The sequence below is a fragment of the Populus trichocarpa genome, chromosome 3, assembly GCF_000002775.5.
Source record: "Populus trichocarpa isolate Nisqually-1 chromosome 3, P.trichocarpa_v4.1, whole genome shotgun sequence".
NCBI classification, from domain to species: domain Eukaryota; kingdom Viridiplantae; phylum Streptophyta; class Magnoliopsida; order Malpighiales; family Salicaceae; genus Populus; species Populus trichocarpa.
This window is the reverse complement of record NC_037287.2, coordinates 13,946,396-14,060,219: the sequence shown is the minus strand read 5'-3', so window position 1 is coordinate 14,060,219 and position 113,824 is coordinate 13,946,396. Positions and strand designations below refer to the sequence as shown.

Sequence of the window (113,824 nt, the reverse complement as noted above, 5' to 3'; positions counted from 1 at the left end):
TAGTACATATACGTACTAAGTTCGTCATCTTCTTTTTTCTTTTTAATATTCCTGGCATTTAATATCTTATATAATATGTATATATACGTACATCAAGACGCCAGGGTAAAAAGCATGCATTATATTAAAAAAAAAAACTAAAGTTGATTATAATTAATGATTTTTTGAATGGTTCGATTAACTTGGTCCCATTAGAAATGTTGAAAAACTCTGTGACCCACAAAATTTAACTTCCTCTATTATCATAAAAACTCTTCAAAATATGAAAAATTATTAAGAATAATTATAGAAAACTACTATTCACTGATTATATTATAGTTTTTGTTTTCCTAATAGATTAATTGCGGATGTCAACGTACGTTCAGTTTTTTTATTCAAGATATTCTCTCAAGAACGACTTTATATATTTGAAAATAGTTCAATATATAATTTTTTTTAGCAAGTAGGAGCTAACAGTTGACCAAACTGAAATTAAAAAAAAAAATCGAGGCCACTCCATTAGGAGAAAAATAATTTAAATATATGATGGCCTAATCATACACTCATGACTCATAAACGGGTTCGAATTGTATAAATGCATGTTATTCTGTGTTTTTTAACCGAGTGATGTCAAATACCAAGAAAATATGACAAGAAAAAGACTCAAATTAGGATTGTTGGATTAATGAAACCTCTCTCTCTCTCTCTCTCTCTCTCTCTCTATATATATATATATATATATATATATGTGGATGATTAAATTAGTGAGACTTACAAGTAAATCCTATTTTAAAAACATGATCTAACAGTGTACGTGTAATTTTAAATCTTTTCTTATCATATTTTTATTTTAGCATTTAGCATTATTATTTTCTTATTAAAAAAGAGAAAATCACTCTAACCTCTTGATATTTGAGTGCTATTACACTTTGCTTTTATATTTTTTAAAATTAAACTTTATATATCGGGTTGATGTGATCAATACCATAATCAAATTTTAATAAAAGACGAAAATATCATTGACTCTTTTTTTTTTCACCCTTTCCCTTTTATTCTTTTATTTATCCCTTTTCTTTTCCCCTATTTTCCCCTCTTCTCTCTCCTTTATCTCTTCTCCCTCCCGAAGCATCTCCTCTCGACACTTCTCTCTCTTTGTGATCAAAAGTGTGCTTCCAAGATGCATGCTACTATCCTTTTCAGATTTCTCAAAACCAATTCAACTCGATTACATTCTAATTCCAACCTATAAAGCCATCATTTTCCACTAACGCATCTACAATTTCTCGGTTCACAATAATTATGGACAAACGAATTAATCACGTTGATTTAATGTCTAGAAGGCATCATTTTCCCATCTAGGACTATGCTTAGATATGCTGGTGACCACCTTTAACAGTGGAAGCGAAGGCTATCACAAGATTTGGCACAACACGAGGAGTTGCCCTCACGTTGTGTCACCTCCAGTGTTGGCATGGGTCATTGCCTCCGGCGAGAGGCAACTCATGCTGGAAGGCAGCAACGCCAAACACGTTAGTGCTATTGTGGCGGGGGCAACAACCTTGGTTGTTGCCTCTACCTCTAGTGGCGACCTTGTCTGGTGCATCAGGCATCAGGCACCAGCCAGGGGCCTCAGTAGTGTTGGTGTTATCGCTGGTGGTGTACAATTATAAAAAAAACTATTTTTAAAAAGATTTCAGCTAAATTTAAAAAATTCATCTAGATTTAACCGGAATAGTAGCAAATGTTTTTTTAAAAAAACAAAAAACATGAGAGAAAAAATACTTTTAGAAAAAATAAATTTTCAAACAAATTTGATTCATAATTAACGTCAATAATAATTAAAACATGCAATTAAACCATAATTGTCTAACTAGTCTCTAATACCACTGTTTGGTTTTCCAAAACATATATATAGCAAAAACAAAAAATTAAAAAAAATTTCAGAAGTCCAAAGAATCTTGTTAAACAGATTTAAAGTTGTTTAAGGTTTATGCGAAAATTACTTGGAGATCAAATATTTTTTTCGACTTTGAATAACTTTTTTAAAGCTGAGATGTTGCAAACCATAATTCGTTCAAGTATCCGGTCTCTAACAGTAATCCACACCATTCATAGGTAAGAAATCTCCTAAAACCTTTTAAGATAAATGAATTGTTAGACCTTAGAGTGCTAGCTTTTTTATTATTATTTGTATTATTATGTTTTAGGTGTTTTTGTATTATATTCTCCTCACATTCTCATAGAAAATAAGAGACATAACATTCTATTTATAAAGAAACCTAAAAACCCTATAAATGATAAAATACCAATTTTCCTTTTAAATAATATCACATATATTCCTTTAAGATAATATTAGAAGTTTATTCAATTAATTCTCTACTTGATTTTTTCAAGGTCTAGAATTGTAATCCCTGTATTAGTTACATTCTAGTCCTTAATTTCTAAAATTTATTAACAATCAAGTCACACCTGATTAATCATCCCATTTTAATTTATGATCAATGGTTCTTATGTGGTCACCCATTAAGTTAGCTAATAAGGTGCCCCAAATATAAATCACAATCCTAAATAAAATAAGATTGAGTAAATTAAATAATTTAATTTATTATTAATTAAATAATTAATTGATTTATATTTGAAGATCAAATACAATGTCCACTAACATGTCATGATCCCCTAAATATTAAGAAAGTTATAAATGATTTGACTTAACATTTCAGTGACTTATTTTTTAATGTAATTATTATCCCTTCATCAAGAATGTTCCAATTTCGACATTATAGCATGGAGTATGCTTACTTTGTTAAACCGTTTTAGTTCTTAATATTATAGTAATTGATTTTTTAAATAAGATTTTAAAACTCTTTTTAAATTTTAAATAAGATTTTAAAACTCTTTTTAAACTCATTACATCTCGGCCAAGTATTTCATAGTAAATACTAATTGAGAATAGATGAAACATTTCTCTTAATTCATCTAGGGTGATAACTCATCTCTTGATTACTCAAATATCTTCATATAGTTTATACTATACTCAATTTCTGCCTGTTTGTTATCCTTGATTAGGACAACATATGGCCAAGATCAAAACTTATACAACTATCACATGAGTCTTTTCATAGACAGAAGTGATCTTTCCATATGAAATTTTCTTGCGGGTCAGTTCAGTGTACATATCATCTGATAATCACCTACATATTAGTTCCAAACATTCCTTATACCTCAGTTTATAAGAGCAACTACTTCATATTATAAAAGAATAAATATAATATGAATCAGTCTCAACAACTCTAATGTCCAGTATTAATAAAGCATTGACTAAGAACATTTAAGAACAATGTTTTGATGCATTAAGAATCTTATAATTATAAAAACTTTATAATTTTCTATGCAAAACATTATTTTTCCATGAATTTTATAATTACTCCAGATTTATTAATCAAATATCAGATTTATTAATTTAATATAATTAAATATTAAAAAAAACTTTTATTAATAATAAATGTGTTTTATTACATGTAACCAAATGATTGGTTTTATTACGAAGATAACATATACTTCAGTGGAATTATCATAATAGATGTCAACATGTGAAACAATTACATCACATAATTGGATAATCCTTTCATTCAATCTGAAAGACTGATTGCAAAGGTTTATTTGAAAAGAAGGCCTTTAAGTTGGTGAAAACTAGTTCATGTAATGCTTCAAGTGATTCTGAGGTGAAAATAGCACGGTGTGGAGACAGAACTACATTATCAAGTTCAAATAGCTCTCTGGGAACATCAGGCTCATTCTCAAACACATCAAGGCCGGCGCCACCAATATCTCCCCTCAACAAAAACTGCACCAACACCTTTTCATCAATGAGAGCTCCGCGTCCAACATTGATGATCACCCCTTCCTTTCCCAGCGCTTCTAACACATCCTTGTTGATTATATGGTGAGTTTGTTCTGTCAGTGAACAACAAAGAATGAGAGCATCACTGTCTTCTGCAAGGTCAAGGACATTAGCATGGTAAGAAAATGGAACTGATGGCTTCTTCTTTCGTGAGTTGTAAGCGATGCTACAGCCAAAAGCCTCAAGTCTTTTTCCTACTTCAAATCCAATTCTTCCCAGTCCAACTATCCCAACTCGTTTTCTTCCCATCTGCAATTACATTTATGTTTCTTAAGAAACAATTTACCAATAATAATGTGCTCTATCAAATCCAGTAGTCATACAGCAAAGAAAATGAAGCAATGCTGCCCGTCTATATATACATATATACACAAATCAACAAAGGCAGCGATGCTTTAAATGCCGAATAATATATAATTAATGTCATTTCCTGCGTAACAAGTATTATAAGCACTTAAAAACCTGCATCAAAAGTTAAAATCTCCTTACTATTCCACTACATAGGCATAAGCGTGGCAGGGGAGCAGCTTCTTTGACTTTTTTGCACTGCACCCATAGGTGTGTGCATTGCTAGCTTCCCTTTCCACCCCAATATCAGACTCAATCAATCTATTAGCTAGCTACGTACCTCATATCTCAATAGCAAAAATTAAAGCTATCTTTCTCTAACAAATAGTTCCAAATAATATCAACTACGTACAAAAATCATGATTCCATCTTCATGAGTTCCTGGAATAAGAATATTTCAAAATATCACTTTATTACCTCATGTTGGTATAATTAACTTTAGAATTCTGATTGAAGTTACACTTTACTTTTTTATCAGGCTTAGCAGTCTTTTGGCTGAGGCTTTTAAGGAGATTTAGATCTCGTTTCGTATTATTAATTAATTTCAAAATGGTTTTGGATAAGAACTTCACCATAGCTCTATCAATTATAAACCAACTTCAAGCTAAATTATGAATTCAATCAACAGATGAGTTTAAAGCAAAAAAGATAGAGAAACAAGATAATAAACCTTGAAACCAAGTGAACAGTCTCTCTTAACTGGCCACAAGCCGGCACGAACGAACCGGTCACCAGTAGATATTCTACGGCAAACGTCAATCAACAGTGCCACGGCATGGTCTGCAGCATCCTCCGCAAATGCTGTGCTGGCATTAGTCATAATAATTCCACGGCATCGACATTCCTCTAGATCAATGTGGTCAACGCCAGCACTGGCTGCCACTATGAGCTCCAAAGAAGGAAGGAGATTGAGGGTTTCTGCACTCAGGGGAGTATTGTAGATGCAGATGAGAGCTCTAACAGATTTTGCATGGCAGGAGAGGAAGGAGCTAGCAGGTTCAGGTGAATCAGCTGGATCGAGGAGGTGGAAGTGAGGCTGTAGGATGTCTTTCAGTGGCGAGTTGAATGAAGGGAGACGATGCAGGAGGACTATGGGGAGGTCGTCATTTGACTGAAAGCATTCTTGATTTGCGTATGAAGCCATTGGCAAATCTTGGGTGTTGATGTTATTTCTCTTGATCTTGTTATACGTTCCTTGCAATCATAGTGGTGGCGAGGCTGGTGCTTTTATTCTTGTTGTCCTTTAGTTTTTCCTATATTTTCTTTCCTTTTTTGGGCAAGCCAGGACCTGCTGTATAAAAAAACCACACTACAGTTGTTTACTTCCAAAACTCGAAATAAGAGCATCTCGAAGGGACACACTAAAAGGAAAGTCAACGAAAAAATAAAAAATATTAGTTTAGATTTTCAATGTTTATTTTATTAACAATATTCTAAAACGCGCGTGTGGAGAAATTATTGTAATTTTTCTAATATATTTTGTTTTTGCATTTTTTTTCCATTCCTTGCGTGTTTTTTTTCTTTTTTTTTTTCCATTCCTCACATGCTTTTTTTTTTTATTTTTTTCCCTAAAATTATCTTTGTCAATTTTGTTTTTTTACTATTAAACTGGTTGAAAATTTAGCTTTATAATTTTTTTTTTTGAAACATTGTCGATTGTTACAGTGTTTCTCCACATAGTTTTTGCTTCACTACAGTTTTTTGCTTTGTATTTTTTTTTTCTTTAGTAGGTTGAGAATTTTGCTTTGTATTTTTTTTTTCTTTAAAATACTATAGATTGCTACAGTCATTCTCCACATTTTTTTTGTTATGAATTTTTTTAAAATTATTTCTGTCAATTTTATTTTTTTAATATTAAGCTGGTTGAGAATTATAACTATATATTTTCTTATGAAACACTATAGATTGCTACAATGTTTCTCTGAATGGTTTTTTTTTCATTTTATTTTTTTATATATATTTTTTAAATTATTTTTATAGTTTTTTCTTGAAAACATTATAAATGATAACAATCTTTTCTCATATAATTTTTCTCATATAATTTTTTTTATAAGTTCACGACAACGGATAAATATGCAGCATGGTCATGGCATCTAGTTTTAGTTTTAGAGGGAGGAGGAGATCCATGCAAATAAGAGGCACGATACTTAGCTGAAAACGGATCGTGTTATGAGGTTAGTGGTCATGATCCTGTAACTATTAGCTGGGTCGGCAAGATTGAAAGCTCAGATCTTGTTAATAAACCCTTTTGGCTTGATCTTGTTATATAAATTCCTTCGATTGCAAAAGAAAATGGTCCCATGGAGGCCATTGATGAAGTGCATCTTAAAGAAAATCATATTGACCGGCCGTTTCATTAGGTGAGGAGTCCTCAGTTTTGTACTCCTTCACAGATTCCAGGGGGTCATAGCACAGGCGAAGGAGCCAAGCCATGACGCATATTTTGTTTGCTGCTTGGTGTGTTGTGTGTTGTTGGATTGCATTGCACATGTTGGGGTCTTGTGTAGGGCATAGCAATTAGCAGGCAGAAGTTGTTTAAAGCTAATAGCTATGATAATTTTCTTGACAGAGATACTTTGCCCTTTGACTGCATGTGTTTGTATTAAATTAAACTATAACTAAAACTATAACTAAAACTGTTTAGTGTTTTACTGTAGATTGTACAGTGCAGTCCATAGTAAAACGCTGAGCAACTGCTTTCTTTTTCTTTTTTTTTTTTGTTTTTTTTAAGCTGTTTTTTTTAATGAATATTTTTTTGTTTAATTTTTTTTTTGTTAATGTTAAATTTTTTTCTATTTAGTTATTAAACTTTCATGACACGAGTTTCGAGTTTGACAGGTTAACCCGGATTTTTTTCTGGTTTTTCTTTTTAATTAATTTTTTCATTTATTATTGTAACATATACTAAAAGACATCAGTGTTTTACTGTGGACAGTGCAGTCCACAGTAAAACACTGATGATTTATCTTTTTTTTTTTATTTGTTTTCCCGTTTCTATTTTTTTACACTGATGAGTTTAGTTTTTTTTGGCTGGGCCGCTTTTTTTTTTTTAATGTCTTTCCAGTTTGTTTTTGCTTTTTTTTGTTTTTTTTTTCTTTTAATGAATTTTTTTTGTTTAATTTTGTTTGTTAATGTTAATTTTGTTTTTATTTAGTTATCAAACTTTCATGACACGGATCCCGAGTTTAACGGGTTAACCTGATTTGACAAGTTAACCTGAATTTTTTTTTTGCTTTTTTTTGTTTTAATTAATTTTTTTCATTTAGTTTAGTTTGTTAACGTTGAATTTCTTTCTATTTAACTTCGACTTCCATGACACGTATCCCGGGTTTAACGGGTTGACCTGGTTTTGGACTGCACAGTGCAATCTGCAGTCCAAAGGCTGAGCTGTCTTTTTTTTTCCAATTTTTTTTTTTTGCTTTTTTCTTTGTTTTTTTTTCTTTTGATGATTTTTTTTTTGTTTAATTTAGTTTGTTAATGTTAATTTTTATTTTATTTAGTTATCAGACTTTCATGACACAGATCCCGGGTTTGACAGGTTAACAAGGTTTGACGAGTTAACCCGTAATTATTTTTTTTTGCTTTTTTTCGTTTTAATTAATTGTTTTTGTTTAGTTTAGTTTGTTAATGTAAAATTTCTATTTAATTATAAGACCTTCATGACACGTATCTCGGGTTTGACGGGTTAACCCGAATTTTTGTTTCTTTTTTTCATTTTAATTAATTTTTTTCATTTAGTATAGTTTGTTAATCTTAAATTTTTTTCTATTTAATTATCAGACCTTCATGACACGTATCTCGAGTTTGACGGGTTAACCTGATTTGACGGGTTAACCCAGTTAATTATGGGTTAACCCGGTTAATTCAGATTCTTTTTCTTTTTCTTCACAGTGCAGTCCACAGTGAAAAGGCTGATGTTTTTTGTTTTTTTGTTTTTTCTTTTTAATTAATTTTTTTCGTTTAATTTAGTTTGTTAATGTTAAATTTTTTTTCTATTTAGTTATCAAACATTCATGACACGGATCTCGGGTTTGACGGGTAACCTGGTTTGACGGGCTAGCCCAGTTAATTCTGGGTTAACCCGTTAATTTTTTTTTTCTATTTCGTTATCAAACTTTCACGACACGAATCCAAGGTTTGACGGGTTAACCTGGTTTAAAGAGTTAACCCAGTTAATTCATATTTTTTTTCTTTTTCTTCATTAGTTTTTTTCTTCATGTTGGTTTCTTTTCTTTGTTTTTTCTTTTTAATTAATCTATTTAATTATCACACTTTTATGACACGACTTTGTAGTCAGACCCACATCCATCCACATCCAAAGCTATTGAGTCTGGTATTGCAGTTAGACCCACTTAAACTTGGATCATGCAAGTTTAATATTATTATTAATATTATAAATATTACTCTTGGGTCAGGCGTTGCAGCCAAACCCAAGATTCTTGGGTATAACTTTGTAGAAAGACCTAACACTTTTAGATCTTGGCTTTTTTTGATATTTTTTATGCAAAAAAAATTAACCTGCGGCAACGCGCGGGTCATGCAACTAGTATTTTGGTATGAGCCAAGTGTGTAACATTTCTCTGTAACAAGAAGTTAAGGTTCCACCAACAATTTATTGTGTTTAAATGAACGCATCAATAGTTAAAATTAGATTTTTAATTTTATTTTTTTACAAGCTCTCCAAGTTTTTTTTTTTTTTTAGATTAACGTGGGTGTCCGGGCTAGCTTGCGCGCACCTCGACTAATCCAACAGGCCCTGAAGTTAACGACCATGTAAGCCTCTAGTGGCCATCATATGAGCAACCACATGGCTCGAACCTGAGACCACAGATGAAGCAAACCTTTTAGTCTCAAATTCTTACCACTGGGCCACCATCTAGATGGTTAATTAAAACACTCCGGTTAGAAGAAAAATAAGCTATCCAAGTTCAATTCATGAAAGGAGTGGCCAGGGGATATTTAATTAGAGATTAAGAATGATTATTCTCCTTATAACCCAAAAAAGAAACACATTATATCCGATTAATAAAAAAATAATAACATACCATATATTTTGTGCTATAAAAACCAATGACAACAATGAATCTGTAAAGAAACATATATATATATATATATATAATTTTATTCAATACGTTTTATAGAATGGGTGGTTGGTTGGTTTCTAAGTTATTGGCTGGTCATGGACCTACACTAGGAGGAGGTAGTTGGGGATGCTGAAGGAAACGGGTTCGAAACTATTTGAATATCATGCTGTAAACTATTTCACACCAACCCCACTGCCCTTTTACTTTTCCTCTTGCAGATGTAAACGATGAACACGAAGATTCACTTTATACGGCCCAATGCATTCGTGAACACGAAGATTCACGAATATCATGCTGCAAGTCCTTTATGAGTGTTAGGGTAGCTAGCTTCTCCTTTCAATGTTTCATGGCCCAATGCTAGGACAATTCAACATCATCAAGAAGCTTTCAACCAACTTTGGGGTCAGAAAATTCAATTATTTTTAAGCCCAGAGCCTTGAAGTTGCTTCCAAAACTAAGTAGTCTAGCACTAACATTCACATGACGAGCAACTGTACACGAGAAGATGAAATTTGCACCACAAGTTTTTAAAAAATCAGGATTTGCAAGACTGATCAGCAATCATGTCCCTTGACTTCAATTTGCATGCAGGTCATGCTAGAGGTATTGGCATTTTCCATATATAATATAATGCGGACAAGGATTGATCATTTGTTTTTAGTACAATAATTTTTTTTATTTTTTTTTATTTTAAATTAATATTTTTTTAGTATTTTTAGATCATTTTGATGCATTGATTTCAAAAATAATTTAAAAAAATAAAAAAATATTATTTTGATATATTTTTTAAAAATATTTTAAAAACAATGAGTTTATATTATCCCATATGTTTGCCTGGCCTAAAAGGAGTAGGGCTTTTAATAATTTTGGCCCATTCCTTTCCTGTTTTGACTAGAAGAAGCTCATATTTTCTGTGAATTCAACTCTTGAATTCCTTGTCTGCATCACTGCATGGAGGAGCAAAAAACTAAAGTTAGAAAGGTCCTCGTCTAATCAAGGCATGCTAAAAAGATATTGGCTACTTTTCAGTCTTTACTCTTTACTAGGTCTAGGATTGTATATAATTTTATGTGGTATTTATTGAAGAGCATCCACTATTCCTCCCAGCCCAATTCTTTTCACCTTCTCCAAATTGCAATGGCCATTTTGAAGCTTCTTTAAGAGGAGCACCATACCGGGTATCCTACGGAAAAGGGTTCTTGGCTTTTTCTTAGTTCTCTTGTATGTTCTATGCCAAGTTCTATGCCAAGTAGAATGTTATTTTATCATTTATCTTAGGAAAATGTTATTTCTATATATATATATATATATATATATATATATATATATATATATATATATGTGTGTGTGTGTGTGTGTGTGTGTAAATATCAAAATATTATTCATTGTGAAAAAATTTTACTAGTTTTTTTGTTTAAATTTTATATTTTTTATGAGATTATTTTGTTCTCATAACCTGTATCATATGGTTTGATGAATTTACTCGGGTTAACTTGAATTATAATTTTTTATTTTTTTTTATTTTATCTTTTAATATTGAATTGATCAAGAATAATCCGAGTTATTTTTAGATTTATCAAGTTAATCCATTCATTAAAATATATTAAAGAACAATTTATACTGAAATAAAAAGGTATATTTATAGAAAAAAAAAATACCAATTTATCTCTTCAGTAACATCTACAACGCAGCATGTAAAAGGGAATCATGATCATGTTAGCTTTTTTTTCTCTCTTTTTAGCAACTTCAACAGGATTGTCAAGTCAACATGTAAAATAGCATTTCTCCCGAAATGCTATTTCTGCACATTCTATCAAGAAAGCTGAAACATGGAGAAGGTACAAATAAAAATTGAGCAACGACTATTCCGTCTGTATTTTCCCCTTCTTCCTCTTCAAAAACTGATGCAAGAAAATGGAGCTACTTCAAATCTCAAAGCACCTTGCCCTAGCTTCTCCATTCAAGTGAAGTTTTACGGTCCATGCATGATAAAAACCTATAGCCTCCTTTTCATTCCCTCTTTTTAACTTTACTTTGTGCAAAATGTCCCCTCCTATTTTTCTTTTTCATGTTTTGGGCAATGTCTCCGATTGTCTCTTATTATTTTTTATTTCTTCATTTTCTTTTGTCACTCCATTTTAATCCCCTTCCCTTTTATTCTTTTATTTATTTATGATTTTTCATCTTTTTAGAAATATATAGAAAAATGAGGGTTAAAATCAAGTTATGACATCAATTAATTGTGTTTTAAAGTATAATTTGAATGTATGTTATATCAAAAATTTCTAATTTAATTTTTTTTTTATGTAAATATATTCAAATTTGCCAAGCTCATTCACCAATTTTTTTATAAGCGAGTTATGATATATTCCCTCTCAACTAAGTGATCTTAATCAAATAATTAATATTCTACATACTTTAATTCAATTGTCCAACTAGTGAAAAACCAACAAAAAAGTAAGAAGTTATTGTCGGGTGAAGATTATTTACTTATATTTGCATGGTTAAATGCAAAAAGAGATCCAATCACAGAAGTTGATTAACAAACAAAATATTTTTGAACTTGAGTATATGCTTACTTTATAAAGAATGGAGGAAATTTAAACAATCATTTGCAAGTAATTAAGCATCTTAAGTTGATGATAAGAAATAAATAGAGAAATTGATAAATTTATTGTTGTTACCCAAATTGAAAATTGCCATCAAAGTGGAATAACTAAAGAATTAAGGGTAATTTTAATATTCATTTCCATGTTAAATTATTAAATATTTTTTTATCATATTGAATTTGTCTTATTTTTTTATCAGATTAATGATGCTCGGTAAATGTATGCTTCTTGTATTAGCAAACGATTTCAATTTGAACATCATTGGGGTATCTTATAAAAAAAAACTCAAATGACAACATAAATGTGTAAGTCAACAACAAAAGTCAAACAAAAAAACAAAAAGGTCATACCAGTGCGAGTTCCGTTTCATCAACTCCATTTACTCCCGATTCTGTTAGTTTAGGACAAGATAATGAACTATTAATTTATCAAGATAGGCCAATTAGTCAGAAGACTACAAATAAACAACTTAAACATAAACAAAGTGAGGAGAAAGTTGGAGAGAAAACTATAACAAATCTCTTACAACAATTTAAGGATACTTTAATTGAAATTAAAAAAAAAAAACAAATTAGAAAAGTTATGTTAGAGCAATAAGTTATAATGATACAACAAAGTCAGGAGAGAAAAAAATTAGAAAGGATTAAGAAAAAAGATAAAATTATGAAAATAGATATTTCTAAGTTGGATATGATTTCTGCAACCTATTTTGCAAATAGAAAGTTAGAAATTATACAAAAGAGATATTTTAATTTTTAATCAACTAGATAGATGTATTTTTAGGCTAATGTATTTTTAATTATTAATGTTGAAATTTCTTGATTATTTTAAACTTGTTGATTAATATTTAATTTTACTTTGATATCAATTCATAAGACTTTTTTCAAATTCTTCTAATATACAACAATAAATAGAATTAATTAACTTGAAAGAGTATAGAAATAAAACAATATAAAAATACTAGAAAATCATAATAACATAATAAATTCAAATTTAATGATTCTACTCGTTACTATGTTGTTGTGATAGATATTCGATCAAGTCTTCTTAAAGTTGAGAGCCAGTTTTTCTATTCTTGATTCAATTACAAATTTAAAGAAAATTATTTAGTTCTAGTATTTTACCGCATGATACTAATATAGAAAAATTTACTTCACGTTTATGATCAAATACAAAGTTCATATTTTATCTATGTATTTTAGATTTGACAAATTAGAGGTTGTATTTTATGATTTTGTCTAACTTTATCCTTGTATTTTAAATTTAATAAATATATGCTTCCTGACCCTGTAAAGAGCCCCTAAAATTGCATAAATACTTAATCCATAAATTATTAAATATAAAAATAAAACATGTAAAAATTGACTGTATTTTAAAAATTCTGACCCACAGCTAAATCCATAATATTTATTTTTAAAAAATTTTAAGTTAAGGTTAAATATATAAATATTACACATGACCTCAATATTTGTAACATCCCTGAAAGAGAACACCCAAACGTTCAAACAAAAAAATATGTGGAGTCAGAAAAGCAGAGAAGAGAGGAAGGAAATAAGAGGAGAGCGGGTCATGGAGAGCAACAAAAAGAAGAGAACATCATCATCATCATCAACAACAACAACAGTAAGCAAAGAGGAGGTAATAGCCAAACTGAAAGACGATGGTGACTTCGACAATCTCCGTCTCAACATCATCCGCAAGCTCAAAGACAATGTACGATCGAATCTCTCTCTCTCCTCCCTAGGTTTTTCTTCGTTGCTTTTAATTTAATCACTGACGTTAGAATTGATATGCCAACCCAATGAAAGAATGATTTATCATAAAGCAGTAGTGATTAAGGAATCTGTTGATTAAATTTTTTAAAGGGAGTTTTCTTATTTCATTAATAAATTTTAATGCAAAAGCAGTGTAATTGTTTAGTAATTTGGGAAAGGATGGAGGATTGGAAGGGAGAAAGGATAGGTACTAATCCACCCACCCACTCATCCAATTAGGTTTTTGATTAGAAGGGAAGAGAAGAGAAGGAAACCAATCCTCCCCACTTCCCTTCCTACAAAGCGAGTGTAAATATTTAGTAGTTGGTTTGTGTAATTATACTCCTTTACAATATGAAAACACTGAACTTTGTTTAACTTTATGGACACTGGCTCCGGCAAAACATTGGAGAGTGGGATTGCAGGGGATATTTTGGTTTGAATCTTGACATTATGCATTTTGCTTGATCTGTAGCGCTTTGGCATGGGGAGTGTTTTTATTTGGATTTGCATAGATTCTCATCATTAACGTATAAGACCTCTATCGGTATCCCCACCAAACTGAACTTTTGTATAAGGTGAAAAGCTGGATAGTCTTTTATCCTCGTTGCCACTAACTACTCTGAAGCATGTGACAACTGACTTGGAATTTGATTAAGAAAGGTCTGTTTGAAGCATTTGGTGTGGTCTTGTGCTTTCTTGTTACTTCATCAGTATATCTAAACAAAAGTTTTGACTGGCAGGAAGAGTTGCGCAACAACATTATTTCCATTGTGAGACATTCAGCAACACTTAATCGTGCTGGTGCTGAAAGTATGAAACCCCGACAGCTTTTTGATGCCTTATACGATGAGGTTGGGTAAGTTTCTCATTTTTCTATGCTGCTTGATGATTTTGAATAGAGTACTTGGAGGGGCTACCAATCTTCTATGCAAAGTGGGGTTCTAGCATATCTGCACAAAATGTTTGATTGTTTTCTATGGTTTCAGAGATTTGGTTTTGTGAACTTTATTTTTTATTTTGGAGAAATTTCAGAATTCAAGTTCAATTCTTTGGCAAAGAAATTGGAAGCTATTCAACTATTGAATTGATTTGAGTCTTGAAAATGCTTTGTATTTGATGATGGTTGCTGTGTTATGTTTGTAATCACTAGGAACAAACTGACGAGCCAAATTTCTGATGGTGTATGGGAAGTCATTAGATCAGCTGATGGAATGAAAAATGAAATCACAGAGACAGTGCAATCTGTCTATAATAAATTGGTCAACCCTGAAAGGAAGGATGACGGTGAATCATCTACTCATGGTGCAATGGTAGTTGAGAATGGAACTAACTATAAAGGTCTGGTAAAGGCATCAGCTGTATCAATGGATGATAACTTGTCTAGTGACCCAAAAGAACCACCAGGCTTCTCTCTATCAAACAATCATCAGAACAGTAACCATGAAAAGAGAGAACAGCTGCAGCTGCCTATGCCATGTGAAGGTCCTCCAGAAGCAAAGAAGAAAAGGCCCAACCATTCAGAGGACATGCTGAAGGTGAATGATGTTGATCTTGCCCCACCAGGCTTTTCTGCAGACGTTGAGCCAAAGGAGCCCTGTGACAGCAGTGATGAAGACCCTGATGTGCCTCCTGGATTTGGTTGACATGTCACATGATTAAGTTTGTCACGGCTTTTCTTGGATCAGAATGTTTGATGGAGACCATATGATGGATGATTTAGGGGTGGGGGTTTCCAGAGCATTCATTTTCCCTTGTACCTAAACTGAACACAGTTTGAGGTTATGCAGTCCAGAAAGTTCGGATGTTTCTCCTGCTATGAGGTTTTCTGGCATCTAATCTCCAATTTGGAAAAGATACTTGAAGCTTTTGTGGACTAGTAAGTTGTTAGAAGCTTGGTACAACTTGGTATTTTCTCATTTGTTTCTTGGATCTGGTTGAGCAAACTCCATGGAGATTATTGATGAAGCATGGAAACACTTGTCTCCTGAACTTTGAGGGTTTCATCATGGTGTTTTCTTTGTTACTGTTTTTGCCTATGATAAGTGCTATTATTCAATCAACAAAATTGTCAATTACAGACAACTTCTGGTCATGCCCTATTGCTTTCTTTTTGCCTATGCTTCTGAAACTTTCTATTTATTGTGGAGCATTATTCAAAGACCTTTAGATTCAGCTTCTTTGTATCTGATGGCATGAGTGTGTACAAACATATTGTACAGTGGTCCAGCAAATGGGTGCAAAGAAGTCAGAGATATGTCCTGTGCTATTCCCTGTTTACGGCAAGTTTCATGCTCCCTGTGCTCTAGTTCCGTAATATGGTATGTCTTCATGTAACATTTGGCCACGGAAGGCTGTAGTGCCACTACTCTGTAGTTTTGTTGGACGAAATATCTTTTGCAATTTCCTGTGAGAAAAAGTGTTTTTGGTGGTTGCTTTAACTATTGTTGTAATCTGTACGTGCTTTATCCAACATTCTTTCTGATTGGAAGGTAATTTTCTTTTGTTTCTCCTTTTGTTTTTGTTCATGTGAGAAAGAGAACATTTGAAAGAGAGTGCTTCCAGTTATCAGAATATGGCAATGACCGATTCCCTTGACATCTCCCTATGAATGTCTAGGTTCCCACATTATGCTGGTATGGCAATCAGTGAGTTCCCCACATTATGCTGGTGGGGTTTGGCTGTGGGAATAACTAATGTTGGAAATAAAAGGAAAGAAGCAAGAGTTTACTGCTGCAAGAAAAAATGAAAACTTTTCTTATTCTCTCTTTTCATCTTAAATCCAAAGAAAAAAGAAACTGGATACAGGACATCTGGTGTGAATTGAGTTTTAGTTTCAGAGTCCAAATTTATACCACTGATAAGAATCCATAGATGCATCTTTTCCTACTTTAAACTTACAGCAATTGGACTCCTAACAGTGTATTTAGCAGACGCCCATACTATGTATCCTTGAGCAGTTTCACTGATTTTGCCACCATATTCAGTGCGAGAGAACGCTACGGAGTATGTTGCCTTCTGATTCACCTTTGAAAAGTAGAGTTTGGAAGGCTTGACAGTCACATCAACTCCTGGTGGGGAAACGATGGCCACTTCATAAGCTGAATTTACATCGCCAACGTTTGTCACAGTCCTTGTGAATGTCTGCGAAGGTCCCAAAGTGACAGCAAATGAAGGGTAGTTCAGCTCACCTTCAGGAATGCTTGGTTTTTCTGAGCATTTAACTTGCTCATGCACAATTATGCTAACTTCGTTATCTGCGTAGCCCAGACCGCATAGGTAAGGAATGTAATCATCAGGTTGGATGTCGTAAACTAATCCTGGGTTGTTTGCTCTTGATGGATTAACGTGGCCTGCCCCAGTGGCAAAGACGTCAGCAGGTTGAAGTGTTTGGTCGACAATGAGTTTGCCTTCCATGTTTAGGGTATCAGCAGTAGTCATGATGGCCGATTTGATAGCAGCAGGTGACCAGTAAGGATGAGAGCTCTTGAGCAAGGCGGCGATGCCACTAAGATGTGGGCATGACATTGACGTGCCAGAAATTATGTTGAAGGTTGATTTTGAGTTCGTATTGTTGTCAAGAGGGAATGGCCATGCAGCTAAAATGCTCACTCCAGGCCCAATGATGTCAGGTTTCAGAATTCCCGGGCTTGCCAGGCTGGGGCCTCGTGATGAGAAGGAAGCAACAAAAGGAGATGATGAGTCTCCAATGACAGTTCCTTTAAATAGGATCGTTGCCATCGGTGCCTGTGTTGAATTTATATACGCTTTGATCTTCAGCCCTGCAGCAAAGCTGACATGTGTTGCAGGAAGAACATGAACATCAGCGTTGGTGCTAAAGCCATCGGCTTCTTCATTCATGAGTATCATGGCAGCACCGCCGGCGTTTTTCACTTCTCCCCCTTTAGCAATTCTGCCTATTCCCCCTCCTCTCTCGCACAAGACTATTTTTCCTTTCACATCCATACCTTCCAATGCTCCCTCACCACATAAAGAGGAATTTGGTTTACCGCTCATGCCAGCATAAACTAGAGGTAATAGTGTTGAAGGGAAGTTACTATGTTGGGAGAGGGATTCACCATCAATTTGTTCACCATTTCCAAGCCTTGCAGTAGCAGAAAATCTTCTATCTACAGTGCTTGCTCCAACTGTTAGTATCCACGGGGCTTCATTAGATAATGTGCCGTTGAAAGGGCCAGAATTTCCAGCTGAACAGCTTACAAATATTCCCTTTTGAATTGCTGCAAATGATCCTATGGCAATAGTATCATTAAATAAAGGAACCGAATCTTCACCAAGGGAAAGTGAGAGCACATCAACACCATCCTGGACAGCTGCATCAAGCCCAGCTAATATATCACTTTCAGGACAATCGTCCCCAGGGTCACCAAAGCACACTTTGTAAATTGCTAAATGAGCGTGAGGCGCGATTCCAACTGCTGTGCCTCTGGCATTTCCTAGCACTTCAGCATCTTTTACAAAGGCACCAGCAGCTGTGCTTGCTGTGTGGGTGCCATGTCCATCTACATCAATTGGTGGTTCAGTTGCTGCTGATCCCTTCTTGGCTTTGGCTGCAATATTGAACGACCTTGCACCAATGAGTTTGTTGTTACAGTCTGAAGCGTTAAAATCGCACCTCCCTTTCCATTTGGCAGGAGGTGGTGGCATTCCTTCATCACTGAATGACGGGTGGCTGGGGAAGATTCCACCATCTAGTACTCCAATGATCACTCCCTTTCCAAAATTCGATTCTTTCCAGAATCCCAGTTCCTGATGCAAACCCAAGAAGCGGGGGGTATGTGTTGTTTGTAGATGTAATATCCTTTCAGGCCGTGCTGAAAGAAAGCCATCCTTCTCTTCCATGCTTTTCACTTCCTCCTGTGTCAATCTTGCTGCAAAACCACTCATTACATTTTGGTATGCGTAAAGCATGCGTTGTTGCTTCTCCGAGCTTGCTGTGCTAACTGGTAAGAACGATTGGTACCAACTCTCGAGATCTTCAAACTCTGCCATAGTTCTGCCTTCTGGTTTTGCGACATGGACAATGTAGTTTAATAAGGTGGTCTTTTCGGTTATTTTAGTTGTGTGCTGAGTAGCTTGAGCAATCTCAGGACAGAAGTTAAGCATGAAAATTAGTAGGAGTAAAGGAATGATAGCCATAGCTGTAAACAAGTTAATTTTCTTCATGAAACAGAAGGAAAAGATACATATATTTATGGCAACTGGGTTGTGTTCCTATGATCGGTTCAAGACCAACATATATAGTAGTAGGGAAAAAAGAGAGAGATCCATGGCCGGCATATTCAGAAGAGTTTGTCAGTGTGAATCAAGCTTTGCTACTGCAGTATCATGGATTATATATGGAATGTCCTGCTGCTTTTGTTTTTATTGTTGCCTTCTTAGTTAAGACGGCAACATGAAACGTCTTTTAGTCTGAAATACTTTTTTTTTTTTTGATAAAACAGATATTTAAATTGAGTGAAAACAAAACTTGATAATTCCACTAACATTCATATTTTAATATTTAAAAAAAATTGCAAAGTGTTCTCCTATTAGTATTATAAGTATTTATAAATTCTTTTACTTAAAGGAGTCCGCTTTTCATAAAATATATATATTTACAAATACTTTATCTAAATTGTAAGAATATAAATCAATTCACATGCATTGATAAAATTTATGAATCGTTTTCTGGTCATGGATATATATTATTCTACCATACTTGCCGCTTAAAAGAAATGGACCTTCATCACCATGCAAAACATGATACTCTGACCTGGTCTTCAAGTTCCCGAATCTATTGCTTTCCATGCCTCATTCTGATGATTTCCTTCTCATTGCGTTTGTCTCCGTGTACATATTTAGCATATATGTTTCCAGAATAAGACTTCATGCAAAAATCTGGAGATGGAATATTTCTGCGGCATCAGTCTTTACCACCCTTAAATATTGACTAAGTCTTGATTTTGCTTTCTTTCCCCTCTAGCTATTGTATTTGTAACCTTTAGTTTTTAGCTCTTTCCGAGGCAAGATGTGTTTAGCCGAATCTGAAATTTGAAAGCAGACCGAAGCCCAGTCCGTCATAAATCAGTATATGCCTTCATGCCGAAACAGGGAGCTTTTCACATCCTCTAGATGTATATGACAAATTTTTCTCGGGTAGAGAAGGCAGGCCGTAGAATATTTACCGTGCAAGTTATGTGGTGTGTCTGGTTAAATTTTTCTTCAAATATAAAAAAATATATTCGGATATTATTAAAAAAAAAATTCAGTGGAAAAAAATTTTAATTTATACGAGGATTGATGTGATATAACTCGGTTAACTTTGTGGATTCAAAAGCAACTCACACGATCCGTAAAAATATAATTTGACTAAAAATAATTTTAAAAGATAATATCTTTTTTTAATATTAAGATAACAACATACTAGATTGACTTGGGTCAACCCGAGTTAACATGTCAAATATGTGATCTGAGTTATGAGACCATGATAACCTAATAAAAAATAAATTAAAACAAATTATAAATCCTAATTTTCAATCAACCCAATGTTAAAAGATGAAATTAAAAAAAAATAAAAAAAACCTAAAAAAGTGAACTGAGTTAATTTATCAAACCCACGACCCAGGTCATAAAACCAAGTTAACCTCATGAAAAACAAATCGAAACAAATTACGAATTTCAATTCCCAATCAGCTCAATATTGAAGGATGAGATTAAAAAAAATTAATTAAAAAATAACATAAAAATAACTGAGTCAATCCGCCAAACTTAGGATACAAGTCAGAAATTAACCTTTTAAATCCTAAACTTCTTCATGAAATTTGAATAACTTCATTATAAAACAATTCAAAACAAATTATATATACAGTATAACCCCTCTTCCTATTTCTCTTTTAGTTTACAGTTACTGTAAAGAATCTCGTGAAATATAACGCCTCAAGTTCTTATGCTGTGCACTCCTTTCGGCACTCAACCCAGAGATTGGTTATGTTTACACCGTTAAACCTCAACACGTAAATGGAACTGAGAGATATGTTACATAGGATGCTCAAATAAGGCCATATTATTCCTGGAGCACTAAATTTGTGAATTAAAGTGAAGGATAGAGAAAGGAGGAGGAAGACGAAGGAAGATAAATTTCTTTGGAACTTCAGCCTGTGATTTTCTAACAAATATGACAGCAAGTATGATAATAGATCCGCGACCTCCTTGCCCTCAGCAATTTTAACAGGCCACCATTGCTACTTTCTCAATAAGGCCTTCCGGATGTATCTCTAGATCTTCAAATACTACTGGGGAGCTTTGAAAAGTGTCTCGTTATAATATGAACTCATCTCAAATAAAGAAGATTATAATATGTTTTTACAAAATCAGAATCAGAGAAAGATCTGTACTAGGCTATAACAAAAGCTGCATAAATGTTTGCCAAGGTTAACCGTAAGGAAAACTTATCATGGTGTCTCTTTAACGCTAAGACATTATCAATCAACAGTCAGGGACCCAACTGACAGCAGCAAAAAACCCTTACAGCGGAGAGATTCTGATACTCAGTATTATCTAGGTTCTGGCAGCCCGGCATTAAATTACAAAGTCAAATCAATATGAAGGTATGGATTCCAGTTCCAACACAAAATGCCACGGCAAGCAACTCGCATGCGTTGGAGGTGACAAGCAGAACCTAGCCATTGATCGAGACATCGAGTTCTCAGTTATCATTTTAAGTTATTATATCTACTTGGGGACTGATTGTAAAATTCAGATAACAAGTATACTAACCGTTTTCACAAGTAAAACTATCATTTTTACGAGTAAGTTTTCTGATTTTTTTTTAAATTTATTTATACTAACTTTTTTTCTGAATTTTTTTCTACAAGTAAAGAAAAAAAAAAAGGGCTCTTATGTCCAAGAGATCAAGGTAAAAGTAATTTAAGCTCGAGTGGAGTTTTTTTAACCTATAAAAATTGATGTAAGAGGTTTTAGCAATAAAAATCTTAGTTATTTTTATTTTTTTTATTTAGTTTAGAAAATTATATATTATACTTAATAATTATATTTTTTTTTTCTATTTCTAACTTATATATGCTCGTCGTAAAACTTACGCCGGACAATGATTCTCAATGGTTTCTTTTTACAATTATTTTCATGTATCTCAATAGTCATTTTTATCAAGGAATTGACTCGGTTCCTGAGTTTTTTGTAGTTTTCTATTTATAAAAAATATTAATAGTAAAAGTATTTTTTATTTATTTATACCTAAGAATAGACTCATGAATGGTAATACAATGTCTTTTTGTTGCCTGAGAACGACTTCTATGGCACAGTCACTTGCATCAAACACCAATTCGAATGGGAGTTCCCAATCTAGTGCACAAATTATTGGGGCTGAAATGAATTTTTCTTTCAAAAGGTTAAACGCTTGCAAACAATCATTAGAAAAATCGAATCCGAACTCAGGAGATGAAAATGCAAAAGAACAGATCATTATTCTCATTGAGTCGACACCACTGTTCCAGAAGATTTGTAATCTTCTTGTTTATTTGACGGAACCTAAACAGTCTCAAACAAGCTTGTCGATTTCAGCTAGAAATAGAATACTAACTCACTCATCAGACCTAATAGGAGTTTTCATGGCTGATCAGAGATTTGTCTCTGCCATTTTGTCCGGCACCTAATCTTCATTGGAGAAAGAAACCAATATTTGGCTTCTAATTGAATGCTTATCTGAAACCCACCTGATATATCCTTGACCTATTGGATCATTGTTTGACTCAGATGTTGCAGTAAAAGTCACAGAGTATGTTGCAGTCTGTTCTGTGTTAGTGAATATAATGTTTTTAGGTGTCACGGTAACATTTACCCCTGGTGGTGGATCGACGAAGGCAGTGTAAGATGAGTTGGGAGGGCCAACATTTGTTACCGTTCTGGTATAGGTCTGAGTTGCGGGATTAGGCCCATACACGATTGAAAAGGAAGGATAATTCAGTTGTGCTTCTAGTATGCTTGACTCTTCTGAGCAGTTGACTTGGCGCTGCACAATGTAGCTTATGTCTTTGTCTGGGTAACCCAAGCCACATAGGTAAGGGATGTAATCATCAGGCTGGATATCATAAACAAGACCAGGATCACTTGCTTTTGATGGGTTAACTTGGCCTGCTCCAGTGGCCAATATATCAGCAGGTAAAAGCCTCTCGTCCAGAATTGGCTGGTTGCCAAGGTTTACTAAATCAGCAGTAGTCATGATAGCAGATTTGATGGCAGCAGGAGACCAGTCAGGGTGGGCACTTTTCAGCAGAGCAGCAATGCCACTCAGATGTGGGCAAGACATTGAGGTGCCTGAGATAATGTTAAATGTGGACTTCGTATCTGTCTTGTTCTCCACAGAAACTGGCCATGCTGCTAGAATGCTCACGCCAGGGCCAATAATATCGGGTTTCAATATGCCTGGGCTTGCCAAGCTTGGGCCTCTAGAGGAAAATGAAGCAACCGTCGGAGCAGTTTTATCACCAATTTTAGTTCCAAGAAACATGATTGTAGCTGTTGGAACTTGTGTTGAGTTTATGTAGGCTTTGATGCTCAACCCAGCTGAGTAACTCACATGTGATGCAGGAAGTACATGAGCATCTGCTAAGGTGCTATAGCCACTATCCTTGTCATTCATAAGAATCATAGCAGCACCACCGGCATCCTTCACAGCTTGTCCCTTGTCAATTCTTGCTATCCCACCACCTCTCTCACAAAGAACTATCTTGCCTTTGACATCTATATCTGTCAATGATTCTGGTGCACAAAATGCTGCTGATTGAGAACCATGAGCACCTGCATAAACAAGACTCATATATGGAGGTGAATTTGACTGGAAGAGGGATTCGCCAAAAAAATGATTGGAATTCCCAAGCAACACATCTGCTCTTATGCTTCTATCAATGGTGCTTGCTCCAACAGTGAGAATCCACGGGGCCTCATTTGATAAAGAACCATTATATGGACCTTCATTCCCTGCTGAACAACTAACGAAAATTCCCTTCTGAGTTGCTCCAAAAGCTCCCACTGCAATTGAATCTTCAAAAAAAGGCGCTGAGCCACCACCAAGGGAAAGCGAAAGCACATCCACACCATCCTCAACAGCAGCATCCATTGCAGCCAATATATCACTGTCTGCACAACCAAAATCAGAGCAGACTTTGTAAATGGCCAGGTGAGCCAGAGGCGCCATACCAACTGCTGTGCCATTAGCATTGCCAAACACACTGGCATCATTTACAAAATTTCCAGCTGCTGTGCTGGCCGTGTGAGTCCCATGGCCTTCTTCATCGAATGGTGGTGCAGCTTTCGATGAAGTAAAATCTCTTGCACCAATAAGTTTGTTGTTACACACAGTTCCGTTGAAGTTACATTTCCCTTTCCATTTGGTTGGTGGAGGAGGCACTCCTTCATCACTGAATGAAGGGTGATCCGGAGATATTCCAGTGTCCAAAACCCCAATAATCACTCCCTTTCCGTAAGTTGAGTTTCTCCAAAATCCTAAATTTTTTTGCAACCCCAAGAAGTTTGGACTGTGAGTTGTATGTAGAGATAATATCTTTTGGGGCTTTGCAGACAAAAACCCATCCTTATCTTCCATAGCTTTTGCTTCTTCTGCGGTTAGTTTTGCAGCAAACCCAGTGGCGACATGTCTGTAAGAATACACCATGCGTTCCTGGTGGTTTGAACTTGGAATTGTAACTGGTAAAAATGACTTGTACCAGCTGTCCAGGTCATCAGCAGAAACTCCCTCCTCTGGCTTCTGTACAAAGACAATGTAAGTTTCAAATTTGCCTTTTTGACTAGTCTCCGAAGTTCTTAGTGGTTTCCCTTCATCAGTGTATGCTTGAGAGCTAAACATGGAGATGAAGCCAACAAGAAAGACAATCACCATAGTTGGCAACAGTTCAGACCTATTGTTCTCCATTCTAGTGAAAGAGCTAGAAAATGATTGAAATTGTGAATCAATGGACAAACCTAAACACACATTTATGTAGCGTAGGGGAGAGAGTTTGCATATGGAAATGAACGATGGCCGGCATATAGGATGATGGACGTGTCAATTCGTTTCTATTTTACATATTTGCTATATGCAGCCGGAGGTGTATGATCTTGGTAACACCATCCTGCTTGTCTATGCAGTTAACGAGGTGTAATTGCGATTGATCTTATGCGATATGCTTGATTGACCTTGGGATGTTCGTCTTAATCTTGTTTTTCACCATTCCAGGTCATTGCATCTCCTTTTTTTTTATTTTTTTTTCCTTCTTTGAATACAACTAAGAGAACAATACGGCAACCAAAGACGAGCCAAAGGAATAAATAAGCTGTGGGAGACAAAAGGTCGATACTTGATAGAGGGCCAATCCAAATATCGGCATAACATAAAACTGATAACAATAAAGGATTAGCTGAAGGACTGCAGCAACAAAAACAGAAGCAGGAGGAGTTACATTATCTGGAGCAAGAGGTGCACATAGCCACAAACAGTAACATTTATAGCAGCAGCTGCGGCTGCACAGCAATATAATGCATCCTTATTTTGAAACCAGAAATCATCTGAGGCAGATAATTGTTGCACGCATAGAAGTACCGGTAAAACATATTCGGGAAGAAACCTTCAAGCACCAAAAAAGGCAGCTACTTCATATTAGAACAAGAGTTCAGCAGGCAAAAAGGAGGGGGAAGGAAAAGCATCTGGGGAGAAGCCTGTGAACACTTGATCTGAGAGAACCATCAAAATAGACCACCAGAAAACGCAAGAAATATAATTCACCAATGGAGAGCACAAGCAATACAGCAATGAGCCAAGGCAGCAACTACAAGAAATTGTTTCAAAGGCACCATGTTGAGAGCTCAATAGTACTTGTCAGAAACAGAACCTGCTGCAAACTTACACATAAAACAAGGACAAGCAGAATAAACTTCCACAAAAGGTGCATCCAGGACTGGGAGATCAGAACAAAATCGCAGCATCATAGGATGCATCAAGTGTGAACAAAAACGGGAAGAAAAAAAAAAGAACACACAAGATGATGTAATTTGAAGAGCATTTGCACCAGGAAGTAAGGAACTTTGTTGTTTATCATTGAAAATACTTTGAAACTAGGCACAAGAACAACAACCTTCGGCGGAACAAAATACATTTTTTTCTTTATTCAGATTGCCATCTCTAACAGCAAACGTTGCCTAATCTTGTACTGACACCTTATCCTCAATCGAGGCCGGAAACAAAATCAGGCCCTTCTAACCAATGCCGAACAGGAACCCATCTCTAGTAAACTGGAAGTAATATTGCTATCCGCTTCACATTATAAGTCGCCATACCCAGTATGAGTTTCATTGCAAACATGTCCACTCTCATGCTGCCTTGTTCATGAAACTCCAATTTTACAACAAAACCCTTTTATACTCAGTCAATTAAAATAGGTGACAGGCAACAAAGTCACTAAACTAAACTAATCTAACAAAATTATTATCAGCTGTAACTAAAGTTCTTCTAACATTATCAAATTGGGCACAAAATCCACAATTATAACATTGAAAATTGTTCTTCAAAATAAACCCCTAATCTTACAACAAAGCTTTTTTACATACAGTAAGTTAACCAAAAAAAAAAGGGATCAATTTCATTGTTGATTTATCAATTTATTAATCATCAATAATCCTCCGGTGCACGCTTACCCTTCTTAATCTTCTCAAGCTGAACCTGCGTCTCGGTGAAGATCCTCATCCTTTCCATCTCCAAATCCTTAGCAAATTTCATCCTTTGCTTCTCCAAATCCACCATTTGCTTCAACTTCTCGCTCTCTACCCTCTCATAAACCTCCCCAAACCTCTCTATTGCAAGTGCCAATCTCTTAATCCCCTCTCCTTCCACGTCCTCCTCCGCTCTCTCCCTCTCCCCTCCCTCAAACTCCTCATCTTCATCCTCCTCGCTATCAGATTCCACCGCCGCCGCCGCTGCTGCCATTGCCGAATAATTCCTCCTAAAATAATCATCGTCCACCGGTAAAGGCCTCTTCTGCGGCAAAGCCACCGCCAGAGCCGGCGGCTGCGGTGGTGGAGTAGAACTAACCTGAGGAGTCCTCCGGTAAGACGGAGGCAGCGGAAGAGCCACCGGAGGAGACGGTGAGAGATGTTTCTTACCGGATGAATTAAAATTGGATCCAATCAAAGCGTCAAGCCGTTCAAAAAAGGGCCAAGACGACGTCAGGGTTCCGTTGGAGGAAACGACATGAGATTTCTCGATCTTGTATTTCTTCTTAATGGTGTCGATCCGGTTCTTGCACTGGACGTCAGTACGGTACGTTTTCTTGGTGTGGCCGTGAAGCGCGTTGACGGCATCAGCAACATCTTGCCAGTCTTTTTGACGGAGATTGCCTCTGTTAAGCTCGAGATAACGGCGTCCCCAAGCATCAACAAGAGTAGAGGTAGCTTCTTCACTCCAACAATCTTCACGGATTGGTAATGGACGAGAGTGTGGTGTCGTTGACGGAGTAACAGAAGATGACTCGATCAGATCTCCCATGATAGTCGTTGATTGAGAAGGTTGTGGTTGGTGGCTGTTTGGTTTGGTAATTAGGTTTTGGTGTGCTTTGGGTTGAGGAATATTAATTTGTGGGAGAGAGAGGCGAGGGAGATAAAAGGGGAAGGGTGGGATGACTTCGGTGCGGCGAAGGTGACGCGCCGGACAGTACTAGTTTTGGTTTTGGACAACGCGAACAACAATAGTCTTCGGGACGACGTGTCGGGCTGGGACATATCGTGCCGAGTCGGTCCGACCAATAATAGGATTGTTTTGTGTTCAGATTTTGCATAACGTTAGCCCTCCTCGTTATTCTGACTCGGATCCCTTGTACATTAATAACTTGCAATATTTATACCAAGGAAAAAAAAAAACAGAAGAAGAAGAAGAAGAGGGGTTTATAAAATAATAATAAATCCATCCTCTTTATACCAAGAAAATCTTGCACGTTTTGATGTTAAATCATGGTCTTTTTTTCAATGTTTTAGAACTAAAAAAATGGCAGGAATGATTGGCAAAGTAGAATCTGAAATAATTTATTCAAAGGATGAAGAAAACGAAAAGATATCTGAAATAATCAGTCTTCCTTCCCTCTCTGCAGCAGCTCCATAACTAGAGAGTGATATAGCACTCGCTATATATAGGGAGTAGTACTGTAGACAAAGCCACAGTAGAGAGCCCTTTGGAGAACATCAATGCTGCGGGTAAAACATGTATTTTCTAGCTATTATAGCTAGAGAGCTTAATTAGAGAGCAACAATGTGGATGCTCTAATGGAGCCTGACACCATAACAGGGGCAGGTCGATAACATCTCGAATCCATTGTTACTAAACCTTGCTTGGGTTGATTTGGTTAACAGATAAACCCTTACAGATTTTATTAAAAATTATTAAGAAAAATTTTAAAACAATATAAATGAATGTAGATAATAAAAAAAATAAAGTATATATATATTTATTCCGTTTTGAAAACTTAAAAATAATCCATCTAAATATAATTCTTAGTCAAAAATAAAACAGATAAGAATCAAGTTGTTGGCTTCAAGGAAAGAAAGTAACAAATTCTTAGAAGCATATGCCAAAAACATATAGCAGACATACTGGTATTGGAGGCAGGACGATACAGAAAGCTACGAGTCTCGGATTTACAAGCTATGATTATCTCATATTCTTTCTAGGTAACGAAGACTATTTATATTATTTTCTTTAATTTCCTAGAATTATTATGACTTTATTTAATTTGATACTTAAGTTTAGATTTCTTTATAAATAAGGAAATTAAACTCAACTTATAACATAAAATCTTCACGTATTATATCAGGTATTATTAATTAAAAATTATTTAGTAGGTGGTTCAGTAGTAAAAATTTTAGATTAAGAGGTTTGCTCTCCTATAGTTTCAGGTTCGAGTCCTGTAGTTGCTAATATGATGATCACTATAAACTTATATGGTTGTTAAATTCAGGGCCTGTGGGATTAGTCAAGATGTGTGCAAACTGGTTTAAACACCAACGTTAATAAATATATATATATATATATATGTATATATATATATATATATATATATATATATGCAGTTAAATGTAAAGTATTATTAAAGGCAAAATGTTATAAAAGATCAGGTAATCCCCCTCCTTTTTTTTCTTATCAATCCTTCTCTCTAGTTTATTAGCAAGCTGGACACCTTCTCTTTATCTTGAAAATGAATGTTTATTCTCCACCCTCGTGAACTGTTATGATATCAGGAGCTTAAATAGAAAACTTCAAAATATATAGGAACTCAAATAGACATTTAGATAGATTATAAACATCAAAATTGTAATCATCTCCTGTTTAAATAACAATTCTGGATATATAGAAAGGTTAATTAGTCTTCCTGTTATGGTGGCTTTGAAAAAAACTGTTAATCCGTAAATTCATAAAAAAAAAAAAAAAAAAAAAAAAAAAAAAAAAACACTGAAAAAATGAACAAAATTGATAAATTCAAACAACTTGGTAGTTTATTCATTTTCAACTTATTCGAAGGTGATGTTCCCATAAGATGGCTTACGTAAAGTCATAAACAAAGACAAGCTAGCTCAGTGGTAGCTCCTACCAGGGCTCAGAAAGATAAGATGTCACGGTGAGGACCCTAATGAATCTGTTTCTTATTCAAAGATAACAGCAATAGGGCTCCTAACAACATGATCAGCAGAAACCCAATTCAGATATCCCTGAGCAAATGGCACCTTCACATTGGCGGTTCGAGTAAATGTCACTGAATATGTTGCTTTCGAACTGCCCCCGCCGAATTCAATCGCGCTAGGTGTTACCTTAACATCAACACCTTGTGGCGAAATGATTTCAGCAATGTAAGATGATTTAAGAGGACCGACATTTGTTACTGTCCTTGTGTATGCCTGAGGACCAGACCCCAATTTTATGGAAAAAGAAGGATAGTTTAGCTGTGCTTCAGGTATGCTTGAACTATTTGAGCAGGTCACAGGGCGCTGTACGATGATTCCTATAGCCGTGTCATTGTAACCAAGACCACATAAGTAAGGAATGTAGTCGTCAGGTTGAATATCATAAACAAGCCCCGGATCATCTGCTTTCGTTGGGTTCACATGGCCAGAGCCGATGCCAAAGACATCAACTGGAACAAAAAATTGATCAGTAATGGGCATGCCTCCAAGATTTGTTAAATTAGCGGTTGTCATGATTGCAGATTTTATGGCAGCAGGTGACCAGTCAGGGTGCGAGCTTTTGAGCAATGCTGCAATCCCACTAAGATGAGGAGTAGCCATTGAGGTGCCTGAAATCACATTAAAGCCGGGTGTGGTATTCAATCTGTTATCCACTGGATGAAGCCAAGCAGCTAGAATGCGAACACCAGGACCCAAGATGTCCGGTTTCAAGATCCCAGGACTCGCCAAACTAGGGCCTCTCGAGGAAAATATTGCAACCTGGGGGGCATACGGGACACCAAAAACAGTTCCTTTAAAAAGGATCGTGGCCATTGGTGATGATGTTGAGTTTATATAGGCCTTGATACTCAATCCATCTGCATAGGTAACATGTGATGCCGGTAGTACATGGAGACTGGCTGTGGTAACATTGCCATAAAACTCATCATTCATGACAATCATTGCAGCACCACCAGCGTCCTTCACTTCTTGACCTTTATAAACCAATCCTGAATATCCACCTCTTTCACACAGCACAACCTTTCCCCTAACATCAACATCTTTCAAAGACCCTGGATCGCAGAATGCAGCTGATTCATTACCATTGGAACCTGCATAAAAAAGTGGCAACAAAAATGAAGAGAAATTCGTAGGCTGGTAAAAGGATTCCCCGTCATATTGAGCGTTATTTTCAAGCATTACAGTTGCTCTTATGCTTCTGTCAACAGTACTCGCCCCTACGGTTAGGATCCATGGGGCCTCGTTTGATAATGATTCATTAAAAGGACCTGAATTCCCCGCAGCACAACTCACGAAAATGCCCTTTTGAATTGCTCCAAATGCGCCAATTGCAATTGAATCCTCGTAGAAAGGAACTGATGGACCACCAAGTGATAGTGAAAGCACATCGACTCCGTCCTCCACTGCGGTATCCATTCCAGCTAATATGTCGCTTTCTGAACAAGAACCAAACTCGCTACAAACTTGATATATTGCCAAGTGAGCTGATGATGCTATGCCAACTGCAGTGCCGTTGTACTGTTCAAAAAAGCTTGCACCTGGGACGGGATTTCCTGCAGCTGTGCTTGCTGTGTGTGTCCCGTGCCCATGGCCATCAATTGGCGGTGTACCAGCAGAATAGAAATTCCTTGCACCAATGAGCTTGTTGTTACACAAGGTCCCGTTAAATTCACACTTCCCTTTCCATTTTGGAGGCGGGGGAGGCATTCCTTCGTCGCTGAATGAAGGATGATTTGGTGTTACTCCGGTGTCCAAGACTCCAACTATCACTCCTTTGCCATAATTTGAATGATTCCAAAATCCTAAATTCTGTTCTAAACCCAAGAAGTTAGGAGTATGAGTTGTCTTCACGTTCAAAACTTTCTGGGGCCAGGCCGACACGAACCCTTCCTTCGTTTCCATAGCCTTTGCTTCCTGCTTCGTAAGTTTTGCCGCAAACCCTGTGACCACATGGTGGTAGGAATGTATCAAACGCTGTTGGTTTGAGCTTGAGGTAGTAACTGCTGGTAAAAATGATTGATACCAGTTATCTAGATCTTCAGGTTTCGCAGACACCATGCCTTCTGATTTTTTTAAGAACACAATGTAAGTTTCTAGTTTGCTTTCCTGGTTCACAATGGAGTTACTAGTTGATGAACTGACTACTTGATCAGTAATAGCTTGAGTGGAGCTAAACAAGATACTCAGACTAAGGAGTATTGTAACCAACATGGTTGGAAATATTTCGCACCTCCTGTTCTCCATATTAGCAAAAGAATCAGGAAAGCGCTGGATATTTTGAGTGACTCTAAAGTCAAATTTAACATCTTATATATACAGAGAGGAAGGAAGAGAATGTCTGTAATCTGTTGGTATCAACGGTAGCCGGCATACAGTAAGCAGTTGGAAATTCTCTTTGATTGGTAACACTGCGATTGGATCATTACCGCAATTCTTGTTGGACTTGCTAAAGAGCCACAAGAGTATGTCCAAAAGGTTCTGCTTTAGTTCTTGGTAAAGCCGCTAGTCTTTGCCAGAAGAAAGTTGCAATAGATTTTGCAGAACATTGGATTCTGCTCCATTGCCAACTGGTTTATTGTTTTTCTCAAGAACATAGCTCATCCTCTTATTTTAAATATTGGTAATTACACCTTATTCTGGATTCTTTTTTTTTTTTCGATCAGTTCATTCATAGTGAGGACAAGTCGATCCTTGTCTGTGTGACATCTTGTGAAAGTGGAAAAAGCTATGACATTTTGAGCGCAAGCATAAATTCATATGATATGCTCAACTTATCGGATCGTGTTTAAGAACGCAAGACAGCTTTCATCTTGTGCTAGTATTTTCCTGTAATTGCTCAAAACAAATAAACTATGGCTAGCTGTTGATTGTTGTTCCTTGTATATTATCGACAAGCTGTGGGATAAGATAACAAGTAATTAACATCTTCTCCTATAGGGGAGCTTCTTCTTTTTTTTTTGGTAACTTCTGCTGCATAATATTCTGTTGGCTGGATACATTTTTTACATGTTGCCTTGATAGTGTTCTTTGTGGTTCAATTCATCCACTGAACTAAATGATCATAATCAGTCACGTAAGGTGTAACCCTCATGGTGCAATACACAACAACTTGTATATCCAGGCCTCCATATTTTCTTTTTCCCTGTTTTGAACCTGGACGTAGGTTGTCCTGATAAAATTGCTAACAATCATGAGGCAGTAAGTTCTAGTGGTGGCTTCATGGTGTTGTGAAATACTATTCTGCTGTAGCTCGAAAGCAAGTAACAATGACATAGAGGAAACTATGTGAAGTGCAAACCCCATTTCTTTAATTCCTTCCATTGTGGAAAAACAAAAATACACCATTTCTTCACAAGCTATCCTGCGGTTTCTCCTGGAAGCTTCACGAATTACTGACAACAAACTTAACCCTTGTGAAACAATGCAGGCTGCTAGCGTAGTGTCTATATATCATGGAAATATTTTATCATGCACTTTCCCTGCACAGACTAAAATGCTCTTTCTCAATTATAAGAAAAAAGCAAAATGAAAAAGAAAAGGGAAGGATTCACGGGACAAAAGGAAATGGGTGTAGAAGATAAAAAGCATAACAGATATACAATTTGAAAAAAATTAGAGTAGAAGGGAAAGAAACGCACAGTCAACACTGTTTATTTCTAGAGGTGAGAATACAGTGACCTTTTTTAAAAAAATCTTATTAGATAACAATAAAGAATTTGACGAAATCATGAAAAAACTTTATAAAAAATTATTTCTTTCATTGATGAACAGGGCTGATGAGCCGTTCATGTAAAAGTAAAACTGATCTCCTGTTAGGATAAAGGACACCACCATGGTTAAGTTATTACTTGTAAAACTGCTCCTGGACAAGCCGGGATTGGGCAAAAGCACCTGGTCGCCCAAGCCAGACCTAGGGCGAGCAGGATAGCTAGTTGTCCGGGCTTGGCTCAGGCGACCAGGGCTGTTTGAGCTGAAACCCAAATAATTCAAATTCACACACATATAACATAATAAGTTTTTGGGTGTTAAATTTTAGTGAGGATTCAGTTCTATTCACCATTTACACATAATTAAAACTGTTCTTAATGATTGTTGAAAAATTAAACGTTTAAATTTTTGTTTTGATTGGTACAGACGTATAACAAGACAGTGATGGATGAAAGGAAGGGGGAAAGCCTTTAGTTAAGGCAGAGGTTAGGAAATTTCCTTTTCCCTCCTATAATCAGTTTTTCCTTTTATTAATGATAATTAAAGTTTTTTTTATTCAAAACAAAAATTCCTAATTAAATATGCTGACTCCACCATTAAGATTAAAGAATAATATAATTTTGGTCTCAGGTTCGAACCCTTTGGTTGCTCATATGATGGCCACTGGAGGCTTACATGGTCGTTAACTTCAGGGCCCGTGAGATTAGTCGAGGTGCGCGCAAGCTGGCCCGGACACCCACGTTAAACTAAAAAAAAAAAAAAAGAATAATATAATTTTAATTGTATCATAGATACGACCGGCCATTCTAATAAAAGATTTTCCATTAATTACTATTTTTATTGTTGTATTGATTCTTGATTTGGCCCTAATTAAATTGATGTATTTTCTTTTTATATAGTGTCATATTAAATATACGAAATTCAACACAAAATAACTTTGAGGGACAGAGAAAGGGAATTTAATTTTTCTAATCGTTTATTTTTGGAATGATTTTAAAATGATTATAAAAAAATAGAAATTAAATTTTCACTCATTTGTCATTCCAACTAATTTCAAATACAAAAATATTAATAAAAATAAAAATTTATTTTCAAACAATATTGAATAAATTGAGCTTTTCTTTCTCCAATAATGTTTTGTAAAAAACTTTATTAATCAAAATTTTAGTTTTGGACTAAAAATATTCTAAAAACTAAAGTGATCTAAAACAAATTCGACGATAAATAACGTAACTAATTATAACTTTTTCATGTGAATCTAAAATTAATAACCTAAAGTTTTTTTTTTTGTTTCATTCCTTATTCTTTTAATTATTCTTAATGCTACAAATCTAAATATATCTCATGAAATTGACCCACAATTAAGATTCAAAATCTTATAAAAACCTCTATATCTCAAGTAAATGCAAAGAATTAAAAAAAAATACAAAAAAAAACATGAAATAATAAAATTAAAAAAAATCTTGATAACTAGAAAAAAAAATCCCTGTTCGAATCCATAATAAAATGTGAGAGGAATTATAGTGCATAAATAATTTTTTTAACTACATTTTACTTCTTTACTAATTAAAAAAAATTAATTGGCTTGGAGGACTCATTGTTTCGTAGACATAAATCACTATTCACCATAATAGTATAATTATTATTTTAACCTTCCAACAAAAATCAATGAAATTACTATGAAGTTAATATAATTTTTTTCACATGAATTATTAATCATTATAAAAATCGAGAACAATTCAGTTTTTTATCTTTAAAATATATAGTATAAAAATTATATAGGTTTAAAATTAAAATTTTTAAAAGGCCCTGGTTTTTTATTTTTTTTACTTTTCTTTTAAAATATTTGTGTCAGCTTAGTATTTTTTTTTTATGTTAAAAAAATTTAAACCACAGTGTACTGTGTTCTCTTTATCCTACAAGAGATGCACAATTTAAATAAGCGATAAGCCATCAACTCTCACTTGCATAATATAATCCTTTTTACAAGTTTTCTTTTTCTTTTTTTTAAAAAAAACTTGTTCCTGTTTTTTATAAGGAGATGTCCACGTGAGATTAAAAAAATAGAAATGAAATCTAATATGAAGCAATTGTGATTATTATTTTTTGTTGGCTGATAGGGAGTGTTCTCGAGTTAGTTTAAACATCAATTGAAATTAAGTTTTTTTTCTAAAAAATTAATAATTTTTTTCTAGGTCTTAACTCTAGTATTTAAATCCAAAAATACATTTTGGGCCAAAAAAAATAAAGGGTCTGATTTATCCTCTGGGCTAAATCCATACTCTTGTGCCACATTTTTTTATATATAAAAAATAGATAATATGATATTTGGTTTTTATTTTTTTTTATATAAAAAAACAAATAAAGCAACACTTGTTATTGCGTGGTGGGATTTTTGGGATAAAAAATTATTTTTATCAATGCATTTTTATCAATAAAAGTTTTTTTTAATTACCTACTTACCTCTAAATACCCTAAAATTACATAAAATAAACTAAACTCAAAAAATCAAAATGAAACCAAATTCTTTTTTTTTTCAACCATGTTTACAAAGAAAATCTATTATTACTAAAATTTTTTTGTTTAATTATTTTTGTTGTTGAAATAGCGACAAACCATCATCATTTTTTTTTCCTTGTTTTCTTGTAATTTTTTTTTTTTAAGTTAGGAAATAAAAAATAAATAAAATAACATTTTGAATCAAAATAATTTGTAGGTTAATCGAATAATTCACATCTAAAAAAAACCAAACAATATAAGATTAAAAATTAACCCCCTTGGGTTGAATCCCCAACTAAACAAGATTTTCACAGATCGTTGGTCTTCACAATGGGCAAAAGCTGGGTGGAGAATACAGTAACGGGAAAAACAAAAAAAAAGATTCTACAAAATTTCATGTTCCCGATTTCTTAAAAATTTAATTTTCCGGTGAAAAGACAGAAAATTCTAGATACAGAGAGACATCAATAGTCACCAACCAATTTCAGAGAAGAGAATAATAATTAAAAAAAAAAAAAAAAAGAGGAATAAAATGGCATTTCTCAGGTCAGTAACAACCACAACAAAGACTGCTATAGCTGCCTTGGCTTTGCCTGCTGCCTTCGCTTTCTCATCTCTCTCCCCTTCTTCTCCAAATCCCAAACCCGAAAACCTCTTTTTCCTCTCACCATCATCTTCTCTTCTCACGTCAGCTCGCTTTGGTCTTGTAAAGAATTTGACCCAGCGTCCTTCTTCCCTTAGCATGGACACGTCAACATCAAATCAAAAACCCATCTCACAGGTTCAATTTCAACATCTGCCCCCTTTTTCGTGTCATAATCTTTCATATTGAGGTCTCAAGCTTGAATCTTTAATCATGTTTGTTTTGTTTTGCAGGATAATGGAGCCTTGCCTGAGATACTTGTAAGTTGAAAGTATTTCATTTTTCTGTTTCAGCTTTGATTTTGACATTAGTTTTTGACGATACTGGAATTTTTTTTTTTTTGTTGGTTATTTTATGATTTGGGGGATTATTTGAATGTTCATTAATGTTTTTGTTGTATTCTGTTTGTGGTCTTGCTTTGATAAATAGACAGAATTCATGGTGGATATGAAGTGTGAGGGTTGTGTTAATTCTGTCAGGAATAAGTTACAAGCTGTTAATGGTATGCGATGGCTCCTTATTTTAAATACAGTCATTGATCAGTATCAAATGAGGATTTTCTTGTCCTTTTAAGGACTCTTTACTGTTGTGCGTTGTTTTCTATCCTGAAAAAAAATAATCAGGAGTGAAGAATGTGGAGGTTGATTTGGCCAATCAAGTGGTAAGAATTCTTGGGTCTTCTCCAGTGAAGACTATGACTGAAGCTTTGGAGCAGACAGGTCGAAATGCTAGACTAATTGGCCAAGGAATCCCTGAAGGTTGGCTAGCTCAACTAGTAGTACTTTCATATTTAGCTTGATATCCCTTTCTGGTTTTTTTTTTTTTTTTGCAACTTTAATAGTTACATATCATCCGAATTTGTCTGTTTTTCAGAAGTGCCTAAACTGTACCGAGTATATATGGCACCTCACATTTACTTTTCCTAACCTGATTTTCAAACGAGGTTTCATTGCGCCATGTTGAGCATGAGTTCAACTTCTTTTAAATTTTTGATGGTCATTTTCCAAGTCCATTTTTCAACAGGTTCTTGTTTTTAGGTTTTAGATGCTTGTTTACTGAGAAACTTTTTGCTTGTGTCAAGCTAGTTCAATGGAATTTTTTTCTGTTTCTTTAGAAGATGAAGTTACATGTTTGATTGTGGGCCATTACCTCATTAAGACACTCGGCAATTATAGCTGATTTTCTGAGTTCAGCAATGCTTTGCTCATTCATTTTATGTGTGGAATCTATAAGCCCTGCCCATCACTACTATAATCAGGAAACATGATGCACTAGGTTGTCTGTGTCATATCAAAATGTAGTTACAGTTTCTTAACCTCATGCTCTGCACTTCAGACTTTTTGGTGTCTGCTGCTGTTGCCGAATTCAAAGGTCCAGATATTTTTGGTGTTGTTCGCTTCGCTCAAGTGAATATGGAACTGGCTAGGATTGAAGCCAGCTTTAGTGGAGTGTCACCTGGTAAACATGGTTGGTCTATCAATGAGTTTGGTGATCTAACAAAAGGAGCGGCAAGCACTGGGAAAGTGTTTAATCCAACAAATCAAGGAACTGAACAAGAGGTTTACATCAGCACATGCCTTCTCTGAATTTGTTTTTGCTATTATCATTTTGCCAGAAATCTTCGAGAGACAATATCAATATGATGGCACAAAGACTAATGTTTACTCCACACTTTGCTCGTATGATATTGATAACCTAACACATTTCCTGGGATTTGTGGTTTGAATTTTATTTAGCTTATATAATTTTCCTGTAGTATGTGATATAATTGAAGTTGTATAGAATTTTCTAACTGAGATTATTGTTCATCAGCCACTTGGCGACCTGGGAACATTAGATGTTGATGAGAAAGGAGATGCCTTCTTCTCGGGGACCAAACGGAAGCTAAGAGTTGCAGATCTGATTGGGAGATCAGTAGTGTTATTTGGAACTGAAGATAAATCAGATGAAGGTCTCACAGCAGCAGTAATTGCCAGAAGTGCAGGAGTTGGTGAAAATTACAAAAAGATATGCACATGTGATGGGACGATTATATGGGAATCAAGTAATAACGATTTTGTTGCCAGTAAAGTTTGATACTTTAAACAAAACCCGCACAAGTATTTAGGCACCATGTTCAGCCATTGCAGGGTTATGCATTTTACTTGTATGTTCACCGTGAGAGACGGATGGCATTTTATGAGCACATGCCTTTGTTGTAATCGCGTCAGTTATGATACAGGATGCTTTAAAAATTGAGTTAGGACACCGTCTCCTGGCTCTATAATGGGGTTTGGGTTTAAGACTTTTCAATTTGTTCGCTCCCGTGGTTGTCTTGGTAATGGACTTTTCTAATGTACTCGTAATCAGTAGCAGCTATAATATTGGATTTTGGTATTGATGCCTATGGGCTTCAGGGTGCAGTGCAGAAACAGTCCCGACCTGGAGATGCTGAGATTTTTTGACGCAGAATGCTTTTTCGCTTCTGTGAGCTGCCATTGTACAAGGTTTATTCAGGTCCAATGGAGTAGGGTACCGCTTTTAAATTCTGGGAAGGTTCCTTGTTCTTGGGTACATAAATGGACGCAATCTCTTGATAATGATTTTGCCAAGCCCATTAGCTATTCCAACGTTTGTGAATTCCATCCAAAAAATTATGAATCTACTTTTCAAGCACGAATGAAACGTATTTCAAGCACCCCTTAAAACCGAAGGCAGGAATTGCAAAACAGATTCTCGTAATCTAAATTATTCATTGATGGGATGGTGTTTCCATCAGTTAATCCAGATCTACATTGACAGCAGATTAGTTTTTAAGAGGCAAGAGTCCTCCTCCTTTAGCCATCTCATATAGAGCAATGGCCATTAAAACCTTAGCATCAGCTGTCATGCGCCAGAGTTCCTTGTATGGGACTACATGAACCTTGATCAACTCGCCGTGTTCCCGGAGGCCAGTCTCTTTTCCTTGCAGCTTTGTGATAATTTCTTTACCAACGCATCCTCTATAAAGGAACACGCTGATCTCCTCATCACATCCTCCCTATCCAAGGAAAAGCAAACAAGTCATGTGATGGTACTAGGCCAAAAAAAAAAAAGAGTAATTGAATAGCATCCTTGTCAAGTTCACTTGTTAAGCAACTTAAAGGCTGAACTACATTTCAAAAGCATATACTTTGACAAATTACATGACTGGCAAATGGTAGAATTTGAATTCATTATATGAATGCAAATGCAACAATATCCAACAAGAGCACTGATGATTTGAGCGACAAAAGTCACTGAAATCAACATAATGCAATGAACCTATTTAGACCCTTCATTATTCTAAATGAAAGTGCCAGTTCCTTTCTTTTGGACACCCAGTGACTCTCCCAAGCTCAATCTATGTTTGTTCTGATGCCAACTTCCAATGTCACAATATGAATTGAAAGCCATTTGCCAGTTGTAGTCCCTCCAATGTGGGGTTTTTTAAGGGAGAATTTGGAGCCTGTCCTATCCTTAGCAACTTTTCACGAAGCAGTGCCTAATCACTAAACCTGCACCCTCGTGCTAGCAAATCCAAGAATTTTATACCTGAGCTTGCCAGGATATAGCATGATGATCATCCACATTGATAGAAATCTAATGAATACCACTAGACACTTCTCAAACAACTCCCCAAGTAATAAAGACTCTTGGTGAGTTGGTATGCTTTGGACTAATGATAAAAATTCAGGTAGATAATTTTTTCTTCATATGCCCAAAATTCCAAAAAGTTTTCTGACTCAAATTGATGCTAGTGCTTCCAAACATCAGAATAAGATAAAAGCACAAATGCCAACTTACAGGAGAAGGAAAAACTCTGCCTCCAGTAGAAGGGTCCAGGAAGGCTGTCAGGTCAACCATGTCTCCGAGCTTCAAGTGAATACCAGTCTCCTCTTCGACCTGTAAAAACCATGGCATTAAATACATACATTAGGAACTTTAGCAACATCTAATTCTGATAAACCACACCAGACTTGTCTTTTATATTGCCTCGGCTCTTGAAGGCCTCTACATAATTGTGTACTTTTATCGGTGTTTTGCTTCTGTTTTCTTGATTAACAAAATTGCCAATGGCCTTTTTCACCAAAAAGAACTGTTTTATGTCAAAATAGAAATATACCTCACGAACTGCTGTCCCAACAAAATCACCCTTGTCAGCATCCAGCATCCCAGCAGGCAATTCCAAAACAAGCCTCCCTGTGGGTACCCTAACCTTAGACATGCATGAAAATTCATCAGGGTTTGAAAAGAGCAGCATTACAAAAGGAGCTATCATTTTAACTCGAATCTCTTGTTCATTTATATCAGTTTGCTGACAAACTCAAGGCAAATTATAATGAACACTAAAAAAGAAAAAATAAATTAAGTACCTGTTCAGTCAGAACAGCATAGGTCTCACCCTCAGAGCTCAAAAGAATTAACACAGTTACAGCAGGTCCTCGTGCGAACACTATACCTGGAATCTATGAATTTTTTAGTCCACATTGAAAGACATGGATTATATCATTCATAGCTCTGCAGGTGAAATAATAGCCTGTTGGCATGTAAAGCCCTGTATTTATGTAGCTCATGGGAAACTGAACTAATGAATCAAAATAGAATATCCACAAGTTTAGTAATGATTAAACATAATCAAAAGCCCAAAGATTTCCATGAACCAGGCTCGATGCAAGAACCAAATGTATTGGGAAAAAACTATGCTTTCAAGTCATGGAAGGAGAAAGTAAAATACCTTCTGTCCAGTCTCCTTTTCGAAAATATCTGCTTTGAATTTTAAAAAACCGATTCGCTGTCCAAACATATCCACTCCCTGTCATCAATGGCACATAAACTAAAACTAGAATAAATTAAGGATTAAGAGGGGGCAATCCTGCTAGGTTACCATATAAGATGGGTCATACAAAAACCATAATTTGAAAAACCAAGAACAGTTTATTTTAGAGCAGCCACTATGAAGTGCAAGAATATTAAAAATAAACTCTCCACAACATAATCTCTTTTCTTTTTAAGCAATCTCTGAAAAAAGCCAGTCATCTTTAACCATGTTAAAGCAAGAGACTTTGCAATGCATTTTAGTTCAACCAAAAAAGATAGAACTTGCTTTTAATTAAAGCTTCAGAAAAGAGGAATTCAACAAAAACATTTTTTTTCCAATTTCAACTAAACATTTATTTTCTTGAGCAGCCAAGAAAGAACGAGAACGAGAAGAAAGAGCAACCTGAACAAGTACTTGTTTTAATAAGAATGACCCAGTAGCTAATATCCCATTTTCAGATTCCAGGTTTTTTAGCCACTGCTTGAATAATGAAGATTCAATAGCAGTCCTGCAATACCAAAAAAAGAGGTGAGAACTTTATTTTTAATTTCTTTGATATTTTCAATAAAGAAACAATAGAAAGACAAAGGTTGAAAATTTTGATTCACCTGAACTGAGAATCAGAGACACCCGGTGCAGCAATGATTTTAATGGGTTGACCGAGTTGTGTTGGCAAGGTGAGTGAGTGAGTCAGGGGCTGAGATGACTCGGATGACATATTGAAACAAAAGGGTCTTCTTGGTTTTCTGGTTTGGTTAAGTATTGAGAGTGAGAGAGACGACCCCAAAAGGAGGCGCTTTGGGACTCTGAGGAGAGACATGGGAGGAGCTTGAAGATGAAGACGATGATTTGTGGCTTTTTATACGCACGTGTGACTGTCTCGTGTATGACATGGGAGGAGCTTGGTTAAGTATATTTGCCTGTCCTTCGTTGGTTCGGACTATTTTTTTTTGGAATTTAAAAATAAAATTAAGAGTATAAATTTTTTTCTATATCATCATAAAATTTAATTAAATAGATTTATTTTAAAAACTGTTAACCAATTCTTTATCTAGTTTGAGTTTCAAATTAAACTATATAAGAACTGATTTAAAATAAATTATTTAATTTAATAGATTTAAAAACAACTTGGATAACTAGTAAAAACATGACATAGTTTTAAAAAAAAATTAAGACAATAATTTTTTTTTATTTTAAAACGATGATAGATTGGATCGACCTCGATCACATTACGATCTAGGTCATGGACTTCAATGAGTTTAATAATTTTGTTTATTTTTTAAACCCTTCAGGCAATGTCAATTCAAGGATTTTATTTTTAAATTATAGTTTAGATTGTTGATTTATAAATTAACTCATTTAGTTCAACGTGCTTTCAAAATGTTTTTCAAACTATTATTTTAAATGTTTTTGTTTGTAAAAACATCAAGTTGATGCTTTTTATGGGCTTTTTAATGGTTTTGATGTAATGATATAAAAAATAACTAAAAATATTATTTTGATGTATTTTCAATTTAAAAACACTTTTGCAATAACAATATGCACCACATTACCAAACACACACGCTTAAACCTTAGACCAAGTCTACACCAATTAAGTCTTACTAGATCGTTACTCTACTCTATACTGAGGGTTAGATCAATTTTTTTTAATGTAAAAAGAAAGTTCGAGTGTTGTTAACTTTTTTTTAGTAGAAAAAAATTCAAACCATATAAGGACTGACTTGATACGACTTGGTCGACTTGACAGATTTAAAGGCAACTCAAATGACAAGTAAAAACATGATTTGACTCTAAAAAAATTCAAATGATATAATTTTTCAAAAAATATAGAAATAATAAAATATTGGATCGATCTAAATCAACTTAAGTTAACCAACCAAATCCATAACCTAAGTTATGAGTCCATAATAACCCCATAAAAATAAATCGAAACAAATTACAAAACTTAATTTTCTAATGTTGAATGATAAAATTGAGAAAAATCAATGAAAAAAACACAAAAAAGCAACCCGAGTTAACTTAGGTTAACTCATTAAAGCCATAATCTCAATTTTGAGACTAAAATAACTTTATAAAAAACAAATTGAAAAAATAACCATAATGAACTAAAATTACATTACAAAACCCTGGATAGTGCTTCGAGAAGTGGTGGTTAGTAAAAGCCATCTTTTTAAGTAATGTTTATTAGTGTGGTAGCGGTTACTTTTTAAAGTGTTTTTTGCTTGAAAATTTGAAATTGAGAGATGAAATTGAAAACTAAAAACATTTGCATAAAATGGTTAAGAAAAAAAATTATAAATAAGGATCAAAATAGAAAAAATAACACATGATAAATTAGAATTGGATGATGAAATTGAAAAAAAAATTTAATTTATAAAAGGACAAATGACAAAAATTAAAATCCAAAATGATATGTACTAAATCTGAAGGAAATCCGTGGGATTAGTCGAAGTACACGCAAGCTGGCCCGGATACCCATATTAAACTAAAAAAAAAAAATCCGAAGGAAATAAATCAAAGGGCATCTTTCAAATTTTGGAGGGCGAGTCGTGAGAACCAAGGAGCAGAGAGAAAAGGAAAAACTAAAGAAAGAGTTGTCACCACCAAATTAAAGATCTATTTACGACACATGTCATATAGTGATTGAGGGGTCGTCAATAGAATTCAGACACCACCCTGGAAGCCATCATTTTGCCACTAGGCTTAAAGACTGCAACCATCTTCCCGCACTGATACGTTAGCCATTTTTTTAATATTTATTAATTATTAAAAGACAAATTTACCTCTCATCCAACTTAATAATAGCACAAAAAGCCAATGTGAAAAAGCAAAAAACAACAGTAGATTAAATTTAATTTTCGTTGACTTTTAAGTGCAGTCATGTAAAAGCATCTTGCATTTAAATGTGAAAAAACATAAATGCCCCTAAATGCCCTGCTTAAAATCATCTTGCATTTTCCTTTTCTTTTTTCTCTAAGGGTATTTTTATATTTTTACTGTTAAAGAAAGGATAAAAAATCCTTACTACCCCCATCAGATAGACCGAATAATTTTTTCACGAGGAACAAAACTGTAATCTCACTCTTACAGCATGAATATAGAGCAACAATAATGTGCACCACCGTGCTCAACCCTTCTTTATTTTTATTTTGTTATGTTATTATTGAGCACAAACACTGACCCAACAATCAATCGGTGATCAGCCCCGAATATAATCCTACGCGTGACAAAAGTGATTCTCTTTCTGATTGATATATATATATATATATATTAAAACATGGGCATCTTATCTTAAGTGCGTTTTTCCTTAATAGACCAGCCAATGAAACGTAAGAAACATGATTCGCATGATTACAATCGAGTCTGATGCTTGCTTATTAAAGATACTAGGAAACTCAGCAGGAGATGTCAATATGCTTCTACAGAATCCATGGTAATTGGTTGAGCCTTCAGCAAGGTGAGGCCAAACTTATCATCCATGTTTAAGTTCTCTGGTTATTGGAATGGCTCGCAGTGGTTGAGCCTTCAGCAAGGTGAGGCCAAACTTGTCATCCATGTTTAAGTTCTCTGGCGTGACCCCATCTGCAAGCTTCCAGTCAAACGATAGAATAAGCGAACCCAACATCAAAGGTAGCATTCTCATAGCCAATGGTAATCCTGGGCAAATTCGCCTTCCGCTACCAAATGGAATAAACTCAAAATTCTGGCCTCGGTGATCAATACCAGATTCCAAAAATCTCTCTGGAACAAATGAGTTTGGATCTTCCCACATGCTTGGGTCTCTCCCTATGGCCCAGACGTTGACCAGTACCTGTGCATTTTTTGGGACCGTGAAGCCACCTATTTCTGCATCTGCTCCTGCTTTGTGAGGGAGTAAGAAAGGAACTGCTGGGTGCAGCCTTAAAGTTTCCTTAATAACTGCTTGCAAGTAAGGTAACCGAGTGATATCTGATTCCTCAAGCAGGTTTCCCTCGCCAATCGTCCTCTCCAGCTCTGCTCGAGCTTTCAATAAAGTCTTGGGACTGTGGAGTAGTTCTGCCATTGCCCATTCTAGTGTGCTTGAAGTCGTATCAGTCCCAGCGCCGAAGAGATCCTGTTGCACAATTGAGTCAAATAGAAGCCCAAAAAGGGATGTAGCCAAGAACATGTGTTTGATGCAAAGCAGATAAACGGAATGCACAAAAAACAGTACAAAAATTGAAAGACACGCAGAAGAGACGGGATATAATTAATAAAGGAGTACTAACCAAAAAGAAGTGCTTTATACGAGTTGCATCCATCTCTTCATTGTTCACTTCACTGATTGTGAGAAGAGTATCTAACATGTCATCGAGTGGGATATAGCCCTTCACTTTTCTTAACTGCAGCCTTTCAATGATTAAACGATCGAAGAGATCAAATACCTTTCCAAAATGAATTGCCGTGCGACGCCTTATACCTTGTGGATCAATCCTCCGGAGTAAAGGGAAATAATCTACCAAGTTCGGTTTTCCTGCCTCATCCATGATACAGCTTATATGCTCCTTAAACTCCCTTGCAATATCGGAGCTCAAATCGGTCAAATCCAGCGACAAAACAGTATTGGACAATGCATTAAGTGTAGCTGTGAAAGCAGCCTGGCGAAGGTCCACTGCCTCACCTACAAGGCAACGTTCTTGAACCTCAGCTAGGAGATCTTGAACTTTCTTACGCCTAAGGTCCTGGTTCGCATCGAGCTTCTGGGAGGTAAAAATATGGGAGTTGCATATCTTGCGAAGGTTTCTCCAGCGCGTTGCAACTGGCAACCAAGCTATACCAGCTTCGTGATGATCTAAAGCACGAGCTGCATCGACAACGGTCCGATTACAGAAGGTGAGGTCGTGCTTTTGGAGGACTTCTTTGGCCATTGTTGCTGAAGATACTACAATAGTGGTTACTTGCCCAAGTTTTAGACTCATCAATTGGCCATGAGTCTTGGCAAGCTTAGCCAAGGACTTGTGGGGTTTATCACCAAGATCCAAGAGGTTCCCTACAATTGGCAAACGCGATGGACCTGGTGGAAGCTTGCCTGATTTTCTTTTGCTTCTTCTTAAAATATAATCAAGGGATTGAATAACGGCAAAGGTCAGAAGAAAGTATAGCAAAACACTGATAAAGAAGTTCATCTCTCTCTCTTTAACGCCAATTTGGGAGACTGTCTGTACTTCAATGTAAACCAGATTATAGAAAACAACTGTAATAAAGGTCCCACTTTTATAGCCATAGCATTCACTAACCTTTTCGAAAAAGGGGAATTGAAGAATATTTTACATAAAACAGATCTAGATCTCTTTGTATATGAAAAAAAAATCTTTTTTTTTTTTGTTAATTCTTTTAGAAATATCACTACCAATTTAATAGTTTCCTGACAATAATTTTTGTTGATATTTACACTCAGTACATATATTATCGAAGACTTATAAACAAAAATAGTTTATCAAAAAAAACTCTTGTCAGTAATTTATGGACTACTAGTGAATCCGTTGATAATAAATATACCGATATATTTATAAATAAACAAAACATGAACAAAAAAAATTTATCACTTTTATTTCGTCGGATGCTTCATCGGTAAATTTAACATATCACCGACAGGAAAACCGTATGTAACGTTATTAGTGTTTTTATTTGTTCGTCGGTGTATTCATGATAAATATAATATATCACCGATAAAATATCATTTGTAATTCTGTTGGTGAGTTAACAATAGCAATGACATTTGCACTAATTCATTTATAACTCTCTGAAATATACCGACGATCTAGTTCCGTTGATAAAACCATCAGTAATAGTGGCATTTGCAACAATTATTTTCTAACTCTCTGGAATATAACAACGGTGATATGTCGTCGGTAACCCCATCAGTAATATTTTAAAAATATATATTTTTAAAAAATATATATTGAACAAAAGTAGAAAAATAATTGAAATAAAATAAATTAGTATAAAAATAAAATATTTATTATAAATTTATACATTTGTATGTTCAAATATAATAAATCTAAAATAAAGGCTCATGACTGATTGTGAGCATCCAACAATCAAAACACTACGATTCCTCAACAAGTTCTTGGTCGTAGTGTTAGAGAGTTCGTACACTCGATTTTTATCGAGTCCACTGGACGATCCTGCCTCTAATCATAAATTCAAATCGATATCCGAATAGGTCGAAGGATTGTCCATGTATCTCTCCTTCCAGCGGCTATTATATTGTATCTCTCCTTCCAGCGGCTATTTATGTATCATGGAAATAAAAAATAAATTCATTAAATTCAAGGAAATAATAACTTAAAAAAAAAAATTGATAACCAACATACCACAAAGTACTGAGCTCGGCTATTAACAAATTGTTGCACCCTTTTTTGATGGTCATCACTCCACACATGCGATTCAACAAAAAGCTCTATTAAGCTTGGCTCGTGTCCAAAAACCATAGCTTGCAATAAAAAAATGTTGTCAGTTAAATACATTTATATAAAAAACAGATGTAATAAAAAATGCTACCATCTGCTTCGCATGCGAAACTAACAGAACAAAGTCGTCGATGTGCATGGTAACGGAACTGTGAACACGCTAGTTTTGACTCTCTGTACCGGACTGTAACCGTCAAGTAAAACACGAGGACATCATGTGTTGAATGTATTATGCTCATACAACCTCTGAGACATACGCTGGTATGAAATTCTTCCAAACTGTCACGTCATTCTAGTCTGGAAGCTCTCTTTCTTTCACATATTTTTTTAGTTTTTTTTTGCGCCTCATATAAAAAATCATGCAACTTATATGGTACAAATTAATTATCAATTTGTAAATGAAAAATAAAATTTTAATATTTAGAATAAAAAAAATTATCTTGAATTGGATCTTACCTAATTGCAACATAATTCTCTCAAACTCTCCTCGTAATATTATTATCAGCTCTCTCCCATTCAAATTTTCCCTTGAAGTAAAGATTTATAAAAAAATAATTTCAGTAATTTTAATAAACGGTCCAAATTAACATAATTTTTTTTAAGTTAATACTAACCTTGAACCTTGAAAACCATGCATTGACCCGCGGTTTCCACTCAGGATGTTTGGAAACATGGCTCCATTGAAACAATGGAATTTTCATCGATGATTTAAAGGTCGATGTTATTGTTCTTACAGCCTCAATGTTTGTAAACCTGGAATTGCATTCGTTAAATGATATTATTTTTTCAAAAATTATTAAACATGTCATCGTTAAAGCAAAACAAACTTACATTGAAAGGTTATTCTTCCACTTGACCTTGTACTTGTGAGTAAATAGATCCTATTGTGAAGGGAACCCGCGTCGATGCTGCAACATCACACTCGACGAGACTGCATTATGAGTCGATGTCTGTGCTTCAAGTGCCTATTATTGGTCGATACCTAATGACTCATAGTCGTTTGCATTGTTGCTAGAATACAATTTCTCTCAGGCATCTACACAAATTAACAGATAAAAGAAATTTAAATGATTCCTATTTTTTAAAAAAACCTCGGCAGCATCTCTCATATACGGGAGACTACCCAAAATTTTTAAACATACAAATACACAACATATATGTCATAAACCAGTTGATTTTATTCAATTTCTTCTAACAATTTAGCAAAATACTGCAAAAAGTATTACAATAATTGTCATGACTAATTGCATCATCTCAAATCTTTCCTTATACTCATAAAAAGTCATGGAAATCATGGTCTTAACTAAAAAAAAACCTTGTAGAGTTAAAGATTTTAATCAGGTTTGCCCTAATGCAAAAAATGTTTATTAAAGAGTCCATACCCTAAAGACTGATTCTAGTTATTACTTGAGGAGTAAGTTCACTATCTAGTCTCAAAATGGTCTATGATTTGCCTAGTGACCACCTTTCAAGAAGTCAGTGTATGGGCTTACAAAGAATGGTTGGGGCATAGTGTAACCACCATTACCAAGTAAAACGCTCATCTCATAGTTAGATGTTTCACAAATCTGAACCCCAAATAAAAGTCATGAGGCAGATCGCTACTCCACACCTAACCTAGAATTGGGTTTATTGAAAAATTAAAATGCATGAAGGTATTAATTCATTCCTGATGTACTTATGCATGAGCAGTAATTAAAAATGCATGCTAAAGCAGTATGAAAAAAATACATGCCAAAATTAAATTAAACAGAAGAACAAAAATAAATAGGCAAACAATCAAACAAATAAAGCTATTAAATAGTATTGAACAATGTGGAAAATTGTTCATCTTGTAATCAAAAGATTTGGGATTCAATTAGTTGTAAGTTTTGCGACAATAAATATTGACGATGTTACCTGCAAGGAATTCAATAATGTATCGGTTTATGATATTACAAGAGATAAAATATTTGAAATAATGACATGTTAAGTAGTATATTTACTAAATAAAAGGTCTTAGTTCATTGTAGTCAAATAACACATAATTATATGCTTGTTTGAATTCTATTTCTGATAAATATCTTCTTCTCATGATATTTTTTAGTACAGGTCATCTAGGATGGAAGAATATTGACAAGTTCTCACTCGAAGACACTTTCCCACCATCGTTATGCGTTGGAACATGATTGATTCTTGTTGTCAATTGAGGCTTGAAATAGTACAAGATAAATGTTGAGATCTCTTTAACAATATAGGATTTACATATCAAAGCCGCAAGTTGTGCTTTGTTTTTTACTTTTCTTTTAAGGTTGAACAAGTACCTGCATTGAATTACATGAATGTTTTGAAATATACAAAAAAAGACAATAAAATTTTAATTACGATGCATGTGTAAACCCTAACCTCTCGAATGGATACATCCATCTATATTAGACTGGGCCTCCAATTTTTGCCTCAAATGGTAAATGTATGGGTAGATGCTCCATCAAGTTAAAAAAATAATAGAGAAAACATCATCTCTATTTTGTATATTGTTTGGACGATATTCGTTTCAAACCTCTTTATATGTTATGTCTGTAACTTGTTGGAGTATATATCTCTAAAGAAAAGATCGATCTCCGTGAGTGTATCTCATATCCCCTTTAACAATAAATCCTGGTAAGCTAATGAAATGAGTGTTTGCAGCATAAACATATGGCAGTCATGGCTCTTCATTCCATCCAATCTACAATCCTTCAAATTCACTAACCTTGGTATGCTCGAGGCATGTCCATCAGGAAAACACAAACTTTTAAGTCATTTATAGACAAGTAATTGCGTATTCTTGTCTAAGGCAAAATTGGCTTTGGACTTTGCGACCCGTGACCCAACATAAACCAACTCCATATTTTTATGGTGACAAAACAAAGCTATATTCATTTTAGCCTTGATGTTTTCCTCTGTCTTCCCCTTCACATCCATAACCATGTTGAAAATGTTCTCAAACACGTTCTTTTCTATATGCATGGCACCAATGTTATGGCAGATGAGATTAGTCTTCCAATAAGGAAGCTTCTAGAAAATACTTCGTTTTACCATATTGTGAGTCAAACCAAAACCATGAAACTTTTGCTTACCGGATTCAAAGCCAAACATAATATCACCGTACTCCGGCACCATATTATACAATTCTTCACCTGAAAGAAGTGACAATGCAATATCCATCAACTCTGCCAATAAAGAATTCATTTTTGTTCTTTCTGAACTTGTGATTAGTTGGAAAGAACAATTGGTGGCAGTTAAAAAAAGACACTTTACCACCATTTGTTAGCATGAATGCCATGTTATTTTTCATATAGTATAGACATGCTAGTTTTCTCTGCATGCTCCAACCAGAAACCATTTCATAAGTTGAAAAATCATTGATAATCCACATCAAAACTGCCTTCATCAGAAAATTTTCTTTCCTCAGTACATCATAAGTCAAAGCCCTAGATGACCAGAACTACTTCAACTCATCAATCAACGGTCAAAAACAAACATCTATATTCTGACCTGGACTAAAAACATGAATTCCGGCCTAATACACATCCCCGATGACAAGTTGTAAACCATGAGTATCATTAGCCAATAAGAATAAGGAGCAGAAAATAACCTGAATAGATTGAATTCGTTTATACATAACCCAAGATGCAGTGATGCGGGTCAATCAACGGTCAAAGACAAACATCTATATTCTGACCTGGACTAAAAACATGAATTTCGGCCTAATACACATCCCCGATGACAAGTTGTAAACCATGAGTATCATTAGCCAATAAGAATAAGGAGCATAAAATAACCTGAATAGATTGAATTCGTCTATACATAACCCAAGATGCAGTGATGCGGGTTAATAACATCTATATTTTCACGATTATATTTTTTTACTCGATGTCAAAAAACACGTTAATAACATTACACATTAATTATTTTATGTTAGAAAAAAATTAGTCAACCTGCAGTGAAGTGAGTTGAATAGACGTGTTAATACTTTGTTTTTTTTGCGTTTATTGACACAAATAATTCTCGATGTATTTAATTAAATGCATACATATGTTTTTTTATATACTTAATTTTTTTAAAAAAAACATATTTGAAAAAGTTGCATTTTTTTTTCACTAAAAAAATTATTCGATCCATTTTATAATAGTATGCAGCGACTTGTATGATTTTCCTATTATTATTATCTAATTAATACGATGGTATCAGGTGAAGATTCTAATTGAATCAATGAATTTATAAATTTTTTTTCTACGAGAAGGGACATATTTGTCAACCCCTATAAATAACACGCACTCCTCCTCGTGGAAGAGACATTATTACCCTGAACAAAACTTTGATGATTTTGTCAAGATATACTAACCGTTGTAAATAACACATCATTTAGCTGATGTGGACTTGTTCTAAATTAACAAGCTCATTTTCGTACATAAAGATCTTCTCGATTAAGTTTCAGCCATACCATTAGTCAACGCTCACCCACCATCAGCTCATCAATAATTCAAGGATTCAGGACGTTCATGCTTAGCTGTCCTGTTTGTAAAATAATTTGTGGAAATCGTATCACAAGCTGTTGCTAATGAGATTGAAATAATTTCTTTTTTAAAAAATTAATTTAAAAAATAAAACTAATGTCAAATGATTAAAAAAAAAGTAAAAAAATAAAATTGTCAGCCTATGTTAACTTTTCAAACCCTTGACCCCAAGTCATTAAATGTAAAGCCCAATCCCCAACCAATTAAATGTTAAAGGTTGAAATTGAAAAAAAAAATTCAATTACACAAAAGGATACATAACCAAAAACAATAACTAAAAGAGCAAAGATAAAAATTGAAATAAAAAATAAATTAAAGTACAACTATGAATTTTTGAATGAAGAGTGAAACTGAAAATAAATAAAAAAATTATACAAAAGAATCAAGAAAAAAATTAGAAATAAAAATAATAAAGACCACATTGAAAAAAAACATGTAACAAATTGAGATTGAAGGATTAAATTGATAACAAATAAAACTTTTATAAAAGAGCCAAAAACAAAAATTAAAAATCAAAATAATAAAAATCGAAGTTGAAATATTAATAATTAAAAAGAAAATTCTGAAATTTTAAATGGTAGCGTGATTTTAAATTTTACCGCAACCACATGCCAAAAAATTATTTTTTTAAAATAAAAAATATTTCAAAAAACAATTACAATACCAGTCTCAAATAAAAACTGATGTATTAGCAGGGAGAAATCGTGATGTGTTTTTAAGTTTACGTCATAAATGCTAGAAAGAACGTATAGCTTTCCATGATTCCTCCCGCACTTCACTGCTGATAGCATTTGAAGACATGAAATTACATGTGCAGATTGTAATGAAGATAAATAAAAAAAATTCAGGAGTTCAAGGCGTTAATTTAGAAATGAAAAAAAAATGTAATTTTAATTCAGCCCCCTTTTTGATAACTTTTTTATTAGGACGGATAATAAGTTTTTTTTATTTTTTAAAGGACATTGGAGGGGTTAAAAAGGTTCTAAGTGGCCAGCCATGTACTGTAGAGAAATGAAAGTGATTTTTCTTGATAACTTTTATAAATTGTGTTATGAATGATGATTTTTGAGTTTTGGAATCTTGGAGTTCTTAATGGATGCTTTGCATTTTTTCATGAAGTATTCTGCTCTGATATTAGTATTCTCCACCACTTGGATTGTGATTTGAAAATTCTTATCTACGACATGATAGGTAATATTAGTGGTTTTTTTTTTGAAGTGAATTTTATTTGGATGTTTATTAAAATAATATTTTTTTATTTTTTAAATTTTTTTAATATCAAACAAAACAATACAAAAATAAAAATAATAATTTTAAACAAACAAAAATCCAAAATTTGCACAGAAGGCACTACCAAACGAAGGGTGAATATTCATATTGGTCCTACCGGCTCTCTGTCACCGCCAGATAAACGCGTGTAGTTCTGACAAAACCTGAACAAAACCTGACATGTCAACAGACTTTCAGTCTCACTTTACTCTCTCTCTCTTAAATAGGTGGGCATGTAAAGACAAGCCAGTACGTTTGTCATTTCTGTTGCCGCTACATTGCTAGGTGTTTATTCAAAGCACTTGTTTTATAGCGGTTAAGTGAAAGGAAAAGGCTTTGTTGCAGACAAGAGAAGATACTACTGTTCAATTTCTGACTTTGAGATCAATTGTTGCTGCAGCTTGCATAGAAGATTTCATTGCAACATCTTTCTTTCACTCGGCTGACTCGGTCTGTTTTATTGGGCCAATTTTGATGCCCATTACCATGAAATGGAGTCTCAAGCCCCACCTCCCAAATTTGCCCGTCTTTCAAACTCTAGTATGCACTTACTCTTCTATTTTCCAATTTCTCTCCTTTTCAATCAAACAAGTCTAACTAACAATGCCGTTCACAATTTCTTTTCATCTTTTTATTTGCTTTAATTTCTAGGGACTAGGCTTGCAAGTGGTTGGAACGTGGAGAGAAATAGGCGCGATGGTGAATCTGGGTCACCTCCAATTGGGCTAGGGCTTGAACTTGGACGCGGTGGGTCTAGTCAAAGACCAATAATCAGCTGCAAAAAACCTTATGGGTTCACCGTTCTTCAACTGCAGGAGCTACAACTGCAGTCTCTTATCTATACGTATATCCAAGCTGGATTTCCTGTACCTTACCACCTTGTTTTACCTATATGGAGAAGTGTTGCTACTTCCCTTGGTGGTCTCAGTTCAAGGTTGTACCAACTCTACCCTAGTCGTAAGTCCCCAATAACTCTATCTTCTTCTCTCTCTCTCTCTTTTTTCCTACGAATATCTTTCACTCAGTCACTACGAAATTAATGATGCTGGATACTTGTCTTCTTTTCATGAATACTTGATCGTTAACTAATTTACGATGTAACTAATTTTCTTAATCTTTAAAAGAGATTTTTTTTTTTTTTTGTGGGGTTCTAGTTATGGGGTGCAACCCATTATACTTGGCATATAAGAATGGAATGGACCCTGAACCAGGGAGATGTAGGAGAACAGATGGAAAGAAATGGAGGTGTAGCAAAGAGGCTCTCCCATATCAAAAGTACTGTGACAGGCACATACACAGAGGACGCCAGCGTTCAAGAAAGCTTGAGGAATCTGCTTCCCATGGTAATTCCAGCACAGACCTCTCCATTTCCCTCCCTGCTGGAATCAGTGGTGCTAGCGCCTAGTAGTGGTCATCTCCTTCCAAGATGTCGTTTCTCTCCAAAGAGTGTTTTTCATGGAGACACGCAAGGAAAAATGAAATAATTGTCGTTTAGTTTTGTCTTAATTATCAAAATTACTCGTGTTAATAATTCGTTTAACGCTATATAAATTGCAAAAATGGCTGAATTAAAGTTAACTTGATTTTATAATCGGATATGTAAGATGTACGCACATACTGCTTCAATATCGTATGAGAAGGGCATGAGTCTTAGCCCAAGTTCCCAACCATGAGACCCATTGTTCTCAAGAATGGCTCGTGGGTCCATAGAGGTCAGTCTCGATAGTAACCAGCACCAACATTTCTCAGGGGCCACACGTAACATTGCTGATGCAGCATGTATCCATCCAACCTTCTCTGAGCATAGAAGTTTCGGTCAAATCTCGTTCTGACTCTACAATAATCAGAGAGATAAAGTATAGATACATTAAATATGAGTATGCTGTTTAGCCATTTGTCATGCAAGAGATTGGTTCAAGGATTGTCATCATTTGTACAAGCTCAAAACACCTAGAATAGAAATCAAGGCTTTAATTTGTTCTCAGGTAGCCCTAAACTATAGGTGGTATCTGTGTCTCTTCCCCTGCATTGAACAGACAACGTAGATTCAAAACTACATCTACAGTCTTGAACCTCGAGGTAAAAAACTCCATCTTCATCCTCCCCATATTTTACAACTAGACACTTGCGGTTCCAATCATGTTAATTTCTTTGTTTGAAATTTTTTTAGAGTATTGATTTGAATTCCAAACAGAATTCAATTGATAAAAAATGACCAAAAACAAATCAGAGATTCAATTCTACTTGAATTTAAAAATTATTTTTCAAAAATACCCACCTCGCTATTTTATTTCAAAAACCCTAACTTATGTTTATGGGCTGCTTTTTCTTGTATTTAGTCTGTTTACTTTCTTGTTTGAGTAGCGTCTCCAGCTGTCAACTAAAATTGCATTCGTCTTTGAGACTATTATTCTCTCTGGGCTGCTAGATTCATGTAGGGTTCTGAACCTTTAAGTTGATAATATGTTAAAAAAAAATATACTAAAATTTGGAGTTTGATCAGGTTGTTGTGTATGTACAAATGGCTTTCTGGAAAAGAACCAAGATCCAATGCACTCTGATTTCATCCAATTGATGAGCAAATTTTGATACAAAGGTACTTTCAATGAACATATATTTTCAAAAAATATATATATATTTAACAAACAATTAATATGAGATAGATTTTTTTATAACTTCTTTAAAACACCTATATTTTATGTCATTTTAAATAAATACAAAGATTCTTTTAATAAAAAAATGATTTTTAAATTAAAGATAAAATAGTCAAAATTATTAATTCAATTTATTTCAACACATATTCCAAACAGTGTAATTGGTTTCAATTGTGTGATTTATTATGTTATTCTAAATATAAAAATTATAATATATTGTTAATTGAATTCAAATCTGCTCATAAATTGAATTTAATCCACATTTGTTTCTAAACATGCTGATAATCTTACAATAACTTTGGAAAGATTTCGTTATTGAAGAGATTTTTAACAACTTCATCCATGTGAAAAATAAAACCATAAGATAGGTGAATTCATGGTGCTTGATATACACATGATCGACGAAAAATAAATAAATAAAAGTTAATTTCATTACGCAATTAAATAGAATTTAACCATTGGATCCCAATAAAACAATTTATAAACACATGATAATATTAAATAAATTATTAATATGGGGAAATTTTCATTCTATGAACCTTAATAAAGTTTGCATATGGTTAATTATTTTCTACTCCCGTCTATAGAATATATGAATTAACATTATTCTTGCTACTACCAGTAATTTACCTTTGAAGTGGGAGATTCCCCGTACGATAAGATAAATACCATATTCAAATTCTTTACTGATCTCTCATAATGTATAAACACTAAGCAAAAGATGATAAGGTTCTCAAGGGGCGTAGCGTGATGACAAAAGACTTGAAATCTGCACAGCAGGTCTCGAGTTCGAGTCAGGGCGTGCACCTCTTGTAAGAGCCTGGGATAGCCGGAGTTTTACTCACTCACCTGGGCCCACAAAGTGCGCTTTCCGGGAGGTGGAGTTTCCTCGAATCCAAAAAAAAAAAAGATGATAAGATAAAAAAAAGAATTTAAGAGATTAACTTTCATAACTCTTTTTTATATGCAACAATTTCTTTTTTTATTTTTTTTATAATTTCATAGTATCCTGAGAGATTATTCTAATTTATGTTGAATTTTTTTTATATTAAATGTTAAATAGATAAGTTGGACTTGCATAACTAACCTTAAGATAAATAAAATAAATTAGATAGTCGTGGTCAAATATTTACATGTACATGTGTATTTTTATTTCTTATAAGAAAGATGAGTTTCTCACTTTTACCATGTGATTTTTTTTTTCAATTTAATTTAGAACCTAGTTTAGATCATTTTCACCTAGTCAATATCTTTTTTTAATTTAATTTAAATTCCAATGCAGGTCATGTTGAGATTAATAAGGATGATCGCAATTGATGATCATAATATTCGTTGCCAACCTGGCTTTGGGTCAGGAGGCTAGAAGCACGAGCATGGAAGTGGTTCGAGGAGGAGTAATAAATTACATGTTATTAATTACTTTATAGAATCTACTTTTACGAAAGAAATAAATGCCAAGTATAAGAAAGAAATTCTAAATAAAATATTTTTATCACTTTCATAAGTATTGAATTTTATTTTCTCTTCTATCCCATCTTAATATTAGGAACAAGTAAAAAAATCAAAAAAATTAATTAAATCGAGAAAACAGGAAAAAAAATAACTGAAAAAACCGAATCGTGAAAAAAAAACTGATTAAATAGATTAAAATTTTAAAAAAATCGACCGGTTCGGTTCGATTTTGATTTTATAAGCCTCAAACCGAACCCAAACCGGAAAAAACTGAGCCAAACCGAGCCAAAACTAAGTCAAACCAAAAAAACCGAGCCAAACTAGAAAAAAACTCATCCAAAACCGAGTCAAACCGGTTTGAACCTGTTTTTGTCCAAAAAACCGAACAGAACCGAAACCAGTCGATTTGAACCAGTTTCGGTTTTTTTAAAAAAAATTTCGGTTTGATTATTTTTTTTTATAAAAACCAAACCAAACTGAAAATGATTACTCCTACTTTTTATATATATATATATATATATATATATATATATTGAAACTCAACAAATAACTAGTACCGATAAAATTTTCTAACATACAATGCATAGACTGTCATTTATTTATTTTATCGCGAGAAAACGATTAATTGGGAGTGGATAAAGAACGGGAATGGTAAAGTGGTTAGGTTGACCTACTATTGTTATATATAATTTATCAAATATTTAGTGGTTGGGACTTTACGTCTTGTAAGTTACCCATCACCTATAGTTTGTCAGTTCCTAGTTTTTTAAATAAATAAAACCGATTGGCTTGTGAGTGAATTTTATTGAACCTAATTTTCATCCTTATCCTAAGTTTGACGTTTTTTTAGTATTTCAGATAACATAAACTTTATGGGTGAAAAATTTGGACCTCAACTTGGTAAACACGAAAAAAAGTTCCAAATCGAAAGAATGAAAATAATTTCAAATAATTATTCAAAATGAAAATTCTTCTTTCAATTGGCCGAATACTTACCCCTGGTTATATAAGTGCTAGTCTTACCATCTCTCTTCTCGATAATGAAGTGCAACAGAATTACTTGCACAATTAAATATCCATTAGATTCCACTCGAGATTAATTTTTATGATGGAAGACTCATTTAATTAGACATCTCGGTTCCAATCATGTTAGTATCTTTTTGAAAGGGTGGTCAATTTATGTTTAATTAATTTTACGAAACATTGATTTTGATAGGATTTCTCTAAATATATAAATATATTAAAATCACAATATTATTTTCATCAACCAATTTATCTGTAAGGATATGTACAAATATAAAAATTATAGTATTACTGATGAGGTTCGAGTTTATCCTATGAGATCATGAGCTAAGCTAATATCTGAGATATTTAGTTAATCTCTAGATTCTAACAATTTTATCCATTTATATTTGAAAAGATAGCTAGTGGATCATACTTGATATCCACAAAAGATCACCTCTTATGTATTCGAGAACTCTCTGATGATTAAGTGAGTATCATTTTAGCGAAAAAATAATCATAATTTAGAAGAAAATCTTAAAATAAATATGTTATTTTTTGTTGAGAAAAGCTTAACCTTATTTTGAAGGATATTCCCCTCTCTTTTATACCCTCCCTAACACTCTTTATTGAAAAGAAAGGGTTAAAGTATTAATAAAATATATTTAACTTCTCAGGATAAAATATATTTGACTCACCAAAATAAAATATCTATAATATGAAAAGAACATGGGTTTAGCACTTGGCTGAGCCCAGAAATGATGGATTATTACCCTCTATTTGATCATTCTTTAAACAAAAACAATAAATGTTGATCCATTAATAACCCTTTAAGTCTTTGGGTTTTATACTCAAAGATTTTGAAGAGTCTCTGTAAGCAATAGATGAGACCCTTTTTACCTTCCTTGTAAGATCTTACTTGTCTCATATAAAACTGTTGAGATCTTCAAATCTAGATGGCCTGTCCTTACTAGTAAAAGATGTCTTTCAGGAAATTAAATGGCGGTTGGCTTTTCATGCAGTAATCGAGTGGATTTTTTAAATACGTGATGACATGAAATGTTATTCATTTGACACTAGAAATAAAAGGTTTGTTTCTTTATAACCCTAGTCGTTCTTACATGTGACTTTTCTTTCACTTTCACTTTCACTTTTTGTGATTTTTTTAAAACTTTGCTCCTGCAACAAGACCACAAATCATCTCTTCTTAATTTCAAGAAAAGGCTCACTTTAAGCATTTCCCTTTCTAAATACTTTTAACACATCTTTCTTTAAAACAAAATAAATAGACCCCAGAAACATCAAATCCATCCTTAAAAATAGAAGCGTTCATGTCCCTAATGAGGAATTCAGGTTCCATCTAGAACCTAAAAAAAACAGCAGGGGACAAGGGTCCATCATGCTGGGCCCCAAGACAAAAAAAAGTGCCACATTAGCATCCTTCTCTGGTGGAGAAAGGGGGAAAACCTATAGAGTATATGACTTAGATGCCTGACCTTGTTGAGCGTATCTGTAAATAGATTCTGGGCTCTTGAAATTACTACCCCCATTTATATATAGACGATAAGGTATTCCTTCCCTCTTTAAAGGTTCACGAGAGTAGTGTTCAGCTATTATTAGTTGGGTCCTTATCAGCCACACCCCAATAGATGTACAATCATATCCTCTTTTGAAAAACAAATTATACGATTGTGGGGCTCGAGCCTACAATCGATGTTTTTAGAAGCTACTATTAATTGATTATTGGCACCGATGGCGACAATGACATGAGGTGGTTCTTCACCTTTGCCAATAAAAACAATGGCATAATAAAGAACACATTGGCTAGGAAGCCAACGCATGTCAAGAAGTGGAGGAGGAGATGGATGGTTGTAAGATTCATTAGAACGGTTAATCAGGACTGCAACCCATTTAAGGTTGTTCCCAGTATTGGAGGGTCCCTCCATGAAATAAACAGCAAGCCTTGTTAGAGATCAGATGAAGAGAAGAACTGTGTTATGTTTGAGTCGACTTCAACTAAGTATAAAGTAAACAAAATAGCCCAAAAATACCACTAGGGCGTTTTGCAATATAGGTTGCTACCTTCTTTTTTTTCGTTGCCCTGCTTCTGGCCTTAGTTTTGTTTTTGTCTCTACAAGACTGATTGCTGAAGGAGAAGCTTCAACGAGGCCTATTCGCGAAAGCTTACCCCGGAGGTCCTTATCTTCTATAATCGGTGGAGGCAGAGGTGGAGAGGTGATAGAGAATGTTAGCAAACTCCTAGCTCCTGAGGGTTCTGTAACTTAGAGGATAATGGTAAGGGTCATAACCCTTGTGAAAGTTGGGGTTCGTGATCTTTCAAATGAGATGAAGGTTCAAAACACCTGTTATCAAACTCCTCTCGTTGAATGGAACCCCTTGATATAAATAACGAGTTTTGTCTCCTAAAAGTGGTCAAACCTACAACTTTTTATCTTCTATCTCTCAAATTTAGAGATTGAAATGCTAAAAAAATAAGCTTTTATACCAACTTTTTAAAATTTTATATTTATAAAAAATCTTAACAAATTAGTAATGAAATTGAGTACATAAAATGTAATCAAGAAAACAATTAACAAAATAAAGCTATTGTGAATAGCTACACTGTTTAGTTTCTAAGTTGGTGCTTAAACCCAATCTAGGTTGAAATTAATTTCTTAACTCAATCTGTTAAACCCTTCATAGATGTGTATAAGTCTGTTTGTTTTTGTGTTTTAAAAGCGTTTTTGAAAAAAAATCAAAATTTTTTGATTTTTTTCTTAACCTCAAATTAATATTTTTTTAATATTTTCATATCGTTTTGATATACTGATATTAGAAATAAATTTTAAAAAATAAAATATATTTTTTTAATATATTTTTTTTAAAAAATATTTTAAAAAATAATCACTATCCCAATATAAAATATACGCTAAAGAAGCTGACTATTGTTATTTATCTCGGAGAAAACTGTGGTGTGTAGACAAATTAGCATGTATTTAATTTAATTATTTAGTCTTTCCTAATCGCAGCTGAGCCCCTGCAACACAAGCAAGGGGGGATTTGCACAAATTGATAGAATACAATCAATATACTATCTATATTAACCCTCACACGTGTGCATAATCAAACCCTTAATTACAATTTACTTTTTTTTTTTTTTAATTTCCATAAAAAGTATCCCTTACACAGTAAAATCTAGTCAGACCACAGTCACGTATCCATTACCGACTGACTTTTACATGAAGCTCTGTTCACGAGGTATCTAATGATTTTTATTCTCTTCCCATACCCTCTCTTAATCCAAAGGCCAAGATTTCACCTCCACCCTAAATCTGAACCACCACCGTCCATTCAGATCCACACACAAGCACTTCACTTGACTAAAAAAACAAGGAAATATCACCATTCATCCTCACCTCTCACTCACAGATCTCATGCTACACAGTTCAAGCTCCTAGCTTTCTTCCTCTATCTCTATCTCTAAGTAGAGTCGCACATTCTTGGAAAGAGAAGATTTTTGTAAAAACCCATTTTGCCCTTGAACCAAAGAGGATGGTGGAGGCACAAAAATGGGCAACAAGGAGAATGAGCAACCCGAGAATAGTGGATGGCACCACCGTGTCAACCACCACCGATGACCAAGTTCTTGACATACCAGCAACCCCACCTGGTGATGTAAGAAACAATGCATATTCCACCGTGGGATCATATTTCTCTCCAAATATTTTAACAGCTGCGATAATTGCATCATGGTACATGTCCAACATTGGTGTTTTGTTACTTAACAAGTACCTGTTAAGTTTTTATGGCTTCCGGTACCCAATATTCTTAACAATGCTGCACATGATTTCGTGTGCTTGTTATAGCTATGTGGCTATAAAGTTTCTTGAAATAGTACCGCTGCAGCATATTTTATCAAGGAAGCAGTTTATGAAGATCTTTGCTTTGAGTGCTATCTTTTGTTTTTCTGTGGTTTGTGGTAATACTTCATTGAGGTACTTGCCTGTGTCTTTTAATCAAGCTATTGGGGCAACTACACCATTTTTTACTGCTATTTTTGCGTTCTTGATAACGTGCAAGAAAGAATCTGCTGAGGTTTATTGCGCACTTTTGCCTGTGGTTTTTGGAATTGTTTTGGCCAGTAATAGTGAGCCTTTGTTTCATTTATTTGGGTTCTTGGTTTGTGTTGGTTCAACTGCTGGACGTGCTTTAAAATCCGTGGTTCAAGGGATTTTGCTAACATCAGAAGCTGAGAAGTTACATTCTATGAATTTGTTGCTTTATATGGCACCAATGGCTGCTTTGATTTTGTTACCGTTTACTCTTTACATTGAAGGGAATGTGGCTGCAATTACCATTGAGAAAGCCAGTGGGGATCCGTTTATTGTGTTCTTGTTGGCTGGGAATGCAACTGTGGCTTATTTAGTGAATTTGACGAATTTTTTGGTGACCAGGCACACAAGTGCCCTGACTCTTCAAGTGTTAGGCAATGCTAAGGCTGCAGTGGCTGCTGTCATTTCAGTCTTGATCTTTAGGAATCCGGTGACTGTGATGGGCATGGCTGGATTCGCGGTTACAATCATGGGTGTGGTGCTTTACAGCGAGGCAAAGAAGAGATCTAAGGTCACAACTCACTGAGAGATGATATAACGATTCATTTTGATTGCCACAAACACTGGTGAGGCTTTTATTTTTTGCTTTATTTACTATTGATTCAATGTTTTAGTTTTTTACTGTTAGATTTTAATGGAAGAAAAGAAGGGAAATTTGGATCGATTGGATTGTACAGGATGGTGGAGAAAAGGGAAAGAGTTAGCTCTTTTTCTCTTTCTTTTTTTTTTGGTTTTTTAATTGTTCGTGCTGGGAGGGGTTAAAGGGAATGAAATTCTATCACAGTTTCCCCTGTGTGTTAACTTTATATAATTGCATTTACTGCAATTGGAACACATAAAAGAACTGATGCTGATATTCATTTTCAATTGTTTAATTGGAAAGAGCAAAGTTCTTTCTTTTCATCTTAAAAGTCTTTTGTTACCAAGCAATTCCATTCTTTATCCAGCATATGTTTTTTGTCTGTAAAATTGGCATTCCTTGAATTCATTTCCGGGTGTGGAGGGCTAACTTTTTTGTCTTTTGGATTCTTTCTCTTGCTTTGCATGCTTACTTGTTGTCTTCTTCAGCTAATTTTAGCAGCAAAATGTGTGTGTGTGTGTGTTGATGAGTTAAAAAGCGTAGGACTGAGATTATGGAATGCTTGAATCAGTAGGTGTTGAATTTAATTTGAAATACTCTGATGGACATTTTTTCTGTGATGTAAAATGTGACTGTTATTGCGATTGTCATGTTGCATTGGCCAATTTTATTATTTTTTTGCTTTTATTTGTGATGGAGGATGCCTTTCATATTTCCTTCTGGATAATGTCATGCATAAAATTGAATGTTGATAGGTACGAGGACACTTGATTGAGCCTGTTAGCAAATTTCTAGATGAGCATTTGAGGTTATTAATGCTCCTTTAGTCCCTACCAGAAGATGACAGAACTTTCTTTCATTCACAATTTCCATCTCTATTCATTTTGTAAGAAACTGGGCTGAATAAAAAACTGTGATCAAGCTTTAGCCAAATAATTAAAATTACACTTCCGTGCCATTGTTATTGTTTGTTGCAAACATGTAAATCTTCCCTCCCCCATTTGTCAAGACCCTTTTCATTTAATCAACAGGGAGTTTTCCTTTTGGAAGGAAACGCAAAACAAGTTGCTCGGCATGGTTTTAGATAACAGCAGGGAGGGGCAAGGACAAGTTGAAACGGCTCCCAAATGCAATAACTGTACAAAGAGCAAAACCTTTTCTTTGAGCAGGTTGAAATTGCCGGAATTTTGTTGAATTGGTTTTTCCAGTTTGGAGTCATTTCTAACCAAGGCCTAAGACTAATGCTGTTTCTTTAATCTTTTTCTTATTGACTTGAAATTATGTTTTAAGATGGAGATCGACCATTTTTAACGTATGAAGGTGACATGGGCACCTTCAGTTTAAGCGAAAGACTTTATTTTTAATTAAGGTGCCTCGCTGTCTGTCCCAACCACCACAGTGGTTGTGTGTTTGGTTATGGTTTTGTAGACTTTACAGTCAATGCACTTAGTTATCTGCATCATGTGGGGCATGAAGAATTGCATTTGCTTAAATTTTGGTGGTGGTTGGAGCTTCCTTCTCAGCTCAGTTTAGCTTTAGCTTAGTAGTATGTATCATGTTAGTTGAAGGGTAAAAGGCTCTGGCTCAACAGTAAAGTCCTTTTCAATTCTTAATTAGGTCTGTGGAGATAAATGTGGTGGCAGCAGCAGTGTTTTTTATTCAGAAAATTATTAAAATAATATTTTTTTTATTTTTTAAAAATTATTTTTAATATCAGCACATTAAAATGATATAAAAATACTAAAAAAAATTAATTTGAAACAAATAAAAAATTAAAAAGTTTTAAATTTTTTCAAAACATCATATATATTTTTGAAATATAAAAACAAATAATTTCCATGAGATGAGTCAAGCCCGCATTAAATTTTGTCTGTTTTAAGCCAAGATCTTAAGCTAATATGAAGGCTTGCTTGAATAGATTATCAACTACTTCAACTTGGACGTTCATATTTTGGCTTGGCTCCTTGGTTTCTCATGGAGACATCATTCTGCTTTATGGTGGTCTTTGCAAGTCTTCACCTTTTAAAGTAAACCAGCTATTTCACACACAAGCTTTTTCGTTGCATTTTTGCACAAAAACATTAAGTGAAAATTAAAAAGCTCATAGATATAATCAAGTAAACCGAGAATTGTGTATTAATAAAGAGAATACAATTATTAATGATAATTAAAAATAAAACTAGAAAAATATAGAGAAAAAAATATTTAATATTGTAAGACGAAATATTTACTTGGTTGTATTGTATTTACTGACTTTGTTTATTAAAGTTAGTTTTTTATTCAATCAAACAATATTAAATTGATTAAATAAAATAAAAATAAAAATATTATGGAAGGCCGCACATGTTAGAAATATTATTTAAAAATAAAAAGAAATTATTTTATAAAAAAAAGTTCTTGAATACAAAAGATAAAAAAAAAATATAGATGAATCAGAATGATCTTTTCAAAAATTAAATACGCACAATACCATAAAAAAAATCTCTCTCCAAAAAAAGATAAATAAACAAAAACAATCACAAATGTGAGATATTAATTGAAACATAAATTTTAAAATTATTAAAAAGTATATATTAAAAAATAATACTGGTTAAAAAAAAGAAATATTAGAAAAAAATAGTTTGAGTGTTGTAGCTTAACTCATCATACCCGTGACCCGAACCATAAACTTAACCAGTTTCAGTAATTTTTTTCTCTTACATTTATATCAAACCTAAAATAAAAAAAAGCCAAAAAAAGCCCAAACTCAAACGTTTGGGCCACTGCAATGAGCATTGGTGGGCCTTCAAGTTTAGGCTTCCAGGTCTAGACTTGTTTTTATTTTTTCAAATATTTTAACCTTATTTTTTTTTTTGGGGGGGGGGGGACGTCACTCACCAAGACAGACGATGTTTCGTCTATAAGCCCAATTCCGGCCACCACGTTGGTGGTCGGAAAATCAGAGTAGCGACTTCCCGTCAAAAAACCTAAATTTTAAGCTATTTTAACCCAAAACACATCACCAACACCCTTATAACATTCATAAAATATTTTATTAATTCCAAATACCCAAAAAATGGTGTATAAAACCAAAATCAAATTGGGTTATTTTTTGCTTTTTCGGTTTAAATATGTTTTTTTATGCAACATTAAGGCTTTACATGATCATCATGAGGCTCGTTTCATCTCATTGAACCTGTGGATACCAAGAAAACTTATTTTGATAGCCGGAAATGGAATGAATGGTGAATTTATCTCTCATTGTCAGAATCTAGTAACCCATCTCTCTCTCCTCTCTCTAACCAGAGATTTTAAAATAAAATAAATAAATTTGTGTATCAAAATTGATTTTTTAAAATTTAAAAGGATTTAAATTGTATAAATTGTGTTATTTTAAAGCTCGAGGATCTAAGTGTATTTTTCATAAAATCCTGGCATGCCATTCATGTTTGGTGTCTTTTGCATTTTGATCCCTAAGAAATCAAAAGCAAGTGGCCTTTAATTAGGATTAAATCATATAAAATAAAATTTTGAGGAACAAAATGAATTATTCTATAATAAACAGTAAGTCCATAGTGTTATGCCAAGCTAAAGTAAATCAACTACACCTGTTAGTGTATTCTATAATCTATAATAATAAGCCTTGTACTGCAAGGATAAAATTTCACTCATCTCATTGGATGCAATAATGAAATGAACATAAAATATAAATAAATAGAATCAACTGTCAACCTAAAACAGATGCAGGATCACTTCGCTATTTCCAAACCATGATCCTTGATAGGAAGCCTAATGCCACTGCCATACTTGCACACAGCTTAGAAGCAGTGATTCCAGTAGCTGCTGATTGCGTGAGAAGGTAATTGTTAGCTTCTGTTTCAATTCGCATTGCTTGCCGATACTGCGAAGGCACCACTCTTCTCCTGGTTTTTCAAGTGTAATAGAGCATCATTACCTATCGATAGCTAAAGGCTCGCTTCTTTCTTGTGCGACACATAATTTGGAATGAAAGTTTCATCCACGTTGACAACTTTGTGGACTGAACAGCACCAAAACAATGCCATGAGGTTGAGGAAGGCGGCAAATTCTACCATTGCAAATAGTTTTGAAAACGTTGCCCGAGTAATGAAAATTTTGTGAATTTTGCTGTAAAAATTCAACAGAATATTGCAAATTAAGACCCGTTCGAAGCACATGAAACTACAAATGGATGTAAAACAATCTCCGGTTGAAACTCTTACACAAATCTTGCAATGATTCTTATACCAGCTGCGATGTTTTTTAAACACAATTTGCAACAAAATTACAACGTTTCCTGCTTTAAAGGCATGGTAGAAGGCACCAGCTTCTAACGTTTATATTATTTGAAATCTACACATCCAGTGTTCATGCAAATATTTAACATTTTAAGAGGCAAGTAACAGCCACAACACACTAACGGTTGCATAATTCTGTCAAGAGTTAAAAGAGAAAATCAACATACAGAGTTTGCCCCCAAACCGGAATTCTTTCCCAGAAACCCAGGCTTTCATAATCAGGATCGATTGCTGTCCAACCCTTGCCATCTCCAACAACTTATTCCTTAGCTCAGGGCTGGAGAAGAAGCTAATGCCACAAGAAGCTAATTGTAAGCAACATTCTCTTGGAAGCCATTTAATGTTTTAGTAATAATTATTTTCACTCTTTAATTTAGATTAATGTTGTTTTTGTAAATATTTATTTTAATTACCTTGAATTTTTATTAAAAAATAAATTTGCCAATAAAAAAAAAATCTTTCATCAAAACAAAAGCAATGCATGAATAAGGAATGAAGGCTTCGACTTAAGAAATAGATTTTCTTCTCCAAGATTTAAAACTTTCAAACTCTAATGAATAGTTATTTTAATCACAATATAATTAAATACATATTAGCTTTGAAGATTGTCTCGCGGTGTAGTAAGAGAGAGCAAGAAATGCCATATTGTTGAATTAACCAGAACAGCATACAAACCTCGTAACCCAAATGTCGTAACCCAAATGAAGGCAATTAATAAAAGACATTCAAAATTCAACAAGAAAAGAGTAATCCTTGGACAACATCGCTATAAAAATTAAAACATGACCATCCCAACAATGGCTACAATCAAGCCATAGTATCTAGATACAGTGCTGCCTGACGTTGCTCCGGATGGCGAGGTGCCGGTCGGACTGGGAGAAGGTGACGTTGAGGGAGATCCCAGCTGAGCCAGCACGGTAATGGCAAGTTTCTGGTTCCCAGACTCGCAATGTTCGGCAAAACCACAAATGTACCATTTCTTCCCAGGAGTTGAGAGTGAAATCACATCATTTCCACTAGACAAGGGCACAGTATCATCAGCTGCCTTGCACTCTTGGAATCCAGTCCCATTAACTCTTAGCACATTGTGCGCTCCAGCTCTATACTTAAACACTGCATCAAGAAAAGAAAAAACCAATTTCAGGAACGAAACGACAATTAAAAAACAATAAAATTACTTCACATTCTAAAATTAAAATGATGCTCGAGTTGACAATATTGTGAGCCGATATGGAGGAAGTACCAAGGGTGTCTCCTACGTGAAATTCTTTTCCATTGGCCCAAGCTCCGTAATCAAAGCCTGGCTTCCAACCTGTCGCGTCACCAACCAAATGTTCAGTTGCCAAAATTGAAGGAACAGAGACTGCAACAATGGCGATGATCATGAACATCTTATTAGGAGAAGCCATTAATTACAACTTTTTACCAGTTAACCAATCCTCTCCCTCTTTTCTTCTTTCGATAGATGTTGATGGGATGTTTTTGTAATGCAATTTGCTTGAGGCAAAGAGCTCAAGTGCTGCCTATTTATATGGTTCTCACTGGTGGGGAGAATAGCGGGATCTAAGATGTATAGCACATGGTCCGGCAAGGGGCGGCAATGGCACCATAAAATTCTTGAATTTGTAGCATTTGCAACTACATTCCCTAGAAAGTTAACTTTTATTTTTTATTTTTATAATTGATGACTCCATGTTTGCTTTGCCAGAGCTGCTCAGATTTTGTTTGCGACGTAAGACTTGTTCAATAAAAAGTCAACAACGCGGATTCAGTGCTCGGACCTCATGCGCTTTTTGCCTGCCAAATGTGGAAGCCAAATTTATGGGTTTGGCCTTTTCTTGCAGCAACATGTCGAAAATGTTGTAGGTAGTTTTTATTTTTGTACAGAAAAAATCTTTTTATTAGTTAAATATTTTTTTTGTTTTTGCATTGTATTTTTTATATATATAATTATATTTTAAATCTTGATTTTATAAAAACTAAAATAATAAACTTTTTATTTATAAAGTCCTGCTTTTTATTTATTTTGTATTAAGAATTTCATCTTATAGTATTTTTAATCAAACATACATTTTTTTAAACCCAATTATTTTTAAAACTACAACTAAAAGTATTTTTTTCAAATTTATTTATTAAAAAAACTCTATCATAAAAGCCATCATAATATCAAGCACACAAGAATTGATTTTTACTTTTATAACAAGGCCTATAAGAGCTTTATTTGACCTTGTCATGAAATTAGCTGAAATCCTATTCTAAGTAGAAATCTGTCCAAAAAATGTGTTAAGAATCCTTTTTTAAATACTTAATAAAAATATTTATTGAATTCTGATAATTTAAACTTGTAATCTCTTTTTATATATACAAGGGTCATGTATTTAAAATTTAGTGTGTTAAATATCAATAAATAAGAGGAGGGATTTAAATAATTTTTTTGTTTTAGTTTTTAACAATTAATATCAAAGCTAGGATTTAATTGCTAAAATTAACATGAATTACTCTTTCATATTTTCCTACAGGATTAAATGAGGAAGCATGACACGTCTTGATTTTGGAGGATTGAAAGTTCTACATAAAAAGAACATGGTGATGGGTCTTTTTCATTTCTCAAAGAGAAGACTTGTGAACGAAAAGAAACCCTTCAGCAAAGCTTATGATACAAGGCGAATGAACAAATTCATCAGACAAGGATTTTGGTTGAGAGAAAGAAAAGGGTTACTAACCCCCAAGTAAACAGAATGAAATGGGTTCTTCTTCAAGTATAATACATTATATCATGTTACGAAAAACCTATAATACTTTGAAAAACTTCTCAGTGTAGCAGATTTGGTCATTGTTCATTATGTGACATGATAGTGAGCCGAAAATGAAACTCCAAGAACACTATCAATTCTGTATTCTGTATTTACCATTAACCATTTCATTTGTTGTTCATGCTACAGAAGTAAAGGTAAGAAGGCCTTAATGCCTGTACAACACCGGCCATGTAATAATTTTATTGGATCAAGGACAAGCCTACAAAATTGTAGGGGACGGAGGTTAGCTTTACATCAATGTGTGAGATTAGTTTCTTCCCCGGTAAACAATTCATTTCAAGCGATACGGACTTCCATGACTTATCTGCATAACAAAACGGTTGGTGATTCTTGTCCGAGTAATTCACAAATCTCACCGGATGCCCAAGTTCCTGTGGACATTTCAAAATAAAATCATTACTTTGTGGAATTGGAACTAGGGAAAAATTACCAATTTCTGTCAACACACCTCCTGCTCAATTGGTTTACAACTTCATTGGTGCTGCCTGTATTGGTCCCATACTGAATCTGCTGCCTTCCACCGAAAATAGGTTGCCTTTCTTTCAGCATCTAAAAGAAGGCAAAAAATAATACTTTGTAGCTGGAACAAAAAGAAAATAATATGGCACAGAGATGGTTCCTAACAGATGACATGCTTACCTTCTGCCCTGTTTGCAAAGGATTCAATCTATTTTCTTTCGAGCCCTTGCACCACAGAAACAATTAGAGATATTAAGCAAAGTGGAATTGAAGATAAAGAATTTGTGTTGGCTAAGATTAAAGAATTTACAAGGAACAAGGAGAACCTTCATATATATATTGCTCGGTTGAGGAAATTGCAATTGTGACCTGTTATTTGGTTGGAGTTCGCTTGTAAGGGAGAGCTAGCATTCACAGGGTAAAAATTTTAGAATCTTGGAAAATATATGAGTGCAAACTGCAAAGGCTAAGATAACAACAGTGAGCACTACTACAACAGAAATAGATTCATGCATCCCTTAACCAGGAGATAGCATAATGAGTTTGTTTAACTACGAGGTCAAAATTTAAGGAATACCTTGCTGAAAAGATCTATGGGTGGATTATGTTGAAACCTCTTCTCCGTATGAAAATTAAACTCCTGTAATTAACACATAATGTTGTCTCAAATGATTCTGTGTACAATTAATAGGTAATTCAGTACATATATGGCGACTGAAGCCATCGATGAGTTACCATTGGCACTGTGGTTTCCCGCTTGCTATTCCGAAAAACACCCATTTCTCCTTTACTTGAGAATATCTGCATTCAGCGATAAGCAGGTTCACATTTAGCAATTGCTACCATAAGTCCATAACCTTTAGAGCATAAGATATGCACTAATTTCTCTATTACCTTCTTATTCAGAGGGCGAGCTTTGAATATATGCGTTGCACAACATCCATCCTGCTTTGGAGCATCCATGGTTGTTGGTCTGAGCAAAGTAGGAGCAAATTGAAAGTAAGCACTTGCGGGTAATAAACATCACCAAATGAAAATTGGGCATCACCTTTTTTTCATTCTGAAGCCAATTTTAAAAAAAAATAGCACATCATTACCTTCTGGATTCTGTCTTCACATTTTCTGCGACAGAAATTGTACTAGGTTTGTCCAGCCCCTGCAATAACAATAAAAGAGCTTCAATCTCTCCATATTTTAATAATTATGATAAAGAAGATAATTACAACAACTACTAAAAAGAGCAACGCCACAAAAAATAGTTATCATCATAATATCCACAAGATTTGAACCAATGATGAAGACTTTTTTCAGTTGAAACTGTAATCATGATTTCAAAATCTATATAAACCTTGTCCAAATCATTGCACTGAAATAAGGAAGATGGAACTGAAGAGGTGTGCTGCATTGCCCTCTCCAATGTCTTTAGGTGAAATTCCTGAGAAGCAATGGAAAAGGTATTTATCAACTCTAAATACTGAACAAAGACTTCTGCAGAAATCTCTGTCTACAGTTGGTACAGAACCCAAATTTTGAGCACTGTGCTACATATTATAGACAGAAATAAAAACAGTCAGAAACCAGTTCAAGCACTTACTTGAAACTCGGGCAACTTTGGAGTGCTCTTCTTTGGAAGAGGCAATGAAGGAGCCTCAAGAATCTGCAAAACAAAGTAATTTTTTTTTTTTTTTTGAAAAAACAAAACAGTTTTTTTATACAGCATCTCAAATAATTCAACTTGTATACTCACTTTTCGGTTCAATGGGCGTGCTTTGAATCTCCGTGCAGGTGCTGTCATGTGTTGCTGTTCTATACTATCTTTGGGCCTGATTTACAAAACTGTCAATTATCCATGCAACATGTTAAAGACAACATCTTGGTACCTCAGAATTCAGAACAAAAGTGCAAACCTGGTCCTTTGAGCCCTATGTGCTGTTTCAAGGTCAGGCTCTCTTGGAACAGTGAGCCTTAGTTTTGCATGAGCAGAGATTTTATCAACACTACCATCCTGCAAGACCATGTCAAAACATTATAACAATGTTACACAATCCTCACTCCAATTCCAGGAAGGCGGGCTTCATCTCTTTTTCACCCCCATTGTTCTGATGATTATAGGTTTGTCTTTTATGTACATATCAGAACATATAGAGAAGATCACAACTAAAAACAAAAAAGAAATACTTGCTTTGATGCTTGATAGTTCAAGACTATTGGTCAAAAGTCAAAGCTGTCCTATCCACCCACTATATGTTAATACAAGTTAAGATTATAGCTTTTTTATAATACAATGCTCGCAAACATATTTTTGTCCAGAATTTGCATTGTATTTTGGAAGTATATCCCTACCTTTGGAGTTTAGGACTTAGTTACATTTCATATGCATTACTGAGGGTTGATTACAACATAAATTAGCTCAGGTCAAATATGCAATGCATATGAAATGTAACTTGGGTGCAAATTCAAGCATCAACCATTTACCTTTTTAGATGTCTTGTGGATGAAATCTGTTTGCTGTTTTCCATCACCAATCTGTTATGCAGAAGATGTAAATGGACTGGTAAATATTTCTAAAAAGGATAACAAAAATAACACTTAAGCATTAGCTCAAGACCCCTGCACTAAATTTAGAGATCAATTTCGCTCACAATCCAGAATTCACTAACATGAACTCCCAAATGTTTAGCCAGGTCAGCCATCAATGCATAGCCACACATTCCATATCAACTCTTTTAATTTGATAATAGAAGGAGAACACAGGACAAGGCAAAATAATTGAGGGAACATTCCCAGTAACATTCATCAATGTGGCAATTACTGGTCTGCCTGTCAAAAAATGTTCAAAACCTTCCATAAATATAAAGAGTTCTTTGTTTGTGCAAAAGCTGCATACCTTACGCAAGTGACCTCCTTCCAGTTTCTGCCTCTTGGCAGAATGACTATCAACTGCAGATGAATTGCATAAGCCTCTCTCCTTTTGACCCAGTTGTGACTGAAATCTAAAAAATTAGAGAGATGTAATATTAGAAAGTGACTCTATTACACTGAGAGGTCTTTGATTAAGCTTCCTCAGAAATGTAGACCATGTTTGTTTTTGCATTTCAAAAGCGTTTTTGAAAAAAATTGAAAATTTTTTATTTTTTTATTTGCATCAAATTAATATTTTTTTTTTATTTGTGATTTTAGATCGTTTTGATGTGTTAATATCAAAAATGAATTTTAAAAAATAAAAAAAATATTGTTTTGATGCATTTTTAAACAAAAAACACTTTGAAAAGCAACCGCTACCACAATTTAAATGAGCTCGTAATATTAGAAAGTGACTATATGGTAATTGCCTCTGACTTGAGTGCATAGCATGTCTTTTTTATGAGAGAAAAAAGTGCGTCAACTATTAAATATTTTCATAAAAGCAGATGAATGCTATATAGCATATACTAAACACAACAATCCCCATTTTTGCAAAAGATGAGCTTTAAAAGTGAATGGACCACCTAACAAAAATCAGGGCAGATAAGCCACCGTGCATAAGAAAAGGGCTGGAGACTGTGTTAAGTGGTAGATTTATTTGAAATTTCATGAAAAAGAATAAGCGGCCACGAAATGCTCAAAAGCATAACTCTTCATCGGTACAAAGAGCAACAAGAAAAATTATTTTTGACCGGAAGTAAATTAGAAACAAGAATTTTTTTAGAATCACCTGGAACCACCAACTTGAGGGGTCTGATTTTGCTTAGCCAACTGACTAGCTGTAGGTTTCATCAAAGTTGAACTTCTGGGAAATGTTGGCTTGACAGAGGACTTCACCTTGGGTTTTGATTTATCAGTAGATTTCTGATGGCAAAAGGTCAATCCTGCAAGCACAAACAATGGAAGTATAGTTGGGAAGAGAACCATAAGAGATACAGTCAAACCATCACTTGTGCAAATTACTACAATCTTAGAGAGGATAGATTTCAGCTTAAGAAAACAGGTGATTAAAATTGTATGTATAAACAAACTTTTGAGAAATCAATAATTAGGATGGTATTAAGATATGATTGAAAAAACATGGTGTATATTTAAATTAGTCACCTGTTGCTAATTCTACTCGTTGATTTGAAACTTTTTGCAGGTTGCCACTCTGTATGTTGGTGAAGATCCCTCTGTATGTTCGTTCACATTCTGCAAATCATTACATCCACCCCTCACTCAAAAAAAAAATCTGGATATTTTTTCTTATAGACAGGTTGTTAGCTATATAGTTTATTAGCTGGTGCTCAATTGAACTACCAGATTAAATCCAGAGCTCTGTATATTTAATCATAAATGGCCTATTGAGAAAAAATTCCGACAGAATTTTTTTGTCAATTAAGTCAATCTTGGGGGGGGAAAAGGACTGGCCTAGCTAGGTTTACTTGAAGCTCTAGTAATCACAACCTAAAATCAGCTATAGTGAAGTAAAGGGCACATAAACCCCGTAAACAAGCGTAATCATTGGTACCTCTATCGTCCACCTCTATTGCAGAAACTTTTGGACCCATATCATCATTGAGCAGAGAGGCCATATTTTCATCATCTTTAGATTTTGGAGAGGTATTAACATTTTCCAGTAGACAGTCCTCTCCTATCACTAACTTCGCCACAAATGCTGAAACATAAACAAATACATCAAAAAACAAAATCATCACAAATACTTAAAAAGAGAAATCAGAGTCAAAAATGAAAATAATCATCCAGTAGTGACAGCTTCTTTTATAAAAATGAAAACTTTTTGGTACAAAAATCATCATTCACATGTTCAAAAGTAAGGAAAAAAAAAACTTTCATGAAATTGAAGCTAAATAAATCTCCGAATAACTAAACCACAACAACAACAACAAAAAAAAAAGAAACGTTCATGAAATTGAAGCTAAATAAAGCTCAGAATAACTACACCACAAAAACAAAAACTAGGTATAAAATTAAAAAATAAGGCTTGATGATTGTTACCATGAGCTCAATATTTCAATAATCAATCAAATAAAACCCAAAAATGAAAAAGTCAGGGCTTTGAGACTCACGAGAAGGAGGATAACTCAAAGCCGTATCAAACCACCGCTCAGCTTCACGCGCCTCCGCGATTGACTCCTGGAGTGTGAAATCGAAGTACATTGCAGCATCAAACTCATAATCAAGATCAACTTCACGCGCCTCAAAAACCATAAACTCCACCTCCATTTCCTCTTCCATCTCCATATCTCTCTAGAACACTTTCTCTCTCCTGTAAAAAATGTCTCAGTTTCTCTGTCTATAACCGTTTTAAGGAGAGGAGAGGAGAGGAGCGAAACGGCGTTGATTCCGTTGTAAGAGCTCTCGCTAGCTAGCTAAACTTCTTACTGTATCATCCAATGCAATAAATAGATCACTTGAGTAAATACTATGTTTTTTCGTATTTATTTTATTTAGCTGGCAGAAATAAATGAAAATAAACCGCAGAGGTACGGGGCCTTTGCTCCTCATAATAATATTATCTTTTAGATTCAATTTTAAAGAAACAATACACAATTTTAGGTGTGAATGGTTTTTGACTTAAACTTGATTTATGGTTTTTTATTTAAAAAAAAAGATTGAGAAATCTATAACAATAACTTTTTATAAAGTAATTTTTATTTAAAAATATATCAAATATTATTTTTTTATTTTTTAAAATTTAATTTTGATATTATATGGTCAAAATTATTTAAAAATATTTGTCTAAACTAACTCTAAATCCAAAATTTATCAAAAAAAATAAATTAAAAAAACAAAACAAAATAAAAGCTCTAATGTAACACTTTGAAAAACTCGTTTGGTATTATAGTAGTAGATATTTTTTAAAGTGTTTTTTATTTAAAAATATATTGAAGTAATTTTTTTATTTTTTAAAATTTATTTTATATATTAATCTATTAATATATAATCTAAAAATATTTTAAAAAATAATATTTTTTATCAAAATCATTTTAAAAAAAAAAAAAACAATGTACTCTGGAACATGGAGCACAGCCAAATGTAAGCAAAAGATAAGGTTTGAGTTTTATAATATTTTTGGATTTATTTTGTTGCCTTTTGCAACGATCCAAAAAATTTGAACTTAAGTTTATAATAAATAATATATATCAATTCTTGGATAACGTGTGTGAAAATGACTAGACAGTTTTGTCCCTGGGGATTTGGGAGAATGGCTGTCGTTGGGTTCTGAGTGGTGAGTAAGATTTGAATTGAGAGTAGGGGTAGGATGAGGAAATTGGCTGTTGAAGGGAATTAAGTTTTTGTCTTTAAACAGGTGGGCAAGTGTTTATAGGGGATCGAGATTACTGTCGAGGAGTCTGAAATTTCGGCGGGTGATCGAATTGCCCTTGTGGGTAAAACATATTTACGATATTTGACACTAACGGTTTTATTCGTTTTGTCCGGTAATGGGATCGGTTGTAGGGTCCGCTTTCAAAAATTCAAAAAAGAGAGAGGGACAAGGTAGACGAGAAAGGGGAACTAAAATAAGGATGACTCCATGGATGGGTATATTTATTTATTATTAGCAAGGGAAGGGACCAACACTAGAAAATACTACATCATTGTCCAGTGCTCCTTCGCCAGCTGTTTTATTTTTTTAATATAAAAATATATATAATTATTGTTAAGGTGTTTTTTAATAAAATAAAATATTAATTATAAACTCAAAATAAAATATATACTATTATTTTAAAAAATATTGATACAGTGATGTATTGAGTGATTTTTTTTTCAAATATTTATATGGCGACATATTGAATCGATCTAGATTAACTTGTTAAATCTGCAATCCAGCTCATAAAACCATGATAACTTTATAAAAAAACAAATTAAAATAAATTATGAAAATCAATTTCTAATCAATCAAATATTAAATGATGAAACTGAAAAAAAATATATTAAATTAAAAAATCATCAAAAAATATTGAAGGATGAAAAAAATCAATTAAAAAAAACTAAAATTAACCCGGGTTAACACATGTTAAACCCATAACCCAGGTCCCCATAACCCAGGTCATAAAGTAAGTAAAAAAAGTTACGAAGCTCTATTTCTAATAAATTTAATGTTGAGGGTTGAAATTGAAAAAAAAAAACTAAATTCATGAGACCGAGATAAACTCCACAAAATATCAATTGAAAAAATTATGAAATTCAGTTCCTAAATAACCCAACATTGAAGAATGCAATTAAAAAAATGATTGGATTATTAGATGGTGAAATAAAAAATATATATTCAATTAAAAAATTTAAAAAACTGGGTCAAACTAGGTCAACATGATAAACTGGTTATCCGGGTCACGAGATCGAGATAAACTCATAGAAAGAAAATTACAAAACAAATTACAAAACTTAATTTCTAACCAACTCAATGTTGAAGGATGAGATTGAAAAAAATCAATTAGAAAAAGTAGCCCAAAAAAACAAGAGTCAATCCGAGTTAACCTGTTAAACTCCCTACCTGAGTCGTGAGATTGAGATAGATTCATAGAAATTAAAAAAAAATTATAAAATCTCACTTTTAACAAATCTAATGTTAAAGTTTGAAATTGAAAAAAAAAAACTGAATTAATGAGATTGATAAATGACGCATAAAAATAAAATAAAAAAGTTATAAAACATAATTCTCAAACACAATCTAATATTAAATAATATTTTTTTTAAAAAAAAAGCAAATTAAGTTGTTCAATAATAAAATAAAATAAAATAACCCACACGAGATAATTCAAGTGAATAGTAATGTGTAACACACTTTAATATATTTTTTTTAGTGACTTGACAATTGAGAGAGTTGGAGAATCGGTGGTCTCAATTTTGGCACCATTCATCAGCATTTTCTATTTGCCATTTGGAGACCCATTACCTGAGTTGAGAAGTTGCAAATTGTGAGCTTCTACTTGGATTGAAAAGCTAGATATGGAACTTTTTCACATGCATATCACGCCTGTCACCCGCGGTATTTTACTTACCTACTGGACTTGCAGGGTGTTTAATGAGTCCAGAAATTAGTTGTGATGCGCGTAAACTGGTCCGGACACCCCGGGTTACCAAAAAAAAAAAATAAAGCCCCGCATCATAGCAAAAGCATAAAATAATGCACCGTGAAAACAATCACAAGTGATGTATGGTAGTGTAGTTCTATTGTATTTTTATTTTAAATTTGATTTTTTTACTTTTTTATTTTAAATTAAATTTTATTACGAAATTTTAGATCGTTTTAATATGTTGATATTAAAAATAAATTTTAAAACATAAAAAAAATATTATTTTAATATATTTATAAACAAAAAATACTATAAAAAATAACATCTACTACGTTCACATGATTTGAAATATAAATATTAAATACTTTCGTTCCAAAGAAAACAACTACTGGTCTGTGGGAAAAGCATGGGGAAATTAAAATTGGACTAATTTTTGCATCCGTTAAAACAGCAAAAGTCGATTGTTAGAAATTTTTTTATCACGCTTTTCTAGCACTTCAAAATTGATGGGATTAATTGAGTTTTAGTGGATTAGTCAATTATTCATGTATTTATCAATTAGAGGGCTTTCATGATTTAGTAAATTAGGGTAAGATTAGGGGAATTAAGGTAGATCAATTAGGTAGATTGAGTGAGTTGAAACCCTAATTCAGCCCACATTTTCAGAAAATATTCAAAATTCAATAGTTTTTAGGAATGAAAAAAAATAAAAAAAGTTCAACCCATGTTTTACGGCATGGCATGCCTTCAAACGCAAGAAAACATAAGAAGGCGACTATAATTTGCGAAAAGTAAGAATCAATACCGAGTCGAAACATGAAGTGATTTGTGAAATCTTAATGCTGCATAATGAAACAGACAGTGCACCAGAAATAACAGAGGCTGTCGTGTTGAGTTGGATCTTTGTGCGCCTTCTTACCAAGAAATTTGAAATCTATGTCTCATTGTTTTGTATGCTGCAAAACATTGAATGGACTGAATAGGCATGAAAAATTGAAAATGACTGGACACATAATCGACTTATTCTATGTTAGGTGTGCTTTATATTGAACTAAATAATGTTTTATTTTATGTTTGGTAGATATTAGAGGGGACTCGGCCGACATAAAATTTAGATTGATACAAGTTTAAGAAAAGAGAGATGAATGATTAATCTGACTAGATCCAATTAAAAACTTAGGTTAATCTGTGACCCGATCAACCAGAGATAAAATACAAGTAAAAAATTCATTGACTTTACTTTGATATTTTTTTAATCTAGGTCAACTTGAGTTAACTCTCTTAACCCATGACTCAAGCCTTATTATGAGTCGACCATAAAATCAAGTTTTAAAACTATGATAATAACAATTTTTATTTTTATATTGTTTTGGATTAACTTAGATTGACCATCTTGACTTACAACTTAGGGCTTGTCCTTGGTCAACCCCTTAGCTAGATTTTTAAAAGTATGATAATAATCATTTTTATCCTTATATTGACCCAAGTCAATAGTTAACCCGCCCCATGACTCGAGCATGGCTGATCAAGCCTAGCCCCAGTCGGTCCCCAAGTTAGGTTTTAAAATTATGATAATAACCATTTTTATCTCAAGGTTAATACAAGTCAATGGTCAACTCGATCCATGACCTGACCTCAGTTTGACCCTGAAATCGAGTTTTAAGGTATGATAATGGTCATTATTATCCTTATGTTGACTCGAGTGAACAATCAACCTGGCCTGCGACTCGAGCTTGGGCCCTAGTTCGTTCCCCGAGTTAAATTATAAAACTATGATAATAGTCATTTTTATCCTTACATTAACCCGAGTTAATGGTCAACCCGACCCATCACCCAAACCCAGCCTCGGGTCAACCCCGAGTTGAATCTCGAGTCGAGTTTTAAAACTATGATAATAATAATTTTTATCATAGGGTTAACCCGGGTCAATGATCAACCAACTCATGACCCGAGCATGACCATGGATCGACTCCCGAGTCAAGTTTTAAAATTATGATTTTTATTTTTATATTGACCGAGTCAATAGTTAACCCTACCCGTGACCTAGGTTTGGCCTTGAATTGATTCTAAGTTGGATTTTAAAACTATAATAATAAATTTGTTTATGTTAACTCGAATTCATTAGATTAATTCTTATGTAGAATATTAGATAAACTTGTTCGACAAAAATTTCTTCAGTGGAATAATTTTAAACAAGATAAAAAAATTATTCTATTTTATATATTATTGTTAACATGCCAAACATTTCCTTGTGGTTCCTCCTGATATAAAAAGAAGCCCATGTCCTTGTAGCATTTACTCCTCAGTTACCTAGATGTGAAACACCATAAATACTTGGTAGTTGAGAATTCGACTGCTTGAAAATGATTTTGTACTAGTGATCGCAGAATCCACATCGGATTCATGTCTTTTCTTTTCAAATACAGGTCATAAAAAGGATGGAAGAGCCTGTTTGATTGGTAGCACATGAAAATAGTGTTTTTTAAAATTATAAATATATTTTTATTTTATTAAAAATTATTTTTTAAAATATTTAAGAATGCATTTTTTTTTTTTTTTTGCTAGTTTTCATGTTAGCGGTGAAACAATCGTAGCAACATATATGGTAACAAAGGAAACTATGTTTTATGCCGTGGGACTTATTAAAAAATTAAATTTGAAATGCAGGTTTTGTATAACAGTTTTTACATGTTTTTAACTGAGTTTCGTAAATATTTTCCCTAAAAATGTGGTCACGGTTGCTTTTCAAAGTGCTTTTTACTCGGAAATGTATCAAAATAATATTTTTTATTTTTAAAAAATTATTTTTGACATCAGCGTATCAAAAAAATTAGTTTTTTAATATTTTTAAATTGTCAAACAGGCACGAAATAGAGTGCGTTTGTTTCCGCTAGCTTTCACGGTAGCAGTGAAACAAGCGCAGCAACATGTTTGGTAACAAAGGAAACTGCGTTTTATGCAGTGAGACCCACTAAAAATTGAGTTTGAAACGCAAGTTTTGTGCAACAGTTTCTGCGTGCTTTTTTAACTGAGTTCCGTAAATATTCCTCAAAGTGCTTTTTCATTCGGAAATGCATCAAAATAATATTTTTTTTATTTTTTAAAAATCATTTTTGACATTAGTGTATCAAAATGATATGAAAATATCAAAAAATATTAATTTAAAACAAAGAAAAAAATAAATTTTTTTTTTTCAAAAGCTTTTTTTAAACAAAAAACAAACAGGATAAACATATTATCTAAATATTTTGTACATGTTTTTTACTATACATAAATTTCAACTATATTTATTACCAAACACGTATAATCTAAATAACTACAACTAAAATTATTTTTTTAAAATTTACTGTTTTTCAAACTATAACTACAAAAACTAACTAAAAAAGAAACACACCCTAAGGCTAACTGGTGGCCGCTAGTCCAATGGCCAGCCCTGATTTGGAGATCATTCACCCACAGCCTGACCTCATACAATGGCCCACTGCAACAAGAGGCAGTTTTCCACGGCCTATGTTTTAAGGCACTTTGGTTGGGCTGTTGTTTGTCTTGATATTTTCTCCCAGGCCTTGTTAATTGGGCTTTCGTACTTTAAGTGGCATCAGGTTAGCCATCTTTAGGTCGTCTTGTGTATATATTTATAATATCTTAAGAAAGACAGAGCCATATTGTGGAAAACATATATTACATTTAAAGAAAAAAGGAAAAAAATTATAAAAAAATACTCATTACAATAGCAATAGTACCATTTTCATAAAAATGTGATGTCACATTTTTACATTTATGTATGTGTAATTATTTTTCAAACAAAAATAAGATTGTGTCAACGAGTTTTTGTCACTTTTGTGTCTTATTTTGATCAAAGCTTGCATTTTAATGTTAGGTCAACACGTCTCCTTTTTTAGTGACCAGCGTAGGCTTAGCGCAATATTTTTAACTTTAAAACATATTCAAAATATATGTTGACGAGTTTTCAACATTGTTTGCTTAGACTTGAATTTTAACAGTTGGGTTGGCAAGTCTTATGGTTTTAGGGTCTGATGTAGGCCTAGCACGATGCCTGTAACAAAAAAAATATAAAAGAAATCATCGAGTTGCGAGATTCTTGATTTAGGACCCGATGCTATCTCAATGAAAACTCACTGATAATAAATGACTTTTGAACAAGCTTGAAAATAATTTAGACAACTAATGACACCCGTATAATAAATTTTAAATGAAAACACATAGTTAAGATAATCCTTCATTTAAAAGAATTTAGTAAAGGTGATGTTTATCTTTCCTCAAGTATAAGTATTCACCTACTTAGGCTTTCTACAATTGGTACATATTTTAGAATTTTTAGTTTTTATAATTTTATTTTTATAATTTTACTTTTAATTCTTGGAGGTCTCAATTTATACCAGGTAATGAAAACCGATGTCTCTAATTTGGCGTGTGCCTGAAAAATCTAAAATATACTAGTATATTAATCGAGATAGAATTAGCTGATCTTTTTCATCATTGTCGGAAATATACATACTAGTATATGCACTCCGATCGGAACCGAAGGATACTGAACCACAACTATGAAGTATGTATCTAATTGAACACGGTAGACAAATGTGATGTTCTCATCGTTAAGCATCTCCAAGACTTTTGATGTAAAGTTCATTGCTTTATTTTATTTTTAATTTTCGAGCAAGATGTATCATTAATTACTCCATGATGACCTTATCATTAATAATTAATAATTTTTCTAGAAGAAATCAGTTTGAGTGTGCGTGCCGCAATCACCACGCAATTATGTGATTGTTGTTTGGGAAGATACATGGAGGATGTTAAGGGGTTGTCCTCTTATTGGATCACTCAGACACGTGGGTTTTGGTCCCAGAATCCACATGAGCTGAGGAAAAGCACGTGGCCCAAATAAAATATAGAACTCTATGCTTGGAGCAGGTCCTAACCCAAAAGGCATTTGAAAGTGACAGGTTTTTTTTTTTTTTTAATTATGAAAATTCAGAGTAATTTATATGTATCTTAACAAATTTTCTTGAATAACTAGAGAAATCTTCAATGACTACAAAGTTTGGAGCATTCAAACTCGTAATTTTTAAAGAGTAAATTTAACATATGAACAATTAAGCTACAGAAAGGATTGTGACATGTCTTCTTTGATTGGGGGGAGTTTGCACCATTCATCACGACAACCTTTGCACAGCACTTGTTTTCTGCCTCAATTCAAGGCCGGCCATCGCTTCCCTTCCCGGGCTTGGGTTTTGAAGCTTACGGTTGTGGTTGAAAAGGGAAGAGACGAATTGGGACTTTGTCTTCGAGTGTGAAGGGAGGGGCAGATTCTATCGGCTGACTGCCTGGAAATTCCTAGGGATCTCAAACGAACGGGGAGCATCGCCTTGAGGTCAGATGAAAACAATGCTCCTCTTTGATACGACAGGTGACTTGTTTTATGCGACTGAAATTACTATAAAGCCGGAACTTATTCTCATGAATCGTTGAAGATTGTGAAAAAAGCAATGAGAACTACATAAATTATAAAGAAAATTAAAAATCTTTGAGAAGGCCATTGAGGTAAACTCACGTGGCCTGCAAAACCAAAACATCCCAGTGACTAGAGAGAGAGAGATCCAGTCCTAACCACCCCTCTATAACGAAGGAAACAAAATATCCCTTAGAATTTACAAAAACGCAAATGAAAAATCTTTCTGAAACCTAACCGCAACCACCATTCTATTATTTCACATCTGGGTTTACCCCAATGGATTTTTAATACGAAACCAGTTACACACCTCCATGACTTTTCTACTGCAACTAAAATGACCCGAACCCTATTGTCTCGGACCCGGGCATCCCAACCCGACGAGGAAACGAAACAAACCACCACTATCAGCAGTGGAGGAACCGCCATGAGAGTTATTGTTCCTTTACAAGGCGTTGTTCAGGGTAGAGGAGGTCTCTTTCTAGGCTCAGTAATACCCTGTGCTCTTTTCTACTTTCTCCAGCTTTATCTAAGAAGAAAACACCGTGATGACCCGAATGACCAGGATGACCCAGCAAGGGACCCGAATGCGCCGTCTCCTTCTGGGTCGGCGGGGAAGCTGGCCGAGCTCTCTGGGTTTCCTCGGAATTTGTCTAGAAACCTTCTATCACCGAGAACTCCGAGAGGACCTGTTTTCTTGTCGGGCCGGGCCAATGGAATAGTGAAGAGTGGGGACTCACCTTACTATGTTGGGTTGAAGAAAGTCCTGGAGGATCCATATGACGAAGCGGGCAATCCAAATGGGGTTATTCAGCTTGGTGTGGATGAGAACAAGGTGTGTACTTTAGCTTAAAGTTTGGAATTTTTTTCTCTTTGGTATTGGAAGTTTGAATCTTTTGGTCCATCTTGTGTTGTTTTGTATGGCTTTATTTGTGTTTCGATAATGGGTTTATGCTTGTTTTAGTTAACGTTGGATTTGGTTAAGGAGTGGCTCGTAGAGAATGCAAAGGAAGCAATATTGGGTGGTGGTGGTGAAGGAGAGGAGTTGAGTATTAGTGGGATTGCTACTTACCAGCCTTCTCATGGGCTTACGCAATTGAAAGTGGTAATTTTATTTACTTCTCTTTGTATTAATGAAACGTGTTTAGGTCATTTTCAGTCAATTAATTCAGTAATAGATTGATTATAACTAGAATTTTAGTCTTCGAAGTTTTTAACCTTACATTCAGCTTAATTAGAATGGTTTTTCTTTTCTCGGATGTTTAATTTGTCAGAAGACGAAAAGCAATTTGATTGGTTTTAGAAATTGAGTTGTATTGACTTGTGATAAGGTCATTCTGTTGTTTAGCTCCAGGGTTTTTTGATAAAGCATAAGTGCAGATTCAAGTGGTTGTTTTATTTATAATAACCTTAGCAAACCTTTACATTGTTAGTGAAATCAAAATGTAAGGAGACATGTTTTTATATGACCTCAAGACCAAACCCAGACCGAGTTTGCGTGCTGCCCTAACTAGCTCTCTATTGCTAGTGGTGTCTGCAAAATGTTTGTCCTTCCAATCACTTTAATTGTGGATCCCAATTATATTAATTTACTCTTTCTTTTTGAACAATACCTGAAAGGAATGAAGATTTAGCATCATCCTTTTTTCTCCTATTTATGAGCTAAATAGACATTGCATTCATGCATCATAGTGACAAGTGCTTGCACGCCCATTTTTGCAATTGTTGCTTTCCTGCTTGTGACTGGCATCTCTTTTAGCTGCAGTTGGTCACGTTTTTTTTTCCTGTCTAGTTAAACTAAATTTGGTCATTACCTGCTTGTCCCGCAGGCTGTGGCAGGATTTATGTCTCAGATCATGGAAAATGCAGTTTCCTTCAATCCCTCTCTGATGGTACTTACAGCTGGCGCAAACCCTGCAATTGAAATGCTTAGCTTCTGTCTAGCAGATTCTGGAAATGCATTTCTTGTGCCAACGCCATATTACCCAGGGTAACTATGAAATCTGCAATTTCAAAAGTTCTCATTCAGTTAAGTTTATATCGGAAGAGAACTGAAGTCTGAACATTATACGCAGATTTGACTGGGATGTAAAATGGAGAACAGGGGTGGAGATAATTCCTGTTCCTTGCCGCAGTGCTGACAACTTCAGTTTAAGTATAACTGCACTTGATCGAGGATTCAACCAGGCAAAGAAACGTGGTCTCAAAGTCCGTGGGATAATGATTTCAAACCCCTCAAATCCTGTTGGCAATCTGCTTAATCGTGAAACACTTTATAGCCTTCTAAACTTTGCTAGAGAGAAGAACATACATATAGTGTCCAATGAAATATTTGCAGGGTCTACTCATGGGAGCGAGGAGTTTGCGAGCATGGCAGAACTCATTGATTCAGATTATCTTGACCGGGACAGGGTACATATAGTTTATGGTCTTTCAAAAGATCTCTCTCTTCCAGGTTTTAGGGTGGGTGTAATCTACTCCTTCAATGAAAATGTTCTAGCTGCTGCCAAAAAGTTGACAAGGTTTTCATCAGTTTCAGCTCCGACACAGCATCTACTTGTCTCTCTGCTTTCAGATACTGACTTCGTTCAGAAGTTAATAAAGAATAACAGGGAGAGGCTTCAGAAAACGTATGCCACATTTGTGGCGGGGTTGAAGCAATTGGGCATTGAGTGCGCAAAGAGCAAAGGGGGCTTTTCCTGCTGGGCTGACATGAGTGAGTTAATCAACTCTTACAGTGAGAAAGGGGAGCTTGAGCTTTGGGACAAATTGTTGAATACAGCAAAGCTCAATGTTACTCCAGGATCTTGCTGTCGTTGTATTGAACCTGGATGGTTCCAATTCTGTTTTGCCAACTTGACTGAAAGGGACATTCCTGTAGTCATGGACCGAATTCTTAAAATGGTGAATGTCTGTAAAGCAAGCAGTTGAAATGTTTGGTTTATTCTAAAGAAATAGATCCCTTACAGATTTTTTGTAGGATAATTTATTGAAGCGGTTACGCAATTGACACTGGAGAAGGTAGAGGAAACCTATTTAATATTTGCAAATGATCTTGGACAATACAGGTGTATATAAGTTTCTTTTATCCGGAATTTTATTAGTTTTTTCCACACCTTCGATGCCAACAATAGGCAGAAATAAATCCAGACTGTTGGTTTATATTGTTTTCAATATTTCTTTCAATGTACCATGTCAAACACTTGCGCAAGTGTTCAAAGCTCATTTATGATTTATTGCTGCCTCTTCTTTTCAATGATTGAAAACTGAAATTGAACACTAGTTACCATTAAAATAACTGGTGGGAAGAAATCAATTAGGAGGAGGCACATAACAATCTCTCATTAGGCTGTTAATTTGGTTGAGTTAAATGAAACAGTATCTACTTGAAGGAATTCTGAAGGAGATTGGCTCTGCAACAGTTGAACTAAAACAGAAAGTAACTAGTGGAATGCTTAAAAATCATTACCTCTGGAGGGAACTTGCTGTGCCACGGCCGCCACAACTTCTATCTTTGAAGCATTTGATATGTTGACACAGAGTTCTGTGATCTTCCATTCCACTTTACAGGAGCTGGAGCAAGGTGCTTTCCTGAGGCTGCACTGGAGCAAAGGATTAGACTTTTCATTCCACTTCGGTTCATTCATGCTTCCAGTCCCATAGTTCATGCTATTCCAATCCAATAGCTGATTACCTACCCTACCATGTCCACGTCAATTACCAGGAGCAAGTTAAAACTAGAACTCTTGTAAAATTTGACATTTTCTCTATTGCAAATGAATTACAATAAATGAATCATTTTATTGCAAAATGTTACAAATATCAGGAACAATTTACTCTTTTAATTTCAAAATGAATAGAAAAGAATGATCCCCCCCCCCCCTAATATGCAACCCTCTTGTCTCTGCACAACTAAGCACACCATTTTCCAGCTAGACTACCACTTTTTTTTATTGAAAGTACATATTTAATTAAACTCTGAGGTTGTTCAAGAAAGCTCTGAATTGCACTTCGAACACTACGATGATTCTACTCCAACCTTATGGACTCAAGGACCTGAACAACCTCAGCCATGCTTGGTCTTCTTGAAGGAACCTCAGATGTACAAATCAATCCTAGCTTCATGACTTGAATCAACTCATTCTCTGAAAAACCTCGCAAGCTTCTATCAAAGCAATCTGAAGCAGAGCCAGTCTCCAGCAATCCACGAACATATTCACACAGAACCACCACCTCATTTGCTGTTGGACTCTCCACTGGTTTTCTCCCGGTTACCAGCTCCAAAAGAATTACTCCAAAACTATACACATCACATTTATCACTCGATCTTAGACTCTGAGCCAACTCTGGTGCAACATACCCTACTGCATTGTGGAATTTGGTTAAACCATAATTGTCCAAAATGGGAAGCAACCTCCCCAACCCATAATCAGACAACTTGGCCTCATAATTTTCATCTAATAGTATGTTAGTGGATTTGATGTTGAGATGGAGAATTGGAGGCCTACAGTCATGGTGAAGATAAGAAAGCGCTCTCGCTATTCCAAGAGCAATTTGAAACCTTCTAGACCAGTACAATTCTCTATTCCCAACACCAGTACTGGTTCCTGGATAATTAAGCCCATGCAGATTGTCGTATAGATTGCCACTTGGAACAAATTCAGACAAAATTAACTGCATCGTTGAAGACCAGTAATACCCTTGAAATGCAACCAAATTGGGATGTCGAAGATTACCTAACAATCCGATTTCTTGCTCAAATTCATCTTGGCTTCTGATCCTACCCAGGGTCTCAAGCTTCTTCACTGCAATAGAAACTCCACCTTCAAAAGTAGTTCTGTATACTGTTCCAATTGATCCACCACCTATTAAACATTCCTTGTCTAGCAAAGCTTTGGTTCCAGCCTCCCAATCTTCGTACTTAGAAGGCAAAGTCTTGCTGAACAGAACCAGCTTCCCAATTATAACATTTGAATCTGTTGAATCCAATGGTGTGCTCTCAACAACAGTTGTCACGTTGTCTTTTTTCCTGCTGCGTGCCCTGATGTTCATAATCGATACCACACAGACCCCAGTAAGGATCAGTGCAGCAGCAACAATCGCCACAATAACAGAGTTACTGAGCACTTTGTTTTTCTTTGATCCATTACCTGTCCCATTGCCAGCTCCTGAGCAAGAAATATCCAAAGGGACACCACAGAGCCCAGAATTGTTAAGAAATGCAGCTGTGCCGAAAGCCTGGATTTTTGGTATTGAAGGAATGGGACCAGAAAGGTTGTTGGAGGAGACATTGAAATATTTTAAGTTTGCTAATTTTCCAAGAGAATATGGAATTGTCCCAGAAAGGTTATTTTGTGACAATTCAAGAAGCTTGAGGTTTGATAGGCTTCCTAGAGTCTCCGGTATGCTACCATCTAGCTGGTTTCTATGCAAATCAAGGACTTCCAGGGAAGTCATATTGTCAAGGGTGTTGGGAATTTCTCCATCCAAAGCATTTCCAGAAACATCCCTGAATCAAAAGATCAGATTATTTTTTTGTCATGTTTGGATTTAAGTAATAATAATTAAAAAAAAACTGATAACATCTAAAACATTTAGATAGTGTTTGGACTCACAGCTCACGAAGAAACCTGCAGTTACTTATATCTTTGGGAATTTCACCAGAAAGATTGAGATTGTGCAAATCCAAAAGAAGAAGCCACTCAATGCTTCCAAATTCTGCAGGGATTGTCCCCTGTATTGAATTGTCACCCAATTTAAACACCAAAAGCCTCTCCAAATTTGCAATACCAGCTGGAATGCTCCCATTCAGCCTGTTAAATCCCAAGTCGATAAATTCAAGGCTTTTGCAGTTTGTAATGCCCAAAGGGATTTCACCGTCCAGATTATTACTTGACGCATCAAAGAACTCCAGACTCTCACTGCAAGTTCTCATCGCTGGAATCTCTCCTTGAAACGCATTATGCGATACATTGAAGTAACTCAAGTTTTGCGATCCAAGAATTTCAAATGGAGCCAACCCAGTAAACAAATTGCTGCCAAGATCCAAAAAACGCAATCTTTGGCATTTTGAAACCTCTTCAAGCACGCTCCCAGTTAACACATTGCTCCTCAAAGACATATACTCTAATACAGGAATATCACAAATCCCAGAAGGCAATTCACCACTAAAATTATTGAAAGAGAAATCAAACCCTTCAAGATTAGTGCAGTTTGCAATTGAAGCGGGGATTGAACCAGAAAGACTATTATGAGAAAAGGAAACAAACTTGGTCTTGTAACAAAACTTGAACAAAGCAAATGGAATCTCCCCACTGTAACCATTCCTTGACAAATCAAGAAATCTAATATTTTGCAAATCACCAATGAATTCTGGTATTGACCCAGATAAGGCATTAGAACTCAAATTTATCTTCCACAATGTGCTTAATTCTGCATATTCTTGTGGGATATTGCTTGTAAATTTATTGCCAAACAATGTCAAGATTCTTAAAGATCTCAAACCTGATAATGCTGGTGACAAAACCCCAGATAAGCTTGTGTTCCACAAAACAATTCTCTGTACAAAACCAAGAGGATTGCAGAACACACCACTGTAATCACAAGGATTGCCACTTGGAACCCAATTAGCCAAACTGTTGTAAGGGTCATTGCTGATGTTAGCCTTGAATTGTAGTAAGATCTCCTTCTCGGTAGCTGGTGAAACTGTAGTAGCAGTGAATCCAAGGAAGAAAAAAAATAAGAGCAAAAGAGCATGTGAAAGACACAATTGATACAATCTTCTCATGCTCACAGTATAAATGTTCATAAATGGATCTGCCCCTTTGACATTATTGATGATAGATCCAATTGAAACAGGATCTGGGTCTCCTTGCCACTTCACGTGAACTAATTCTTGTAGCTCTCATATTGAGAAACACAAAAGCACACTCATGACTATGTAAAGGTGGCATTTTTCAACTTCTGGTATCACTGAAACTAAAGAAAGCACTTAAATTGGTGAACACATTTGCACGCAAAAGAACCCCATTAGTTTATGGCACAAAAACAAATATATAGGGGGCTTCGCTTTTGTGGGGTTTGTGTTAAAAAATGAAACTGATGAGGCATGGGAAGTGAAGCAATGAAAATGGTGAAGAAATAGTGGTCGTCTCACCCTGACAGCGCCTTTCCTGGAAAGGAAGCAGGTGAGCCAATTTCATAATCCCTCTCTCTGCTTTAAAAAGTCTCTCTCTCTAATATGGTGTTGGTGTATGTATAGTTGCCGCCAACTGAAGAAGAACCACGTGCATGTCCATGTCTTTCTCGCTATCTCTGGTCCTTAGCACATAATTATACTTGAAAAAAAAAGAAAAGCACTGATCTTTTTATGGATTGCAATAAAAAAGAGAGAGAGAAATCTGTCTTGTTAACAGACCAGTCCTTGACCATGACCTTGCAAGCATCTGTAGCTGTCTGCAGTCATGCATTTATTCTCTCTCACCAAGCCATGCCAACTGGCCACACAAAAGGGAATACCCTTCTAAGGGGACTAATTGATTTGATCAAATTAAGAAAAAAAAAAAAAAGAGTTGCTAACTTGCTATAGTGTAAAAGAGAAAAACAAGGAAATAAAGTGAAGCAAAGGAAGGGGTCTTTGAGTTTTCTTTTTTCTTTTTGTGGATTAGTTTTTGTATGTGTTGCTGCTTTTTTGAGGAGGCCATTGAAGTTTCTTTGTTTCCGTTTCGATGGAGACATATGAGAGGATTGTTTTTTTTATTTGTTTTGCAGTGGGAGAGATGAGACGTAAGATGTATTCTTCCTTTGATGTTAATACATTGAAAGGAGGTGATGCATGACAGCTTTTTTTCTTAAAAAAAATAATAGTAGTAGTGGCTAAAAGATTTAGTCAAAACTAGGTTTTTTTAGACGCTATACGTCGTGGAATAGATTATTTTTTTTTAGTTTTAAAAAATATAAAGATAATAGAATGTTAAAAATTTAATACATGCTGGGTAAAAAAACTTTTAAATTATTAAATTATTGATATATTGAATGATATATTATTTTTAAAAAATATTAAAATAATAATTTATTAGATTAACCCGAATAGACTATAATTAACTTGATAAACTTATGATTCATGGAAGGAGAATGTGATGTGATAGCCCTAAGAACCTAGAACTTATATATACCACAACAAATTAGAAAGGTCAATCATGATGAATCAAGTATTGAAGGTTAAAAAAAAATACTAAATCTAAAAACAGAACTAAAAAAAATGGCTCAAGTAAACCTAGATTGATGGTCGGTGCTACATCACGAACTGAAATTTTTTAACCAGATATAATAAAAAAAAAAAAAACCAGGGTCATTGAGTCATTTGGTTTCATAAAATCATTTAATTAAATAACATGTAAAAAAAGGCAACACTAATTTAATAATATGAAAAATAAAGTAGACCCGGGTGAATCTTTTAAGCATGAATTAATCTTCTAAATTCAAAGCCAATGAAATCTTAGACTCGGACTCGATAAATAAGCTAAATTCTAAACTAATTTAATGTTGAATGATAAAATTAAAAGAAAAAAAAGATTCTAAACTTGGGTCATTGAATAAATTGGTTTAATAAGCTTGATTATTTTAATAATATGAAAAAAAGACAACTTTGATTTAATAATATGAGAAACTAAGCAAACCCGACCGAATATTCTATACTTAAATTAATCTCTTAAACTCACAATTTAAAGAATCGTATACTGAGTTCAATAAAAAATCTAATTCCTAATAAATTTAATGTTTAGTGATGAAATAATAAAAAATTATTCAAAAAATTTTTTAAAGCAAAAAAACACAACAATCAAAAGAATGGAAATCAACTTGATATGAAAAAAATAGAAGATGAAATTGCAACAAAAAAATCAACTTGAAAATCACCTAAAAAAATAGCAGTCAAAAGAATAAGTATATGGAGAAATTGAAAACACTTTCCAATTTGAAATAATTAATTGAAATAAGAGAATTATAATTAAAATAAAAAGGAGTAAATCTCAAGAAAACAATAAATTAAAGGGCTGTTATGATTTGTTCAGGGCATCACATTAATCAAGGTGGAGAGAGGGGGGGAGGGGGGGGTGTGGGGGGGGGGGGGGGAGGGGAAAAAAAAAATACAATTGGCATTGAACATTTGAACTAGATGGGACTACAATACACCATCACTGCCATGATGAACTGGAAGACACCTTGGAAGGCTCTTTTTAGCCATAGTAAATTGCCACACTCACCGCTTGAATACAGTAAGGTGACTTACACGCTAGAGCGTGTCAATGCATACTAATTATTATTTTATTTTATATATTATTTAAAATATTAATTGCAATGGTAAGATATTTTTCCAACTAGCAGTTAGTGGCCACGTGAGACTTACAAGATTTAACATTATAAATATAATTTTTTTAATATTAATCTATTAAAAAAAATAAAAAATATCAAAAAAATAATTTTTTTAATTTTTAATTTCTTTTAAAAGCATGGCTAGACTGTAATGTTAAATGAAGTATAAGTAATGGATTTGAATAATTTAAAAAAACTTAATTTTATTTGTTAAAAAAGACGAATTTTCCTAAACTGTAAAATTACAAAACCTTCAAAATGAATTTAGATTTAATTAACTTAACGCAAAAGGAGATACTTATAAAGCTGCATCTTCTAGCCCTAAACTAAGGGATGTATTAGAAACCTCCATGTACTTATAAATCCAGCAGTGGCTGCTAATAACTTGTGGCTGGTACTTTCACACGAGGTTTTTTGATTTATTTTTTCCATAAATTATTAAAAATAAAAAGGATATTTTCTCCTTTTAAATAATGTAATTAATAGAGTGGGCCAATTCCTACTTCCCATGGAAATTGTCTTTTATTATTTTGATCAGAAAATTGTCATTGTCATTTAGTATAATAAAATGGGCCACCAAAACTACAAAAATATAGTGATCTTAAAACGCAGCAATTAATGACCGTTTGATCATTGAATGTGGGTTTATTAACTATCAATTTTCTTCTTCCATTTCTTCACTTGAAGCTTGTGGAGTTGTGGTTGTTTTTTTTGTATTATTAATATAGATATTTAGATTAATTTGTGTGTTTCTTAACTAATTTCACGAATATTAAAATTAACAACCATGTAAATCTCCAGTGATCATTATAATAACAATCACAACTACGAGAAGAATAAATTTTTTAATCTCAAGTTCTTACCACTAAACTATATACTATATGATTTATTTTTTTATAATCATGGTTAGCTTTTATTTTTTAATTATCAATTCAGTTTTTTAAAAAATATTTTTAAAACAGTTAATTTTGTTTTAGGCCGATACTTTAATTAGGTACACGAAATGTAAACGCTTTTATTTTCTATAAAAATAAAACGTGAATATAGTTGGCATCAATTCTTTTGTGGTCCCCACCAGGACAATCACGGCCCTTGTGCTCTCCTATTAAGTTGCCACGTCAATGTCAAACATGCTGCCGCGGCACACTTTACAACCACCCATTAACGCGTGTGTGTCACTCATTCAACATGTGAAATTCGATAAATTGAAGGGGCTTTGTTTCTTAAGGTTTGCCTTCATTTGAGTTCCAAAAAATCTTATAGCTAACTCATACTCTGAGCTTGGCAAGTGGCTTGAGTTGTTTATAATTTTCGTGGAGTCATTGGGCCTCTATAAATTACGGTTTCATAGTGAATTTAATTGTTGCTTTAGGAAATTAAAAAAATAATAATTAAGTTCCTAGTGGATAATTTATTTTCAATCTTTTATATTGTTTTGTATTTTTTCCAATCTTTTTAAATAATTAAATTTCTTAATAAAAAACATTCGAACACTAATGAAGTAAGAATCTTTTAAAACATCCCAGGGTATCAAGAATAATATTTTATTAATTAAAATTCTCATATGTTTGAAAAAATGTGGGATTGAATGTTCTATCGGATACCAACCTGATGTGGTTATGTAAGGAATTTTGAAGTATCCATGCTCTGTCAAAAGCTTCAGCGAGGCGCGTGGTAATGGGAAGCATGGATTGTTTAATGGAGTCGTCGCTCACTGGGGAGCACTTGACAGGGAGAGTTTGGTAGTGGTGACGGTAAAGATGCCATTGTAGACATGCTTCTCTGTCTCTGCACGTCCTGTTTGTTGTTACCTGTGGAAGTAGGGAAGCCATTTGCTGTGGTCTGGAATCAGAATCTCGACAAATACTTGGAACTAAAAGTTGAAGCAATGGGGATGCTTTAATTCCAGGTCAAATTCCGACAAGGTCGATTCAACCCTGAAGCACAGAGCTCACTCCTTCAACAAGGATGTTTCGACTCCTATAAAATATTCTACCAAGTACAATATGACGTTGGATTTTTATTACCAAGTCTTCTCACTCCTCAGTTTGAAGCACACATTTTCACAAGGTTAGGGGTAGCCCATCTTCTTGTGTCCCAATTTCAAACCCCATCAAGAGTAATTTATAGTTATCAAAGAGCTTGTAGTGCATTTGTCTTTCTACAAGATATAAGAGGGGGGCGAGCCTCACTTTAATTTGTCAACCTGTTGCTGATGGCTCAATTTCTACAATGATGCAGCTGCAAATTCGAGCTATGAAATCAGCCGAGCCCGCTGTCTGTGGGCTCTTGTGTTGCACCCTCAACAAGGATCCACTCCCAATAATTAGTGCTTGGAATTAGATCAATCAGATGGACACCAGTGATTCAGAGAGGGGGGGGGGAAAACAGCTTGTATCTAAATAATTTCGATCATTATTTTGCAGCATGAAAGGCAACATTCAATATTTTAGATGTGCATGTGGCACATGTTATCATTATCATGTCAATAATCTCCATTACCGAAAACACAAAAATTTGCTTCGTGAGATTACTATCGTTCCAAGGCAGGAAGGTGCTCAGAAATCCCTATGGTGCTAATTGGTGCTAATTATAGTAGTTGAGAAACTGGTGCTTAGTCATAACGTGCCAGTTTTTATCTGTGCAACTACACCAAGCAGACATCTACATCCTGAATGCCACAAAATGGTGCTTTTACAAATAAAATTTCTCTTCCCGGCATTCTTCTTAAATTCGAATTAGAATGATAAAATAGTCGACCAAAACAAAGCTTTGGGGAGTAGGATTATGAACAATGTTATACTAGGCGTGAGCGCGGCAAAGCTATGGACTCGCATGAACTAAATCTAAACATGACACTGATACATATTTTATGTACAAAAACACCTCAATACCACTATAGTATGGCATGGAGCTTGCAGAATAACAGATATTAACTGCGCAAGTTAAGAACACTTCAAATTTCATTTACAACTTTCAACTTCTTTGTCCAAGTCCAATGTAGCCTCTTTTAAGCCACATACTTAAATCATATACAAGCAGCAACTGAAACAGAAATAACTATAGATAATATGGGGGATGAAAAATGTGAGCAAGGAAGTGGCTCTCACTATGAAGTTAGATGTCCATCCTGTTCCACGTTGTCTGTAACTGCTGTATGGTGGTCAATGCCGTAGAGCAGCAAAACGTTCTATGGATGAAGTTGTAAATAAAATAGAACTTCATCACATTCAAATCATTGTGTGCTATTTCTGACAAAGATGGTATGTGGAAGATTGCTTTTCACTGATTCAGGACTTGCAGAAGCTATTCCAGTAGCGGTTCATCTTGCATGACCTTCAGCTGCCTTTTGGCATACACTGTGATTATAATTGTGGCAACCACCGTGGCGCAGAAACCAAACACCGTGAAGACAATTTGTGGAGCTGAGAGAGTGCGTCGGTCACTTGAAGCATCTGCCAAGGTCCGTATAAGGATCCCACTGCAAAACCAAAGAAGGTTCAGGTTCAGGAACGTTGAAGAGAATCCATGCCGGTGATTAAAACCCAAGATTGAAGCTTGAAGACTGCATGAAAAGAATCGCATATCTAGGAAAAAGCAGCAGCCTTAGCTCCAAAGTGTGAAAGAAATTGTGTCAGTACTGATAATACCATGGTGTAGTGTAGCACACCACACTACCCAGCATGGTATATCCTCTCATTGACAAGTACCAACCTCGTCTAAAGTTCAGAAAGTGAAAAGGGAAAGAAACGAGGGCCAAACTCATGCAATGCGCTCTGGTTTTCCCTAGGTGAAAAGCCCCATGGTTTAGCTGCTACGGTTAGCACCCTGCTATAGTTCCCCATTAAAGGTCCAAAACTAGGATACACATAACACAAGCCATACAGCATGAAAAGGCCTCTTCCGTGGGGCAAAGAAAGTGTCTTTTCAAAAACGAAAGCTCCAGAAAGAATTAATAGATTTTCTTTCTAGAACAGTTACAGCATAACATTGAAGAAGATGCAGAGGTGGAGTTGGAGGAGCTGGGGATGAAAACAGATGTTTCTGGGGATTGTGATTACGCCTCATTAAGCCAACAGATCAGGTTATTTGCAGTAATTATTAAAATCATTATGATGCACATTTCATTAGGATGGTGGGAAAAAGGATTCGAGAAATAATCAGGTGAGAGCAAGGGACTGGGTGTGCATGAGCTACTTTCAGACACCAATTACTGAAAGTTTTGATTATAAGACCTTGAAATGAGTGCAAAAAATTATATATTTTCCAGTGAAGTTAGGGCATTCCTATCCCATCCTTCTGATGTCTAAGGCCAAATTCAGTTACAACGTATATTTTTCCTTTTCAAGGTTACAAGGTAAAGACTCGAACCACAGACTCATCCCTCTCCTTGTTAAGTTATCCCATACCTAACAGCTGGAGCCATGCATTTAGAACTAGAACTGAAATGGTAATTCATCTATGAAATAATTTTCTCAAGAATAATGCTTCGGGCAGAGGTCAAAACAAATAGATAACAAAAGGGAAATCATTTTACTAAAATGAAAAATCACATCACTTCATTCATATCTCTTTGTACCAAAAGAAGAAGTCAGATGTATATCTGACCTGAAAATAAGAAACAAAAATATCAGACACTGTTTCAACTTGAAAATCCAAAGTTAATATTGCTCTAAAAGTTAAAAGGGAAATAAACAAGAACTGAAATAAAGAAAAAATTGACAAAGTTACACCAACATCAGTGTGTAAGAAATTCAATGTGAATAATATGCATTAATGTAAGAATCTAAAATGAGAAGTATATGATTGGAAGCAGAGGCACATGAAAATGAAATGCTTTATGCAAAATGGGAGTGGATAGTTCTTACGTATAGATTGAAACAAATATCTCTGGCACCATTCCCACCAACGATCCCAATAAGTAAGGACCATACTTAACATTTGTTGCAACAGCACAGTAATTATACAGAATATATGGAAATGGAGAAATCCTGATTAGAGTCACAGCTCGAAACTGATGAAACCAGTTTCCTTCACCAGCTGCTCTCAAAATTGCAGCTCTTTTTGGATATTTTTCTAACCACCCCTGTGTCACGGAATTCAGAATTACATTAGGCACACGTAGAAGAGAAAACAATATAGCTATAATCATGAACAAATCTTGGCACATGGTTCATACTTGAATTTTATGAAGGAACAATGAGCCAATTAAATATGGAAGTGATACACCCACAGCAGCTGCAGTTATTATTAATAGGAATCCAATCCCATAGCCAAACGTCATCCCAGCCACCCACATAGATGGTGATGATGGTAGAAGTAGAGTGGGGAACAATGCCACAGAGGCAAAGAGAAGAATTGCCAATACCGGAGTGCTAAATGTTCTTGTCTCCCAATTCATGATAGGGATAATCTCCTGAAAAAATTCACCAGTCAGGTAGGGGAAAAATCAAAATATGCATGAATATCCCATAAATATCCAATAACCACCATGAACTTCTAGCAAGACCTTCTGGTAGAGAATAGTAATGTCATAATCCTATGGCAAGTTTCTAGTGGGATTGGTAGAAGAGAATACTGCAGAGCATCCAGTTAGAATCAAATTAAAGAAAACAGATATCAGAAAAGGAACATCTATAAGATAATGAAGAGTAGATCGTGTTCTAAAGCAATATTGCCTCCATGCTCAGAAAGAAGTTGCTAACAATAAGAAATCACTTGCATGAAACACTTCAATAAGACTAAGATTTTAGAACAAAGAATAATCAAACTGTGCATATATATGTGCGCACGCATGTGCGTGTGTGTAGATGCGATATAATGCTACAAACATTTAAACACAACAGTATACAAGACAATCTATCTCATCAAATAAATTTAAGGGAAAACACATAACTATATCTCAAAGTGTAAAACAATTCGATAGAATCCATAATTTTTAGAGACATGCACATTAAAAAGTACATTAAACACCTCCTTTTTCACTGAAAGCCTACCCTTATCCCTGAATTTTGTGGGGCAAAAACCACAACAAAAGCTCCAATTGCACGGCAATGTAATAAAACCCAGAATGAAAAACACATTGCACTACAAAACCCACAAAAAATATATCAAAACTGAAACAAAACCTGCCAATTTATGAAAAACACCACCAAATCCCGAGAAACATGTAATGAGAATCATCAGTTTACAAGGAATAAATCCAAATCACATAAACATTAGCAAAACTAAAAAAAAATATCAAAATTCAGATAAAAATCAACCTTGTCATGAAAAGCCACCAATCGATATAGGAAAAAGAAGCAACATATAACTCTATAGCAAGCAAATCCCGATCCACCAAATTCCACAACACAAACAAAATTGAAACCACAAAAAGCACAAAACTTTTTTATAAAAACTAACCTTATCCATCAAAAAGGGGCCAACCCACATGACACAAGCAGCAGCTAATAATCCAATAAAGGTAAACAGCAAAGCCAACTTAACCCAATACCAGAACACAGACCATCCAAACCCCCAATAAAAACCACAAAGATTACACCTTTCACCAGCCCCATTCTCATCTCTCAAATTCACATAATCCCCTTCGCTATTATCTCCACCATCAATTTTATCACCCTCCATGCTCATTATTAGCTCTGGCACCACACTATCATCCTCATAAAAAGTCATTGAACCAAAAACCCTAAAAACAGATAAAGTTTGTAACTTTCTGTTTGGTTCCCGATAAGGATGGAGGGGGAAATTTTTTCAGATGATGATGATGATGATGCTCATAATGGGAACCAGAGGAGAGATTCGTTGATGAAGAAAAATAAGATAATAATCAATGAAGCATATAAAAAGGAGATGCAGAGAAAGGAAACAGACACAGCTTTTGTGTTTGTTTTCCTCTCTGAGGGACCCTTTAGATTGTAATTGGTAACTTTAATCTTTCCGTTGGGCTAAGAGTCACACGTCCTTACTTATACTTTGCAGATCATACCAGACCCTTCATTTTCAAGATTATTTCAAAACAACCCGTCTGCTTCCAATTAAAGGAAACATTGAGATCCTCAATCCATTAGATATATGACATTTCTCTAGATTTCTAGTGTTAATGGGGCTGATGGAAAGGCTTAAATTTCCCTTTATTTGAAAATGAGGGGTTATTTAGTTCAGTGAAAAATTTAAGGACTTAATGTGATCCAATATATAACATAGAGGATCGAGAAAGATTTTTAGTCCTTTCCGTTATTATTAACTTTGTCGTTACAATTTTGCCTTTTTCTTAGCGTCTGAATTTACGTGCCAGCCATTAAAACGTTGTCGTTTTGAGGCTTTCCAGTTACGGTTTTCTTTTAACGTGGTCATGTGCGACCTGGCGCAAAGAGGAACGCTGTCGACGCGGGGATCCCTTATGGTACGTGGCGTGCTGTGAGTGGATATATTGATGACGTGGAGTGTATTTTTTTGTCGTGACTTCACCCTCAAGGGAAGTATTATCAATTTTTTAGACACTGAGTTCGTGACCGAGTTATCGAGTTCAGTGAATCGGTTGCTGTTTTCTTGACGTTGGGTTTATGGTAAGAAGCTAAGGTACTGCATGAAGTGACATGTCTTTCCGGCAGAGTTTGGTCTTGCTTGACGGGTGGTTATGTAGGGACAGAGCATTGAGGATATGACACGTGTGATAAGGACAAGATATCATAGTCTTCGAGGGCTAGTATGTATTTAGGATTACGGGTAGAAATTATTTGTTAAGATATTTTTTTATTTAAAAATATTTTAAAAAAATTTATTTTTGATGTTAATATATAATTTAAAAATATAAAAAATTAATTTTAATTTTTTTTTAAATATAATTTAACCACCTTTCTAAACATATTTTAATATAAATTAACGTTGGAGGAGGAATATGCTGTTTAGCTATTTTATAAAGTTTTACATTTAATAATAATATTTATTATTAATTATTAAAAAATATAATTTTCCTCTGGTGGTTATTATGCAATAAGAATTAAAATATTATTTATTATAATAGTTTAATGAGTATTTTAAAGAATTAAATCTTTTAAAATTTTCAAATAAATAATTATATTTATCATTTACATAAATAATCTTTCATTAAAAATATTCTATTATATTCTATATGATAAATCAAAATGTAAAAATTATTAATACCATGACACATTCATTGATGAAGAATAATAAGATAATAATAATTTGGTAAATCTATCAAAAGTTTTCCCACACTATAATCAGATTATGATAATTTTGATCCGTCATATATATTAAAAATTATTATTTTTAGCATCATATTTCCAACACCCAAATTTTTTATGTCAAATTTATTAGTTAATATTTTATTATTAGACTTGATCATGTATTTATTATTGTCTAAAATTTACATGTTATCCACATAAAAATATGCAATGACATATTTTTTATCTATATTTTTTATATAAATACAATTATTAATCTTATTAATTTTAAATTCATTTGACAATATAACTTTTTCGACGTTAAAATATCATTGTTCAATTTTCTATTTCAAGCCCTATAATAAGCTTTGTTTTCTTGCTTTATAATAATATATCTAGTTTTCAGATTATTCCATGTAAACCTCCTTGTCATCATTTAATTAAGAAAGTTTTCTTAACAATTATTTGATGTACATCAAGTTTGTTTGATTCTTTGACATATTCCTAATGAAGTCCAGATTCCTCACTATCGTTACCATATGAAAACAATGTAGTGCAAGAAAACACGTCGTCTCCGCATCAACACCACCTGATGCTCTTGAAAATAGAAATTTGCATTGGAAACCACAAATAATTCTTTCATTATTATGAATCTTGATTTGAAGTTAAATTCATCAAGTAAAAACTACCATAACAATTATCTCTGTTAAAATACTTGCCAAGATGGCGAGTTTGGTTTAGAAAAACAAGCTATCTTTGAGTTTTCATCCTCAACTTCACTGAATATTACTTCAGGGATTTATTGCCATAACCATTCCTACATTTTTTAGAACACCAAAGGGGTGTTTGATTTAAAGATATAGTTGACTTTTTTTAGCGAGACTTATATAAAAAATATATATTTTTTACTTTTATAAAGTATAGTTTATGTTTTAAAAAAATTATATCTTTATAAAAAAACCACCACTCTCCGAGCATACGCACAATAAAACCGAAGAAGAAAGCCTTGTTTGGAAACAAATAACAAAAAGAACAAAAAGAACAGGGAGTATATACTATCCTATGCTACGGAACACTCTCTGTTGACAAGAAATGAGTGTAGTAAACAGTAGAACGCTGCAGATTCAACGCCCAGATATCTCCCAATTTCATAACCAAAAAATTTCCCACGTTCGCAAATGTTGTAATAATCACCTTTCAGTTTTGACCCCAAGTCGCTCCTTCAAATCCTTTTCAGGTCTGTAATTTTGTCTTAATGGTTTCTCTTTCGAATCTTACTAGTCCCTCAAGTCTTTTGTTGTGTTTAATAATTCTACTATTTGTTCAGAGTTGCGATCTTTGGGTTTTTCAATGCCATTAAAATCGAATTTTCATTGTAAGTTTCTCTTCAGCTCTGTCTTTGCAATCCATTATTTTTTATTCTCTTTTTGGTTCGGATGCATTTAGTTGTTTATATTTGATAGGTGGGAGTTCAAGATTCTTGGTGAGCAGATGTGAGTCCCAGAAGTTCTCTGATTCTTTGGAACCGGATCATGATGAGAATTATGTGACCGACTTAAGTCAGGTGCTTCTTTCTGCAGTTATTGTTTATTATTTTTGTTTTTAATTAAAAATTTAGGGGGTTAGTTGCATTGTATATCCATAAGTTTCCAAATTGTCTAACACTGGCAAAACGAGAATGTTATGAGTTCTATTAAAGTTTGAATCTTTCACCATCTAGTTCTTGGATTAGGATTTCTTTGCAACAATCTTTGATGAGACTAACATATTGGGGTGGTTGTGTATGGTGCTTTGGTTCAAATTGCTTTCACTCACGAATAGCAAATTAGCCAATCGATGAGTGTGAGTTTGCATGCAGATTTACTCAACAATAGTGCACAGAAGAAAGACCGCAGAGCTCATTAGGGGAGAGGAGAGTTCGGTTCAAACCCAAAAAACCAAAACTAATCTTCCTAATTCGATTCATAGGTTTATTTTGGGTCTTTAGATGGGATTTTAGACACTCGGTGCAGTTATTCTAATTTTTAAATACTCAGTTGACAATGGTTGTTGATGTCTTATTTCAGATGGTAGAGCAGAAGGAGGCTTCTATAGTGGATATGTTGGAGCAATCAAATTCCCTTTTGCCTCACATAGTCCTTGCTAGTACATTGTTGGCTCTTGTCCATCCCCCCTCTTTCACGTGGTTTACCACCAGGTTATTAAATATTACTTTGAATAAATTGGTCTGTGGAAAAATTTCTGTAATAAGTTCAGAACAGTGGTGGGGATTGATGGTTTAATTTTGACCACTAGTTAGGAGAGCTAAACCAGCTAATGATTAAGAAGTTTTATGCATTTTAAAAAATCAGTATAAACAGAACCAAGTAAACTTTTCCAAGGTTGTATGCACATAATCGTTCCTTTTGGTCTAATTTCAGGCATAATCATTCCTTTTGGTCTAATTTCAGGTATTATGCTCCTGCATTAGGGTTTTTGATGTTTGCAGTTGGGGTTAATTCCAGTGAAAAGGATTTTCTTGAAGCGTTCAACAGACCAGCAGCTATATTGGCTGGGTATGTTGGCCAGTTTGTTGTGAAGCCAAGTCTTGGATATCTGTTTGGTATAATTTCAGTGTCAGTATTTGGGCTTCCTACTCCAATAGGTAAGATTGTATTTACCTGATTTCCAAAATAGTTGAGACGGTACCAACACATTTGTGAATCTATGTATCAGGTGCTGGGATCATGTTGGTATCTTGTGTTAGTGGGGCTCAGCTTTCAAATTATGCTACTTTTCTGACAGACCCTCCAATGGCTCCTCTAAGCATTGTCATGACATCAATGTCCACGGCTACTGCAGTTTTTGTTACTCCATTATTATCTCTATTGCTCATTGGAAAAAGACTGCCTGTTGATGTGAAAGGAATGGTATCCAGTATTATGCAGATCGTAGTTGCTCCAATTGCTGCAGGCTTACTTCTAAACAGGTGATATGCTCAATCCAAACAAGTGTTTTGTTTCACTGTTGATGTGAGGTGTGCTTATGTCTTATTTATTTGTAACAACAGGTTGTTTCCGCAGATTTCTGGTGTTATTCGGCCATTTTTGCCACCACTATCAGTACTAGTAACAGCCTGTTGTGTTGGAGCACCACTTGCTATTAATGTTGACTCAGTTATGTCCCCTTTTGGAGTAACCATAGTATCGCTTATTATTGCATTTCATCTATCAGCATTTGTAGTTGGTTACTATTTCACAGGTTTTGTCTTCCACAAGGCATCTGACTTAAAAGCACTACAAAGAACACTATCCTATGAGACAGGTACCACCTTTGTTTTCAACTCGGTCATTTTGTTGTGGATCATACTCTTCTAGCTCACAATATTTTCCTTTGCAGGAATGCAGAGCAGTCTTCTAGCTCTCGCACTTGCTAACAGGTTTTTCAAAGATCCACTTGTTGCTGTGCCTCCAGCAATCTCTGTAAGTTAAAACTTCGCATTTTCTTTTTGTTGTAGCACAATTATCTTTAATGAAGAAATCTGGTGCAAATTGTGGTTGCTAATTTCTGCAATGAACAATGATTTCTGTTATAAGCAACATTACATGTAATAATCCTCTATGGTTCTCTTTGAGGTTCAATGTTAATGAGTTCATGCCAGAGTCTGGTCCGACTTTCCTTTGGTCAATGGAAGCAACCAAACGAGGGAAAGTTATCTTCCGTTTTTATCACTGATTAATTCTAGCACTCAGTTCTTATGTATATGCATAGCAAAGGAGAGTAACTTTTTCATTATTTTGCGTTGATACATGACAGAAGCCTCAGCCACGGAGGTATTGGTTATTCTTCTTCTTTTTGGACCCAGAGCATTGATTGATTGACAAATGGTTTACGTTACACTTTTTTTCTAGGTTTGCCCACACCAATAGCAATTAAAGTTGTATCATATGCTTTTACATAAAAAGATTAGCACTGATGATTTAGATTTGGGTTGTTCTTTCTTCGTGTTGCTAGGTATTGATACTCTCTCGCAGGATTCTGATAAATATCTGCTGTTTCTGTGACTGCAGACAGTAATCATGTCTTTGATGGGATTTTCTCTGGTCATGATTTGGGCCAAGAAGAAAGAATAGCACTTCAACTGGAAATTACTTTTGCAAATCACAAGTTTGTCCTTGTTACGTTATCAACTTGTTATGTGATCAACCTTATAGCAAAGGCAAGAATCAGCAACAGTAGCTGCACTGGATCCGCTACAGCAGCAGTATTTTACATGTGATGAGTAAGGGGCATTAGTTAGCAGGGCATTTTAAATGTGATGAATAAGAATTAGCATGTGTGTAATGGTTTGTTAATTCATTTAAGAGTAGTTAGTAGCAGTTAGTTAGTATAAAGGGAGAGACAAGTAATTGAATAAGAATTTCTTTTTGTAACTGCAGAAGTTCCTCTCCTTCTCTCTTCTCTACTCCTCAAATCTCCTTTCTTACTATCAATCTTCATTGTTAAGGACTTTCCTAAGCAACACAAATATACTTCTTGCTCACCATGGTGGACAATAATAGGATGGGCTCTGGAGGAGCACAACAGGCGTACAAATGAAGAAATACAGAAATCAGAACAGAAATTAAGATGCAAGGGATTGAATTGTACTAGAAGATAGAAGAATTACAGTTACAAATGGATACGGTATTGACGACCTCGAATTCTTTTAAGGCCAATATGGAGGGTGAACTTGAAAGAAGGGAGAGAGAGTGTCAATGCAGAAGGAAACCATCTTCCTCGTAGGAATGGCAACAGGAGAGATATTATGGGAATTCAAGAAGGCAACTGGGCAGGGTATAATATGGCTTCGCCAAAGGTGGAACTACCTAATTTTTCTAGGGAAAACCATTGTGGTTGGATCAGGAAATGTTGGAGGTTCTTTAAGTTGCATTTAAAACATGTTCAATCAATGGGTTGCGATTGCTTCTTTGTATATGGAAGGAAAGGCTGAGATTTGGTACGAAAGCCTCTTGGTAGGAGGAAATGATTAACTACTAACTTGAATGAGTTATTAAAGGCAGTTTGTATACGATTTGGCAATCAAAGTGATATAGTGGGGAGTTAAACAAGTAAGAACAAGAAAAGAGTGTAAAAGAGCATGTGAAGAAATTCCAAGAGCTTAAATCTTTGCCTGAAGATTATAATGTATCCAACTTCATTAGTGGGCTTAAGGAAGATATCAAACCGATGCTGTAATCACTAAGAAGAGTAGGCTAATTCCAAGAACTTATTTAACGAGTTGCTATGGAAGATTTATTGACAGGTAGTGAACTGTTAAATTAACTCTAAACAAACATGCGATGATCTTTATGAGGAAAGAAAGAAACTTGGACTGTGTTTTAAGTGCGGGAAAAAGTTTACTCCTGGTCATAGATGTGTTGTGAAAGGATTAAATATGATAAATGAATTAGAAGATGGTAAGGAAAAGTTCTTGAGGTAGAGGAACATGAAAAATGAGAAAGCAAGGGGAGAAGATAGAATTGAAGAATCTAGATTAACTCTATATGCATTAGTTGATAGTTATGTATATAAAACAATTAGAAATTTAGAATATGAGGTAATTGTCAGGGAAAATAGCTGAAGATATTAAAAGAGATTGCTTCATATATGATGAGCAAGTGATGTAAAAGATTAAAGTTATGATAATGAAGACTACAATGTTAGCAATTATTGTTGCCAATGGAAATATTATGAAATGTGATGCTTACAATCCAAGATTTTAGTGGTTCATGCAAGATTAGTTTGGCTAGCCTTATCAGATCTAGAAGCTAGTTTTTTATTAAAAAAAACAATTGATTTTTTTGTTGATACCTTTGTTATGTTTGTTTTAAAATAATTTTTAAAATTTAAGTTTTAATTTATGATTTGTTTGGTTTATCTGGTCTATTTTAAATTTGGATTGTTTTTTTAATTATATTGGATGTATTTAATTTTTTAAAGGTTAATATAATTCATCTATGTTTTTTTATATTTTATATAGATTAAATATTTATTTTTTATAATATTTTTAATATGTGCAATCTTGTATAATATATATTTTTTTATTCAATAAATTTTATGCGTGTATCTATTTTTTTACAAATTGATTTTAATAAGTAAATTTATTAAACACAACCGCATAAATGACCTGTGTTGCAATATTAAATATTTTGATCTATATTTGTCTTTCAATTTCTCCAATTATATTTTTATTTATTGTTAATTACTTTTTTTTTGTTTATTTATACAAATGTTTGTGATTTATTTAATTGGATACATGCTAAGTTTTTTTATTTACATTTATGATTTTTTATGTAAAAACCAGCGTTGAAAAATTCTACAGGTTCATTTTTTTTTTATCATGTATTGGTATTTTCAATTTGATTCTTATTCTTATGATTTTTTATTTTTTTTTCTTAATCATTTTATAAGATTTTTATTTTTTTTAATTTCACCCTTCAACTCAAGTTAGTAATGTATTTTTTTTTATTTTTATCCCCATTCTTTATTTTTCTTTTGTTAATTTTGTTCTTTTCAATTTAACTCTCAAAGTAAAAATTTGTTATTACCTTTTAATTTATTTTTTTATTTTTATTTTTTTGTGTAATGTTTTTTTTGTCCTTCAACATTTTGTTTTCTAAGGATTAAATTTCATGTTTTTTTATGTATAATATGTCTAGTTTGATGACTTAAGTCACGAGTTTGAAAAATAATAGGGGTTGATTTTTTTTTTGTTTTACTTTCTTTTTTGAAATTGTTGTTTAACATTGGTTTTTTTTAAAAAAAATGGTTGTGGTTTTCTTCAATTAATTTTTTTTTTCTATCGAATTATTCCGATCTCTTGACTTAGAACACAAGCTTGTCAGGTTAATTCAGACTAACTCACCCTTTAATGTTCAGATTATATGTCTATTGTGCTGGCTCAAGTTAGCCGGCACTGATTTTGTATCCCTTTTTTTTTTTACCATATTCATTCTTTCATATTTAATTAGCTAAAAATTAAATAATATCATCTTGCTTTAAAATAAAAGTTTTTTGCACATGTTAATATATATATATATATATATATAATTTAGTTAGTAAAGACTATAATTTAAATTATTGATTTTAAAAATATATATACTTGTCACTTCTAAATATTTTACTTAAAAAAATAATATGAAACTGCAACTAAACACAGGTACTAGTCAATTCTGTTTGTTTTTGCGTTCTAAAATCATTTATAAAATAAATTAATTTTTTTTAATTTTTTATTTAAAATTAATATTTTTTGATATTTTCAGATAATTTTAATATATTAATATCAAAAATAATTTAAAAAAAATATTATTTTAATATATTTTTAAATAAATAATATTTTAAAAAACAATTACATAGACGCCATCCAAGATCACCTCCACCTATCAGGCTATCACTGCTCATCATCTATCGGAAATTAAATGCCACACTGCTCTTAATGTCACATGTATCTGTCAACGTAGCTCTGCACTCTTATCTGTGAAAGAAGTACGGTCATATTTCACTCTGAACAGCACCAAAATTATCTGTGTGGTATTGGAGTAGTGTTGTGCAGAATGAGGAAAAGATTAAGCTGCATTTTGAAAAGACACAATTACATGAGAATCCGGAAAACAAAACCCCTAAAAAATCTAGGGGTTAGTTGAGCAATTAGTATAGAAAAAAAAAGGTGAAATAACATAAGAATAAAAAATTTAGTGAAATAATATATTTTTAAATATAACATGATATCAATTTAATCCACTCTTTTCTCCCACAGGAGAGGTGAATTAGTTAACAAGGAAATGAGGGAGATGATATCAAAGTTAGAAGAGATATGTTGCTAAAGCAGAAGGATGACCTTGGTCTAGAGATCATCCAAGGAAAATCACTTCTTGTATCTGTACCAAAAGCTTCTTCGCCTGAGGATTCTGATTTTTACCGGCTCCTTTGAAGGTTTTGGGGGGAGGGGAGTTGTGACAGCACGCCATGAAATTGTCAGTAAGTGCGGTGGCCTCCCTTTAGCTGCAAGAACACTTGATGCTCTATTGTGTTCTAACACAAATGCTCAAGAATGGGAGGAGATACGGAACAACAGCATGCGGGATTTGCCGAATGTCGAAGTTCTTCCAGCTTTATGAATTCAAAAGGGAAGAAATAATCCTTTTATGGATGGTAGAAAGTTGTAGACATTAATAAAGTAGACATGCCATATACTTCCTAAGCATGAAATGTTAAGTTACTGTGTTTCTGAAACACAATAGTTATTATATATCATGTTTTAAAAGTGCAATGAAATGAAATGCATGTTATTTCATAAAAAAATAATTTCAAATAGTTGCCGAAATTTTTTCACTAGTGTGCTAGTTTTTATTCTTTTAAAAAAAATCCAAAATCTAACTGAATTTTATAAATCAAGCCGAAGGCAGCTTTGTCATAGCTATCATACTTGTAGAACTAGGTACTGGTTGTTGAACAGCAAAATTACTTCGGTTCCTGATAATTACTTTTGCCCAAATTTCAGGATTGAGTCAGTTTTTCAGTCACAGGAACCTACTGTCATATGCCAGGGTGTTTTGTGATTGACCAACCTGACCTCTTGATGATTTTGCTCAGAAAATATTTCTTTGCTGACCAACTTTACCAAACCTACATTGAATTGGCTTGAGTTCAGTCAATGCTGGGTGGATAGGAAATTGCCAGCCGTTTATGTCACCACGGTGCATTACATGGTTTTGAAATATTAATTTCTGCTGTTTTCATATATATATTTCAGACCATCTCCTTGGTCCCACTCCATCATGTTGCTATTGTTGTTCAAGTATTTCACATGATACAGAGCATAATTAATTATGCTCTGTATAATGTTGACTCTGGCAGGAATAGGTAATGCCACGATGTGCATTGCTGCATTCCGTGTATACAAGTCGCCAGAAGAACACCCCAAGAATCTCTGACAGTTTCAAAGCCTGCATGTCAATATATCTTTCTGAAAGTAAAATCTCTGTTTTTCAGTTGTTGGAAGAGACAACTTTCCTTCATAATGCTATAAACTGGTTTCTAGTTCAAGTTCTGATAATATACATACATTAATTAACAAATATAAGGGAAGTAGCAAACCACTATCCAGTGTTAATTGTGGTTATTTACCTTTTTTTTATAAAGGAAATTGGCTGTAAACCCTTACAGTTCATGGCAGAAGTGGATTCTCACAAGAGCTAGAAGTCGGATGTGTTTTCTTTGGCTTGTGGACTGGTGGGAAGGAGTGAGTCTTACAGTCAAAATGCCAGCATACCTTGAGCCGTGTTTACGATGACAGAAAACAACCATTATCTCTGGTGAGTTCAGCAATCAGGGGATTTACTTGGACCTTTCTAGTTGATTAGCATATATTTTTTTTCAAAAACGGAAGATGGTACACTGCAAGCTTTCTATTTTCATTGTGTCGTTTGAGTTGTTAAGTGTAACAAAAGAGTTTTTCCCATTTTTAAATATAACTCTGAACCAATCCATCGACGGCACCTGGAGACCTGAATCACCATTGCCAAGGTCTACCAGGTTTTTAAGTACATAATTGCTTTTTGACTGATGAGCTGCTGATGCATCCTTTCTGACCGTATGAGTCTGAAACCCCAGAAAAGGAAGATTCATGGTGTGGCTTGTTTCAACTTGGAATTATGGCATTTTGACTTGATTGAAGATTATAAGCACATAGAGCTCGTTAATGATGCGTGATTGTTGTATCCCTGTTGTTTTGTAGAAAATTTTGGCTGATTTTCTTTGTCAGTTTTCTCCTGGCTTTTCCTTTCCCCTCTCGAGCTAATGAAGATTGAAGTGGTTGGTTAGTAATTTCTTTGACCTTTCCTTGACTCTGTCTACTATTTGTTATTTTAGGTGCACTGCATAGCACACAGTCATCCTAATATCTTCATCGTCATAGGGTAGCTTAATTATGTCAATCAAGATTTAACCTCCCCTTTGTTGAATGTTGATGTAGGGCCAGTAAAGCACTTGCAGTTTAGCATTAATAAAATAGAGCTCTCAAAGCAATCCTTAATTTTTCTTTCTTAGGATGTGTTTAGTACGTACCAAGTTGACGGAGGGGAACAGTTACTTGTGCAGCCATTGCTCTTGTTTTGGTCCATTTTTAGGCACTCTTGTAATCTCTTGCTCTGTATATAGGTGAATACTTCACGATAAATAACCACTTGTTAGCTTTTAAAACAACCGAAGGAAAAACAAAACAGAACAAAATCCTAAGCAAAAGAGAGCCCAGAGTGCAGAGAACTGGAGCTTGGAAACCTAAAGAGCTCCTTGCCTCATAGTTGTACTTGGGTGCAATACTAAGAATGCTCCCTTATTTCTTACAATGCATTCACAGCAAAGGTGAAAATAGAGGTTACATTAACAATGGAAATTAAGGGAGTATTATGTATTAGCAGACGCCAGGGATTGGATCAGATGTTTAATTATAGAGATACTACAGCTAGGGCTAGATGGGTTAAGGTGGGAAAGATTGTTTGCAAGACAAATCAGGGTATTCATGCCGCCTTTATGTACTGTTCCAAGAACACTTGTCTTGTCGCGCGGTCACTTTATCATTGCAGCTATTCACGATGTCAGGCTTAAGTATCTAATTTGTTGCTGAGTTTATAGAATCTCTCCTAGTTTCATTTTCAGGCTTAAGAACTAAGCAAATACTAGAATCAATGAAAATTTAGTTGATACATAAACTTTCAACTAAAAGAAAAAAGAAAAAAAGAGAATCATTGATAGTTTATTTTGCTAGTTGGCATACATAAATTTAACATGATAATTATAACAAATACTACCAAGCAAAATTCATTAGATCTTGTTACTAACATACTTAATTCAGCGAAGAAAAGAGAAAAACAAAAGGAAGGTTATAGAGAGACGGCTATAAAGAGAGTTTCTAATCTGCACTATATATACTTTGCTAGTGTTTGTGTAAGAGAAGTAGGGTGTTGGAGAAGCGATCCAAATGAGGGAATTTCTTTTGAAGTTCAGACATTAAGGCCAGGTTTTCTTGGTGGAGAAGACTAGCTTTCTTCCTCAGCTTCTCGTTCTCTTCAACAATACTTTGGTTCTCTAAATACAGCTTCAAGTTCTTTAGCTCCATGTTCTTCTCCTCCCATTCCTCATATCCTGACCTCCTGCTTTACAAAAAGAGAGAAAACAAAAGGAAAATATTAAAGGAAATTTAGCCCATAAAACATGTAAGAACCATACAGCGAAAGAAAAATCAAAACACTTTTAACAATTAAGGTTGTGTTATAAGGAGATGCTGTGTTTCTGCTTGCTAGTTAAGACATATATACCTGCAGGTGAGCCCAATAACCTGAACCTTACATTTCTTTGATCTTTGCCTTCTCTTTGAAGGGTGGAAAGGAGAAGGGATCCTGTCTACTCCGTTAGTGCACATTTTCCTTTAGCTCTCAAAGAGGATATAAGATCAGTTGCTATTGGAAATTAAGATGAAAGAATGCGAATTGAGAAAAGAGGGTGGATGCCTGTTCCTATATATATAGAGGAGGATTTGTGTCATGGCAGTGTGCATGATTATCCGGGGCGTATGGTGAGCTGCTGGTGGGAATGCATTTGATAGAGGGATAGATTTAATCTTCTACAGCAATGATGTCGTATTGGACTCATGATTGCAAAGGGAAGCAAACCCCTTGTATCGATGATGAATATTGAGGCAGGTAAAAGAGAAAAGCCTAAGATCATGGAAGGTTCTATCATCTATGCTTCTCTTTGATAACCTCCTGCATGCTTAGCCTTAAGGAGGAATAAAATAAAAAAAATTTAGAGAACCAATAAAGCGCGAGTATTATGCATGCTAACGTTATTGATTTGAAAAAACCAGCGTCATTACTGTTTGCTAACTATAGTTTATGTTTGAACGGTCCGTCTGAGATGCCACTTCATAGTCATGTCAGCAAGCATCCATGGATGATTAGGTTGATTACAAGTGGCTTCTCTTGGCATCACCTTGTCTTATGGCCCCATTTCAAGCTGAAAGCAATGAAGAGATTGTAGTTGCTCATCTCTCTCTCTTAGACTTTTGGAGGTGTGGACCATATTATAAGGGGATG

General features: G+C 34.3%; 18 protein-coding genes across 26 annotated transcripts; 6 read left to right on the top strand and 12 right to left on the bottom strand.

The window, feature by feature from the left end:
- Nucleotides 1-3,466: 3,466 nt before the first annotated feature.
- On the bottom strand, nucleotides 3,467-5,491 carry LOC7479242 (glyoxylate/hydroxypyruvate reductase HPR3). The gene is made up of 2 exons (XM_002303516.3): nucleotides 4,899-5,491; nucleotides 3,467-4,129 (listed from the first exon to the last, which is right to left on the bottom strand). Exons 1-2 carry the CDS (start codon nucleotides 5,370-5,372, stop codon nucleotides 3,605-3,607), a joined length of 999 nt encoding a protein of 332 aa, XP_002303552.2. The 5' UTR covers nucleotides 5,373-5,491; the 3' UTR covers nucleotides 3,467-3,604.
- Nucleotides 5,492-13,401: 7,910 nt separating this feature from the next.
- LOC7465825 (uncharacterized) lies at nucleotides 13,402-16,185 on the top strand. Its single transcript, XM_002304415.4, has 3 exons — nucleotides 13,402-13,634; nucleotides 14,419-14,534; nucleotides 14,829-16,185. Exons 1-3 carry the CDS (start codon nucleotides 13,437-13,439, stop codon nucleotides 15,319-15,321), a joined length of 807 nt encoding a protein of 268 aa, XP_002304451.4. The 5' UTR covers nucleotides 13,402-13,436; the 3' UTR covers nucleotides 15,322-16,185.
- A 220-nt stretch (nucleotides 16,186-16,405) lies between these two features.
- Nucleotides 16,406-19,255, bottom strand: LOC7465824 (subtilisin-like protease 4). Its single transcript, XM_024596623.2, has one exon. It carries the CDS (start codon nucleotides 18,860-18,862, stop codon nucleotides 16,562-16,564), a length of 2,301 nt encoding a protein of 766 aa, XP_024452391.2. The 5' UTR covers nucleotides 18,863-19,255; the 3' UTR covers nucleotides 16,406-16,561.
- A 2,811-nt stretch (nucleotides 19,256-22,066) lies between these two features.
- On the bottom strand, nucleotides 22,067-24,961 carry LOC7465823 (subtilisin-like protease). The gene has a single exon (XM_052451742.1). The coding sequence runs from the start codon at nucleotides 24,624-24,626 to the stop codon at nucleotides 22,347-22,349; it is 2,280 nt and encodes a 759-aa protein (XP_052307702.1). The 5' UTR covers nucleotides 24,627-24,961; the 3' UTR covers nucleotides 22,067-22,346.
- Nucleotides 24,962-24,963: 2 nt separating this feature from the next.
- LOC7465822 (trihelix transcription factor ENAP1) lies at nucleotides 24,964-27,817 on the bottom strand. 4 transcript variants are annotated; one of them, XM_052451743.1, is made up of 2 exons: nucleotides 26,384-27,817; nucleotides 24,964-25,118 (listed from the first exon to the last, which is right to left on the bottom strand). In XM_052451743.1, the coding sequence occupies exons 1-2, from the start codon at nucleotides 27,228-27,230 to the stop codon at nucleotides 24,979-24,981; spliced, it is 987 nt and encodes a 328-aa protein (XP_052307703.1). In that variant the 5' UTR covers nucleotides 27,231-27,817; the 3' UTR covers nucleotides 24,964-24,978. The 4 variants fall into 4 exon arrangements, with proteins under 4 accessions (XP_052307703.1, XP_052307705.1, XP_052307704.1 ...); XM_052451745.1 differs by lacking the exon at nucleotides 24,964-25,118 and adding an exon at nucleotides 25,152-25,518; XM_052451744.1 differs by lacking the exon at nucleotides 24,964-25,118 and adding an exon at nucleotides 25,766-26,003.
- Nucleotides 27,818-29,247: 1,430 nt separating this feature from the next.
- Nucleotides 29,248-31,679, bottom strand: LOC7479241 (subtilisin-like protease). The gene has a single exon (XM_002303512.4). It carries the CDS (start codon nucleotides 31,655-31,657, stop codon nucleotides 29,375-29,377), a length of 2,283 nt encoding a protein of 760 aa, XP_002303548.3. The 5' UTR covers nucleotides 31,658-31,679; the 3' UTR covers nucleotides 29,248-29,374.
- Nucleotides 31,680-36,085: 4,406 nt separating this feature from the next.
- LOC7465821 (copper chaperone for superoxide dismutase, chloroplastic/cytosolic) lies at nucleotides 36,086-38,643 on the top strand. Its single transcript, XM_002304414.4, has 6 exons — nucleotides 36,086-36,401; nucleotides 36,497-36,523; nucleotides 36,693-36,765; nucleotides 36,887-37,021; nucleotides 37,599-37,822; nucleotides 38,076-38,643. Exons 1-6 carry the CDS (start codon nucleotides 36,153-36,155, stop codon nucleotides 38,337-38,339), a joined length of 972 nt encoding a protein of 323 aa, XP_002304450.1. The 5' UTR covers nucleotides 36,086-36,152; the 3' UTR covers nucleotides 38,340-38,643.
- A 279-nt stretch (nucleotides 38,644-38,922) lies between these two features.
- Nucleotides 38,923-41,983, bottom strand: LOC7465820 (nudix hydrolase 14, chloroplastic). 2 transcript variants are annotated; one of them, XM_002303511.4, is made up of 7 exons: nucleotides 41,691-41,980; nucleotides 41,485-41,590; nucleotides 40,999-41,076; nucleotides 40,637-40,729; nucleotides 40,387-40,479; nucleotides 40,068-40,166; nucleotides 38,923-39,282 (listed from the first exon to the last, which is right to left on the bottom strand). In XM_002303511.4, the coding sequence occupies exons 1-7, from the start codon at nucleotides 41,900-41,902 to the stop codon at nucleotides 39,049-39,051; spliced, it is 915 nt and encodes a 304-aa protein (XP_002303547.2). In that variant the 5' UTR covers nucleotides 41,903-41,980; the 3' UTR covers nucleotides 38,923-39,048. The 2 variants fall into 2 exon arrangements, with proteins under 2 accessions (XP_002303547.2, XP_024453843.1); XM_024598075.1 differs by lacking the exon at nucleotides 40,387-40,479 and having other exon boundaries at nucleotides 41,691-41,983.
- Nucleotides 41,984-44,370: 2,387 nt separating this feature from the next.
- LOC7479240 (geraniol 8-hydroxylase) lies at nucleotides 44,371-46,309 on the bottom strand. The gene is made up of 2 exons (XM_002303510.4): nucleotides 45,332-46,309; nucleotides 44,371-45,177 (listed from the first exon to the last, which is right to left on the bottom strand). Exons 1-2 carry the CDS (start codon nucleotides 46,226-46,228, stop codon nucleotides 44,557-44,559), a joined length of 1,518 nt encoding a protein of 505 aa, XP_002303546.4. The 5' UTR covers nucleotides 46,229-46,309; the 3' UTR covers nucleotides 44,371-44,556.
- Nucleotides 46,310-53,570: 7,261 nt separating this feature from the next.
- LOC18097029 (growth-regulating factor 10) lies at nucleotides 53,571-54,900 on the top strand. 2 transcript variants are annotated; one of them, XM_024598384.2, is made up of 3 exons: nucleotides 53,571-53,862; nucleotides 53,974-54,279; nucleotides 54,534-54,900. In XM_024598384.2, the coding sequence occupies exons 1-3, from the start codon at nucleotides 53,814-53,816 to the stop codon at nucleotides 54,725-54,727; spliced, it is 549 nt and encodes a 182-aa protein (XP_024454152.1). In that variant the 5' UTR covers nucleotides 53,571-53,813; the 3' UTR covers nucleotides 54,728-54,900. The 2 variants fall into 2 exon arrangements, with proteins under 2 accessions (XP_024454152.1, XP_006385746.1); XM_006385684.3 differs by having other exon boundaries at nucleotides 53,581-53,862; nucleotides 54,477-54,900.
- Nucleotides 54,901-61,745: 6,845 nt separating this feature from the next.
- LOC7465819 (probable sugar phosphate/phosphate translocator At1g12500) lies at nucleotides 61,746-64,486 on the top strand. Of its 2 annotated transcripts, none has more exons than XM_024596649.2 (2): nucleotides 61,746-63,108; nucleotides 63,878-64,080. In XM_024596649.2, exon 1 carries the CDS (start codon nucleotides 61,983-61,985, stop codon nucleotides 63,066-63,068), a length of 1,086 nt encoding a protein of 361 aa, XP_024452417.1. In that variant the 5' UTR covers nucleotides 61,746-61,982; the 3' UTR covers nucleotides 63,069-63,108; nucleotides 63,878-64,080. The 2 variants fall into 2 exon arrangements, with proteins under 2 accessions (XP_024452417.1, XP_002304449.1); XM_002304413.4 differs by lacking the exon at nucleotides 63,878-64,080 and adding an exon at nucleotides 64,154-64,486 and having other exon boundaries at nucleotides 61,747-63,108.
- A 3,549-nt stretch (nucleotides 64,487-68,035) lies between these two features.
- LOC7465818 (blue copper protein 1a) lies at nucleotides 68,036-69,123 on the bottom strand. Its single transcript, XM_002303509.3, has 2 exons — nucleotides 68,661-69,123; nucleotides 68,036-68,530 (listed from the first exon to the last, which is right to left on the bottom strand). Exons 1-2 carry the CDS (start codon nucleotides 68,824-68,826, stop codon nucleotides 68,193-68,195), a joined length of 504 nt encoding a protein of 167 aa, XP_002303545.1. The 5' UTR covers nucleotides 68,827-69,123; the 3' UTR covers nucleotides 68,036-68,192.
- Nucleotides 69,124-70,284: 1,161 nt separating this feature from the next.
- LOC7479239 (protein TPX2) lies at nucleotides 70,285-76,065 on the bottom strand. 2 transcript variants are annotated; one of them, XR_002980854.2, is made up of 18 exons: nucleotides 75,729-76,065; nucleotides 75,170-75,316; nucleotides 74,761-74,850; nucleotides 74,387-74,540; nucleotides 73,580-73,685; nucleotides 73,168-73,218; nucleotides 72,600-72,697; nucleotides 72,440-72,515; nucleotides 72,287-72,349; nucleotides 72,041-72,127; nucleotides 71,790-71,848; nucleotides 71,587-71,665; nucleotides 71,428-71,493; nucleotides 71,270-71,332; nucleotides 71,003-71,096; nucleotides 70,873-70,917; nucleotides 70,682-70,782; nucleotides 70,285-70,604 (listed from the first exon to the last, which is right to left on the bottom strand). XR_002980854.2 is itself a non-coding variant. In XM_002303508.4 (18 exons), exons 1-18 carry the CDS (start codon nucleotides 75,901-75,903, stop codon nucleotides 70,586-70,588), a joined length of 1,557 nt encoding a protein of 518 aa, XP_002303544.2. In that variant the 5' UTR covers nucleotides 75,904-76,063; the 3' UTR covers nucleotides 70,285-70,585. The 2 variants fall into 2 exon arrangements, 1 of the variants encoding a protein (XP_002303544.2); XM_002303508.4 differs by having other exon boundaries at nucleotides 71,019-71,096; nucleotides 75,729-76,063.
- A 7,819-nt stretch (nucleotides 76,066-83,884) lies between these two features.
- Nucleotides 83,885-87,315, top strand: LOC7465817 (probable aminotransferase ACS10). Its single transcript, XM_002304412.4, has 4 exons — nucleotides 83,885-84,988; nucleotides 85,118-85,258; nucleotides 85,983-86,143; nucleotides 86,229-87,315. The coding sequence occupies exons 1-4, from the start codon at nucleotides 84,491-84,493 to the stop codon at nucleotides 87,082-87,084; spliced, it is 1,656 nt and encodes a 551-aa protein (XP_002304448.2). The 5' UTR covers nucleotides 83,885-84,490; the 3' UTR covers nucleotides 87,085-87,315.
- A 619-nt stretch (nucleotides 87,316-87,934) lies between these two features.
- LOC7465816 (probable LRR receptor-like serine/threonine-protein kinase At1g12460) lies at nucleotides 87,935-91,888 on the bottom strand. The gene is made up of 2 exons (XM_002303507.4): nucleotides 89,769-91,888; nucleotides 87,935-89,662 (listed from the first exon to the last, which is right to left on the bottom strand). The coding sequence occupies exons 1-2, from the start codon at nucleotides 90,959-90,961 to the stop codon at nucleotides 88,183-88,185; spliced, it is 2,673 nt and encodes an 890-aa protein (XP_002303543.3). The 5' UTR covers nucleotides 90,962-91,888; the 3' UTR covers nucleotides 87,935-88,182.
- Nucleotides 91,889-96,470: 4,582 nt separating this feature from the next.
- Nucleotides 96,471-100,444, bottom strand: LOC7458206 (uncharacterized). The gene is made up of 4 exons (XM_002303506.4): nucleotides 99,931-100,444; nucleotides 98,705-98,941; nucleotides 98,394-98,611; nucleotides 96,471-97,006 (listed from the first exon to the last, which is right to left on the bottom strand). Exons 1-4 carry the CDS (start codon nucleotides 100,198-100,200, stop codon nucleotides 96,832-96,834), a joined length of 900 nt encoding a protein of 299 aa, XP_002303542.1. The 5' UTR covers nucleotides 100,201-100,444; the 3' UTR covers nucleotides 96,471-96,831.
- Nucleotides 100,445-102,716: 2,272 nt separating this feature from the next.
- On the top strand, nucleotides 102,717-106,123 carry LOC7465815 (probable sodium/metabolite cotransporter BASS6, chloroplastic). 2 transcript variants are annotated; one of them, XM_006385682.3, is made up of 9 exons: nucleotides 102,717-102,948; nucleotides 103,039-103,086; nucleotides 103,175-103,275; nucleotides 103,778-103,908; nucleotides 104,162-104,355; nucleotides 104,427-104,679; nucleotides 104,761-105,014; nucleotides 105,090-105,172; nucleotides 105,761-106,123. In XM_006385682.3, exons 1-9 carry the CDS (start codon nucleotides 102,804-102,806, stop codon nucleotides 105,821-105,823), a joined length of 1,272 nt encoding a protein of 423 aa, XP_006385744.2. In that variant the 5' UTR covers nucleotides 102,717-102,803; the 3' UTR covers nucleotides 105,824-106,123. The 2 variants fall into 2 exon arrangements, with proteins under 2 accessions (XP_006385744.2, XP_052306977.1); XM_052451017.1 differs by lacking the exons at nucleotides 102,717-102,948; nucleotides 103,039-103,086; nucleotides 103,175-103,275; nucleotides 103,778-103,908 and adding an exon at nucleotides 103,939-104,131.
- Nucleotides 106,124-112,465: 6,342 nt separating this feature from the next.
- LOC7479237 (protein LITTLE ZIPPER 2) lies at nucleotides 112,466-113,534 on the bottom strand. The gene is made up of 2 exons (XM_002303505.4): nucleotides 113,048-113,534; nucleotides 112,466-112,882 (listed from the first exon to the last, which is right to left on the bottom strand). The coding sequence occupies exons 1-2, from the start codon at nucleotides 113,149-113,151 to the stop codon at nucleotides 112,666-112,668; spliced, it is 321 nt and encodes a 106-aa protein (XP_002303541.2). The 5' UTR covers nucleotides 113,152-113,534; the 3' UTR covers nucleotides 112,466-112,665.
- Between the last annotated feature and the right edge of the window lie 290 nt (nucleotides 113,535-113,824).

What these genes read in the sequence shown, in the direction of transcription:
- LOC7465824 (XM_024596623.2), bottom strand. Translation starts at nt 18,862, where the DNA reads ATGAAGAAAATTAACTTGTTTACAGCTATGGCTATCATTCCTTTACTC.
- LOC7479239 (XM_002303508.4), bottom strand. Translation starts at nt 75,903, where the DNA reads ATGGAGATGGAAGAGGAAATGGAGGTGGAGTTTATGGTTTTTGAGGCG. An exon ending in CTCGCCCTCTGAATAAGAAG is followed by an intron (nt 71,494 to 71,586) that starts GTAATAGAGAAA and finishes CGCTGAATGCAG; the next exon opens with ATATTCTCAAGTAAAGGAGA. An exon ending in CCATAGATCTTTTCAGCAAG is followed by an intron (nt 71,097 to 71,269) that starts GTATTCCTTAAA and finishes TGTGAATGCTAG; the next exon opens with CTCTCCCTTACAAGCGAACT.
- LOC7479241 (XM_002303512.4), bottom strand. Translation starts at nt 31,657, where the DNA reads ATGGAGAACAGGAGGTGCGAAATATTTCCAACCATGTTGGTTACAATA.
- LOC7465818 (XM_002303509.3), bottom strand. Translation starts at nt 68,826, where the DNA reads ATGGCTTCTCCTAATAAGATGTTCATGATCATCGCCATTGTTGCAGTC. An exon ending in TCACGTAGGAGACACCCTTG is followed by an intron (nt 68,531 to 68,660) that starts GTACTTCCTCCA and finishes TTCTTGATGCAG; the next exon opens with TGTTTAAGTATAGAGCTGGA.
- LOC7479237 (XM_002303505.4), bottom strand. Translation starts at nt 113,151, where the DNA reads ATGTGCACTAACGGAGTAGACAGGATCCCTTCTCCTTTCCACCCTTCA. An exon ending in GTTATTGGGCTCACCTGCAG is followed by an intron (nt 112,883 to 113,047) that starts GTATATATGTCT and finishes TTTGTAAAGCAG; the next exon opens with GAGGTCAGGATATGAGGAAT.
- LOC7465821 (XM_002304414.4), top strand. Translation starts at nt 36,153, where the DNA reads ATGGCATTTCTCAGGTCAGTAACAACCACAACAAAGACTGCTATAGCT. An exon ending in TAAGTTACAAGCTGTTAATG is followed by an intron (nt 36,766 to 36,886) that starts GTATGCGATGGC and finishes AAAAATAATCAG; the next exon opens with GAGTGAAGAATGTGGAGGTT. An exon ending in ATCAAGGAACTGAACAAGAG is followed by an intron (nt 37,823 to 38,075) that starts GTTTACATCAGC and finishes ATTGTTCATCAG; the next exon opens with CCACTTGGCGACCTGGGAAC.
- LOC7465817 (XM_002304412.4), top strand. Translation starts at nt 84,491, where the DNA reads ATGACCCGAACCCTATTGTCTCGGACCCGGGCATCCCAACCCGACGAG. An exon ending in GGCTTACGCAATTGAAAGTG is followed by an intron (nt 85,259 to 85,982) that starts GTAATTTTATTT and finishes CTTGTCCCGCAG; the next exon opens with GCTGTGGCAGGATTTATGTC. An exon ending in CCAACGCCATATTACCCAGG is followed by an intron (nt 86,144 to 86,228) that starts GTAACTATGAAA and finishes CATTATACGCAG; the next exon opens with ATTTGACTGGGATGTAAAAT.
- LOC7465823 (XM_052451742.1), bottom strand. Translation starts at nt 24,626, where the DNA reads ATGGAGAACAATAGGTCTGAACTGTTGCCAACTATGGTGATTGTCTTT.
- LOC7465816 (XM_002303507.4), bottom strand. Translation starts at nt 90,961, where the DNA reads ATGAACATTTATACTGTGAGCATGAGAAGATTGTATCAATTGTGTCTT. An exon ending in TGCAGGTTTCTTCGTGAGCT is followed by an intron (nt 89,663 to 89,768) that starts GTGAGTCCAAAC and finishes CTTTTGATTCAG; the next exon opens with GGATGTTTCTGGAAATGCTT.
- LOC7458206 (XM_002303506.4), bottom strand. Translation starts at nt 100,200, where the DNA reads ATGACTTTTTATGAGGATGATAGTGTGGTGCCAGAGCTAATAATGAGC. An exon ending in TGTTCCTTCATAAAATTCAA is followed by an intron (nt 98,612 to 98,704) that starts GTATGAACCATG and finishes TCCGTGACACAG; the next exon opens with GGGTGGTTAGAAAAATATCC. An exon ending in ATATTTGTTTCAATCTATAC is followed by an intron (nt 97,007 to 98,393) that starts GTAAGAACTATC and finishes TTGGTTTTGCAG; the next exon opens with TGGGATCCTTATACGGACCT.
- LOC7479242 (XM_002303516.3), bottom strand. Translation starts at nt 5,372, where the DNA reads ATGGCTTCATACGCAAATCAAGAATGCTTTCAGTCAAATGACGACCTC. An exon ending in ACTGTTCACTTGGTTTCAAG is followed by an intron (nt 4,130 to 4,898) that starts GTTTATTATCTT and finishes ATGTAATTGCAG; the next exon opens with ATGGGAAGAAAACGAGTTGG.
- LOC18097029 (XM_006385684.3), top strand. Translation starts at nt 53,814, where the DNA reads ATGGAGTCTCAAGCCCCACCTCCCAAATTTGCCCGTCTTTCAAACTCT. An exon ending in TGCCCGTCTTTCAAACTCTA is followed by an intron (nt 53,863 to 53,973) that starts GTATGCACTTAC and finishes TTTAATTTCTAG; the next exon opens with GGACTAGGCTTGCAAGTGGT. An exon ending in GTACCAACTCTACCCTAGTC is followed by an intron (nt 54,280 to 54,476) that starts GTAAGTCCCCAA and finishes GTGGGGTTCTAG; the next exon opens with TTATGGGGTGCAACCCATTA.
- LOC7465820 (XM_002303511.4), bottom strand. Translation starts at nt 41,902, where the DNA reads ATGTCTCTCCTCAGAGTCCCAAAGCGCCTCCTTTTGGGGTCGTCTCTC. An exon ending in ATGCTGTTCTGACTGAACAG is followed by an intron (nt 40,480 to 40,636) that starts GTACTTAATTTA and finishes TGCATGTCTAAG; the next exon opens with GTTAGGGTACCCACAGGGAG. An exon ending in GCAGAGTTTTTCCTTCTCCT is followed by an intron (nt 39,283 to 40,067) that starts GTAAGTTGGCAT and finishes TTCCTTGGATAG; the next exon opens with GGAGGATGTGATGAGGAGAT.
- LOC7465825 (XM_002304415.4), top strand. Translation starts at nt 13,437, where the DNA reads ATGTGGAGTCAGAAAAGCAGAGAAGAGAGGAAGGAAATAAGAGGAGAG. An exon ending in TCCGCAAGCTCAAAGACAAT is followed by an intron (nt 13,635 to 14,418) that starts GTACGATCGAAT and finishes TTTGACTGGCAG; the next exon opens with GAAGAGTTGCGCAACAACAT. An exon ending in GCCTTATACGATGAGGTTGG is followed by an intron (nt 14,535 to 14,828) that starts GTAAGTTTCTCA and finishes TGTAATCACTAG; the next exon opens with GAACAAACTGACGAGCCAAA.
- LOC7465819 (XM_002304413.4), top strand. Translation starts at nt 61,983, where the DNA reads ATGGTGGAGGCACAAAAATGGGCAACAAGGAGAATGAGCAACCCGAGA.
- LOC7479240 (XM_002303510.4), bottom strand. Translation starts at nt 46,228, where the DNA reads ATGAACTTCTTTATCAGTGTTTTGCTATACTTTCTTCTGACCTTTGCC. An exon ending in GTATAAAGCACTTCTTTTTG is followed by an intron (nt 45,178 to 45,331) that starts GTTAGTACTCCT and finishes ATTGTGCAACAG; the next exon opens with GATCTCTTCGGCGCTGGGAC.
- LOC7465822 (XM_052451743.1), bottom strand. Translation starts at nt 27,230, where the DNA reads ATGGGAGATCTGATCGAGTCATCTTCTGTTACTCCGTCAACGACACCA. An exon ending in GCTTGAGAAGATTAAGAAGG is followed by an intron (nt 25,119 to 26,383) that starts GTAAGCGTGCAC and finishes TTGTTGCTGCAG; the next exon opens with TCCTTCAGCTAATCCTTTAT.
- LOC7465815 (XM_006385682.3), top strand. Translation starts at nt 102,804, where the DNA reads ATGAGTGTAGTAAACAGTAGAACGCTGCAGATTCAACGCCCAGATATC. An exon ending in TTCACGTGGTTTACCACCAG is followed by an intron (nt 103,909 to 104,161) that starts GTTATTAAATAT and finishes GTCTAATTTCAG; the next exon opens with GTATTATGCTCCTGCATTAG. An exon ending in AACACTATCCTATGAGACAG is followed by an intron (nt 105,015 to 105,089) that starts GTACCACCTTTG and finishes TTTCCTTTGCAG; the next exon opens with GAATGCAGAGCAGTCTTCTA.